This window comes from Staurois parvus, unplaced genomic scaffold (assembly GCF_062004578.1).
Source record: "Staurois parvus isolate SC_StPar_1 unplaced genomic scaffold, SC_StPar_1.0 ptg000422l, whole genome shotgun sequence".
Lineage (NCBI taxonomy): Eukaryota > Metazoa > Chordata > Amphibia > Anura > Ranidae > Staurois > Staurois parvus.
The window spans coordinates 3,639,153-3,783,331 of record NW_028318218.1 but is presented as its reverse complement, the minus strand read 5'-3'; the positions used below and the strand labels follow the sequence as shown (position 1 = coordinate 3,783,331).

At 40.7% G+C, this 144,179-nt stretch overlaps 3 protein-coding genes across 3 annotated transcripts in view; all 3 read left to right on the top strand.

The window, feature by feature from the left end:
- The first annotated feature begins 8,046 nt into the window (after window positions 1-8,046).
- On the top strand, window positions 8,047-15,057 carry LOC149454619 (matrix metalloproteinase-18-like). Its single transcript, XM_089687271.1, has 10 exons — window positions 8,047-8,186; window positions 8,857-9,101; window positions 9,786-9,934; window positions 10,024-10,149; window positions 10,348-10,509; window positions 10,622-10,736; window positions 12,793-12,926; window positions 13,090-13,249; window positions 13,543-13,646; window positions 14,788-15,057. The coding sequence occupies exons 1-10, from the start codon at window positions 8,085-8,087 to the stop codon at window positions 14,937-14,939; spliced, it is 1,449 nt and encodes a 482-aa protein (XP_089543397.1). The 5' UTR covers window positions 8,047-8,084; the 3' UTR covers window positions 14,940-15,057.
- Window positions 15,058-56,239: 41,182 nt separating this feature from the next.
- Window positions 56,240-117,236, top strand: LOC149454618 (matrix metalloproteinase-20-like). The gene is made up of 10 exons (XM_089687270.1): window positions 56,240-56,365; window positions 59,428-59,672; window positions 72,169-72,317; window positions 74,390-74,515; window positions 77,971-78,132; window positions 80,931-81,045; window positions 100,496-100,629; window positions 104,791-104,947; window positions 110,538-110,641; window positions 117,136-117,236. The coding sequence occupies exons 1-10, from the start codon at window positions 56,240-56,242 to the stop codon at window positions 117,234-117,236; spliced, it is 1,419 nt and encodes a 472-aa protein (XP_089543396.1).
- A 17,600-nt stretch (window positions 117,237-134,836) lies between these two features.
- Window positions 134,837-144,179, top strand: part of LOC149454617 (neutrophil collagenase-like) — a 17,434-nt gene continuing 8,091 nt past the window's right edge. The window contains exons 1-4 of the mRNA XM_089687269.1: window positions 134,837-134,997; window positions 139,141-139,361; window positions 142,008-142,156; window positions 142,914-143,039. Of these exons, the coding sequence (XP_089543395.1) occupies window positions 134,872-134,997; window positions 139,141-139,361; window positions 142,008-142,156; window positions 142,914-143,039 (622 nt within the window). The 5' untranslated portion in view covers window positions 134,837-134,871. The remainder of the gene's footprint in view (window positions 134,998-139,140; window positions 139,362-142,007; window positions 142,157-142,913; window positions 143,040-144,179) is intronic.

Genomic DNA, 144,179 nt, shown 5'->3' with positions numbered 1-144,179 from the left:
CATGCCCACCATTAGAATATACCACACTGCATCCACCCACTTCTAATGGTGGGCATAAATTATTTTTTTTTTTCATTCAGCCTGTGAGCTGAACTACAAAGAAAGAACCTAACAGATTCCTCTATTCACATTGAACTATGTAGATGATGAAGAAATCTCTGCCAAATGAAAATTTTAAAAATATATGCCGATACATAGGGGCAATCCACCCACTGACCACCCCAGGCCACCATGCTTGGGCATATATGCTCTTTTTTAAAAGCGGATGAAAAATCTCATCCAACAGACCATGACCCTGTTGCTGTCAGAATAAACAGATCGGTGCTGCAGCTGAATGGCATTCCTGCAAAGAAAACAGCAATGGTTAACAATAAAACAGTAACTCAAAAAAACAGTAACTCTTAAATAAAAACTATTTTTATTGAAATTAGTGCCAAAAAATATTGTAAAATATATATACCGAAGCATAGGAGAGAACCTTCCAATGGCCACCCCAGGCCCCCATGCTTGGGCATATATGTTCTTTTTTTAACTGCAGATGAAAAATCTCATCCAACGGCTCTGCACACACTTACGTATATTCTGAGGGCAAGACCCTGTTGCTGTCAGAATAAACAGATTGGTGTTGCAGCTGAATGGCATTCCTGCAAAGAAAACAGCAATCGTTAACAATAAAACAGTATCTTAATAAGACGACAACTATTTTTGTTTAATTTTTTTGTACTTTTTTATTTTGTATGGTTTTTAACTTTTTTGTAAAACTTTTTTTTTTAAACTGCTACATGCAGATAGCCAGTTTCCTGACTACCTAACATCTTTTGAGACCCTGTGTATATATATATATATGCCCTAAACTGTGCCGTGTTGTACCCTATACTAATAGTCCACTAGTGTATAGTAGGAACGGAAGCAGTCCTTAAGGCATAGACCAGGTTGGCCAGGACAGGAGGGACAAAAAAAAACTGGTGTCATGCCTAATTCCATGTCTGCTACAGACACAACATGTTTTTTGGAGTGCCTTTTGGGTTGGGGTACCAGGAATGGCATGAGGAAAATGCCTCTCATGCAGCCGGCTCACTGCATCTGTGTTGGGGTTTTGGGCCATACAAAAGGGCTATGATGAGTTCTTCTTGGAATTTTAGGAAGGATCCACTTCTTCCAGTTGCTTTGTAAAGCACAAAAGCGTTGTGCAGAGAAAATTTAAATAAATATACAGAAACTTTTTCATACCAGCATCTGGCTTTACAGGAAACTAAGTATGGCTCCATCATCTGGTCCTTGAAGTCCAATCCTCCCATGTTAAGGTTATAGTCATGGACACAGAGGGGCTTTTCAACAACACCAGCTGCCGTGGAAATTTGGATGGTCGTGTCAGCATGAATGGAAAACAGGACGAAAACGCCCCGTTTGTCCTTCCACTTCACTGCGAGCAATTCATCATTTTTTAAATGGCTTTCTCCCCCTTTCTAAGATGGGTATTTTCAAGCCATTGGGGGAAGCCCCGGTGATTAGGTCGCACGGTGCCACATGCGCCAATTCCAAAATTTTACACATGTCTAAATAGTGGCACACTTGTATACAATTTGTCCATGTATAAGTGGTACCCCATATGGAAAAAAGGCAACACCAAGTCCCAAACTATCTTGCCACTGCTCCCCATGTAGTCTGGGCATCCAAGGGGCTCCACGTGACTATCTTTTCCCTCATAAAACCAAAAATTACATGTATAGCCTGTTGCCATCTCACAGCTCTTATACATTTTGACCTCATATCTGGCACACTTGCTGGGGAGAAATTGTTTGAATGCAAAGTGGCCAGAAAATTTATTGAGGGACTTATCAACACAGATGTTTTGCTAAGGAATATAAACATGTGCAAATTTCTGGTTAAGGTGATTTACGAGGGGATGAATTTTGTGGAGCCGGTCACCCTGAGGACAACAAAGTATATTGTCATTAAAATGCATAAATTGCATTATATTCTCATATCTATGCCTGGCCGTGGCAATAGAGAACACAAGCATATGATGAATCGGGTCTGTAAACCAATACAACCACAATTAATTTTTTTTCTAGTAATGCCCATGTTGAGGGTTAGGCCAAAAAAACCTTTAAATTCAGAAACCATAATAGATTTCCTTGCAAATGATCTGTCAATGTTTGAATTTGGGTTGGCGGCGAAAAATTGTTGTGCATATAAATTGCTTTGATCCACAATAAAGCCATACAGATCTTCCATGAAAAACAATTGCAAAAAATCAAGGGGAGTAATTAAATTTGCTGTTTGTACCTGAATTCTAGGTTGGGCAGTGAATGGGGGAAGTACGGGTGCTGCAGAATTTGTGGGCTGTCAATCACGATTTGCAAGCAAATCCGAAAGGACACTATGGGCTCTACTGGCCTGTGTTCAAATTCTTGGTGGCTGCGGGACACTACTTGTGCTAACCACCACACCACTGGTAAATAAAAACAAACAAGGGTGCACTCTCATCGTGCATTACCGTGGTATACCACATAATTTATTAAATAAAAAAGGATGTATACTCACAAACCAACGTGATTATAGGCAGTATGAGTAATCCACAAAAACAGTCACAATACAACTGTGTCTAATGATGCGGATAAGCTCCTGAAGGAAGGGGGGTTCAGCCCCCGAAACGCGTCAGTTTATCCGCATCATTAGACACAGTTGTATTGTGACTGTTTTTGTGGATCACTCATACTGCCTATAATCACGTTGGTTTGTGAGTGTACATCCTTTTTTATTTAATAAATTACGTGGTATACCACGGTAATGCACGATGAGAGTGCGCCCTTGTTTGTTTTCATTTACCAGTGGTCAGATTTCCCGATCTCACAAAGGGCAGCACCTCTTTGATTGGCATTTTGGCAATTCCTTGGTAGCATGAAGATTGGAGCGCTGGTTTCGTTTGTCTATCTCTTGGAGTGTAACCACCACACCAGCTTGTACTGCACTTATGGGACTTGCCACATTACCAAGTGATACTGCAGTGGTGGTATGAAAAAGACCAGGAGATGTACTAGGCCGCTGGTGCTCTCCAGTTCACCAAAAGGTAGAGTGGCACTAGTACTGGCACTCTGTTGCATATGAGAATCATCATGCAATTGTAATACCTCAGTAACCTGGGAACAGGGTCTGGTACACTTGACCTTAGCAGGGACCTCTACTCCACAATCTGAGCTATCTGTCAGGGTGCTGCTGCTCTCTACAGGTTCGTATTCTGAGGTGGATTCTGTCAGTGAGGCTTCCCCTTCACTAGTGTACCTTTCATTGGACATTTTGGCCACTATATATATATAGAGGTACCTAGTGCAACTCATGGGAAAAAGAGCTCCTGGCTGTCAGGGACTGCTTGAACCGATACAAAAAAAACGTACCAACTAGTGCTAGTAGAGATCAGGCCTGATCTTGCTAACCCTGCAGTTTTCTGTGCAGTTTTATGTATCAAGTGACAGTGATCTATTGACACTGCACTTGCTGGGGGAGAAGGGGAGGGGCTTTAGCATAGGGACTAAACGCAGATGCTGCAGGTGTCAGGGCTGATCCTGTTAACGCTGTGTTTTTGGGGACACTATACTATTGTGAACGCTGGTATAGTGCTGATCTGATCAAAGATATTGATCCGCTCAGACATTATACTAGCAATGGAGGTTTATTGTGTATGTGGGCATGTTCCTGGCAATCAAAGGGTTAAATGTGATTACTGATGTAGTGGCGGGAAATATGACGCTATCTGGGAGGGACACTAACTGACGTAATACTATCTGAAGTCACCTGTGACACTAATACAGTGATCAGTAAAAAAAAATCTGTACACTGTACTTATGACACTGGTGACAGGATAGTGAAGGTGTTAACTGGGGGGGCGATCAGGAGGTTAAATGTGACCTATCAGTGCTTTTACTGTGTGTGTGTAGTGCTTTGACTCTGCTTTCTTCTCTCTCTGGAACGGAATGTGCTCCAGGGAGAAAAGATTTCATAATTTCCTGTGCCTGTGTAATGTGAACACAGGCACAGGAAGATCTGTGATAGGGCACTGATCACACACATCACTGGCCTGAATCTGTGGACTGATCGGTGCGAGAACACGGCGGAAGCGCAGATCACATTTAAATACGTGATTTTGCACAGATAGTCCGCCCTCTAGCAGTAGACCTGCTATAAGGGCAGAGCTTAAGTGGTTAAACATAAGGTTGCTGTGTGCACGATAAAGTGGCTTCACTCCAATCCTCAGTAGATAAGGCAGAAAAATATGTTGGTTTCTTTATAAGTTGTAGATATACATAGATGAATAATAATAACAATACAAAATGAATTAATACTGGCAAAAGTGTACACATTCCAGAAAGTGAAATGGTGAGGATATAACAAAACAATGACAACAGGCAGAATTTGCAGGAGAAGCATACAGAGACTTTGACAGTGGGCAGTAAGTACAGGAGAGGTCTGTGAAGGGTAGGACAGTGGGCAGTATGTACAGGCGATGAGTGTGGAGGGTATGACATTGGACAGTAAGTACAGGAGAGAAGAGTGGGGGGTATGACATTGGGCAGTAAGTACAGGAGAGGAGTGTGGTGGGTATGACAGTGGGCAGTAAGTACAGGAGAGGAGTGTGGAGAGTATAACAGTGGGTGGTAAGCACAGGAGAGGAGTGTGGAGGGTATAACAGTGAGCAGTAAGTACAGGTGAGGAGTGTTGAGAATATAGCAGTGGGCAGTAAGTACAGGAGAGGAGTGTGGAGGGTATAACAGTGGGCGGTATGTACAGGAGAGGAGTGTGGAGGGTAGGACAGTGGGCAGTATGTACAGGAGAGGAGTGTCAGGGGTATGACATTGGGCAGTAAGTACAGCCGATGAGTGTGGAGGGTAGGACATTGGGCAGTAAGTACAGGAGAGGAGTGTCGGGGGTATGATATTGGGCAGTAAGTACAGGAGAGGAGTGTGATGGGTATAAAAGCGGGCAGTAAGTACAGGAGAGGAGTGTGGAGAGTATAACAGTGGGCAGTAAGTACAGGAGTGGAGTGGAGTGTGGAGCATATACCAGTGGGCTGTAAGTACAGGAGAGGAGTGTGGAGGGTATAACAGTGGGCGGTATGTACAGGAGAGGAGTGTGGAAGGTATACCAGTGGGCTGTAAGTACAGGAGAGGAGTGTGGAGGGTATGACAATGGGCAGTAAGTACAGGAGAAGAGTGTGGAGTGTATGACAGTGGGCAGTAAGTACAGGAGAGGAGTGGAGTGTGGAGCATATACCAGTGGGCTGTAAGTACAGGAGAGGAGTGTGGAGGGTATAACAGTGGGCGGTATGTACAGGAGAGGAGTGTGGAAGGTATACCAGTGGGCTGTAAGTACAGGAGAGGAGTGTGGAGGGTATGACAATGGGCAGTAAGTACAGGAGAAGAGTGTGGAGTGTATGACAGTGGGCAGTAAGTACAGGAGAGGAGTGTGGAGGGTATAACAGTGGGCAGTAACTACAGGAGAGGAGTGTTGAGAATATAACAGTGGGCAGTAAGTACAGGAGAGGAGTGTGGAGGGTAGGACAGTAGGCAGTAAGTACAGGAGAGGAGTGTGGAGGGTAGGACAGTAGGCAGTATGTACAGGAGAGGAGTGTGGAGGGTATGACATTGGGCAGTAAGTACAGGCGATGAGTGTGGAGGGTATGACATTGGGCAGTAAGTACAGGCGATGAGTGTGGAGGGTATGACGTTGGGCAGTAAGTACAGGAGAGGAGTGTGGAGGGTATGACATTGGGCAGTAAGTACAGGAGAGGAGTGTGGAGGGTATACCAGTGGGCTGTAAGTACAGGAGAGGAGTGTGGAGGGTATGACAAGGGGCAGTAAGTGCAGGCGAGGAGTGTGGAGGGTATGACATTGGGCAGTAAGTACAGGAGAGGAGTGTGGAGGGTATACCAGTGGGCTGTAAGTACAGGAGAGGAGAGTGGAGGGTATGACATTGGACAGTAAGTACAGGAGAGAAGAGTGTGGAGGGTATGACAATGGGCAGTAAGTACAGGAGAGGAGTGTGGAGAATATAACAGTGGGCAGTAAGTACAGGAGAGGAGTGTGGAGGGTATAACAGTAGGTGGTATGTACAGGAGAGGAGTGTGGAGGGTAGGACAGTGGGCAGTAAGTACAGGAGAGGAGTGTGGGGGGTATGACATTGGGCAGTAAATACAGGAGAGGAGTGTGGGGGGTGTGACAGTGGGCAGTAAGTACAGGAGGGGAGTGTGGAGAATAAAACAGTGGGCAGTAAGTACAGGAGAGGGGTGTGGAGGGTATAACAGTGGGCGGTATGTACAGGAGAGGAGTGTGGAGGGTATGATATTGGTCAGTAAGTACAGGAGATGAGTGTGGAGAGTATGACATTGGACAGTAGGTGCAGGAAAGGAGTGTGGAGGGTATAACAGTGGGCAGTAAGTACAGGAGAGGAATGTGGAGGGTATGACATTGGGCAGTAAGTACAGGAGAGGAGTGGTGGGGGGGTATGACATTGGGCAGTAAGCAAAGGAGGAGAGGAGTGTGGGGGGTATGACAGTGGGCAGTAAGTACAGGAGAGGAATGTGGAGAGTATTACAGTGGGCAGTAAGTACAGGAGGGGAGTGTAGAGGGTATAACAGTGGGCAGTAAGTACAGGAGAGGAGTGTGGAGGGTAGGACAGTAGGCAGTATGTACAGGAGAGGAGTGTGGAGGGTATGACATTGGGCAGTAAGTACAGGCGATGAGTGTGGAGGGTATGACATTGGGCAGTAAGTACAGGCGATGAGTGTGGAGGGTATGACATTGGGCAGTAAGTACAGGAGAGGAGTGTGGAGGGTATGACATTGGGCAGTAAGTACAGGAGAGGAGTGTGGAGGGTATACCAGTGGGCTGTAAGTACAGGAGAGGAGTGTGGAGGGTATGACAATGAGCAGTAAGTACAGTAGAAGAGTGTGGAGTGTATGACAGTGGGCAGTAAGTACAGGAGAGGAGTGTGGAGGGTATAACAGTGGGCAGTAAGTACAGGAGAGGAGTGTTGAGAATATAACAGTGGGCAGTAAGTACAGGAGAGGAGTGTGGAGGGTAGGACAGTAGGCAGTATGTACAGGAGAGGAGTTTGGAGGGTATGACATTGGGTAGTAAGTACAGGCGATGAGTGTGGAGGGTATGACATTGGGCAGTAAGTACAGGAGAGGAGTGTGGAGGGTATGACATTGGGCAGTAAGTGCAGGAGAGGAGTGTGGAGGGTATACCAGTGGGCTGTAAGTACAGGAGAGGAGTGTGGAGGGTATGACAAGGGGCAGTAAGTGCAGGCGAGGAGTGTGGAGGGTATGACATTGGGCAGTAAGTACAGGAGAGGAGTGTGGAGGGTATACCAGTGGGCTGTAAGTACAGGAGAGGAGAGTGGAGGGTATGACAATGGGCAGTAAGTGCAGGCGAGGAGTGTGGAGGGTATGACATTGGGCAGTAAGTACAGGAGAGGAGTGTGGAGGGTATGACAGTGGGCAGTAAGTACAGGAGAGGAGTGTGGAGGGTATAGGGTATGACAGTGGACAGTAATTACAGTAGAGGAGTCTGAAGGGTATGACAGTGGGCAGTAAGTACAGACAAGGAGTGTGACAGTGGGTAGTAAGTGCAGGAGAGGAGTGCATTATTATTATTAACACAATTTATACATTGTTTGAATTCTTATTACATATTATTATTATTTTGAATTTTCAGATTTTTAAATCTAATTCATTATTTACCTTTTAATTACATTTTTATAAAATATGTGAAAATTATAAAAAAATTAACTACAAAAGTTCAGTTTGTAAGCATCATACCAAACCCTCTTCCTGATCATTAATCAATTATATAGAAAAAATGTTGTATGTGGGCTCTACGTGGTTTGCACCTTGTCATAACTTGTTGTCAGGGAATGATTGTTTCTTCTTTTGCTGTGATTTGTGGAAGTTTTATATGGTGAGTCACCTTTTATAGACTGGCTGAGGCATCCGGGTAGGGTATAAAAGGAGTAGCCTGGGACTCAGAAAATCATAGGACAGCGGAAACTCTTGAGAACCCTGAGGGATCATAACATTTCCAGAAATGAAGAGCTTGCTTCTCGTCGTGCTACTTTCAGTAGTATACTGCTCGGCTGTTCCAGTGGAAACCTTACAGGACAACGAAGAAAATGTCAAGTTTGCTGAAGTGAGTACTGTATATTAAAGGGAAATGATAGTCTTGTCATTATAGGGAATGGATCAACCTAGTCTAAATTTTGAATATGTGCTAAAAACCTTTTTTCTATTATATATTTTTTAATGGTATACCTGAATAGGAAGAGTCATACCTTTTATCATTACTAATGCAGTTTATGAGTCTCACTGATTAAGGGGGTATAGTGGTTGCACCTAACTGTACCCTTCTTTTCGTAAAAGTCTACCAGACAAATCTCACCAAAATGTATAGACTTTCTATGTGTTTGAAATTTTACTAATATTATACTACAGAGAGCCAAATGGAAATTTAATTTCTAAGACACTGAATGTAACTTTCAACAATCATTCATTGGTGGTGAATCAATCACTCTCATTTAAAACACATGTCCCTGGAAGATTCACCTGCAGTTAATGTTTGTTGAATATCATCTCATCAATATTCCCCAACGTGATAAAGAGAAACTACAGTGATTAAGAGGAAACATGTACTCTGAATAGTATCATAACATAACTTCAGTTGTTTCAATCTTCTGTACAATGTTTTTCCATTTTAATGACGTCTTTTTATTTTATCCATAATTTTGCCATTATATCTCCTGAACCTTTTGATAAAGATTACTTTACCCACAAGTTTCATTTCTTATTTTAAACCTCTATAGGGGTATTTGAAAAAATACTACAACCTTAAGACAGATGGGGTGCGCCAGTCCAGAAAGAAAACTACCAATGAGTTTACAGAGAAGATTCTCCAGATGCAGGAGTTCTTTGGTTTGAAGGTGACGGGAAAACTTGACTCAGAAACTATGGAAATGATGCAGCTACCCCGGTGTGGGTTTGTTGATGTGGGTGAATACAGTGTATTCCCAGGAAACTCCGGATGGAAGAAGAGAGAACTGACATACAGGTAAAAAACATTTTTATTGTGTTACATTTATAGACATTAATATACAGCATATAGGGTTCAGGAAGACAACATGATAGTAGATTGAAATATATTATCAGTAGAGTTTAGCCTATATGTATATCTCTGGCCAAAACCGTTTTTGTATTTAACTGGGTTATGGAGGTTTAGAATTAGTACTTCTATTAGGTTTTTTTTCATTGGTTTTCCAATACACTGCTGGGGAGATTGACTCTCTATTTCTTTTCATGACCACTGTCACCGATAAAGAAAGTGATGATAAAATGGGCGCCACCTTTATGACTAAGCCCCAATGGGAAGGGTACAACTCATCAGAGGGTGTGGTCAGTGGAGCAGCGCTGGCTGAGGCTGTTCTCTACATTCATATGGATTGGGTTAGGTGAGCAGCTTCTCAGACTTCCCATACAGACACCTCAGGATATTAAAAATATTATAGTTGTCACCAGAACAGAAATAGAGATAAAATCTTCCATTGGAACAGGTATTTTAATGGCATATGTATAAGAATGAAAATGTCCCATCACATAAAGCCTAAGTTAGTCTCTATACTGTATTTCCATATATGTATAGTCCATATATAGGTCCACATAGAACAACAGGTGGTTCTATATTAATGTCCCTTTAAAAGAATTTGAAATAATAGAACAATCTGATTTCTTTATTCAGAATAGTGAATTATACACCAGACATGCCCACTGCTGAGGTGGATGCAGCTATCCAGAAAGCCTTCCAGGTTTGGAGTGATGCGACCCCCCTGACCTTTACTCGAATTTACAACAGTGTTGCCGATATTGAGATCTCATTTGCAGCACAAGGTATATTCATAAGTCAATTTCATACCATGTCAGACTGTACTCCTATATAACATATAGAGAGATACATTTTATGTTTTCTTTTTTTACAGTGCACAATGACCACTATCCTTTTGATGGTCCACGTGGAACTCTGGCACATGCTTTTGCCCCAGGTACTGGAATCGGAGGAGATGCTCACTTTGATGAAGATGAAACATGGACTAGCGGATCTAAAGGTGAGTTTTTTTCTGTTCAGTAATATGCAACATATTTAAAATCACTTCAAGACTATAGATATGTAATAAAAATTATTATTTTCTTTAGATAGAGAACACTAACTAACGCCATTAAATGGTGCTCACTTTTTAGATATGTTATAGCTACAATACATTAATTTACAGTGATCATTCTAATTTTTTTTTATATCATTTAAGGTTATAACTTGTTCCTTGTGGCTGCTCATGAATTTGGCCATTCCTTGGGTCTCTCACACTCTACCGATCCCAACGCCCTCATGTACCCAACCTACCACTTCATTGAACCAAGTCAATTTCACCTGCCTGATGATGACGTTAGAGGAATTCAGTCACTCTATGGTAAGAGAAGGAAAATCACTACCAGGTTCTATTAGGAAGTGAATGGGTGACTCTACAATTCATAGAAAAAGGTTGCTGTGTCATAACATTTAGCTTTGATGCTTCATTGCAGGAGCCAGAGAGGTCCCAGCGGTTACACAACCACCAAGCACTCCATCTTCCTGCCAGGCAATCACTTTTGACGCTGTGACAACTTTGCGGGGAGAGATATTATTCTTCACCAATAAGTAAGCTTTAATGTTAAATTGATTTCCATGTTTATTGTTTTTAACTTTAATGGGTATTTATGCCTTTTACATTTTTTAGATATATTGTAAATGAGAATGTGATGAGCTTAAAGTACACCTGGCTGCTAATTTTTAAACCACTTTGCAAAATACTCCAAACCCCTGGCCCTTTTCTGCATACTAGTTCCAGATCAGTGACAGAATCGAAGCCAGAGGGTCAGTATGGTAGACAAGCAACTTGTGTTTTTAGGTGGAGATGTCAGCAATAGCAGTTTCCTTGACTCCCTTAGAGGATATTTCCTTTAAAGTGGTTCTAAAACATTACATATATGCAGTGAAGTGACTGGTCTGTTTATCTGCAGTCTTCTCTTCTCTACATCTGTTCAAAGTACTGAATGTATAAAGCTTGTCCGAGAGTTCAGAAAAAAGGGGGCAGAGAGCTGAAAATTACACACTGCAGAGTTCAGCGATGAAAGCTCTGAGAGCTGATTGGAGGGAAGCGACACACCCCCTCCACACAGCATACCACCCTCAGCTGAAGGTCCCTCCCCTGTTACCTTTTGCTCTCTTTGTGTCAGGAAAACTTGTCAGAAGTGATTTATGCTGATAGCAGAGGAAAGAAGCAGCAGACTGAAACAACGCTAAGTGCTCTTAATTGAGAAAATAAATACTTTAGAGGGATATGCTTTGTTCATATTTCATGTTGGAGTCAGGGGAGGACTGACAACTCATGTGGCCCCCGGGCAATAGGGGATCGTGGGGCCCCTGTGTCCTTGCCCAAACTCAAAAAAGCCTATTAAAAAGGTACCAGGGGCATCTCATGGGGCCCTCTGGCAGTGCCCGAGTTTCCAAATGGTCAGTCCGCCCCTGGTTGGAGGTTTACAATAACGGTAACATGAACAATCTGTGTTAGTTTAAATTTATTGCTTCTAAATAATGATAAAGTATATTTAAATGGATGCAGCCATGTTTGCTTTTTATGTGCTACACAATGGCTGTGCTTTGCTGTTTCTCTGTCTCACTGTGAACGTATGGGCTGAATATGACCTGATTGAAAGTTGATTATAATAAGTAAACATATCTAAGCAGTCAATTAGCAATTCACATTCCCTGATATACAGATTAACACCATTAAATACATAATTTACAAATCTGCATGTGAAATACAAGAATCAAGAAAACAGAAGAGGGTCTATGGAAAATGAGATTGTCATGGCAAATTACATTCAGTTAAAGTGTTACTAAACCCACAACATTAAAATCAGTCTGTATATGCAGTAAAGAAGCTTGTTATACTCACTGTGGAACCTAAGGGGTTATTACTCTGTATTGTGTAAAAAGACAGTTTGATCCTGACTTCTCTGATCCTCCCCGTCTTCCAGTGTCCCCCTCTTATCTCCTGATAAGACATATCATGTGGAGACACTCAGTTTGGTGTGTATTGCTAGAGAGGTTTTTTTTTTATCTTGGGAGAGTGCATGTGATCAGCACAGGGCCAATCAGCACTGTCCGGGCAGAGGGTCAGGGGTTCTGCTTCCTCTTAGAGCAGAAAGAAAACTCATCCTACAAGCTTTACCAGTGCTCTGCTGGACACTGATAAAAGTCACAAGACTGCTCTAATTGCTGACGAGAAAAGGAATTTAGCAGTTTTTATTTACTGTTCTGTGTACTGTGGGACCAGATATAGTGAATGCAGGGTCCTGGGTTTAGTAACACTTTAAAAATTACAAAATAGCAACTTACTAGTATAAGGTATATGAAAAAGAGCAATGGAGAGCTCACATATTTCATAATTCCGATGATCACGTCACATAGCTTTTGCCACTTGGCCACCACATCAGACTGTAAGCACACTGTCATAACTCAAGGGACTGGAAACAAAATTTTTTTTCTAAAGAGATAAAAGCATCATGAGTTTGAAAAGAGGTAACAATGGAACTACTACTAATACTAATACTACATGATAATGATATTTGTAAACAATGTAGCAGGATTATATTCATGTAGTGGTTTCTTAATACTTACACTAATAATGTAATCCTTTTGTATTTTCTAGAACTTTCTGGCGCCAGATTTCTCAGAATGCACAGGCTGAGCATCATTTAATCAAAACATTTTGGCCTGCCCTTCCAAATCATATTCAAGCTGCTTATGAGTACAAAGAAAAGGACCGGCTTCTTATCTTCAAAGGTGTGTACTTCCTATTTGTCTGTAAAATCTTACTTTTTTTGTGCCCCTGTTGAATATAATGTATGGCAAAGTGCATTCTGGAATGCATGAAGTTTGTTTTTATAATAATTGGGGTAAAATATGTTTTACTCAACCCAATATTCTATTCTTTTTTTTAATTTAGGTGCTAATTATTGGGTTATCAATGGTTATGAAGTCACAAAGGATTCACCCAAAAGCATCTATGACTTGGGCATTCCCAGAACTGTTAGGAGAATTGACGCTGCAGTCCATGATGAAAACACAGAAAAGACCTACTTCTTTGTTGATGACAAATTCTGGAGGTAAGACCAGAGTGTAGGCATCTAAAATTATGGATGTATTTTAATTGGTGTTGCTTGGTATGGATCAAATAAAATGAATTATAGTATTTAAAGTTAACCTGTGCCCAGATAGTACTTACGTAATCTGAACAAGTAGTAAAAGCACTTGAGGAACTAATTCACGTCTGTATCTATGAGCATTGTGAAGATGTTCATTTTCATCTTTGAGGATCTTTGAGAAAGGATACCTTCACAATAATTCATTAAAATGTAAAAAATGGTGTATTCTAACGTTGCTGTTATTTTTCTGGCAGTTTTGATGAAGAAAAGCAGAAGTTGGATTCTGTACCTCCTAAGAAAATAATTGATGGCTTCCCTGGCGTCGGAACTAAGGTTCATGCTGCTTTCCAAAAGGATGGTAAGTAAAGTAAAACTGTATTTTATTGAGGGATCCTTTACAAGTCACAGCAATATTATATACACTTTTTCCTATAAAGTCAGCAGAAAGACATGATGATAAAGACAAGCATTTATTTAACCACTACAGGACTGCCACCCTCAATTTACTGCGGGCGGGTGGCTTGTACAGACATAATCGCATACCTGCACAGACTTACGGGTTCAGGACAACTCCCGCTGTGATTGAACACAGCAGGATATTGTCAGCAGGTCCCAGCCAATGATTCATGTCCAGGACCTGCAGATCGGCTGTGTCCAATCACAGCTCAGAGCTCTGTGTTGACAAACACACAGGGCTCTTCACAAAGGGAACAAAGCAGGGAGAAGAAACAAACAGATCTTTAATAAAAAGCCACACATATTACACACCTTAACAGTTGTTAGGCACACATTTAACCTTGATTACCCTGAGATATTAACCCCTTCCCAGCCAGTGTCATTATTACAGTGACAGTGTATTGTATTATCACTGATCACTGTATTAGTGTCACTGGTGATGTCAGTGTCAGTTAGTCAATCTCCCACCCAGTGTCAGTTAGTGTCAGATTGCCTGCCGCACTATCACAGATCCACTGTAAACCGCTGTTCACTGCCATTACTAGTATAAAAAAATGAATAAATACAAATTCCAGTATACATACCATAATTTGTAGAAGCTATAACTTTCACACGAACCAATCAATATACACTTATTGGAATTTTTTGACCAAAGAATACATACAGCAGAATACATTTTGGCCTAAATTTATGATGAAATTTTATTTTTTATTTTTTTTTTAGTCTGCAGCACTGATCAAGAGGAAATTTTCCAGCAGGGCGTTTGTACAGGAACTGATTGGTAGATCAACTTCTGTACAACCACAGTGTCCATACATTGATCAAATGAATTTCGATCCATTTATGGGCAACTTTAGTGTGTGTGTGGGGATGGGGGGCATGCTACTCATCCACTTCCTCCCCCATGTTAACACTAGTGCATGTTAATTAGTTCAGTGCAGTCACATGGGTCTGGCAGAGTGTCTTCAAGACCGATGTGAGCAAACAATATGAAATTAATTAATTTTTAAAAAGGACAAAAGAATCATTTTTTTTCTTTTTAGGACTTCTTTATTTCTTTGATGGTCAGCATCAGTATGAATTTAGCACCGCTAAAAAGAAAGTCACCCGTTTACTCAAGAGCAACAGCTGGCTGAAGTGTGGAAATGTGAACAACAACAGAGTGGAGAGCCCAAAGAAAGCTCTCATAAAATAAATTATGTGTACAAGCCATTTTCATATTTACATTTATATGTTTAACTTATACTGTATATTATTATTTTTTTAATATATATTATATGTTTTTAAATTACATTTTGTATTTTATCAGTAAAGCTTTTCGTTCTTTATTAGAAAACATGGGGTAAATAATTGCATGAATGAGTTAGGTCAATTCCAGACATGAGCACAATTTCCACTTAAACTGATCACATTACATAACTCCAGTGCAATTTAAAAGAAATACAACAAATATATACTGTACATAGAAACATAAATGGCTTTTTTGCGCTTGTGGTGTTCTACAAATGCAAGTCAGCAGTTTTTAATTCACTTTTAATTGATTTCAGTTGTGCAGTGTTGATGACCATTAGGAGGCTGTGCATAACCTGCTTTCCTGGCACCGACATGGCAGCACACATATGGTAGTAGCTCCACCTACTTCTACCTACAGGGCCAGTGCAAAGCTAGAAAATGTTGATGCCTATTCAACAGCGTATTTCTATTCTGCTTGGGGAATGTTGGCCTCTCATTCTCTGATTAAGAACCTTGTAAATAAGGGCCCCTCATGCAACTCCTCCTTGTGACTCCATGGGATCGGAAGTAGTTCTTTTTTAGACTTCGCTTTGGGGAGGCAAGTGTCTAGACTTGCGGACTTATCAGGAAAGGTGACCCTTCATGGTATTGCATATGACAATGTGATTTTGAGATCCAGATCTTCCTGCCTAGGGTAATTTCTATATGTTAAACCAACCAGGACATCCTTATAAGGTCACTCGGTCCAACTCCAGTTCACCCAAAGGAAGTTTCCTTCTATTGCTGAATGTGGTTTGGGCTGGGGAGTCCGACTCTCAGCCTCTACTTTTTTTTCAGAACCATTATTTCCGCTTTTTTTTCCAATATGGATTTTGTACTGATGCTTCAGTTTCTTGTTCCACCATTTTGAGGTAACTCAGTAGACTACCATTCAGGTTCAGGTTCAGTCAGGGTTCAGGTTCCATTTTTTTCTGACAAGATGCACTCTACTAAATCTGGTATGAGTGCTTACTGAGCTTTTTGGCTTCAGACTATCTCTCAGTTATGCAAGATTGCCACCTGGGCTTCTAGCTTCACTTCAGTTAACCCAAGTGGACATTCAGCTTCATCTGAAGCCAGTTTTGGGTGTAAGCAAGCTGTAGTTGTTGTGTCCCAGGGCTGCTGTTGATCCAGATCGAGACTAGCACATTTGCAAACAACAGAGTTATTTAGGTAGTTAGAACAGCTATACCTAGCTCCTTGCGCCACTGAAAGTGATTGCTGTGCATCTGACCAGAAGCATCTCGTCTACATGGGCACCTTGTGCAGGGGTATAAACAAAGATGAAAAGCCAAACTTGTCCTCCTATATTTCATTCTTTCAACACTACTAGGGCAGAATCTTGAACCCTAGTTCTCAACTGTCCCTCATGAAGGAACTGACCATTTTTTGGGACACAATCCTTCTGTCCTCCTCCAATGTTCCTGTTTTTGGAAGTTTGGAGGAAACCTAAGCCATTCCTAGGGAGGATTGAGCTGCCAAAAAGATGGCTAAAACATTAAGGGCTACAAGAAAATGGCGCTGTATTACTATATAAGAAGTCAAGGCAGGGTGATCGTCCTATTACATCCCCCGGACGAAGCCACGTGCCCCTGTGGCGCAACGCGTTGGGGAGGGGCACTGACGTCACCAGGTACCCGACTTCTAGAATGGTGAGTATTGACAGTGTGTGCAGACACACTAAATAAATATCAAAATATTGGATGAAGCACTCTGCTATAATAGTGCTATAAAAAATCAAAATGTTATACACATATGTAAAAGTGACTAGTACTTAAATAATATATGTGTTAAAATTATATAAAAATTCATATAAGACCAGTCTGCCCCCAAGTGGCTAAAACTGGTTATACATGTGCACACACAACAAAATAGAAAGTGACCAGGTGCTTAGGTACATAAATAGTGTCTTAATAAATATAAAAAAAATTATAAAAATCACAATGAATAATCATAAAAGTGCCAAGTGTTTAAATAACAATCAATATACATATAGTATAATCATGTGCAAAAAACATGCTATCACTCTTCTGTGAAAAAAAAATATATATAGAAGTGCTTCTTCATTCAAATAGTGCTCAGACCAAAGTGTCACTCCAGTGAATCAATCCTAAATATCCAGAGTGCCTCCTCACCTCCAACATTCGACCCCTAGAGGTCACAAATCATTTATTTAAATGATGTTCCAAAAACGACACCAGGATATAACTTGCCCCACGATTCAAAATCTCAATATATACGATGCCTCAGCCATATGTCCATGGACCATGGAAGATTTAAGGACAAAGAGAGATCTCCATAGTGCAATATGTAGTTTTATTATAAAGAAAAGACAGATGGAAAACTCACATGCTCTTAGAAGTGTACAAGCAGTTCCCCCATATCCTATGGGTGTAAGAGGAAATCGTGTTTGCCGAAAACCGGAAGTGCGTCACCGAGCTCCACCCGGAAATTACATCAATGAGCTCCACGCGTTACACCACTGTCATGTGGCTTCTTCAGGATCCTGAACTAGCCACGTGACAGTGGCGTAACGCGTGGAGCTCATTGGTGTCATTTCCGGGTGGAGCTCGGTGACGCACTTCCGGTTTTCGGCAAACACGATTTCCTTTTACACCCATAGGATATGGGGGAACTGCTTGTACACTTCTAAGAGCACTATGTTTTCCGTTTGTGAATCTTTGAAATATTGCAAGAAAGAATATTATATGAAGAGAATTTACACTTTGAACTTTGATATATTATATATATTAATTGTGTGTACATAAGCATGTACTGGATATTTGGTTTAATTGGTTTTATTGGGTTAAGTGCAACAAAACTGTATTTATTTTTGTATACCTACCTATGAATATAGCCTTATAGTAAATGTGTAGTAGAACCCTTCATTCACCTTGCTGAATAACTAGTGATAGATCTCTATGCACAGCCCCATACTACACCAATCCCACTGCCCAACTGTTGATCAGGAAAAGATTGGGCCATCTAGATCTTCCCATAATTTGGGACTCCTACCATCAATGGCACACAGTATCTTAATCAAGATTTTAAATTTCTACTAAAATCTCCATACAGCAAGGCTGATCCTTCCCGTCTCATTTAGAATAATGGATGGAAGTGATTCAATTGCAGTGATCCACTTCCATCAGTTGGCCAAGTTACACAGAAGAACATGCTAGGGTTAAGCATGCCTGAAGACAGGCGGATGTTTTGCATCTGTTTTTCTCTATGGGAAATCTGCCTGTCTATTTCTAGCCTTAGGCATGGTATTATTTCTTTGTATATATCACGTTCAGCAAAGATTTTTCTAGTGTGTTGCGCAATATACCTTATACAAACTAAACAGTCACTCTGTATACAAATATCACTACAATGTCTAGCCTACTTTAATCCATGAATAATATTTTCCAATCAGCATAAATTCCCCTAACTTGATGATTATCTGATACAGGAAACAGATCTTAGTTGCTCTCAGATGGACACAATAAAAATAACGTTTACATCATCAGAAGCACTGATCCCTGTAGAATTTACTGCTAACAGTGCCACGGTGCTGACAGACTCTCAAACAAATGCATACATAGACATCATTTAATTGTTTAATGTTGGTAACAGGTTTTTTACAACTGAATTTTTGTCCTTAAAGCCCAACTCCAGTAGTTGAAAAAATTATCCTTGCAGTAATTCTTTCCCCTCTGCAATGCAATGGCCAATTATTCTAGGTTAAAGGTATAAGCAATCATAGCTTAATAGTTGTTGCTGTAGGTTTTCTTCCAATTGTCGAACACATCCCATGAAAACCACTTTCCTTCACTGCTCTACCCATCACAGGCACTGCTGAGACATCATCACGTACAATGCAAGTCCAGCAGGAGTCTAGGTAGGACCACCCACATCCTAGATCATCAGAGAGAGAAGAGGAGTGTCGGCTGCCAGAGTTGCTTAGTTTGCTCCCCTACACCTGAGGTCTCCAAACTTTTCAAACAAAGGGCCAGTTTACTGTCCTTCAGACTTTATGGGGGCCAGATTATGGCCAGCGAGAAAATGTCCCAGGCCCAGCATCATTGAGAATAAACAGAGACTGTAGACAGTGCAGGGAATGACCAGAGACTGCAGACAGTGCAGGGAATGACCAGAGACTGCTGACCTTTGGGGAGGGAGGGGGAGCGGGTACCTGAATTTGACAGGTACTCGCTCCCACTTCCGCGGAGTTCTCCTTCCCTCTTCTTCCCAGGCCGGCTTCTGTGACAGCCGGGTGCCCACTGCGCATGCGCGAGAAGCGCTGAGCTTTGTGAATGGCCCGGCGCCTTCTGGGACCTGTCATGTGTCCCAGAAGACACCGGATCGTTCACAAAGCGCAGCACATGCGCAGTGGGCACCCGGCTGTCACAGAAGCCAGCGCGGGAAGACTGTGCAGCGCTGGAGCGAGGAACAGGTAAGGCCCTGCAAGAGAGAACAGCTGAGCGGCTGGCCCGGTATTCTGACATGGTGGCGGCAGAAATACCGGACCGGCCGCTTTATATTCGCTCCATAAGACGCACTGACATTTTCCCCCCTTTTTTGGGGGGAAAAAAGTGCGTCTTATGGAGCGAAAAATATGGTATTTTCCTTATAAACTACGCTACAGAGAATCTGGGTGCGTTTTCCCAAATTTCTTTCCACAGTGTCAGATCAATGTCACATTGTAAATACTGGGACCACTTGCGCATGTAATGGTGAGTGTCATTAGATAAGGGAGAAGTGTCCATAAGGAGTTTATATGTATTAGAGATGATACCCCTTTGATGTGGGCCTTGTATACATAAACGTTCAAAGGGAGTGGGTTTCCCAAGGGTCATTGAGGGTGATATGGTAGAAAAAAAATGGCTTATCTGAAGATAAACATATAGATGTTGGGAAGGTAGGTGGTCTTTTTTCTGGAGTTCAGAGAATGGTTGTAGCTTCTGAGTTACAGGGTGTACCAAGTGGCGTAGTTGGAAAAGGTCGGCTGCGACCCAAGGGAGCATTCAGGACATGGCCAGGCTATCCGGGAGGTTGGGATTAAAAAGAATATTGGTCAGTGGAGAGCAAACTGAGGCCAGTGCAAATTTAGCCTTACATTTCTGCCAGATAATCAGGGAGAATTGTATGGGACGAAGAAAGAGATGACGAAAAGAAGCGACATCCAACGCCAAAGTTGACCAAAGGAGGGAGCATGGATGGGTCGGAGTTAATTGCAAAGATTCAATCTCAGTTCATATGTTGGGGGAGTAGTGGGTGGACCATGACATTAGAAATCGAAGGTGGGTAACGCAATAATAAGTCACTATATCCGGTGCCCCTAGGCCCCCCTAGAACGCAAGGACAGTAGTACAGTACGTGCGATTCTATGACGCTTGTTGTGCCAAATGAAATGTAAGAGGAATTTCTGGAGGGAGTGTAGTTTGGACAAAGGAATGGGAATGGGAAGAGTCGCAAATAAATACAGGAGTTTGGGCAGCACAGTCATTTTTATTACATTGATGCATCCAAGGAAGGAAATGGGTAGGGTATCCCAAAATTTCAAGGAGCGGGAAATAGCTACAAATAGGGGGGAAAATTACGAATTCAACAAGACAAGGGGAGTGTCACCAAACATACATTCCAATGAAACAACCTCGTTGGTCGACCTTGGAGAAAACGACCCAAAGGGAGCAGTGCGTCCGTATCAGAATTGCCACTCCAGTCTTCCCAGAAGGGTCAAAAGCCGAGTAGGATTGGGAAAAAAACCTTGAGGCAAAACGAAAGGAGCCATTCGATTTAAAATGGGTCTCCTGAACAAAAAAGATGTCTGCTCCTGAGAATTCCTTCAAAGCCATCCACCATTTTTGGATGGAATTAAGGCCCTTGACATTATATGATAAAAACCATAAGGCCATCATAAAACAATAATGTCTATAGCATTTTACTAGCAGAAAAGATAAATGGAATGCCATCGATGAAACAAAACGAAAAACAGAAAAAACAAAAATCCATTACACTGATATAACACATAAAATATAAACCATAGAAATTACAGTGAGAAACATAGATATCCGTAGTGATATAAACTTGGGAAAAATGACTAGACCCAAGTCGTCTAGACCAATGGCTAGACTGGTTCGGGGGCAACACGACAACTGACACATCTTGACAATCGTCAAACCCGGCAAGAAAAAAAAAAGATAAGTGCACCCAACTAGGGCTCGGCCAGATAAAGAAAAACAATGCAATAACGGGGGGGGGGGGTCAGTTCCAGAGTATCCACAAGAGGTCACCCCAGAAGGACGTTATTGAGAAGCACGTGGGCATTGTGGGGTGTGAGAGAGTCACTTCTGGCCCCCGCGAACTAGTGTCCAAATCTTGTTAGGGGTGGCGGAAGGATGGGACGGGGTAGGTGGCAATGAAGATGAGTCTTCCGGTAGAGGGGGGAGTCCCAGCTGCTTTAGGAAAGAGTCTGCCTAATGAAGGTCACGCAAAATAACTTGGGTGTTATCTTTAGAAACGACAAGCTTGAAGGGGAACCCCCAATGATAAGGGACGCGGTGATGCTGAAGATGTGTGGTGATCGGTTTCAGTGCCCGCCATTTGGCCAGGGTAATCGGAGAGAGATCACAGAAGAGTTGGAGTCTGTCCCCTTTAAATTCCAAGGAAGGTTTATTGCGGACTGAGGATAACAGGGTTTCCTTGCTTTCAAAAAAATGGAAGTGAACTATGACATTGCGGGGTCTAGTGCCTTCAACAGGTTTCAGGCCCAGAGAGCGATGAGCCCTATCCAATGGCCAATCCGCTTCCGGAACCATGGGGGCAGTTGCGGTGAAGAAGGAGAATCAACAATTGATTTGGACATACTGCGAATATGGATGTTCTGGCGGCGTTCCCTGTTTTCCAAATCTTCTTGTTGGAGCTGCATTTGGGACATGGAATGCTTCAGATATGCGTTGTCTTCCTCCAAAACATGGACATATTGCACCAATTCATCAAACTTATTCTGTAATTGATCCGTGCGGTCTCCGATCTGAGCTATTTCCCCCCTAAGACCCAAGGCCAACTTCTCAATTTCAGCGGATATAGTAGCAGTGATGTTGCGTAGAAATACTTGCAATTTGTCGTCTAATGAAGAGACTGTGAGAGAAGATGAGGCATGCTGAGATGCAGGGGCAGAAGATGGTGTTGAAGAATGCCCTCTAGAAGGGTGGTCTACTGCCCCCCCTGCCATTTCCAGGAGCCCAGGATCCTCCATCTGAGGATTTTCATAAGCTGAGGTTGCAAGCTGCTCCATAGAGGAGTGAGCTGTAGTACCTCCCGTCGCCGCCAGGGATCCGGAGCTCTTCAGCGGACTCACAGCTGGGGATTGTGGCCTAGAAAGGAAGAGCTGGAGCGGTGAGGGCCGCAGGTCTTGCGGCAGCGGGGAGGGGGGCTTCCAGCACCCAGTCTTGCCCTTTGTATCCCCCTGAGATGTCGGGCCGGGTGCGGAGCTTATACGGCTCACCTGGAATGCTGAGGAGCTGATGGCGGAGAGTGGGAGAGCCGGGAAGGCCGGGATGAGCGGAGCTCAAGGATTACATGTCCGCCATCGTCGTAGGTCGCGCATGCGCCCCCAGGATGATTTTAAAGTTTACTAGAGTTGAGCTTTAACCTTTCTCAGAGTTTTGCTTTAAAATAATAGTTTGTCAAAAGATTTCTGTCAGCGTGATCTGACTGGTAGGTGTTGAAAGTACAGGATGTGGAGCTTATTATGAACTGTTTTCTAAGATACACGCACTCGCACATCTCTTTTTTTTCTCTACGGTATATTTTTATTATAAATTTAATGTACTGCTTTTTAAAGCCCAGTATGTTTTTATCTAGTTAAAGTGGTGAAGGGTTAGAAGCTGGGTCAGGGTTTATTAAGGAGATTTGCCATCACTTCTTGTCATGGTGACAGGGGATCACAGGGACGCTAAATGCTGTGAAGTCAACTGAGGATTAAAAGAGCAGCCAAACATATTGTTTAGAAGTGAGAAGGGTTATATTGCTGTCTGTCTCTTTCTGTCTAAGTAATCCCTAGTCTTCTAATTTTGCAGAGAGAGGAACACAGAGAGATTTGGGGATAGGAGGAATCCATGTTCCTTTTGGGCTTCTATAGGTTTCATCAGGTGAGCAGCTGTCCGGTGACCTCGCAGCCATCTTTAGTGAGGGCAGTGCTTATAAAAGCACTGGCTCACTGCAGTTGGCACGCATTTTGCGTGTGGATAGGACAGGAACTCACTGGTCATTTTTCTATCTTAGGTCAAGGTAAAGGTTAACTGCAGGTGAATCTTCCTGGTGAATGTGTATTAAATGGAAGCAATTGATTTACCACCAGTAAATGGTTAGTGAACAGCAGATTTAATACTTTATAAATATGCCCCTTAAACTTCCAAGGCAGGTTTGAGCTCCAGTTCACACTGATGTGGTGCGAGATTTGCAGCGATTCCTCTGCATTTCCCACATCGCATCACAATCACACTCTGTTCATGGGAACCGCTGCAGGCAGAGGCATAGCTTGAAGCTTGTGGTTCAAAAGTTGACTTGGGGCCACCCACCATCACCCTCTACTTCCACTGCACTTGCCCCAGGGCAGTGGACAGTGTCAGTAGGGCAGAGGTTGTTGTCAGTGTGAGTATGACAGTGTCAGTGGGGCAGTTCACAGTGTCAGTAGAGCACAGGCTAGTGTCAGTAGAGCAATGGATGGTGTCAGCAAGGCAGTGGATGGTGTCAGCAAGGCAGTGGATGGTGTCAGTGGGGCAGTGGATGGTGTCAGTGGGGCAATGGATGGTGTCAGTGGGGCAGTGGATTGTGTCAGTACGGCAGAGGTTGGTGTTAGTAGGGCAGTGAATGGTGTCAGTAGGGCAGTTGATGGTGTGAGTAGGCCAGTGGATGATGTGAGTAGGGCAGAGGACAGTGTCAATGGGGCAGTGGACAGTGTCAGTAGAGCAGTGGATGGTGTCAGTAGACTGGAGGACTTGTCAGTAGAGCAGAGGTTGGTGTCAGTAGGTCAGTGGACTGTGTCAGTAGGGCAGTGAATGGTGCCAGCAGTACAGTGAATGGTGTCAGTGGAGTGGAGGACATATCAGTAGAGCAGAGTTTGGTGTCAGTAGGGCAGTGGATGGGTTCAACCAGTAGAGCAGTGGGCGTGTCACAGATGGACATAAATTTAACCCCGCAAGGGAGGGAGCTGAGTCTAAAGATCACAACCCCTCAATGGCTGGGCACCTTTACTATGTAACCAGCAGCCACAAGTTGAAGCTTGCTGGTTATTTTACACATATCATTTCTCACAGTCAGAGTGGGGTTTGTCAGGGGGGGCAGGGGTCGGTAGTTGGAGGGTCTGTAAGTTGCAGGTGGGGGTTAATAGTTGAGAATGAGAGGTGTCAGTCTAGGGGGGGATCTGGACAGCAAGAGGAACAGGAAAGGAGGAAGACAGCTTTACTAAATCCGATCAGCTGGAGGAGAAGAGGGCTTGCAGCTGCTGCTGGAAAGTGCAGCTGATTGTTCCTCTTGCTGCCCTGGCCCTCCTGGAGTGTGAGCAGGGTCGCCATTGTGACCTCTGCAGCCCCTATTGCTACGCTCATGGCTGCAGGTGTCAATGTTAACGACAACCCCAAAAGTTTGCAAAATGCTGTGCAATTGGCTGTATCGGATTGCAGCTGTGTGAACACCCCTGCAATCTGATTCCAGTGCTGCAAAAAGAAAAGGTGCATGCACCCTTTTCGTGCGAGGGTGGTGCAATTTGAGCCATACAAAATGAATGGGATCGAATTTGATGCGATTCGTGTTCAAATCACATGCAGTTTCCTGCACCGCATCAGTGTGAACCAGCACTCAATCTGATTGCTGGCTGTAAGAAACTTGTAAGTAGTGTCATGTTTTTACATGTAGCTTACAGTATGTGAGTGGCTACAAGACGGGTGCTCTGGTTTGTCAGTTAGATGCATTTCAAGGTCCAAAAATTAGACAAAAAAGAAAAAAAGGTGGACTGGAGCCTCACAGCAATACAGAAAATCTGCACTACTGAGTAGGTAGGCTGTGTTCCCTAGGAATGTCCTATAGGGAAGTCCTTCCAGTATCCACAAGACTGCTTTAATTGGATCGCACTGGAGACATATGGCCCTTTCACACTGATCGTTTTTGATGCGTTTTGTTCAGATGTGAAGCGTTCCATTTAACAGGATGCATTTTTCGTCTGCTTTTTTAACTGAACAAAAACTAATCAGTGTGAAAGCAGCCTTAAAGTATAAATACCTATTTTTCTTCTGAATAAGGCTCAGCTAAACAAGGGGCTTAGGATTTAGCTGAATAGGGGGCTTAGGGATTAGGAATGTGCAATTCACAAAATAATGCACATTAAATACCGTATGAGGGTTTTTTTTTTTTTTCATTTTGCAGCTTGTGTTTTTGCATGTTATTTTACCACAGACCGGAGTGGGAACTGTAACATTTAGCAGCGATATTCCTCCCACTGTTACATGGGACAGTTCAGCTCACGACTTCTGGCTGTTAAGGTACACCGGCACACGCCAGTGTACTGACAAACATGACTCATCCCTGCTGTCAATGAGCTTTCCCCACTGACAGCAGGATGTAAAGAAAAGTGACGACTGTAAAAAAATTTTAAAAACAGCACGTGGTTCCCCATCCACTCCATACCAGCATGAGGTTCCTCCCTAAATCCATACCAGACTGCAGGGGCTTGGCATTGATTGGGAATCCCTGCTGACGGCAGATGAGTCACTGGTTGCTATGGATGCTGGTGGGTGATGGCTCCTTAACAACCAGCTAATATTCATTAAACAGCTCGTGGCTAGATCATGACTTATTTAACAAATGTTTTTGTTTAGTTTTTTTTGTTTTATTGTATTGACTTTAACTAGGTTTATCCTGTATTTACCAAAAGTTTCTTATTTTTGTGGTAAATACCACATAAACCTATAGTGAACTGAGCTTTTCAATATCACATTCGATATTTGGATGCATGACCCAAATATCGCATGTTATATTCTTTAGGGAATTGAGGCCTTAGAGAGGTGGGGTGGAGAAACAGCAGAATATTTATCTTCCCAGTGAATGGCTGTGTGGGAGAAAGGTGTCAGCACAAGTCTTGATCATTGGAGGACAGGCAGGCTGTGCTTACAACACAGTCAGAAAACTGACCACACTGGAATGGATGTGCTCTCATGCCTAGTGTGGTCACTTTAGAATAGGAAAGCAGGAGGACTGGCAGGATCATCATGAATTTCACACAAAGGAGGCAATACAAAGAGAACAGGATACCTTTCCATACAAGTACATGGTAGATCAGGCACATATCAGGAATCTGAAATGTTGGGTTAACATATTCTGTAAGAACATCAGGACATTTGCTGTTAAACTCCCACTTACTAGAGGCTCAAGATCCCCTTTTACCCAGGTGCTACTACAGTGTTGAGATGTAATGGCTGCAAGGTAGGGGTAATTTCCCCTGATACACCCTCCCCCCTCAACACACAAAACATTGTTACATGACTGATGCAAGAGATTCTTCAATACTTCAATTAAAAAAAGCTTTATTTCTTAAAAAATAGAAAAGCTTAGTTTCTTAATCTGAATGTTTTATCTGGTCATAGAATTTAGGTGTCAGTGAGATAATTAGAAAGATCTGGATGCAGGAAGATGTTTCCTCTAACATGTGCATATTATTATCTTTTCAAGCACACTTATGTGACCTGTAGCCTCTCCCAATTCTCTCAAATACATTTTTGGCTTCAGCTTTTTACTCAACTGAGCTTTACTGAGGCACAATCTACTGTCAACAGGTACTTTAAAGCAAACTTTTCAGGTCCTATAAAACATGTACACATCCAGTAGCTGAGGCCTTGAAATTTCCACTCGCCTCCTTGCATTGGCGAGTGGAAATTATGGGGGGGAGTGTTTCCCCTAGGACCGTCTTGCTGAGCAGGCTCGGAACTCAGGGCTGGCTCCGTCACTCGCACTGGGAGCCGTCAGACTGCTCAATAGTTGAGCAAAGTGAAAGCAACGGAAGGAGTACGTGCTGTGCTCTCTGCCTCCCCCTAGAGTGCAGTACCCGGCTCTGTGAGCGAAGGTAAAGTACTGTACTGCAACTTTTTATAGGGCTGTGTTCTGCTTGGTTATGTTTGGTGAGTGAGAAATTATGGTTGTATGCGGTGCATGGTCTAAGTATGATGTAGTGCTTAGGGGGACATTGGAGTCCCTGATGTAATATGGAGGGACTTTGGGGACCCTGATATAATGTGGGGGGACTTTGGGGACCCTGATATAATGTGGGGGGACTCTAGGGACCCTGATGTAATGTGGGGGGACTCTAGGGACCCTGATGTAATGTGGGAGGACTCTGGGGACCCTGATGTAATGTGGGGAGACTCTGTGGACCCTGATGTAATATGGGTAACATTTAACAGTGTCATTTCATTAGATAATTTAGGAGGGCATGTTTAGGGGCATAATTACGGGCGGGGCAGGGTAGGGGATGGGTGGGGCAACTGGTGGCTAGAAATTCTTAAGGCCTGGCTAGTAGCTCATCTCTTGAAATTTTAAGCCCTGCAGTAGCTCATTTTATCTTTCGCTATATTCTGGAGGGATCCCGACAATAATGTCAGGATCCACCTAGATGCTTTACACTCAGCCTATCAGTGCACCACTGAGAGCCTGAGACATCTGCTCCTACTCCCTCTCCTCCCCGGCACTTCAGTGAGCGCTGGAGGGGCAGAGCAGAAAACAGTGACTGACAGTCACCACCGTGCTTAGAATGGAGGGGAGAACTGAACGATCAGCGGTCATGTGATTACTCAGTTCTCTGGCTTAGAGCTAGCAGGGGACAGCTTGCATCGGACCAATGCTGCAGCAGATAGGTAAGCATGTTTATTTTGTTAACGTGAAAAAATGTGTGGCGCACTGAAAAGCAACACCAACATAAGGATGAATATCAGCAGTCAGAAAAAGGTGCAATGCTCAGTGGAGTTAGCTATATGAAGCAGGCTTATATGCTGATAGATTCAGAACCCGTAAATCCACATGAGCCAAAATGTCCAGTTCAAACCATCATTCATTGGATAAAACATAAAACGTCTAACTTGGTGCTGCACAGTGTATTGGTTGTTGAATTGACCAAGGTTGAAGGCAAATGGAATGTGCTAATCTAGTTGAGATTACAGATGGAATCCAGGACAGGAGACCACCGGCATCCGTGGACAATACAGCAGAACTTGCATCACAGAAATTATGTTACCTGAAGTTGTCAGCTGCACGATGTGAACTGCTGGAATGTACCAAGGAGTCAGTAGCTACACCGGTTGCCAGGATTACATGTTTCGGGATACCCCCCTTTGTGGAATCCCCTCCTTCTGTGTCTGCCACCATAGTGAGCAGCTTACTATGGGGCAGACGTGTGGGCTCAATCCTGAGCCGGGCCGTGTGTGTGTCCTTAGACACACACAGTGTGGATCAACCCAAGCCCCATAAAAAATGTTTTTGCTTTAGAACCATTTTAAAATGGTAATAACCTGTCATTAAATATATACAGCTCTATTTATTGTACAATGCACAGAGAGCACACCAGCATAGTGTAAGATCCTCAAAAAACTTTTATTTTTTTTAATGTTATGTACTCACAAAAGTACTAGATGTACACACATATTGCAGATCCTCCATAGAATAAAAAAAATCTCCAACCAACAGGCACAGCTATAAATACCATTATTACCTCACCACTGACATAAGCACTGCTTTATCTTGCATCCTGGCTTAATCAGTGTCAACTATCCCACACTGGGAATACCTTTGTATAGTCCTTCCATATCCCATCATGCCACAATAAGCCAGTCCCATCAAATTACTATAATAATAATAATGATATATCATCATATATATTATACAGTATATAATCACTTAATATAATAGTCTCATATTCCCTTTCCCAATATTATATTCTTTTTACATTATATATATACACACACACAGGTGAAACTCAAAAAATTTGAATATTGTGCAAAAGTTCACATTTAAAGGCTCAGGAACCTTTTGCAGGTGTTATGGCTTAATTAGCTGATTAGAGTGGGACACTTTGAGCCGAGAATATTGTACCTTTTCACAATATTCACATTTTCTGTGATTGTGGATTTGAGGTTTTCATGAGCTATAAGCCATAATCATCACAATTATGACAAATCACGGCTTGAACTATCTTGCTTTGCATGTAATGAGTCTATCTCATATATTAGTTTCACCTTTTAAGTTGCATTACTGAAATAAATGAACTTTTGCATGATATTCTAATTTTTCGAGTTTCACCTGTATATATATATATATATATATATATATATACTGTTTCTGTCACATAGTAATAAGATCCTTTATATATAATACATACACCGCTCACAAAAATTACAGCAACACTTTGAAAACACATCAGATCTCATTGGGGAAAAATATCATGCTGCATATCTATACTGATAAGGACTGGGTAATGTGTTAAGAATGTAAGGATGCCCCATCGTTTGATGGAAATGAAAGGTATCAACCTATGGTATTTCTTCCCAGATCTGGACCATGGCATCCACATTCACACTAGTGGCCTGCTGTAGGTCATTTTGTAGGGCTCTCTGACAGTGCTCATCCTGTTCCTCCTTGCTCAAAAGAGCAGATACCGGTCCCGCTGATGGGTTAAGGACTTTCTACGGCCCTGTCCAGCTCTCCTAGAGTAACTGCCTGACTCCTGGAATCTCCTCCATGCTCTTGAGACTGGACTGGGAGACACAGCAAACCTTTTGGCAACGGCATGCATTGATGTGCCATCCTGGAGGAGTTGGACTGTCTGTGCAGCCACTGTAGGGTCCAGGCAGGTCCAGACTGGCCATAGGGCACACCAGGCATTTGCCCTGTGGGCCGGGGCTGCATGGATAGGAGAGGGGGCCGGGCGGCACATACAGTAGAGGACCGTACATTTCTCGGTTCCTCTATGGCCCACCCGGCTGTCTCTCCTATCAATCTCCTGCATGCGGTCGGTTCCTGTATGCTCCCTTACGGCCCCTCCCCCCTCCCCATCTCTTCCAGCGCTGAGAGGGATCTGTCAACATATTCTGTCCCCAGTGCCGACAGTCCCCACCCCACACAGACGGGAGAGGAGAGAGAAAGCTGCCCCTCCTCCTTCCGCCCTCTCCTCCGGTGTCTGCCCCGTCCACAATCCCCGCCAGCCTTGTGTCTTCTCTCCCCCTTCTCTCTCTCCCTCTCTCTGTGTCTCCTGTTCCCTCCTTCCTTCCCCTCCTTCTTTTCCTCTTTCCTTCTTTCCCTCTTTCCTTCTTTTTTTCTATACGTCTTTCTTTCTTTCTCTTTACATCTCTCTTTCTCTCTCTCTCTGTCTCCTGTTTCCCTCCTTCCTTCTTTCTTTCCCTTTTTCTTTCTTTTTTTTTGTTTAGTTCCTTCATTCCCTTCCTTCCTTCCTTCCTTCCTTTCCTTGCTTTTCTTTCCCTCCTTCCTTGTAAAAAATTAAATAAAAACCTACTGACACTAGTGGCGGAGCTACACAGGTCCCTGGGCCCTGGCATTCCGCCACCGGGCTCCGAGGAAAGGGTCACAGAGCTTTAGGCTGCTCATTCCAAAGTGCCTGGGCCTATTTTGTGTTCCAGTCCAGGCCTGGGTCCAGGTATTGCCTCATGCTACCAGTAGTGACACTGACCCTAGCTAAATGCAAAACTAGTGAAAAACAGTCAGAAAAGATGAGTAGGGGGAAAAATGTCAGTGTCCTCTATCTGTAAAACCATTCCTGTTTTGGGGGTTGTCTATTTTTCCCATCTAGTGTACCCGTTGTTAATTTCATTAACACCAAAGCAGCTGAACTGAGTAACAACCCCCTCTGCTACTTAACTGACCAGATCAATATCCCAGGAGTTTCTTTGACTTAATGCTATACTCTGATTAAAAAGTGTTCCTTTACATAGACACAAGTTATATGCAAAGGTTTTAGCAAATAAGTTGAAAGATTTAATGCCAGAATGGATCCAGGGAGACCAGGTGGGATTTGTACCAGGGAGGGAGGGTAGAGACAATGGGTTGAGAACTTTGTTGCTTATCCAGAAAGCTAGGCAGGGGAAAACTCCGGCGGTGGTACTTTCAATCGATGCTGAAAAGGCATTCGACAGAGTAGATTGGAGCTTCATGATGGACACTCTGGAGACTCTAGGACTGGGAGTTAGAATGAGAGAGTGGATAAGAAAATTGTATAGAGAGCCCTCCGCGGTTATTTTGGTTAACGGAGAAAGGTCGGAACCTATTGGGATGTCAAATGGAACAAGACAGGGATGCCCACTGTCCCCATTGTTGTATGTATTGTCACTGGAACCTTTGCTGGCAACAATTAGGAAAAATATGGACATAAAAGGAATACAGATAGGAGGAACTGAACATAAAGTGGCAGCCTTTGCGGACGACCTGTTGTTCTATGTGGGAAATCCTAGGATAACACTCCCAAATCTAATGAAGAGCTTAAAGGATTATGGGGAATTATCAAATTTGAAAATTAACCCAACAAAAACTGAGATCTTAAATATAAACCTTCCTAATAGTGAAAAAGAAAAGATACAAAAAGAATTCCCTTTCATATGGAAAGATAGAGAGATAAAATATCTAGGGGTTAAACTCACTGCTTCATATACAAATTTGTATAAATCAAACTATATCCCACTTTTAAATGAGATTAAGGAGGAACTAAAGAAATTGGGAGGAGGTAACCCGTCTTGGATAGGGCGCATAAATCTGATAAAAATGGTAATTGTACCTAAAATCCTATATAAATTCCAGATGATCCCAATTAAACTTCCAGAGGTAGGTAATTAAAAAGATGTTAACAAGATACAAATGGAAAAATAAAAAACCTAGAATATTTTATGATTTGTTGAGTAGAAATAAAGAGAAGGGAGGATTGGGAGTGCCAGATTTTAAAAGGTATTATAGAGCAGTAGTTCTAGCAAGAATTTATGACTGGACACACAATCCAGAGGGGAAAAGGTGGGTCAAGATTGAAAATGAATTAAGCGGAGTTAACTTGAGTAAAATCATATGGGTACCAGCTCAATAAAGAGGATTAAAAGATACCACAAGTGTTTATACATTAAATATTTTAAAGGTTTGGGATAAACTGCACAAGTTTATGAAATGGGATTTTAATTCACAATTAATGTCACTGAGGAACACAGAGTATTTCCCTCCAGGTAGGGAGGAGAGCACAGGAAAATGATTTAAAAAGGAGGATATTCAACTGAAGGATATTATGGAAGGGCAAGAATTGAGAACACTTAAGGAGTTGAAAAAGGACAAAAGGGAACTTTTTATTAAGATAGACGAGTGGAGATATCACCAATTAAAACACTTTGTCTGGAGTCTTCCGAAACCTTTGAGATTGAGAAAGGATTGGAATTTGTTTGAGAGGTTGTTGGAATCACGTGGAGATGGGAAACGGGGCACGGCAAAAGTTTATAAGATTCTCACTGAGTTAGACACACACACAAAGCCAATGTACATAGTAAAATGGGAAAGGGATTTAGTAATAGAGATAGATGAAGACAAACAGAGAAAAATATATAGACTAACACATGAGAATGTAAGCATGAGAGAGGTGGAGGTAAACTATAAGTGTTTAACAAGATGGCACATTGCACCAAATGTTGTATATGAGATGAGTGGGGAAAATACACTAGAGTGTTGGCGGGGGTGTGGAAAGACAGATACGTTATATCACATATGGTGGGAGTGCCCAAAGATTCAAGGTTTTTGAGAACAAAGGATAGGATTGGATCCAGAGTTGTGTCTATTACATAGTACAGAGTTATCAGTGAACAAATACAAAGATTCGGGTATATGGTACTATCTGAATGTGGCAAAGGGTCTGATACCTACGCTTTGGCATAGTTTAGAGTTGCCGAGAGAAGAGGATTGGGTAGAAAGAGTGAACCAGATATGTAAGATGGAGAAACTATATTATATGCAAGAAGACAAGATGGAGTTATATTACAGGAGGTGGGGAAAATGGGAAGATTTTGTGTCCAAGGAGAAATATATGAAGCAGTAGAGAGGGACATGTGAAAGTACCCCTTATTTTAGGAAAAGAGGTAATGGAGAAATGCAGAGTGGGTGGTTTTATTACTGGGGGGAGAGTGGTTTTGGGGTGGGTGGGGGTATTAGATAGGTGGTGGGGGGTAATGGAATAAAGATAGAAAGGGAGATATCTGATGGTTTTGTATGTATATGAGAGTAATGAAGAAATATGTATTTTACATGGAAAATTTATAAATATTTAAATTTAAAAAAAAAGTGTTCCTTTAATTTTTTTTGAGCAGTGTACATTCCATATATTGTACAGCATATAGCCAACATACTTTATTTCAAAAACATATATCCTAGATGTGTCTGATGCCTAGAGATCTATAGCAAACTGAGCTCTTCAAGAAAGCAAAGATAGGCAACAGGACAGGACAAGTAGGCATTCATTCTTTTCATTGCATAATGAATTTTTGAACATAATAATGAACTCTTGCATAATGAACATAGTGAACTAGAGTGTCACTTTAAATGTGAATGGTGATGCTTTATTTGACTGTGCTCTGATGCAGTCTACAAGTACTGTGCAAAGTGTCAATAGTTTGCTGTCAAATGAGGACATCTAGTGGAAGCAGATAGAAATGCACTTGTTTTGCTAACAAAACATTTGTTGGGTATACTGTGATGGTCAACCTACTTAAAAATTGAGAGCCTTAAGAACAGTACTGATATCAGCAACAGTCCACACATATATTTCATTAGCAATGCTGCAGAAATCTGTCAGATACGGCAGACATGCAACAGATGACAGTCAGAGACTATGAGAATGTTTAAAGAGATGGGTAGAGGCTGCAGGCATGCTTCAGGAGTTGACCAGAGGCTTGTTGCATGCTTCTGGACACAGTCATAGACTGAAGAAAGGTTACATGAGACTGCTAGATATCACTGCTATTACAGCCCCTTTCTTTTAGAACCATGTCACAAGATAAAAAAGAGCAAAGGGAAAGGCAGCAAAGAAAAAAATCAAAATAGTGTGAAATAAAAAAAAACACAATTTGGTTGTTAGAAGACACCCTGAAGAATATTGTCCTTCTCTGGCTCAAAAACACAGACCAGGGTCTCTGGGAGGTTCAGGTGGGGACACAGGAGAAGTGTACGCTCATGCCCCCAGTGGCAGACAGATGTATGTGCCTAAACACGTTAGGTACCATTGAGGTGGCACTCTCCACTAGAGATGACACTTCTTGCTGTATGGACATTCGGTGTAACTCTTTCTTATGTAGTCAGTTTGCACTTCAACAGCACTTCTTAGACCTCAACTCAGCTCCTGCTCACAGAATTTCTGAGCTGGGGTGTTGCATGCACCGGGCTCCATCAACCACTGACACAGTTGGGCACATTTAATCCCTTGTTCTTCCATGCATTCACTCCTATTCTCATTATTAACATTACTCTGCCTGTGTATCCCAGGAAGCTCAGTACCATGCTTCACCCTCTGAGGCCTCTCTCCCCTTCAGTGACCTCCTGGCCAGGTCTCTAGGATGCCCTGTACTGAAGGCAGACCCAATATTGAGGTACCGACCAGAGGTAAGGAATCCAAGCACACTGGTCCTTTCTCTATAAGGGACCTCCATCATTCACACCAAGTCACCCCACTTCCTGGCTGGTTGGATGTTGTGTTTTTATTTTGAACACTTGTGCTTTGATTCACTTTAGTGGCAACACCAAGGGTTAACTCTGCCACACATTGAACACTTGTACGAGTTCTCTATGTGAGAATATCTCTTCCCTGTTGGTGACCAAACTATATGATACCTTGAATAAACTTCAGACCAGGCAAAGCTCTTCAACAATGGAACTCTCTTTACTGGAGTTCATTCTTCACAATATAATTCGAATTGCCAGAACACTCCCAACAGACATTCACATAGCCCTGGTACCCCTGCCCATTATCTGGTTCATACCTCTTTTGGTGAAAAGCAATAGTCCATTAAGTGCACAAAGTCTGTGTTCTGGAACCCCGATCAGGTTTTTGCCAAGGGCTTCATAAGTCCAAAAGTTCAATCACATAAGTCTTGCTTGTTCTCTTATATACAGACTAATCTCTCTAATTCACGTGTCAAACACAAGGCCCATGGGCCAAATCTGGCCTGCCAGGCCATTTCATGTGGCCTTTGCACCTCTCCTGCAGCTGCGGCACCCCCCCCCCCCCCTCGTATCCCGCTACCCACCTTGCCTCAACAGTCGGCAGCAGAGAGGAGGACAGAACTCCTCCTACAGATCCTGCACCTCTCTGTGCAGCTGCAGCTCCCCTTCATCTCAACCTCTCCTCCTCTCAGTCCTCTCTGGTCCTCCTCCAGACTCTGCACTTTGTTTTCCCAGACCCGCCCCCAGTTTCTTCACAGCAACAGCACAAAGTAAGGGGGATACGCTGTGATGTAAGGGAGGGTGGGGACTCTTGACTTCTAATGGTGGAGGGGGTTTTTGACATCTGATTAAGGGGGGGGTGCTCTGGAAATCTTGTCTTAGAGATACAACCAGACTTTTCAGGGCAAACATAATGCTGATGCGGCCCACAATGAAACTGAGTTGACACCCCTACTCCTGAAGCTTTCCTCCCCTGGTATTTATAAGCCACCAGAAGGGGGCATCAAAGAGTTTAGCAGCACAGTAACCTTTTACTAACCAGGAGGCACCATTCTCATTACTATCACAATATACAGTACAAAACACAAGTAAACATTTAAATGCAGTACCAGACAGACAATTAAATGAACGAGGTAGACAGAAAAATAGGCACCTGCCTACAAAGGGCTCAAAGGGCCACACAATAAGTAGCAAAGGGTGGCAGGTTTGGCACCAGGGATATATATGGGTTTACTGCTGAGTTTAAAAATTGCAGACAGATTCAGGTAATTCACACATTTATCTATCTGTACAAAATGTGCATTAAGAACAACAGATAAAGTATACAGATTACAAACTTTTTTAGTCTCACTACATGTGTTCAATGTGCATTTCCCATATTTTGCACACACACACACATATATATATATATATATATATACACATACGTGTGTGTGTATATAGTGTGTATGCTATTCACAGCATTACAGGGTGAGCATAAAAGAAAAAGAGGACCAAACCAGAAACTTGCAATTTACTATATACAGTGAGGAACAGAAGTATTTGAACACCCTGCGATTTTGCAAGTTCTCCCACTTAGAAATCATGAAGGGGTCTGAAATTCACATTGTAGGTGCATTCCCACTCTGAGAGACAGAATTTAAAAAATAAAATCAGGAAATCACATTGTATGATTTGTAAAGAATTTATTTGTCTTGTACTGCTGAACATAAGTATTTGAACACCTAAGAAAAAGCAAGAATTCTGGCTCTCAAAGACCTGTTACTGTGCCTTTAAAAAGTCCACCTCTACTCCACTCATTAATCTAACTTAGTAGCACCTGTCTGAGCTCTTTAAAGACACCCGTCCACCCCACAGTCAGTCAGACGCCAACTACTACCATGAGCAAGACCAAAGAGCTGTCAATAGACACCAGAGACAAAATTGTGGACCTCCACAAAGCTGGAAAGGGCTACGGGGCAATTGCCAAGCAGCTTGGTGAAAATAGATCAACTGTTGGAGCAATTGTTAGAAAATGGAAGAGGCTAAAGATGACTGTCAGTCTCCCTTGGACTGGGGCTCCATGCAAGATCTCACCTCGTGGGGTATCACTGATGATAAGAAAGGTGAGGAATCAGCCCAGAACTACAAGGGAGGAGCTGGTCAATGACATGAAGAGAGCTGGGACCACAGTTTCAAAGGTCACTGTCAGTAAAACACTACGCCGTCATGGTTTCAAATCATGCATTGCACGGAAGGTTCCTTTGCTCAAGTCATCACATGTCCAGGCCCGTCTGAAGTTTGCCAATGACCATCTGGATGATCCAGAGGAGGCATGGGAGAAAGTCATGGGGTCAGATGAGACCAAAGTAGAACTTTTTGGTCTAAACTTCACTCGTCGTGTTTGGAGGAAAAAGAAGGATGAATTGCATCCCAAGAACACCATCCCTACTGTGAAGCACGGGGGTGGTAACATCATGCTTTGGGGGTTCTTTTCTGTGAAGGGGACAGGACAACTGCACTGTATTAAGGAGAGGATGACTGGGGCTATTTATTGTGAGATTTTGAGCAACAACCTCCTTCCCTTAGTCAGTGCATTGAAGATGGGTCGTGGCTGGGTCTTCCAACATGACAACGACCCGAAGCACACAGCCAGGATAACCAAGGAGTGGCTCCTTAAGAAGCATATCAAGGTTCTGGAGTGGGCTAGCCAGTCTCCAGACCTAAATCCAATAGAACATCTTTGGAGGGAGCTGAAACTCCGTGTTGCTCAGCGACACCCCCGAAACCTGACAGATCTAGAGGAGATCTGTGTGGAGGAGTGGGCCAAAATCCCTGTTGCAGTGTGTGCAAACCTGGTCAAGAACTACAGGAAATGTTTGACCTCTGTAATTGCAAACAAAGGCTTCTGTACAAATATTAACACTGATTTTCTCAGGTGTTCAAATACTTATGTTCAGCAGTGCAAGACAAATAAATTCTTTAAAAATCATACAATGTGATTTCCTGAATTTTTTTTTTAAATTCTGTCTCTCAGAGTAGGAATGCACCTACAATGTGAATTTCAGACCCCTCCATGATTTCTAAGTGGGAGAACTTGCAAAATCATGTTAAAATACTTCTGTTCCTCACTGTATATATATATATTTTTTTTGGTGTGTGTATGTGTATATGTACATGTGTGTGTGTGTATATATATATATATATATATACACACACACAATATGTATAGTGAAAAATAAAACTTTCTCAGCCAGCCACGACTACACTTTTTAAATCATCATTGGTCTGTGCTCTGCCTTTGTTTGGAATATACTACATTTAACAATAGATTAAATTAGTGTTCTCTTGAGTGTGCCACATAGGCAGTGCAGTACAAATAAAGAACACTTATGCCACCTAGTGGAAAAATGAACAATTGTATTACAAGTGTTTTAGATACAGTATGTGCATTATACTGTATAGGTTACTGGCAATGTGCAAAAAGCAGGTGTTCTACAGAAAGACTAGGCAATCTATAGAATGTGTGCCATTTTTAGGCAAAGCATGAAATGTCTGTATTATTTTAATATGCCCTGTATATAATACCTAGGCATTATATAAAATGACAAGTATTATTTATGCAAAGTATGAAAAGAGAGTCATGAAAATGCCTTTATTGAAAAACAGACTTTTTTAAAAAAAAACAAGGCATTGAAAATGAAAGAATAAATACTAAATAAAGTACATGATCTTCTTACTGAAATAAAAACAAGAGAAAAAGATCAGTATTAACCTACTTGTTGCCACAGGGAAAGCTTTGGCATTGTATAGAATGCCTAGGAGAGATGTGAAATATAAAGAGTTTCATTCTTTGACGTCCCATTTTCAGCATTCTATAGATTTCTTAGGCATTCTATACAATGTCTAATTTCACACATTGACAGTAACATATACATCATTTAGATCCCTTGTGCCCATACCACAGCCTAAGCATGTGACTCTTTAGTACTTGAAACCCTAGGGCCCCTGCAGCCAGTAATTAATGTTTCTTTGCCTGGGTGCTTGCACAGAGACAGTGAATACAAAAAATACTTAGAGCAATTTTTCTCATTTTTGCACACATATAAAAATCTCCATTTTGGTAATAAAATTACTTAAACCCGCAAAACAATTTACATTTTCTGAAAGCAGACGCCCTGTAGAAACAAAAGATAATCATTAAAATTTTTTAGATCACATGATAACTGTGCAACTGTTTATCAAACACAAATTTAGGAAAAAATATAATAAAATGAATTTTAGTGCAAACACAAACAATATAATATAGATACTAAACATATCAAGTCTTAAAATTGCATGCCTCCTTATCACCAAAAATTACGATACCCAAAAAATCTCCATATGTGACACTTTAAAAGCCTTTACAGCTCACCAGGTTGTAGTTAACCAGGAGCTCCTGTGCTAGAATTATTGCTCTCATTCTGATATTAATGGCGGTACATCACACGTGTAGTGCATTTGCAGTTTACAAACATGTACGTACACTGGTTGTGTGTTTGCGGGTGTGTGTGGGGCAATGAGGGTGATGGCAATTTTTTTAAATACATTTTTTTACAGTTTTATTATCTTTTAAACTTATTTATTTATACTTTATTGCTATCACAAAGGGTTCATAAACCACCATTGGGCCAAGAGACCCCAATGTCTCCTCTACCTTTCACAGTGTCTAACCAAGTATTGATCTGCTCAGTTAGATGCTCCCCTGGCATGTCCCGGCCAGGAAATGGAAGATCTGAAACCGGAAGTGACTAAATAATTTATGTGATTTCATGGATGTGCCTCAGTCTCCCCCTGCTCTCCACCCTAAAGCCCATTGATTTGCTCCAAGGCTAACAGTAAGATTGGGCGAGCCTAGGAACCACATGGGGGGAAAAGGGGGGGGTGCTGGCAGAGGGGGGAACACCACACCGCCTGCTCTGCCAGGAGCTGGATGACCAACAATGGGCACAAGCTGATGGCTGCTAATGCACCTTGTGATTAACATAGTACATCCAAAGAGCTGAACTACTTAACCCCTTGATGACCGTACGGAAATATGCAGCCTCTCGGCGGCTGGGCATTGACGGCGAGCGGCCGCATATCTGTGTACCATTTGAAAATACATATGTGCTGAGAGCACACGCCCTGCGCGTTCCCAGCACATATGTCGGTGTCTCATGGAAAGGTCCCGATCTCCCCTTGTGATCGGGACCCTTTCCGATCATGTGACCTCTGTGACAGCGAATCAGGGCAGTCACATGACCCTAAAATCCCACCCCGCATCCTGGTGTCTGAAACCCATTAAAGGGCCATGAAGTGCCGGCATGAAGAGGTTAAACTTACTTCCCATTTCCATTCTTTTTTCTCTTTTTATCTTGGATCTTTCTGAGAGGAATATCAAATGTGGTGCAGGTTATTTTTTTAGGGAACTTTAGGGAGTGAACTGTAAGGGACAATAAGGCAGTGAGTACTAGCAGTCTCTTGTAATATGTCCCCAGTCAATGACAGTCTACTGCAGTTTGTCCCCACTATGTCTAGACTCTGACAGTATCATTATATACAAAAAATATTTCATGCAGCCCTTTGCTTATGTCAGGGGCTACAGCTGAGCCCCTCTTCATCAAGCAAGCTGACAACCTCTGATTTAGAATCATACGCCATTCACAAGTATGCAATAGGGCGGATTTTAAAAATAGTTAGAGGCTGTTCTCATAGGGAATAAGCTGAAGGTGTGTTTACTTGGAACACCCAGTCATGTGCTAACAAAAATTCATTTTTTTATTTAATTTTTCTCATATATTATGAAGTATTTAAAATGAACATCAGCTTATTTACATTTACTTTGCAAGATGAAAATTCACTTCGATAAGTAAGCACTCTATTCCTTTAAGAAAAGTATTCAATCTTTTATTTCTCCCATCAGTTCACCCCCCCATAGTTATTATCTTTTGTTTCACCAGCCCCTCCCTATTAGAATGTAAGCTCTTAGGAGCAGGGCCCTCCTAACCCTCTTGAATTGAATTTGTATTCTTGCTGTACTGTCTCTTCAACTTGTAAAGCCCTGCACAAACTGTCAGCACTATATAAATCCTGTATAATAATAGAAATATTAAGACCTATAAGAGCCCAATGAGCTCAGCACACCAGGTTCTCCACCTGTATTTTAAATATACAGTTGTGTTCAAAATAATAGAAGTCAGACATCACTAACCTGATCAATCACTGTTTTTGGTAGAAATTATATTTCTACATGGCAAATAATTTACTAGTAGGTGTAGTAGAGTAATAGAAATCCAACAGACCCAACAGTCATGACATGTATGCTGCTGATTCTGTGTAATTGAATCACTAATTGAAAGGGGCATGTTCAAAATAATAGCAGTGTGGAGTTCTATTAGTGAGGTCATTCATTCTTTGAAAAACAGGTGGCAATTATTGCCCTTATTTAAGGAAGGAAGGCAGCAAATGTTGTACATGCTGGTTACAGTGCATTTCTCTCTGAAATTCTGAGGAAAATGGGTTGTTCCAGACATTGTTCAGAAGAACAGTGTACCTTGATTAAAAAGTTGGAGAGGGGAAAACATATAAAGAAGTGCAGAAAATGATAGGCTGCTCAGCTAAAATGATCGCAAATGCTTTAAAATGGCAACCAAAACCTGAAAGACGTGGAAGAAAGCGAAAAACTACCATTCGAATGGATAGAAGAATAGCCAAAATAGCAAGAACTCAGCCAACAATCAGCTCCAGGAAGATCAAAGAAGGTCTAAAGTTACCTGTGAGTACTGTTACAATTAGAAGACGCCTATGTGAAGCCAAGCTATCTGCAAGAAGCCCCCGCAAAGTCCCACTGTTGAAAAAAAGACATGTGCTGAAGAGGTTACAATTTGCCAAAGAGCACATTGACTGGCCTAAAGAGAAATGGTGCAACATTTTGTGGACTGATTAAAGTAAGATTGTTCTTTTTGGGTTTAATGGCCGGAGACAGTTTGTCAGACGACCCCCAAACACTGAATTCAAGCCACAGTACACTGTGAAGACAGTGAAGCATGGTTGTGCAAGCATCATGATATGGGGATGTTTCTCATACTACGCGGTTGGGCCTATTTATCGCATAGCAGGGATCATGGATCAGTTTGAATACATCAGAATACTTGAAGAGGTCATGCTGCCTTGTGCTGAAGAGGAAATGCCCTTGAAATGGGTGTTCCAACAAGACAACGATCCCAAACACACCAGTAAACGTGCAATATCTTGGTTCCAGACCAACAAGATTGACGTTATGGAGTGGCCAGCCCAATCCCCGGATCTTAATCCAATAGAAAACTTGTGGGGTGAGATCAAAAATGCAGTTTCTGAGGCAAAACCAAGAAGTAGAGAAGAACTGTGGAATGTAGTCCAATCATCCTGGGCTGGAATACCTGTTCACAGGTGCCAGAAGTTGGTTGACTCCATGCAACACAGATGTACAGCAGTTCTCAGAAACAGTGCTTATACAACTAAATATTCATTAAGTGATTCAAAGGAAAGCAAAATCTTCAAACATTTTTCAGTTTATATAGTGAATGTTTGAGTTTGTAAAGAAGAATACAAACACTGATATTTTTTGAACAGTCTAATATTCACGTTTCTTCAATTTTTTTAGAGGAACAACACAAATTTGATATATTTTTCTTCACGTTTTGATTTGGAATAGAATGTGTAGTGTTCCCAATACATTTGTGTGTATGGAAATAAAAGCTATTCAAAGGATTTTGAGCTTTATTCACTTTTTTCAACACTGCTATTATTTTGAACACAACTGTACATACATTGCAGCCAAACTGACCCTTCATAAACAGAATTGATCTACTCACTTGCTTAGGGGTCTCTTTATCCGGGCTTTGCTGTCACACAATATTTGCTGGAAATTCTTTCTGAATTTTACAGCATTCAGCTATGAAATGTTTTGCAGCTTGTCCATGCCACTTGTTCAGTTCTAGTGAGTGTCAGGAAAATACCCCAGCATGGAAAGTAGTTGGAGAGTCAAAAAACCTCAGAAGGATCTTTAACAAACATCACACCTTTGTGTCCTTCAAGCCCAGCAATACATTGAGACAGAAATTTGTACATCCAAAAGACCCAATACCTATACACAAGCAATGTAACTTGGTATATACAGTGCAGTTTAGTGTAGCAACTCCCGGAGGCATGGTGATACCACTAAAGACAGGGTGGGCTAGCATTTTTCAAGGGCTGAGTCCACAGCTGAAAGGTGGGGATGTGTACAAATTGCGCACCAGTTACTTTAAAGGCTTTTTTAAGGTACTTTTATTCTTCACAGAGATCACATGGGAGAGAAGGGTAGGGAACTCAGAACACCCACTGCTGACTTGCAGACTCAGACTCCATCCATAGACCTCAGTATAGACAAATAGAGGCTTTAAGCTGAAACCAGAAACCTTTACCTTTCCAGAAGAAGTGTTGCACATACGGTAAATAATTCCACAGTGCGAAGGATGGGTCGGGTGAAACCAGAAGTGCTTTATTAGGAATGGCTGTAATAAACACAGAAAACTCTTAATTACATGTGACTGGATATGTTCACTGTAATCACTGTCCTCTATACACTACTAAACATTTTCAAATTCATTAATATTTTCATATACATTAATAAACATCTTTAATTACAATACTAAATATCTAGACCTCTGCAGATATGCTAGTAAATTATTCTGCATAACAATAGCGTATTACAATAGAGAAATCACATTCCCTGTATCTTAGAGCCAAATCGCATAGCTGCAATATGTATTCATGCTGCGAGTAGTGTGATTGCATACTAGTAGCAGCGGCATTCACTGATCACCAGGGCACATGTTAAGTCATTTTGTCCTATGTATCATGTTAAACAGCCTCCTGCTTACCTGTAATAAACACAGAAAACTCTTAATTACATGTGACTGGCTATGTTCTCCCTGTCCTGCCGGAAACAAATTGTTAGATTTTTAGTTCCCACTTCTGTGTCTTCCTATTATCACAAGAAGTAGTTCTGCCCTCTTGTGATGATGCAATAAAAATGCAATCTCTAATATCTTCTATTGACAAAGATAGATTACAGTTATATTAGGTATTAGGCTTTGGATTTTAATTTTATGGGGCTGCCTATTTTCTACACCTCTTACAGAAGCAGTGGTTTCCACTAGCAGCAGTCTCCATAGTGATCCTCAAGATGTTTTTCCAGCCTCTCCACAAGTTCCTCCTACATAGGATCTCAAGATGGAGAGTCCCCTCTGGTACTTCATCTTCAGGCATTACTTCTTTTTCCAGATCCTTCTTCTCTGCAGGACTCTCTGAACCTAGGTACTTAACCATTAGCCGCCCGGCCAATGGCCGTTTGACGGCTTCAAAAGTGTTGCTGCATTCCGGGTGCACGCTATTTGGCGTGCTCCCGCACATGCACAGTTTGCACTAATGCAGAGCAGCGCAGCAGCGCGATCGGTCACCGGCCGTGTACCTCGGACACGGCCGATGACAGATCCGAGTACCGGCTCCCGTTGCTGGTACCATGTGACCTGCTGTGACCAATCAGGTCAGGTCACATGACAGTTGTATACAATGGATGGCTTCATTCATGCCATCCATTGTATACTAGTGCCTAGCTGTGAATGCACATGTCATGTGATTAGCTGTGACCAAATCACAGCTAAGCACAAAAAAAAAAAAAAAAAGCTGAATGAATCGATTTCATTCAGGTAAATGCTTGCTTATAGCAAAGTAATTCTTTGCTATAAGCAAATTGTGTAAAAAAAAAAAAAATACTGATCACTTCCCCAAAGTAGTACAATGTTACTATGGTAACATTGTACTACTTTGGTCATAGTAAAATATTAAAAAAAAATCATGAAAATTTTTTTTAAAAAAATGTAATAAAAAATTAAAAATAATAAAAAAATAAAAAATATATATATTTTTTTTTTTTCATACTGTCACCAGTCAGTGTCCATGATCACCGCCATGCCAGTTATATGATGACGCTGTACTGCTCTGGTGACAGTATGTAAAAAAAAAATAGTGAAAATAATTTTTTTAATTTTTTAATTTTCCGAAAAATTATGACAAAAAAAATACAACTTCAAAAAAGTCGCCATGCCTCTTATGAAGTACGTCGGACTGTCTACTCTGCAAAAAGGGGTCATTTGGGGATATCTGTACTATTCTGACATTCTTGGACCTCAAGAAATTAGATTGGCTGTCAGTACTTCAGGACTGATCAATTTTCAGATCTATACCATAGTTTGGGAACTCTATAACTTTCCTACAAACTAAGTAATACATCCTAATTTGGGTTATTTTCACCAAAGACATGAATTAGAATACATCTCGGCCTAAATTTATGAAGAACAATTATTTATTTGTAAACTTTTATAACAGAAACAAAGAAAAATGTGTTTTTTTTCAAACTTTTTGGTCTTTTTTTGTTAATTTAGCAAAAAATAAAAACCCCAGCGGTGATTAAATACCACCAAAAGAAAGCTCTAGTTGTGTGAAGAAAATGATAAAATTTTAGTTTGGGTACAGTGTTGTATGACAGCGCAATTGTCATTCAAAGTGTGAGAGCGCTGAAACCTGAAAAATGGCCTGGGCAGGAAGGTGTAAAATTGCACGGTATTGAAATGGTTAAGCAGCAGGACTATACTGGACAGACAGGCTTCACAGGCCCAGACCCAATGGGTTTTCTACACCTCAAGTAAAAGGATGAAAACTTTGAGTACAGTAAAGTTCACATTTTAGACGGAGAGGACAACTGGTTCTCAAGAGGTGGGAAAGATGCCATCTATGTCAATCAAGAATAACCATCACTGAACACAGAAGGTGGCCTTCAAACCACCTGTCTTTCACATACTGTATATTGCTATTTTAACATCTCTACCCTGGCGATTTGACAGTAATTCATACCTTCAGCCATGTAAATTAAAGGATTAATGTTTATGAGGCCTTCCTGACACTAAGAATGGGAAGTATATAACTAGTACATTGTGGTTCTGCAACTGTCGCAGTTCCCATCCAGGCCTTAGACAATAAAATTTGACTTTCTGTGGTAAATGGTTAAAGACATTAGTGCTACCTGCTTAGATATAAATGCAGGGATGTCTTCCTGACACTCATTAGAGCTGAAAAAGTGGTTTGCACAAGCTACGAAACATCTTCAACATTACAGAATAAGTCCACTTGAAGGTTACCATCTACTACAAGATAAAGCTGTTGTGTATCGTAAGCTGGCTTCATAAGATACATCACCAGCATAAGAGGGAATAACAACAACATGTTATATCACGTTCATTGCGGTAATAACATAGGGCTATACAGTATATCTACCATCAGCACTGTTCTCTCATGGGTCTATTGATGTCATACCATGTAATTAGTTTTCTTTTAAATACACAGGTGCAACAGGAAAATGTGAGCTATAAACAAAATAAGATTCAGAAATTCTACAGGGCAACTTGAGCCATTTCCTTTGATGAGTTAAATAAACTTTGCTATTGTTTAACCATAAACTCAATGTTAACTGGAAGACAGTTTATTAAAAAAGAGAGAAATTAAATTGTATCAGTAATTTTGTGAAAAAATATGCATCTTCAGGAGTGTACTATCCTTTCCAAAGTCATAGGCCCCATTCATACCTGAGAGTTTTGTAGCACAAAGCTTGTTACTGGTAGCTCAAAATAAGTACATGAGACTTTTGAGCTACATGTTTCAAGCTTTAAGCATTTTTTGCCCCGATAGACTTCAATAGGAGTGCCTGAAAAACACACAGAAACGCACATATCGAACATGTTTTCCCTAGTAACTAGGTTTCCATTTTGCTACATCCATTAGTTATTGTAAAGTACACCTTGCAGACCTGCAGCCTGAAAAAGAACATGGCCATAGGATTTTTGCCATTTGATTTATACGATATAGTTAAAGCAGAATTCAAAAATAACAGGATGAGTATGAATCATTAACCACTACTCTCTGAATACGATCTTTTAGCCAATTTTCTATCCATTTACAAACTGATTTTTCCAAGCCCATAGACTTTACCTTACACATTAGCCATGTGTGGGGAACTGTGTCAAATGTTTTTGCAAAATCCAAGTATACCACGTCCACCGCCACCCCTCTGTCCCAGGTTTTGCTCACCTCCTCATAGAATGAAATCAGATTTGTTTGACAACTTCTGTCTTTCATGAATCCATGCTGTCTGTTACTTAAAATATTTTTTTCTAACAAGAACTCATTTATGTGGTCTTTTATTACACTCTCCAGTATCTTCTCAACTATAGAAGTTAAACTAACAGGTCTATAATTACTTGGTAAAGACTTGAATCCCTTTTAAAATATAGGCACCACATTGGCCTTACGCCACTCCCGTGACACTATGCCAGTCATTAAAGAGTCTCTAAATATTAGAAACAATGGCTTTGAAATGACAGAGCTCAATTCTTTTAGGGTGCGTGGGTGTATGCCACCTGACCAAGGCGCTTTATTCACCTTTATTCAGTCTAAATATTTCTGGAACATATCAATTTTGAGCCATTGTGGATCATATTGGCCTGCGTAATATCATCCCCATTATTGACATGAGCCCCCCCCCATGCTCCTTTGTATGCACAGAGCTGAAATTTGCCTTCTCTTTGTCCTTTTTAATATTAATATATTTAAACATTTTTTTGTTGTTTGTTTTATTTTCGTTTGTAATTTTTGCATCCTTGATTTCCTTTTTACATATTCTATTATATTCTTTGTAACATTTAAACAATGATATTGTTCCTTCACTTTTATATTTTTTAAAAGTGGTTTTCATATTATTTATAGCTTTTGCACGTGAGCCACATCCTGTAGGTTTTATTTTTAGCCGTTTATACTTATTGCCCATGGGAATATTTTGCAATGTGTTCACATACAATCTTTTTGAAGAATTCCCATTTCTGTTCTGTGTTCTTCGATGCCAATATTCCCTCCCAGTCTTGGAGAGCAGCCCTCGTCCTTGGAAAATGTGCTCTCTTAAATTTAAGTGGTTTTATCTTTCCAGTATATGCTTATTTTTAACTACTTGCCGCTTGCCTGTCCACAATGAGCGGCTGAGCGGCGGCTCTGGGCAAAGCGATGTGCCCTTACGTCGCTTACTATTTCCGGGTGTGTGCGCACATGCGTGCACCGCCTGCTGCCCCCTATGTCGGTCCAAGGAGAGAAGAGAGAACACGTGAGTGTGTAAAAGCGCTACATTTTACACACTCACGTTAGATTAGCACATTTAATCCTTTGAGCGCCCCTATTAACCCTTTGTTCGCCCCGTCACCCAGCCACTGCCATTGGTACAGTGTCAGTACATTGTATTACTGCCAATAGGGACATCAGATAACGTCAGGGTCTGTTAGCACCCCTCCCAACCAGGGTCAGCTAGCGTTAGATTGCCCTCACACTATCGCACTCACGCTATAGGTTGCTGATCACCGCCATCACTAATATAGTGTCTGTACGGATCAATATATTGATCACGAACAGAACTATACTAGTGCCTCCTTAATATAATGTTCCCAAAAATGCAGTGTTAGCAGGATCAGTCCCATTCGCTGTCAGCACTAGCGTTTAGCCCCTCCACTGTTTTTGACGGAAGACTTATATAAATTTTCAGCCAAATCAATTAATATGCACAACAATACATCGCTGTCAAAAAAGAAAAGACAAAGGGACAGTATAAAACAAAAATAATTTTTAAAAAAATCACCCTCACCCCCATCCCTGTGCTGGTGCGCCAAGACAAACTCAAGTGGTGGTCCCGTGTCTGTATGTAAACAGAGATTGCACCATGCATGTGAAGTATCACCGCAAACGTTAGATTGAGGGCAGTAATTCTAGCACTAGACCTCCTGTATAAATTAAAAGTGGTAACCTGTAAAGGCTTTTAAATCATCGCCTATAGATTTTAAAACTTTACGTAGTTTGTCACCGCTGCACGGACATATGCAATTTTAAAGCATGTCTTGTTTGGTATCGATTTACTTGGCATAAAATCATCTTTTATATATTATCAAACAATTGGGCAATATATTGTGTTTTTGTGCATTAAAGTTCTAAAAAGTTTATTTTTCCATCCCCCCCACCCTCTCCATCACGACCAACAACGCCACCATCAGTCCCACCCCGCAAGCCAAAGTCCTAGGTGTCACTCTAGACTCAAACCTGTCCTTCCAACCCCATGTCCAATGTCCCATGTCCCATGTTGGCAAACTCATGCAGGCCCCACCTCCGCAACATCTCCAAAATACGCTCGTTCCTAACCCCAGACACTACTAAACTACTTGTTCACTCCCTTATTATCTCAAGTCTGGACTACTGCAACTCCCTCCTCACCAGCCTACCTCATCGCAGACTATCCCCTCTTCAGTCTACCAAAAACCGGAAATTGTCAGCGAAGGGAAAGCCATTCATAATGATGCCCCAAACTACCTCACTGACCTGATACCCAAATACCACCCAACCCGTAATCTTCGCTCCTCACAAGACCTCCTACTTTCTAGCTCCCTAGTCTCCACCTCCCACGCCCGACTGCAGGACTTCTCCAGGGCTTCCCCCATCCTCTGGAACTCACTACCCCAATCCATCAAACTGTCACCTACCCTCCTCACCTTTAGGCGCACCCTGAAAACCCATCTCTTCAGGGAAGCCTACCCTACCCTCACCTAACAGCCGATCTCCTCCACTCCTCTCACCACTCCATCCCCCACAGCCACTTCCTCCTGTACCACTATCCCCTCCCTCCTAGATTGTAAGCTCGAAAGAGCAGGGCCCTTGAATCCCTTGTGTTCTGTTTTGTTACTGTATTGTCTCATGTACTGTCCCCCACTATAATGTACAGCGCTGAGCAAACCTTTTAGCGCTATATAAATACTGTATAATAATAATTTTTTAAAAAAATAGCATTTGAAAAATCGCTGCGCAAATACTGTGTGATATAAAAAATGTGAACACCCACCATTTTGTTCTCTAGGGCCTCTGCTTTAAAAAAAATATATTGTTTGGGGGTTCAAAGTAATTTACTAGCAAAGAAATGTTTTTTCATGTAAACAAAAAGTGCCAGAAAAGGCTTGGTCTTCCAGTAGCTAGAAGAGTGAGTGATGTGTGGCATAAACGTGTAATGTTGGCCCTGGATAGTAGAAGCACCCCCCCCCCCCAAATGACCCCTTTTTGGAAAGTAGACACTCCAAGGTATTGGCTAATGGTCATAGTGAGTAATTTGCAGATCTCATTTGTTGCCACAAGTGTTTGCAATACGAAGAAAGAAAACAAAAATTTCTTTTTTCTTTTTTTTCTTTTTCAGAACCCTGTGACAAAAATGATATTTGCAAAACACTCACCATGCCTCTTATCAAATTCCTTGGGTTGTCTTCTTTCCAAAACTGGTCATTTGGAGGGGGTGTTTGTACTATTCTGGCATTTTAGGGCCTCTGAATCTGTGATAGGTAGTGAGGAAGTGACATGAGGAAATATGCCCTTTGAAAGCGTGGAGGTGGTCATTGGATTTTCAGGGCCTGTATGTAGTTAGGCTGCCAAAAAGTCAGCCAAATACTCAGGACAGAATGTGTTTTGGGGTGTTATTCCACATATACACTTGGCATGCATGAGCGATATATCATTTAAGTGACAACTTTGTGTAAAGAAAAAGAAATGTCATTATCCAAAAATTTGCTAGAAAAAATAAAATCTTCCATTGGCTCAACATGCCTCTCAGCAAATTCCTTGGGGTGTCTACTTTCTAAAAAGCAGTCACTGGGAGGGGGGGGAGGTTGTACTGCCCTGGCATTTTTGCACCTCAAGAAATGCGAGACAGTCAGAAAATATAAGCTGTGTAAATACTATATATACCATCGTTTGTAGACGCTATACCTTTCACACAAATGAATTGATATACACATACAGGGATTTTTTTTTTACCAAAGTCATGTGGCCTAAATTTATGGCTAACTTTGAGTTTACTGGATATTTTTTAATAACCAAAAGTAGAAAATATAATTTTTTTTAAATTTTTAGTCTTTTTTTGTATATATCACAAAAAATAAAAAAACTCAGTGGTAATCAAATACTACCAAAAGGAAGCTCTATTTGTGTGAAAAAAAAGGATATAAATTTCATTTGGGTGCCGCATTGCATTACCGCGCAAATACCAGTTGAAATAGCGCAGTGCCGAATAGCAAAAAATTACCTGGTCATTGGGGAGGGGGGAAAGTCTTCCGGAAGGCAAGTGATTAAGCTTTAATGTGTACCAAGTATAATTTTTAGCCCTAAAATGTGTTTTTTCTGTTTGACAGAATAGTAACAATTTCAATTAACTTGGTATGCAAATATACTGTAATTACATTAGTACCTCAGTAAGGCTATGCTTAACTAATAATAAAATATAAAAGAGGAAGGTTGTTCTCTCCATTAGAAACCATTACTTTGGCAATTACTGCAATAGAGAAAGGGTTGTGCAAACCCACTTCCACCTTAACACTGCACTCTATGTATTTGTACCACCAGACAACATTTCAAGGTGATGCAATATTGTGAAACTCCTCATTTGCAGTCCATGTTGTTGCACAGCCCTTTTCACTTACAGTAACCACTTGCCTACTGGGCACTTATACCCACCTCCTGCCCAGGCCAATTTTCAGCTTTCAGCACTGTCGCATTTTGAATGACAATTGTGCGGTCATGCATAATTGTACCCATATGAAATATGTATAATTTTTTTTACCCAAATAGAGCTTTCTTTTGGTGGTATGTACTTGCCACTGGGTGTTTTATTTTTTGTACTATAAACAAAAAAAGAGCAGAAAATTTGAACAAAAAGTTTTTTCTTTGTATCTATTATAAAATTTTGCAAACGGGTAATTTTTCTCCTTCACTGATGTGCGTTGATGAGGCTGCACTGATAGACATCACTGATAGGCAGCACTGATGGGCACAGATAGGCAGCAATGATGGGCACTGATGATGTGGCAAGGATAGGAGGCACTGATAGATGGCACTGATGAGCTGGCACTGATGATGCTGCACTGATAGGCAGCACTAATGGGCAGTACTGATGGGTGGCACTGCTGGGCACAGGTGGGTGGCACTGCTGGGCACAGTTGGATGGCACTGCTGGGCACAGGTGGGTGGTACTGTTGGGCACAGTTGGGTGGCACTGCTGGTTACAGGTGGGCAGCACTGCTGGGCACAGGTGGGAGGCACAGGTGGGCGGCACTGCTGGGGACTGATCATCAGGGCACTGATGATCAGTGCCGATCCCTTCGCTGACAATTTCCAGTTTTTGGTAGTACTTTCCTCACGCTTGAGGAAAGTGCAGCTGATAACCTGCAACTGTATTTATCCGGTGATTGCTGTGTCATTAGACACAGCTGATCACAAGGTAAATGGCCACCGTGATTGGCCGATTAACGTACCCCATGATCAGCTGTGTCCGTAGGACACAGCGATCACCGGTGGGGCCGAGTGAGCGCCACTGGGGGTGCACAGGGGGGCGTGTCCTGGAATGACATCCATGGACGTTGTCCCAGGATTACACAACAGCACTGTAGCCGTCCTTCAGCTATAGCGCAGTTGGGAACCAATTAAACTGGAACCACACTGCATCTGATCGCCACAAACCAAAAACACTATTTAATTCACTTTTAATATTCAAAACAAACTCACGCAATGCATCCATATCTCCATGTTGTTTTATTTTGCAGAGAAATCACCTTGAAAATTACTCCCCTAGCATTTCTAACTGCAACCATCATGTGTAAGTTCAGATGATTCATGTAGCATTTACTACCTGGAATTCATCTGCCCTTAGCTCGGGCATGCAGGCAGAAGGGTGTGTTCAGCTGAGAAAACCCCTCCGTCTCCTGAAGAGTTCTGGGATGTATGACATAATTTGCCTAAGTAACTGAAGAAATGTAAAAAAAAAAAAAAAAGTTTAAAACAAGTATGATATACTTTCCTATCTATTTACTAATGCTAGACGCATAAGAATGAAAAATAATCATGTTAATTGAGAGAGTGAAGTTCAGCTGTAAAATACTTGTACTGAAGCTGAAATGGTGTATATTTTCTACAGATAGTAAAAAAACAATTTCCGTGCACAAGATTCTACCAAGATTGTGGCAATTTATTCAAGACCCATATTTGCTCATATTTTTGGTAAAAATTTCAAACCACTAGTTGCTTGTAGCAATGCTAGGACAAACTCCAATGGCAACTAAGTGAAGATGCAAACGTGTGCTGCCTTCCTCTTCCCATGCTCAGCTGGAGCTTGCACAACTACAGGTACAGCAGTCAGGCCAACGTAGGCGACAGAAATGACAGCCACTGCCTAACCAGCCCTAGGATTACCATGATTTGGAGATTGTGATTTTGTTACCATGAACATGGGGAAATAATGCCAGGATTTCTGTATCATTATGATAACTAAAATTTAATCTTCCGTAAGGCAGCTTAAAACTCATTCAAGTGAAAATTGTATTCTGCAATTAGTTCCTATTATTAAGGTACTAGAATTATGTTTCGTTTTTTTTTGCACAAATAACTTTTTAAATGTGGTGTTACAAATAATGAACATCTGCAAATTAAACAAAAATGTTTATGAATGATACAAAACAAATAACAGGAAAGAGATAGCTAAGGGAACAAGAGGATGAAAGAGTTACTACAAACTAGTTACAGTTAACAAAAGAGTTAAACGTTTTTTGCTTTTTTTTTCACAATTTACGCATAACACTAATTTATGACTAAAGACAATTTCACAAGTAAATGAAGAAAGAGGCTCTACTGTCACTCTGACAACCCAGTCCTAAAGATTCTATTGGAAGCACTGCTGTCACCCTGAGAGCCAATCCTCCATGCTCTGTGTATTAGTATCACATAGAGCTCCTAAAACAGAAAGGGATAGCTGTCATCTTATAGTAAAGTTCTGATTACACTGGAAGGGCCATTTCCATCTGTGACAATAAGGACTTCCTTAACAGTAGACTCTTTAAAAGACTAGCTAAGACAATCTCAACTGCCTACTCAAGGCATTCTTAACCAGAATTCCATGAAAATCCAGGGTTCCTCCATAGGTTGCTTGGAGTTCCTTGAGATGTGGCTGATTAACCTCCCATTGGATGGTGCCTACATAGTTCCAGCACCAACACCACTTGCAAGAAGACAAAACAGAGGGCGCCTTGCAAGGCTTCGAAACGCGTCAGCCAGTTGGAGGTTTATTAATCCCATTACAGATATCATCCAGTGTGATTTGACCTTGCTGTACTTCATATAATGTGCCTTTGACATTTTATCCATTGTGAGTATATACTTTTTATACAATACATGAATTTTTAAAGGAAACGCACAAGGCCGGTGCGCCCTCTGTTTTGTCTTTTTGCATGCAGTTCATTTGGATTCCCCTGGTCCGTGAGGGCAGCAAGGCATGCATCTTCTAGGCATCCCATGTGTGGTTCTAGTTACTCTGGAGTCTCTGATCTAGCACAGGAGTAGAAGCTTTTGCTACTTTTTGACCAACACTACTTGGCAGAGCCAGCTGAATGACACCAATGATCTTTTAGCTGTCTGTAGGGATGGCAATGTGACCACCACTGTTAGGGGGCATTTGTCTTACTGGCAACCAATGTAAGGGGCATTTTTCCCACTGACATCCCATGAGTTGTTTATAGCAGTGAATTACTGAGATCTGGAAACTTTTTCAAGGGTTTCAGTGGGGTAAAAAAGTTGCCCTAATCAAACAATATTAACATATTGTGTTGCATACTGGCTTGCCCTCCATTGAACCTCACCATTGGTCGGTGGCACTTCTCTTTACTCTCAGGAGCTTATAGTGAGATGTAGGAGGAAGGAATGGGTGGGTTGAACCTCAATCTTTTATACTGAAGTCAAGATTTGCATAAAAGAGAATCTATGTTTTGGGGCTGATTCGGCACTTAAAGTTTAGAAGATGACAAATTAATAATTATACAGACACAGCAGGTTTGTTGTAAAGGAAACCTATTAGTACCAAATTCTACCCAAACTGGCAACATAAATGAAATGCAGGAACATACTTTACAAATCAAGCTCCCTGGGAGCTCTAGAACTTATAGGCAAACCTCATAATGGAAAGCGGAGTTATGGCCTACCTTCTCAACTCCTTACTGATCCTTTGTTGCAATGGCCAACCAATGTTTCTTACTATTGTAACACTACCCCCTTAGGAGTCACTGAGTTTTGAGCCCCCATATAGTCCTACACAGCCAGGCAAAACACATTTTCTCAAATTTGCATTCCAGAGACAGTGAACAGTCCTTGAGCTTGGTTTTTATGTTTTATTAAGGGTGTTGAACTTGGATAGGGTAAGAGGTGTATGGGATGCCCAAGGAACAGTAAACTGAGAACAACTGCTTAGCAACTATGTATAAGTCCAAGGACAGAGAATTCTCTTCTAGGAGAGCTCTCCAGCCTCTTCTTTTGTATTACCCTCCTCTTTTCCAGCTGTCTGGAGGAATCCCTGGGCAAAGGGATCCAGTGGCAGCTACTTTTAAGGATTAACAGTCCTGGGTATGGAGCTAGTCAGGTTTACTACCAGAATGCTCTCCACCGTTTACTAACCCGGGGGGTGTAGGATTACTCATTCAGTCCTTGCCTGTGAGCTGGTTGGGTTATTGGCTGCCTTCAGGCCTTCTGCTGGGCTGGCTCCTTCCCCGACTCTGCAAATGGTCCTCCCTCCTGGGACTGAGTGATCCTCCTTTCCAGGTCCCAGTCTGTAGGTAGGCCCCTTTCCACTGGTCCCCCTCCCAGGCTCCTGCATCTCAGCCTTCCTCACATCTTCCACCTGAACTCTCCTGCTGCTGAGCAGGCTCAATCATACTTAAGGGCTGCCCTGACCCTATGCCATGCCTCCTGCCTGGGGATTGGTCAGGATAACCTAAGTATGCAGATCAGCCCCTCCTCACCCCTGTTCACTGCTTCTAGAATTTTATTCAAGTTTCAAGAGCAGGGGGAGGTATAAAGGAAACTGACATGCAGAGCCTCTCTGCCCTGACCTAAAACTGACCCTCTGACTCATCCCAGGCTACTACTCAGCCTTTCTAGCTAAAAAAAAAAACTTGCTAGCTCCCCCTAGCTAACTAGAGGGGAACTACACTATCAGGTATTCATAACCCCAAATCCTACAGCTCTGAAATATTATTAAAATCTATTGCTTGTGTGTAGCCAAGACCTGAGTTGGCATGCCTAAGCACATGCAATGGTATTCGCCAGGCACAATAAATTAAGACCTCCCTATCTTAACACATTATCATTTTGCCTGCTGCAATTATTGTTTTACTTCACTTTTAGAATCTACAGCTTTGTAATTAGTATGCGCTATCAGACATGAATCATCCTGGCTGCGTCTTCATAAACATGTCTGCAGTATAAAAGATACACTTGGGGTTTTTTTTTAAGACCACAGTGAAGTGACCTTTCCCAGCCTGAGAAACGGATATGAAGAGGTCTAACATAACGTGGATGTTATGTTCCTGGTTCACATCATGGACTTTATCATCAGCTGCTCCTGCTTTCTATGCCAGTCCAAGAACTACAAACTGGAAGGATGTGTATACTGCAAAGGTAGGTTCTAACTAACAAAAAGTGACACGGCCTTTTATATACTGTCTAGGTATACATTTGTAATGTACATAGTGTTTAAGACAAGTACGAAAATTAGAATAACAGCATAAATACTAATTGACCCTATATGCAAATTATAAAATAGAAAAGATAATAAGCATACAAATTTTAAGACTCTAACATTAATTTTACAACCATATAAAACATAATTTTTCTAGGGAAAAATACAAACCCACCTCTTAGTACAGCAATGCCTTCATTAAAGAAAAAAAAACAATAAAAATATTTTAAAATACTGCTAGAATAGCTAAATAAAGTCTATTTTCATATTATCATCCTGAAATTCCACACAAAGTAGAAAGCAGATTCAGTTTGAATAATGCTGTATACTGAGCCAACCAAGCTCCAAATGCACTTTTCTATGTTTTTCAGGCACTGATACCCGTAAGGGGGGTGTTTAGGCAGTTTATATGAGTAGGAAAGTGAAATGAGATCATCAGAAGCCTCGTGAGGGTATTTCGCAGTCTTTTTAGCAGGAAGGTAATATAGGAAGCTGCAAAAAAAAAAAAAATGGACCCTGAAAAACAAAAACTGCTGTTTTAAAGTTAGTGGCATACTGCATCATACTGTATATGTTTTGTTTTTTTTAATTTTGCCCACAGTTCAAATTTACAACAATTTATAAACAAGGATAATCAATGTTGGTTCTACACTTTATTTTGGTTAATATAATATTGATGTATTTTAGGAATGTGATATCTTAAAGTCAATTCTACTCAAGATATGGAGCCAAATCATAATTGTTTTGACTTTTTGCTGACTGTGTGCTCATGATGTATTTTGCATTTCCATGAACTTATATATGCTTTTCCAATTTGTTACCTGATATTGAACATTGAAAACACAACCCTTCATGCTGTTTTATATCTTCAAAGTTTTCACAAGGGCTCTATAACTTTATTCAATCTGCTTAATTCTACAAATGATATTGAAGTTAATGTCCCCTTAATAGGCTGGTTCCCTTACTTACAGAAATACATGAATTCATTGATATATCTATCAGAGAAAAAATATTTATGCAAGGGGATTTTTGAGTTTATATAATGCAAGAACAAAGTTTAAGGAGTGGAAACTGCATTTATTTTCAACATTCTCCCTTGCTACATCTATACACTTATCCCAGCATTTAATGCCTGGAAAGACTCAGCATAGAAAGATTTGTCAGTATGCCTAAACCATCCTAGGGCAGCCGGCTTCACTTTGTCATCAGTGCTGAAATGCTGACCACAGAAGGATTCGTCTCTTGTACAATTTCTTGACAGATTATGCGCCAATTATTCAGGATCAGGCGTTCAATGCACTGATTGTTCACAGGAACGACTGCTGTGGGCTGGGAACCACCACGGCCGGGAGACGTATGGCTGGCTTTGAAACATTACACCATTCAAATGTCTTACTGCGGATGAGCGTCTCATCACCATACTGTGCTTGAAGTCATCTGTAGATAAGCGGATTTTATGCTTTCGTTCACAAGAAACTTCATGACCACATGCTGTTCCATGCATACACCAACACTGTTGTCTGCCATCTTGATTAACAGTCTCTGGACTTGACCGTGACATGTGTGCCGCTTATCAGTAATAGGACAAACTTGCGACTTAATTCTGCGTGTAGTATCTCCACACTAGCATCCCTTTTTATACCTGTAAAATGAAAAGTCCCGATTTGACTTAAACGGTTTGACTTAACCTCGTACATATGTATTATTGCACATACAGGTTTGAAGCAGAGCTCCACCCAAAAGGGGAAGTTGCACTTTAGGCCTTTGTCCTCCGCTTCCCACTAAGGATTGGTACCTTTGGGGAGTGGGGGGGTACCCAAATTAGACATGTATCCGCTCCCACTTCCGCTGCGATCGCCTAGGGATCGGAAGCGTCAGTCATCCTCCCCCCCCTCCCTCCCCGTAGTCTTCTGGGACACGTGACAGGTCCCAGAAGACTACAGGGCCATTCAGAAAGCACAGCGCTTATCGTGCATGCACAGTGGACACCTTGGCAGAAGTCTTCAGCAAATCAAATTTCACCAGCACATTGAATGCTCAATAAAGAAATAAAGCAATGTTTCTGAGCACATGGCCCCTTTATATGTCACTGTTTACAATCTTGGTAGAGGCAGGATTTTACCTTTTTCTATCAGAGTGTGATATAATCAAATCTAACTAAATGTCCTGAAACTAGAATTCAGAGGCAGTAGTACCTTAGATCTCACTCTGCAGATATACAGCCTTGAGGCTATAGGCATAGGAGTGTCTATTTTAAGAATACAAAAATGCATGCATTATTATTATTATTATTATTATACAGTATTTATAAAGCGCCAATAGTTCGCTCAGCGCTGTACATTACAGAGGGGGACAGAACATGTGACAGAACAATACCAATACAATGCAAAACATGAGGGGATTGAGGGCCCTGCTCTTTCGAGCTTACAATCTAGGAGGGAGGGGACATTAAATACATACATTAAGAATCTGAGTAAGTATCATGACAATTAACTATCACAATGCATTAATAATATAATTTCAGACATTCTTAAAATAGGATCTAATTTTAAACATATTGCTTATTTTTGCTTTATTTGTAAAGGTCATCAGACTTATAAAACATTACACCTCTTGCTTAGATCTAAACTGAATTCTAGTTCCCAACCTGGAACTCAGGCAGGTTCTAGTAGGAAGTCTACCTGGGCAGAATAATACACTCACCACTCCTTATGTTTGGAAGTCATTAAATGGTAGCTCCCCCCTGACTCCCCGAGGCATGGTGGTACCTCCAGTGGTAGGGGTGGGCTGATCACGGGATACGGTAAAAGGCCATATCCATCAATAATTAAGAAAGATTATAGTATCAAGCCCAATTGCATAGCTTTTTCAGGTCTCAAGTTCTTCATAATAAATTTAATCTGGGTACAAATAACTGCCAACACACAAACGTTAACTGCTATCCACAGTATTCCCTACTTGTCAATGTTAAATGTGATATTTATGTTATTGTCAATTGTAGAAATACCTCGATAAATATTATGGTGATGAAAGAAGAACTCCCATAGCTGAAATGGTGACGGATGACATTCTGATGTTTAGAAAAATCAAGAAAATGCAAAAGTTTTTTGGTTTACATGTGACAGGAAAACTGGACTATTCAACCCTATCAATAATGAAGAAACCACGCTGTGGCATGCCAGATATAGCCAATTATCATCTCTTTCCTGGAGAACCCAAGTGGCCTAAGAATACTCTAACATACAGGTGATTATTGTAGAAGGAGGAAAAGATTCAAAATGTGCAACCTTACTCACAATTGTCCTTCTTTCAGCAGACAGACCCTATTATTTATACCATGAACTTGTGTGATCAGGCAAAACTCCATGAGGGGCAGCATAAAGTTGGCTGATTACAACCAATGTTTTAAAGCACAATCAGGCCAAGCTGGGAATGGTCAAAGCCCCATTAAATTTTTTATTGCTGTATGTGTCCTTAATTGGGAGATTCCCCTCATTTCCTGCCAGGGGGACACAGACAAAAAAATTTTTTAAATAGATTGACAAAAATTTAGAATGTCTGACAATGTTTTTACTGCTGCTTGGACCTTTGTGTTACTGGTAAAAATGGTTTCTCCACTTTCATGTATGGAACTTTTAGGCATTAAAACTGCAAATTCATTGTTTTGTCCTGCACTGTCACCCACAGCCAATATAGAAAGGTGCCTGGCCAACTGTGGCACCGTTAGGGTTGCCACCTCATCCCTTTCTTTAAAACCGAACACATTATAATTATACAGCTTCTGTGTCTGATTAAGGTGGTAATTAAATGCACTGAGTGCCTTATCTGCAATTAATTAGACACAGAACCTGTGTAATTAATACGTGTTCGGTTTTAAAGGGATGAGGTGGCAACCCTAGGCACCATAGAAATCCAAAGTCAGAAAATAACTAGCAATCCAAAATGTAGAGAAGAAAACTAGGAAAAAGTTAACTGAAATCACAAAGAAAGAAACGATATGGAGTCACACAGGCGTCCATTATCAAGGTGACGAGACATAGCACTATGTCTCATCAATTTGATAAAGGAGGCCTGCATGCCTCTGCACCATTGCTTTCAATGGGATTTTTGCATTTTTTTTTCTTCTCTGCATTTTGGAATGCTGGCTATTTTCTGTCTCTAAAAATTAAAACTTGACTAAGCTTGTAATTCTCCCACACTACCTACTGCATATCCAATTAAAAAAAAAACATAATTCTGGAGTTAAGCCTTAAAACATTAAAATATTTGTACTGGGTGTGCTGATATAATACGTTTCTAGAACATTAATTTCAGCATTGAATTATTGCTCCCACCTAATATTTGAAGCTTTGCTGTACAATTTTGCTGTTGAATACTTACTAAGCTTTGAAGCAAAAAAGTATGGTTAAGGAGAACCATAAACAATCAATATACAGTAGGTATCTGCTGTGATATATATGTCTTCATTTAAACCTTTCATGCCAGATCCGTCTTTGCATTTTTACATGTGTTAAAATGCCTGAAGATTAGGCCCAAAGATTAGAGAAAATCTCCAAGCATTATGCACTGTATTCAGAAAGCAGAGACCCTAGAAAATAAAATGGGGGCTATTGCAATTTTTTTAATATCACATTATTTTAGTTGATTGAAGTGCAAACAAACACAATTTACTTCTCAACTTTTTGGTAAAATGTAAAATATGAGGTTGCATCGAGTAAATATATACCCAACATTTCAAGACTTAAAATTGTATGCGCCCATCAAACAGCAACAAACTTTGGTACCCAAAATCGTGTATATGCAATTCTTTTAAAGCCCTTCCAGGTCTCAGTGTAGAGTAAATTGTGGTATGATGGCCCTAGAATTATTGCTCTCATGCCAGCATCTATAGTGAGATGTGATATGTTTAGTGCAATCATCGTTTCATATGTAGGCACCAGCAATGCACCCTTTTATGTATGTAGATGCATGTATGCGGGGGCAGGGGTTTTTACAAATGTTTTTGTTTTATTTGTAACAATACATTTTTTTAACATGAAGACAAACAAAAAAGTACCTCTTTATTGATCCTATGTGATATCAGACAACATGACATGTAATGAACTGTTGCAGATCATATAAAACAGCTTTTCAGGCTACAATATGCGACAGAAAAATAGCAACCTTCTTACACAAGATGCGACTCTCTGTGACCAAATCTAAACCAGGTAGCATAAGAAGGCTTCGGCTCTGCTCTCCACCCACAGAAGAGGTCCCGCTGACACATTTCGCCCCTAGTTGGCTGTCTCAAAGATGACACCCACTAGGAGATGAAACGTGTCTGCAGAACCTCTCCTGTGGGTGTTTTTTTTTCTGTAATAAATGTTTTAGCTCTTTATTTACCTTTGTTTATTGCTATCACATGGGGGACCTACAGCTCCCTATGTGATAGCGTATTTACAGTGGCAGGTTCTCCTTAATGATACACCTCGGGCCAATTAGACCCATGATATCTCCCCTCCACTCTACTGAAGCTAATGGAGCACAGGTCCTGTTCCATTAGCTGCTTACTCAGCCAGTGTTCCTGGAAGGTCTGAATCAAGGAATGGACATAATAAACATTGTTCCCTCATTCATTCATCGGAGAGAGAATCAGTAAATGGAAGTTCATTGAGCTTCCTCCATTTTACCCAGCTATACCTTCCATGCAGATCCTGGGCCCATAGGTAGGACACAGGAGTCTGGGATACATGGTGGGAAGGGTATCTTCAGGTGCTTGTGGAAGTGATTGGGCGGCTGTGAAATCTCTTCCACCAGAAAGCCTCCAGTCAGCTTGTAAAGTAAACACACCTATTCTTGTAGCTGAGAGTGTGTGTAAAAGCTTTCACTGCCACTGACATACGCCTTATATTGGTAGCAGCGAAATTGTTAAAGCCAAACTTCAGGTTCACCACCCACCCTGTGTTTGCTCCCCTCCTACCATTGAATCATTTCTGTAGCTGATATGCATACCTTTTTTGATAGATGTCTTCAATCTGATCCATTGACGTCACAAGTTCTTTTCACCCTTTTCTATCTCTGAAAGTAGGCAGGTCCTAATTGTTGAGAGTAGCATCACAAAATTACATGGCACTGTTCTCTGCATCATTCTGCCGTGAGTCCAGGGTAGGGGGTGAAGTGACCTTGATGAAAGATGAACAGTCCCTGGATCAGTAAATGGCTGAGTCTTCAGGGGAATATAACAATCAAAACTAATTTTTATTTTAAAGAGCTGTTGGGGATCCATTTTTGTCCAGCCTGAAGTTGGTCTTTAATATATTTTCATTTTTCTGTGATTTTTTCATTAATGGGATATTTAAAACTAATCTTAGACAGTTATCATTGTAACTGATATCCTCACTGGAAGATTTCCCCTCACCTCTTGTTCATGGGACAACTGTAAGATTTATGATTTCCCATTTCTCTGTCTCAGAGACAATGGTCACCAGTGTAGCGCTTACCCCCGCAGGAGACGCTGAAATTAACAGGCACTTCTGTCCTTACTTCAGTAATGAACCATATATACAGTGGGGATCGAAAGTTTGGGCACCCCAGCTAAAAATTTGTATTAATGTGCATAAAGAAGCCAAGGAAAGATGGAAAAATCTCCAAAAGGCATCAAATTACAGATTAGACATTCTTATAATATGTCAACAAAAGTTAGATTTAATTCCATCATTTACACTTTCAAAATAACAGAAAACAAAAAAATGGCGTCTTCAAAAGTTTGGGCACCCTGAAGAGTTAATATCTTGTACTGCCCCCTTTGGCAAATATCACAGCTTGTAAACGCTTTTTGTAGCCAGCCAAGAGTCTTTCAATTCTTGTTTGAGGTACCTTTGCCCATTCTTCCTTACAAAAGTCTTCCAGTTCTTTGAGATTTCTGGGCTGTCTGTCACGCACTGCTCTTTTAAGGTCTATCCATAGATTTTCAAATATGTTGAGGTCAGGAGATTGTGAAGGCCATGGCAAAACCTTCAGTTTACGCCTCTTGATGTAATCCCCCGTGGATTTTGAGGTGTGTTTAGGATCATTATCCATTTGTAGAAGCCATCCTCTCTTTAACTTCAGCTTTTTCACAGATGGCATCAAGTTACCATCCAAAATTTGCTGAAATTTTATTGAATCCATTTTTCCTTCTACTCGTGAGATGTTCCCTGTGCCACTGGCTGCAACACAACCCCAAAGCATGATTGATCCAACCCCATGCTTAACAGTTGGACAGAGCTTCTTTTCATTAAATTCTGTGCCCCTTCTTCTCCAAACGTACCTTTGCTCATTCCGGACAAAAAGTTCAATTTTAACCTCATCGGTCCACAGAACTTGTTTCCAAAATGCATCAAGCTTGTCTATATGTTCATTTGCAAAGTTCAAACGATGATTTTTGTGGTGAGGACGAAGGAAGAGGTTTTCTTCTGATGACTCTTCCATGAAGACCATATTTGTACAAGTATCTCTTTATAGTGGAATAGTGTACCACAACTTCAGTGTCTGCCAGATCTTTCTGGAGGGATCGTGCAGTCAAACGTGGGTTTTGAATTGTTTTTCTCACAATCCTGCGAGTTGTTCTGTCTGATATTTTTCTTGGTCTTCCAGATCTTGCTTTAACTTCCACTGTTCCTGATGACTGCCATTTCTTAATTACATTCCGAACAGAGGATATTACTATCTGAAAACGCTTTGCTATCTTCTTATAGCCTTCTCCAGCTTTGTGAGTGTCAACTATTTTCAGTTTCAGTTTTCTAGACAACTGCTTAGAAGAACCCATGGTGTCCCCTACTGACCCCGGGCCCTCGGGCAGTGCTACTTAAATCTTTGGGTCCTCCCAAAGGATAACTGTGTATATACAAATTTCAACAGTTTTGCAAAAATTACACATGACATTTCAAATTATACACCCTTTCTTTGAGAAGGTAGACTCGATTTGCGCCACCTCTTAACAAATGACGTGGGTAGGGAGAAATTCCACTAAGGTGTGCTGATGGCCTGGGGAGGACTCAAGAACTTTGATACGTCTATGGACAGGGTAGACACCTCAGGTGATCTTTGCACAGTAGTTACAGCTTCTTCTGTGCTATTACCGGATAAGTCGTAAGTGAGTCTCTGAGGAGGTTGCACCGATCGCTTAGACCTTGATTCTAGAAGCCATAAGGGACCTTCATCTGCAGAATCATTTTCTAGTTGAAGTATAGGTTGAGGGGACTCAATTCTCTCTTCTTCTGAGCTGATTCCAGGGGTGTCATTTATTATTCTAAGTGGGCGTCTCATTGTTCTCTTAACTCTCTGTGTTTTGGGCTCAAGGTGCGTCTCTTCACAGGGTTCTTCATCAGGTTCAAGGTGGCTTTCCTCAGAACAGGATATATGGAATAAATCTGCACAGCTGGGACACAGAAAGCATTCAAAACTTGACAAGGGTTCTAATCCAGCCCCACTCATTTTAAAGCAGATGACGTGAGGAAGATTTTCTTCCCAATTTTTAGGTCTGTTTAGTTGCCTAATAACTGTTGAAAAATGGTTAACCAAAAAGAATATATACTGTAAGCAAAGAATCCACAAAAATGGTCATGCAACTATGTGATTGTGTTATGCTATGATGCAAGTCATTGCAAGTTTTTTTCCCAATATGAGATTATTTTGTAAGCAGAAATTGTCAACTATCTGAAAAATCTTCTACATAGCCACACCAAGCAATATAGACCAGCCTTTCTAAATTTTTTCAACACAGAGGAACCATTGAAATAACTTTCCGGTCTCAGAGAATCTCTGCTAAAAATTACTATAGCTGCAACTCATGATACATAAGCATGATGGTCAGTGGGAAGAATGCCCCTTACACTTGTGGACATTCGGAAGAAATACCCCCTTACAGACAGCTAAAAAGATAAGCGGTGTCAGTGGGAATTTATCTGACAGGCAGAAATTGCTCCTTGCTCAAGGAACCCCTAGAAACCTCAGAAGGAACCCCAGTTGGGAAACTTTACTATAGACTGTTGTCTCTTTCTGTTTTACCCCATATAATTAGATTGTGTTCTGGGTTTTGTTAGCTTGAACGGTGTGATGGTCTTACTTATACTGTGCAAAGTATACAGATACTGTACTGTACTCCACCTGCATCAGCCAAGCTTTTGGTCCAGCAGCAAGCAGAGCTCGTCCCTTCCTATCCAACCTGAAGAAGCTCCGGCTGGTGCCATTCTCACAACCTACTGCCATCACACCAAATCTGAGGGAAGGAGATTGGATCATTTTGTATGTGAGATTTTTTTCCACAAACCTTCACTAGGCCTACTATCCTTACCTTCCACAAAGCAGCCACATAGAGGGCTATTGCAATATTATCACCCTTGACTATTGCAAATATTTTCACCATAATATGTTACTTATTTACTTTTATTAGAGTTTCTTCTAGTGTCTGATCAGGAAATGCTTCATTTTTTTAGATTTTAAACTTTATCTCAAGCAAAAAAAATTTTTCATACCAACCAACACTAGATATTCTTGTTGCAGCTATTAAATGGAGACTAGCAGTGGGTGAATTTTGGAGAGATGAGTAAAAAGTGTACAGGGATGGACTTTACACAGAAGCTATTAATTTGCCCTAAAGGTAATAATGGCTCTTCAAAGAAAACTTGTCACCAGACCCTACTTTTTAAACGGAAACTTTGCAACAGTTGTGGGTAATAGACCCTTATCTATACCGTTATGTAGGTAGACTACAGGAGCCTGCACAGCTACTTGATCCAAACATTAGCAAACATCAGGCAAGCGATTTGTTACCTGTGTACTCATAAAGTAATTAAACAGAAGTGTCAGTTAGAGTACACATAGGGGGTACATCATACACATAGGGGGTTATTTACTAAAACTGGAGCATGCAGAATCGGGTCCACTTTTGCATAAAAATTAACTTCCAGGTTTTATTGCCAACGCTTAATTGAAATAACTGCAGTTAGAAGCTGATTGGGTACCATGTACCACTGCACCAGATTCTGAGTGCTCCAGTTTTAGTAAATCTACCCCAATAAAATGTAAAAATAGGAGGAGCTGCTTGTAATATGTGCATATTGGAGGAAGAGTCACAACTGGCATTATTTAGTGCTCTGCAGTGTGTGAGCCTCTACTATCAGCCTTTTTGCACTCGTAAATTAGAGTACATTTAGTGAGCTTCAAAGGTAAAGAAATAATAACAGGAGAATACTGCACATCTTCATTTGATTATGCATGTGTCTGCTGATCTCACATCCATGAGGACAGCTTCCAGAAGCACTCTCAAAATCATAATATTATCAATACTTAAAAGGGATACAAGGGGAGAACAAAGATGGTGCTGTCCTTCTGGAAAAATACCTGAAAGTCTTACACTTACACATTACATAGCATGCATGCTCTTTAATCAGCTCTAATACACTTACTTTCCTAGGGCAACTGGTTTTCATTAGATATGAATTAGCAACATGATTCAGTTCACAATAGGGAAATGAAAAATAAACACCGAAGCGGAGCTTTTAATTCCCAACATTCATAATATACAACATCAATATTACTTTCATAAGCTAGTCCTTTAGCTCCTGTCAATGACGCAAGGATGATGTCATTAGTCTGCTGCAGTCAGAAGAAAGCATTTCCTCAATCTCTGCTCACCCAGTGATCAGACTGCAACATTGTGGCTTTGTATCATATCACAGGGTGGGAGGCTACAGCAAGTGGCTGATCAATGTTAGACATCTGTGGACACAGCCAAGGACTGCACGTGTACCAAAATTTACCGTGTGCTATCTCTGAACTGGCATGTCAGTCTAGTAATTAGATGTTGACCCCTTATAATACATGTAGCACTACCCCCTCAGGGATTGCTGATGAATTAGGTCCCCATATAGTCCTGCACAGCCAGTCATTCATCATTTTCCACACAAGCTTGCATTCGGAGACAGAAACCAGTCTTTGAGCATTGGTTTTGTTACTTTATTGAGGGGAATAAAACTTGGATCGGATGAGGGGAGTATAGGATTCCCAAGGGAACCGATATCTGGGGACAACTTTCTGAACTATTCACAACCTTCACTTCTCTAAAGGAATCTCCGTTGTGCTAGCCAGCAGCTCCTAGTTGTACCACCCCAGACCCAAGATGAGCTCCTTCTCATCCAGCAATCTGAAGACTTTCTTCCTGAGCAGGGGATCTGGCTCCTGTTCCTTTAAATTAAGTGAACAGTCACTAGTAGGGAGGCTAATCTGGTTTCCCACCAGAGTGCTCCTTCCCCTATCCACTCATGGGGTGCAGGTGTAGTCACTCAGATCCTCGCCTGTACTGCTTGTGGAATGGCTGCTGCTACCAGTCCTATCAGTTGGGCTGCTCCTTTCTTGCTATGCAGGTGTTCCTTGCTCAGGGGGCCAATGAGTCCTGACTTTTCCTCCTTTCCAACTCCAGGCCCATAGACATGCTCTATCTCACTGGGCCTCCTGACAGCCTCCAGCCTCACATCTTCCTCCAACTCTCTACACTTCTCCCACCACCATACTCCTGCTACTGAGCAGACTATTACACTTTTAAGGAAGCCCCAGCCTCTTTGCAAGCCTTCTGTTGGGGATTGGCTGAGGTCCCTCAAGAGTGCAGCCAGCCATTCCTCAGATCCACCCACTGCCTCCAAAGCCCTCCTTCGAAAGCCTCAGAGCAGGGGGAAATTCCAGAGGGGCTTGCCTGCTCTCAGCCCTGGCCACAAATTTGACCCCTTTTGCTATCACACCTGAGTTGCTAACCAGCTCTTGACTAACCATTGGGATCTAGCTCCTCCTAGCTAAACTAGGAGGGTGCTACATACATAAACAAACTTGCTGCTGTTCTTCTGAAGATGTAATAAATTTCTCTTACACTTATACATTGCTTAGCATGCATGTACTTAACATAAACTATATACTGTATATATGATGTTTGTTCTCTTAACTCTCTGTTTTTTGGGCTCAAGGTGCGTCTCTTCACAGGGTTCTTCATCAGGTTCAAGGTGGCTTTCCTCAGAACAGGATATATGGAATAAATCTACATAGCTGGGACACAGAAAGCATTCAAAACTTGACAAGGGTTCTTATCCCACCCCACTCACTTTAAAGCAGATGACATGAGGAAGAGTTTCTTCCCAATTTTTAGCCCAATTTTTAGGTCTGTTTAGTTGCCTAATAACTGTTGAAAAATGGTTAACCAAAAAGAATACATACTGTAAGTAAAGAATCCACAAAAATGGTCATGCAACTATGTGATTGTGTTATGCTATGATGCAAGTCATTGCAAGTTTTTTTTCCCAATATGAGGTTATTTTGTAAGCAGAAGTTGTCAACTATCTGAAAAATCTTCTACATAGCCACACCAAACAATATAGACCAGCCTTTCTCAATTTTTTCAACACAGAGGAACCATTGAAGTAACTTTCCGGTCTCAGAGAATCTCTGCTAAAAATTACTATAGCTGCAACTCATGATACATAAGCACAATGGTCAGTGGGAAGAATGCCCCTTACACTTGTGGACATTCGGAAGAAATACCCCCTTACAGACAGCTAAAAAGATAAACGGTGTCAGTGGGAATTTATCTGACAGGCGGAAATTGCTCCTTGCTCAAGGAACCCCTAGAAACCTCAGAAGGAACCCCAGTTGGGAAACTTTACTATAGACTGTTGTCTCTTTCTGTTTTACCCCATATAATTAGATTGTGTTCTGGGTTTTGTTAGCTTGAACAGTGCGATGGTCTTACTTATACTGTGCAAAGTATACAGATACTGTACTGTACTCCACCTGCATCAGCCAAACTTTTGGTCCAGCAGCAAGCAGAGCTCGTCCCTTCCTATCCAACCTGAAGAAGCTCCGGCTGGTGCCATTCTCACAACCTACTGCCATCACACCAAATCTGAGGGAAGGAGATTGGGTCATTTTGTATGTGAGATTTTTTTCCACAAACCTTCACTAGGCCTACTATCCTTACCTTCCACAAAGCAGCCACATAGAGGGCTATTGCAAAATTATCACCCTTGACTATTGCAAATATTTTCACCATAATATGTTACTTATTTACTTTTATTAGAGTTTCTTCTAGTGTCTGGTCAGGAAATGCTTCATTTTTTTAGACTTTAAACTTTAGCTCAAGCAAAAAAAAATTTTCATACCAACCAACACTAGATATTCTTGTTGCAGCTATTAAACGGAGACTAGCAGTGGGTGAATTTTGGAAAGATGAGTATAAAGTGATCAGGGATGGACTTTACACAGAAGCTATTAATTTGCCCTGAAGGTAATAATGGCTCTTCAAAGAAAACTTGTCACCAGACCCTACTTTTTAAACGGAAACTTTGCAACAGTTGTGGGTAATAGACCCTTATCTATACCGTTATGTAGGTAGACTACAGGAGCCTGCACAGCTACTTGCTTCCAAACATTAGCAAACATCAGGCAAGCGATTTGTTACCTGTGTACTCATAAAGTAATTAAACAGAAGTATCAGTTAGAGTACACATAGGGGGTACATAGTACACATAGGGGGTTATTTACTAAAACTGGAGCGTGCAGAATCGGGTCCACTTTTGCATAAAAATTAACTTCCAGGTTTTATTGCCAAAGCTTAATTGAAATAACTGAAGTTAGAAGCTGATTGGGTACCATGTACCACTGCACCAGATTCTGAGTGCTCCAGTTTTAGTAAATCTACCCCAATAAAATGTAAAAATAGGAGGAGCTGCTTGTAATATGTGCATATTGGAGGAAGAGTCACAACTGGCATTATTTAGTGCTCTGCAGTGTGTGAGCCTCTACTATCAGCCTTTTTGCACTTGTAAATTAGAATACATTTAGTGAGCTTCAAAGGTAAAGAAATAATAACAGGAGAATACTGCACATCTTCATTTGATTCTGCATGTGTCTGCTGATCTCACATCCATGAGGACAGCTTCCAGAAGCACTCTCAAAATCATAATACTATCAATACTTAAAGGGATACAAGGGGAGAACAAAGATGGTGCTGTCCTTCTGGAAAAATACCTGAAAGTCTTACACTTACACATTACATAGCATGCATGCTCTTTAATCAGCTCTAATACACTTACTTTCCTAGGGCAACTGGTTTTCATTAGATATGAATTAGCAACATGATTCAGTTCACAATAGGGAAATGAAAAATAAACACCGAAGCGGAGCTTTTAATTCCCAACATTCATAATATACAACATCAATATTACTTTCATAAGCTAGTCCTTTAGCTCCTGTCAATGACGCAAGGATGATGTCATTAGTCTGCTGCAGTCAGAAGAAAGCATTTCCTCAATCTCTGCTCACCCAGTGATCAGACTGCAACATTGTGGCTTTGTATCATATCACAGGGTGGGAGGCTACAGCAAGTGGCTGATCAATGTTAGACATCTGTGGACACAGCCAAGGACTGCACGTGTACCAAAATTTACCCTGTGCTATCTCTGAACTGGCATGTCAGTCTAGTAATTAGATGTTGACCCCTTATAATACATGTAGCACTACCCCCTCAGGGATTGCTGATGAATTGGGTCCCCATATAGTCCTGCACAGCCAGTCATTCATCATTTTCCACACAAGCTTGCATTCGGAGACAGAAACCAGTCTTTGAGCATTGGTTTTGTTACTTTATTGAGGGGAATAAAACTTGGATAGGATGAGGGGAGTATAGGATTCCCAAGGGAACCGATATCTGGGGACAACTTTCTGAACTATTCACAACCTTCACTTCTCTGATGCAATCTCTGTTGTTCTAGCCAGCAGCTCCTAGTTGTACCACCCCAGACCCAAGATGAGCTCCTTCTCATCCAGCAATCTGAAAACTTTCTTCCTGAGCAGGGGATCTGGCTCCTGTTCCTTTAAATTAAGTAAACAGTCACTAGTAGGGAGGCTAATCTGGTTTCCCACCAGAGTGCTCCTTCCCCTATCCACTCAGGGGGTGCAGGTGTAGTCACTCAGATCCTCTCCTGTATTGCTTGTGGAATGGCTGCTGCTACCAGTCCTATCAGTTGGGCTGCTCCTTTCTTGCTATGCAGGTGTTCCTTGCTCAGGGGGCCAATGAGTCCCGACTTTTCCTCCTTTCCATCTCCAGGCCCATAGGCATGCTCTATCTCACTGGGCCTCCTGACAGCCTTCCTCCTCCAGCCTCACATCTTCCTCCAACTCTCTACACTTCTCCCACCACCATACTCCTGCTACTGAGCAGACTCTTACACTTTTAAGGAAGCCCCAGCCTCTTTGCAAGCCTTCTGTTGGGGATTGGCTGAGGTCCCTCAAGAGTGCAGCCAGCCATTCCTCAGATCCACCCACTGCCTCCAAAGCCCTCCTTCGAAAGCCTCAGAGCAGGGGGAAATTCCAGAGGGGCTTGCCTGTTCTCAGCCCTGACCACAAATTTGACCCCTTTTGCTATCACACCTGAGTTGCTAACCAGCTCTTGACTAACCATTGGGATCTAGCTCCTCCTAGCTAAACTAGGAGGGTGCTACATACATAAACAAACTTGCTGCTGTTCTTCTGAAGATGTAATAAATTCCTCTTACACTTATACATTGCTTAGCATGCATGTACTTAACATATACTATATACTGTATATATGATGTTTGGCCCACTTTACATTTTCTGGTAAGTCTGACTACAGTTTCCCTTTAGGTTATCCATTTTTTTGAAATTGTTACTGAATGTGTCTCACTTTTTCGATGAGGGAAAAAACCTCTTTCTCTTTTAGAGTCACAAAATACACTCCCGCCATGAGTAAAATAGAAGTGGATCGAGCCATAGACATGGGCCTGAAAGCCTGGAGTGATGCCGCACCTTTAAACTTTGTCAAAATAAATCAAGGGGAAGCAGATATCATGATTTCATTTGAATCTGGAGGTACTGAACATATTGCTTTTTTTTTTTACAGAGCAGTGAAAAATGTAGCACATTATCTTCACAATGAATGGCCACACAGCTCATCAACATATGTAACATGCCTTACTCTGGGTTGCAGTAACACACATTTGCTGCGCATTACTGCAATACAAGTGGTGTAAACAGACCCTCAGATGGGGCTTGTTATAGATTGGGGAGCTTTGCATTAACTACAAAATATGCCAAAGAGGAAAGCTTCACTTGAACAGCCCATGGCAGCCATGACAGAGTAGTGCAGATATACTAAGTTGTATAAAATATTTTAAGACATATTGATGTGTATCTTGAACTGTGCCTTCTCTACTTGCTATATGAAACATAATACGAGGGGTATTCAAGTCAAACCGGGACTTCTGAGTTCATATAATAAAAGAACAAAATTCAAGAACTGGAAACTGCATTTATTTTCCAACATACTCCCTTGCTACATTTATACACTTATCCCAGCATTTAACTAATGTCTGGAAAGCTTTGACATAGAAAGATTTTTCAGTACACCTGAACCATCCTAGAGCAGCTTGCTTCACTTCCTCATCATTATGTTCATGACAGGTTAAGAGTTGATTATCCAGGATCAGGCGTTTCTGGCGCTGTGTGTTCACAGGAATGACTGCTGTGGGCTGGGAACCACCACAGTCTGATACATCACTGACGGACGGCCATCTTTGAAGTGTTTACACTATTCAAATGTCTTACTACGGCTGAGTGTCTCATTACTAAGTCCCAGTGTGACTTGAACTCCCCTCGTAGATCTAAGCTTTAACCTTTCCCAGATGTTCCCATCGTGAAAATTTGATTGAGTTATTTAAAGTGTATCTCTAATTTTGGCAAGAGTAGGGAAGGATTAAAACCTTACTATGTTTATTCATCCCATCTGGGTCCTAATGGGACATTTCATTCTCCATCTAGCTCCTGTACAGGAACCTAGAGAATCTCTCTCCAAAGGGAGGGATAGCCTCCTGAAGACAGTCATTGCAACAAATGTCCACATTGGAAGACTTCCCCTGTTCTTGTTCTGGTGGCAAACAATCCAGAAAGAAAAGAATCACCAGCACACCAAGGAATCCTCAAAAGGGTCCAAAGCTTTATTTAGTGGTAACATAATATCAAACAATTGTTTCAGAGCCATCGTGAAGCAAGTGTCACTTCAGGAGGCTATCCCTCCCTTTGGAGCGAGATTCTCTAGTTTCCTGTACATGAGCTAGATGGAGAATGAAATGTCCCATTAGGACACACCAAGGACCACTAAATAAAGCTTCAGACCCTTTTGAGGATTCCTTGGTGTTCTGGTGACACTTTTCTTTCTGGATTGTTTGCAGTTCCCTGCCTGTGGTCACTACAGCACCCAAACACCATTTACAGCCACTTGCAGGAATGTGTGCATTTGGGAAAACTAAATTTTGTTCTGGTGGCAGCTCAACAAAAACTAACATGACTTAAGTCCAGTACACACTATAAGAAAATCAAATGAATGATCACCCGGTTTTCCTTTATGTTTCACAGCAGGTCAAAACCAAGGATGGTACTAATTGTATGAAAATCTTTCACAACAATGGCTTTTTTTTGTTGTTTATTATTTCTGATCATGCACACTCTTTCATATCTGATTTTTCTTGTACGAAAACTATAGGAAAACAGTACACATTATATGAAAAAAAAAATTGTTAGTACTGTTCACATAACGAGAAAAATTTTGGAGTTTGTCCCTTCGGAAATTTTTGTTTGGAAAGTCTGAATCGGATGTCGAAAGTTGTGTACACATGATCAGAAAAACGAATGATTATTCCTCATACAGAATTTTTCTTTCAATTTTCTCATAGTGTGTACCCCACTTAAGTAATTTCAGGACTTAGCTCCTTACATGGTTAATGCTTTCCTAAGAGTCACTATGGAGTATAATGCACACAGTGCACAAAAGCATATGTTCAAACATGAAAATGTTATGATAAATAAATAAACCATTTGTGACAATGGCTGATAATGTGAATTATCATAAAGTTTAACTCTAGCTGATTCCAGTGTTCTAAAATTAGATCATGGAGACTCATATCCATTTGATGGACCTCGAGGAACTTTGGCCCATGCTTTTGCACCAGGTGAAGGTCTTGGAGGGGATACTCATTTTGACAATGCTGAAATATGGACATCGGGTGCAAATGGTATGTACATAATATGATCGTAAAGATTTATTTCTTGTGAAACGGTTGTATGTCTCAGGCCTATAAGACACAAGGGGGCTTTATGAAATGTTATTTTATTTCAATGCTATATTAGGTCCTTTCCATTTCTTCCTTTGAATGTAAATTTGTTGTTTTGAATTTCTTCAACAAGTATGAACTGCAAGGCTCAAAGAGTTGCTTGCAATTTCTATAATTATAGTTATGTAATCATAGATCTCGAGAAAAAAACATTAATCATAAAAAAATCATAGTTACGGTAGCTGTACAGAAGGGAGTACACCCTCACATTTTTGTAAATATTTTATTATATCTTTTCATGTGACAACACCGAAGAAATAACTCAAAAACACAGCCATTAATGTCTAAACTGTTTGCAACAAAAGTGAGTACACCCCTAAGTGAAAATGTCCAAATTGGGCCTGATGAGCCATTTTTCCTCCCCGGTGTCATGTGACTTGTTAGTGTTACAAGGTCTCAGGTGTGAATGGGGAGCGGGTGTGTTAAATTTGGTGTTATCGCTCTCACTCTCTCATACTGGTCACTGGAGGTTCAACATGGCACCTCGTGGCAAAAAAGCCATGAGCATGGCAATAACATGGCATCTGAAAAAAATTATTGTTGCTCTACATAAAGATGGCCTAGGCTACAAGAATATTGCCAAGACCCTGAGACTGAGCTGCAGCACGGTGGCCAAGACCATACAACGGTTTAACAGGACAGGTTCCACTCAGAACAGGCCTTGCCATGGTCGACCAAAGGAGTTGAGTGCACATGCTCAGCGTCATATCCAGAAGTTGTCTTTGGGAAATAGACGTATGAGTGCTGCCAGCATTGCTGCAGAGGTTGAAGGGATGAGGGGTCAGCCTGTCAGTGCTCAGACCATATGCCGCACACTACATCAAATTGGTCTGCATGGCTGTCATCTCAGAAGGAAGTCTCTTCTAAAGATGATGCACAAAAAAGCCCGCAAACAGTTTGCTGAAGATGAGCAGACTAAGGACATGGATTACTGGAACCATGTCCTGTGGTCTGATGAGACTAAGATAAATTGATTTGGTTCAGATGGTGTCAAGCGTGTGTGGTGGCAACCAGGTGAGGAGTACAAAGACAAGTGTGTCTTGCCTACAGTCAAGTATGGTGGTGAAAGTGTCATGGTCTGGGGCTGCATGAGTGCTGCCGCCACTGGGGAGCTACAGTTCATTGAGGGAACCATGAATGCCAACATGTACTGTGACATAATGAAGTGGAGCGTGATCCCCTCCCTTCGGAGACTGGGCCGCAGGGAAGTATTCCAACATGATAACGACCCCAAACACACCTCCAAGATGACCACTGCCTTGCTAAAGGAGCTGAGGGTAAAGGTGATGGACTGGCCAAGCATGTCTCCAGACCTAAACCCTATTGAGCATCTGTGGGGCATCCTCAAACGGAAGGTGGAGGAGCGCAAGGTCTCTAACATCCACCAACTCTGTGATGTCGTCATGGAGGAGTGGAAGAGGACTCCAGTGGCAACCTGTGAAGCTCTGGTGAACTCCATTTTCACTTAGGGGGTGTACTCACTTTTGTTGCCAGTGGTTTAGACATTAATGGCTGTGTGTTGAGTAATTGTGAGGGGACAGCAAATTTACACTGTTATACAAGCTGTACACTCACTACTTTACATTGTAGCAAAGTGTCATTTCTTCAGAGTTGTCACCTGAAAAGATAGAATAAAATATTTACAAAAATTTGAGGGGTGTACTCACTTCTGTGAGATATTGTAAATCCTAACGGCCGTGTTGTTTTTCCTTTAGAAAACACATTTTTACAGTTTTATGTGCTTTTTTATGTGCTGTTTATTTTCCTTAGCATCTTCCCGCTACATGCAGTTCCCGCTACATGCACTTTATCATCATGTTATTGCTTCCTGATGGTAACAATGGTGGAATCATAAGCATTAGCACAGCTGAACAGTCTCCACAGAGTCATTGGTTGCTAAGGTTGAGGAGCCTGCCGGCCCCATACCAAACGATGGTACTGTACGACCCAGCTGTCTGCATCCTAGCAACCAATGATGCACAGATGCACAGCATCATTAGTTGCTAGGACAGTGGCAGTCAGGCCACAGTAGCCAGTGTCCTTGCAACCTGGGGGTAGACAGTAACATCCGTCTCAGGGGGCAATTAACCTAGGCAAGCTGGTGTATAAGTGGCTTTAAAATTGTATCAATTTGTTACAGTAATAAGCTTCATCTATTGACCCTGTGTGTGAAGATAAAATCAATAAATGTGTCAAGAATCAGCAGCAGAGATGGCCAGATCTGCATGGCTACACTTAAAGCGGTAGTAAACTCTTGAAAAAAATAAGGTTTCCTTCTGTAATCCTGCAAGGCAATATCATAATGTAGCAAATACTAGCACAATATGAAAGATTAACCTTAAAAAAAAGCCCTCCAGTGGTGTGCTGTCACAGCTACGGTCTATCTTCTGGGTTTGTGGCCTGCAGCCACTTGAATGGCTGACATCACTCCTGCGCATGCACGTCGGAGTCTTGACCACGGCACACAGCTCTGAAGGAATGGCATGGGTATGCTGTTCCTTCAGAGTACATGCGCCAGTGACATCATAGGCTGCTGCTTGCTACAATATCTTCTAAACGGTACATATTTAGGAAATATTAATTTTACCTACAGGTAAGCTTTATTATAAACTTAACTATAGGTAAGAACCAAAATGTGGAATTTACTGCCACTTTAAGAAATTGAGACCAGACCATATATATTTAAAGTAAAATGCATTTACACTGAAACAAAAGACATCCAAACACTGGCAAACAGCAAACATAAAGATACAAGTGAACCAAAAACCCAGTGACAAAATACCAACTAAAAGACCTAACAGAATAACAGAAATCCTAACTAATAAAGCTAACTATATACTGTACAATATGTACAAAAAAAAGGAACATGAACATAGAAGGTAAAATGGAGATGCAGGGAACAGATGAGAAGGGGGAACCAGGACTGGGATCAAAAACAAGAGCAACAGATAATAGGCAGTAAGGAATAGGATGCAGAGGCTTGAGCAAGCTCAAGATCTAGGCAGCAAGTATAATCAGGCTATTAGGCAAACAAAAGCAATACACATGTAATAGCAGAGGAGGACCTAAATACCCTCTCTGAAGCCAGCATCAGATGGAGACTGATTACTGAGATCTGATGGCCACTGGGAAACACCTGCTGGTGGACACTGGAACTACAACCTTCCCCTTTGGAAAGCACATTTGGTGATCCAGGTCCTGACAAAATGTATCAGTTTGAGCAGAACCTGGGTGTGGCCTGTCATCCTTCTGAGCTATCTCATATAATCCTCTTTCTGTATATAGTTTATTTTATTTACCCAAATAATTACAGGTGTATATCTACAATGTAAATCTCTCTGTAAATTTTATTGCAGGATTTAATCTATTCACAGTGGCTGCTCATGAATTTGGCCATGCATTGGGGCTTGGCCATTCCAGTGATTCATCAGCTCTGATGTATCCTACATACAAATATCAACATCCCATTGGTTTTCGCCTGCCCAAAGATGATGTGAAAGGAATACAAGCATTGTATGGTGTGTTCAATGGTATTATTCAGATGCTTCTACTTAAAGTACAGCCAAAGGTTTTAGTTTTAGATAGAGTGGAGAGGTATTACAACACCTGTCAGTTTTTATTGCTGTCTGTGTCCCCATTAGGGAAAATCATCTTCTCTATTTGTCCTATTTACCATTATCATTGAAAGTGAAAGTAAAAGAAACCCCAAATTTTGGGTTGTCCCTAGAAAAGTAATAGAGGGGAAATTTTTCTATGGGGACACTAGTTCTGGTGACCTGGTCCCAAGGAATTCCCTTAATTTTCGAGGAATTTCCTTTCACTTCCTTTTTGGCTATGGGACAGGAAGTAAAGGGAAATCTTCTGGCAGAGGTTACAACCCTCCCTTGCTCTATCAAAAAAGAAAAAAAAAGTTTTGTCTATAATTCTACTTTAAATGTGCTGCAATTTTTTTTTCCAAATAACTTTTTTGATGAAAAATTTTCCAATAAAACTATAAAACCAACAACAAATAAAAAAGAAGAAAAACAAAACTAAATTGGTAGCAGTCGTCCATTCCCTCAATACAGTCACATAGAGTAGCAACCGCCTTACATAAATGCATAGGTAGGAAAATATCACGATATCAGTAGTACATATTAATCAAAAGGAACGCATCAGTAACCAAAAAGCATCAATATAGGTTTCCTTTTACAGCTAGGATCACGCAAATGCATTCCCCTGTTCATGAGACCACAGACCCATCCTGTTTGATCATACAATGGTGACATGGTGATCACAAGGTTTGTTTTTAAAGCTGCAATAGAATTTAAATTTTTTTCTTGCAGACGATAGCATAATATTTAGAAGTATTAAAAAAAAGCTTAAATATTAAAGAAAAAATGTCTATTTGGCAACCTTTAATAAAAGTTCTGAGCAAAGTATTTATTAAAACATGTACCAAATAAAAATGTTACACATCCTTGAAAAATAATTTAGGTTGGCAAATTGGAAAGCAACCAGTGCCTTCGGTCTGGCAGGCTTTGACTGAATTCCCCCTACACATTCTGAGATTCTCTGACCTCCAAACATAAATTCTAAACATATGGAAGCATCAAATGACCACTACTACTTTTGGCTAATCAGAAGCCTTAACATGCACAGTAACATTCATAAAGTTTGTGTGTAGTGATGTTATCATGACTTTTTCCCAATAAATATGAGACTACAGCAACAGTGCCCATTGATGTAAAAGTAGTGTCCTAGTTTAGGAGTAATGCTGCCCATACATGGCTCACATTTTAACCAATTCTTGAAGAACTTGTCAAATTTTGAGGTCTGAGTGGCTCTATCGGCATCACTTGGCTTGACTTTTATTAAAAGAGTTTGGTAAAAAATTGTTGGCCGAACAGTCATGCATCCAACATCTGAACAATGACTACCAACAGCAGAGATATTTTTTAAGACTTTTAGTGTAGGGGAAAATGTTAGCTAATATACTTACTTTTCCTCTGGGTCACACTCATGGTACTTATATAAGGGTGGTGTCATCCTTCTACCAGCGTGATGTTGGGAATGTAGAGTACTCCAAATCTTGCTGAGAAGGCACTCCCAGCAATCGGTTACACTGACTTCTCATGAGATTTGGGTGTCCGTTTATGAACCAGCAGTAATAGATCGCTGTTCAGTTCTCCGGCATTCTCGGAGAACACAGTTCTCCTGTGAATGCAGTTTATGAAGCATATGTAGATCAGTTCTCCAAACAAAGGGAGAACGGTCTACAAACGCGGGAGAACGGTCTACAAACGCTGGAGAACGGTCTACAAACGCTGGAAAACGGCTGATTTTACTATAATCTCGCGAGATTACAGTAAAAGATCAGTTTACTAAGCAGAGGTAAATTATCTCTGCTTAGTTTTCGGTCCCTCCGATTCTCCAGCTCTGGGCTGGAGAATCTGGAGGGAGAACACAGATCTCCAGTGAAGAGCTGAACATGTTCTCCTGAGTGTTATAAACTGTGAATGACCAGAGAATAGCTGCGATCCTCTGAAACACAGCTATTCTCTGTGTCATAAAAGGACACCTAAGAGTTCTCGCCATTCTCCAGGATTCCAAGGCAGAGAGATAACTTCACACTCTGGTGTCCGTTTATGACACAGAGAATAGCTGCGATTCAACAGATCTCAGCTATTCTCTGGTCATTCACAGTTTATGACACTCAGGAGATCATGTCAGTCCTTCAGTGGAGATCTGTGTTCTCCCTCCAGATTCTCCAGCCCAGAGCTGGAGAATCAGAGGGACCGCAAACTAAGCAGAGATAATTTACCTCTGCTTAGTAAACTGATCTTTTACTGTAATCTCACGAGATTATAGTAAAATGAGCCGTTTTCCAGAGTTTGTAGACCGTTCTCCAGCGTTTGGAGACCGTTCTCCCTTCGTTCGGAGAACTGCTTCATAAACTGCATTCACAGGAGAACTGTGTTCTCCGAGAATGCCGGAGAACTGAGCAGCGATCTATTACCGCTGGTTCATAAACGGACACCTCTGTACTAAAGGAGCCGAAGGAAAGCTAAGTATAATATCTAATTTTTCCACTTAAAGGTCTTTTTATGCTGCGTATGAACTGGGGGCTGGAGCACTTAAAAATATCCAATCCCATTTAAAAAGAAAACAGCCATATTTCCTGCCCTCTTATTTAGAAAAAGACTATAGGTGCATTGTCAGGAGTTTTTTGGCACAAATATTAATGATGCACAGTCATGTTTTCATTTTTGCCACTTTAGTGTGGCCAGTGGTCATTGTATATAAATATATATTGCGGTCTCTAATTTTATTGTAGGAAACAAAAATTCTGGACAAGAAAAGTCTGCATTACCTCCAGATCACTGTGACCCCAACATGTCATTTGATGCCGTGACAGTTTTAGGAAATGAACTTTTATTCTTTAAAGAAAGGTAAGCACACATTTCTTATGCTAAATATCATACAATAATGTATAACACATCCATAATATACATAAAAGATATAAGAAAGAATGTGCTTATTTTTAGTGGCTAAATTGTTAGCACTTCCGCTTGGCAGCACTAGGGTCTCTGGTTTGAATCCCAGCCACGCACCACCTGCCTGGACTCTGCATGTTCTCCATGTGTCTGCGTGGTTTCCTTCCACACTCCAAAGACATGCTGGTAGGGCAGTTGGATCCTGTCTAACCCTACTTTCACACCTAAGCGTTTTCTGCAGCGTTTTGCATTTTGCAGAAACGCAGTACAGTCCATTTAATATGATTTCCTATGGGACACATTCACATCTCCACGTTTTCACCCGGTGCGTTTTTTGGAAAGGGTCAGGGACTTTTTTGAACGTAAAAAGTAGCATTTTTGGTTCTACAGACTTCAATGGAAATGCTGCAGAAAAGCATGTAGTGCATTTTAGATACATTGTTGCTGTGTTTTTGATGTGTTTTGCATTTTAAATCTGCCTAGCAACAAGAAAAATAAAAAAAGGAAAAAAAAACACAAAACGCATCAAAAAAGCGGCAAAAACGCAGGTGAAAAAACACAAAACGCAATGCAGAAATGGCTCAAACACAACCTGCATAGGTGTGAACTTAGCCTAAATTGGCCCTGGTATGTATATGTATGACTGTGAATTAGGGACCTTAGATTGTAAGCTCCTTGAGGGTTAAGGACTGATGTGAATGTAAAATATATATGTAAAGCGCTGCATAAGTACCTGTAATAATAATAATACTTTTCTGTGTTGGAAGTCAGCAGCAGAAAAACAACCCTGTACGGTTCAAAAGATTTACAAATGTATATAATTTCTTGATATCTAAAATGAGATCTAAGCTCTATCCAGATATAAGAAGATTACCATTTAATCTAGGCACTAATGTATTACTGTAAGTGTCTTTTGAAGTCCTGTAATCTGCTGCACAGCAGGACTGGGAGAAGGAGGATTGCAGTGTGAGCCAATCAGGGCTCTAATGCATTGCACAGCTTTATTAGTCTGACAAGGGTGACCTTGGCAATGCTGCTTATTCATTGTCCAATCGGCAAATTGGTGACCAAGCTCCATAATGCAGTCTGGCAGTGGTTCCTGAATCACAAGACTAGCTGAACAGTATAAAAAGCTCTTTAATACCTAACTTCAGTTTTCTGGGACCTGCTTCTTGGACCACAAGATTAAAGGAGCCAGGACATAACGCTTTCTATCCAGGTTCACCAGCTTTCTGCTCACAGACAATAAAACGTATGTTCTAAAGTACACTTTTTTCATCTAAATGGGGTTTGGAAACTTTTTTAAAGTTGTAAACACCAATCATAGGTCCACAGCAGCCTAAGGACTCTTAGCTGGTATTTCATAATTCTGCCATGTTATGTGCTTGCTTCAGTCCGTTAAAGTGAAATTCATCATAGTTTTGAATAAATAATATGTATAGGAAAATTGAAAAAGTTTTCTTTCATAAAAGCTTAACCATTTTAAGTCCAGGTTGTTTCACCCCCTTCCAGTCTAGGCTATGTTTCAGTTTTCACTGTCACACTTTAAATGACAATTACTCAGTCATACAACACCATACCTAAATACATTTTATATAATTTTTTGAGACAGATAGAGCTTTCTTTTGATGGTATTTAATCGCCATTGGGTTTTTTATTTTTTACTACATAAAGAAAAAAAGACCAAACATTTTGAGAAAAAAAAGATTTTGGAAAATGCAGGAAAGAAAATGAAAATCTGTTGGACCCCAGGTGTGTTGTTTCCAAGGGGTTATTAAACAGGCAGCGAAAAGACAGTACAAAGCCTTCTCACTGCCTTTGAAATTGCTCTGAAGAGCAATGGGAACACGGATTGCTCTTAAAAAAGCACTGTACATAAGAACAAGGCTTTATGGTGACACTTAGTGATGGGCCGAACACCCTCCTCTTCAGTTTGCGGCCGAACATTCGAAGCTAACGAAATTTCAACCACGAACTTCGAACAAGGACAATTCACTAAGCACTATCTTACCACACCTAAGTATGAGGTATGATACTGTACAGCTACTAAAATAGCGCATATTATAATTATATTTTAATAAGTCATGTGGTATTTTAGTAGTGAAAACATTTATTTATTTATTTCAGGTACTTATATAGCGCCATCAATTTACGCAGCGCTTTACATATATATTGTACATTCACATCAGTCCCTAACCCTCAAGGGGCGTACAATCTAAGGTCTCTATCTCACTTTCATACACACACATACTAGGGCCAATTTAGACAGGAGCCAATTAACCTACCAGCATGTCCTTGGAGTGTGAGAGGAAACCGGAGTACCCAAAGGAAACCCACGCAGGCACAGGGAGAACATGTAAACTCCAGGCAGGTGGTGCCGTGGTTGGGATTCAAGCCAACGACCCTAGTACTGCCAGGCAGAAGTGCTAACCATTTAGCCACTATGCTGCTCAAAACATTCTTTACTGTTTCAGCTGTCAGCTCCCCCCAAAGCACCTTGTCCCCATGCTGATGGGGACAAGGGCTTCTTCCCCACAACCATGACCAGTAGTTGTGGGGAACTGCAGGTGGGGGGCTTATCGGAATCTGGAAGTCCCCTTTAACAAGCCCCTGCATGTTAATGAGTATGGGGTACATGGTTCCGCTACTCATTCACAAAAGAAAAGAAGTGTAGTGTAAAAAATGACAGGAGACAGTGTTTTATTAAAAACAAAAATTAAAAAAAATTTCCTCCAAAGTAGATCCATCGCTGACCCAAAAAAAGAAAAAAAAAAGCGCCCCACTCTCGACTATGGCTCCTGCCATCTGAGAGCTGCGCCAAGATGACAGTTCTTAAGTACTGTGAGGATGTCACAAGGGGGTCACCCCACCCCCATGTGACATCACCATGCGCTGTGATTGGCCAAAGCATTGCAGCTGGCCTGTGGTCAGGTGCATTGCCTTGGCCAATCACAATGCACGGTCAAGGTGCAGTGCATTGTAGAGCGCTGCAGCTGAGCAGCCCGCCAAATGCCCTTACCATTCATGTGTTCACTGAACACACGAATGGCCGATGTTAAGCTTACGATCGACCTGAATATCAAGCCCAACACTAGTGACACTGAAACTGGTGTGGTGGTGATTGGAGACACTGTGACTGACTGCACTATTAGGGCTCATTCACATGTGAAGTTTGGGTTGGTAAAATCTTGTGGTTGAGCCACTGTTTTTCAACTCCAGCCAAGGTTTATTGCAATGACACTACATCTATTATTCCCACCCAAATCTATGCCCCCAACATATTTCAATCACAGCAGGGCTTGCAAGTGTTACTTAAAACTACGTATTGATGCTGATATTGAGTATTTGCACGAATACTCATATTTGTACAAATACTCCTGATACCTGAAACTGATACCTTTGCAGTGCGATTTGAGCCCATATAAAATGAATGGGCTCAAATCATACTGCAAAGAATCGCATGTGATTTGAACTGAAATCGCGCAACTTCAGCTGAAGTAGCAGTGTAGTTCCTGTCAAAATCACATGCACTTTCCCTGTGGGTGTGGTGAGATTTGCAGTGCGATTTGAGACATACAAAATGAATGGCTCGAATCACACTGCAAATCTAACAGCACCCACAGGTAAACCACATCTGATTCAGACAGGAATTGTACTGCATTCCTGTTCAAGTCACATGCGATTCTTTACAGCAAAGGTATCGGTACTCGGTATCAGTAAGTACTTGACTGAAAGTATTGCTACTCGTACCTTGCTAACTCTATGGGATAAGGGGTAAGGTTCCTTTACTCACCTCACTGCTTGCTCCTGCACACTCCCGCCATCAGTGCAACTGGTCCCTCAAAGCCACTTCTATCAGAAGTTCTGGATCACACACAGTCCCACAATGACATCATGAAGTACAATGTAGGGCCAATAGCCTGGCGTTGTATGTGATGGCAAGGGAAAGCCCACAAGTTGGAGTGCAGGAGAGCGCCGGAGCCTGCTACAGGGAGTAAGGAAAGTATCACATCCTATTCCCTAGAATTGATTAACACTTGGGGGAGCCCCACTGCAAGAGTATTTTTTGTTTGTTTGTTTGTTTGTTTGTTTGTAATTCCTGGAATTGGGCTTTAAATGCATCAGAAAAAAAACAGGTCAGATAAGGCTGTATGTACTGTACTGTATGGTAGGGCTGTGTAAATCTCAGAACTGGTTGGACAGAAATACAAATCCTTTGGCAAGTAAAACAGCTCCTTTACATTTATATGTATTTAATCTCTGTACTTCATCTTTATACAGTTTCAGTACCCAAATGACCTGGCAGCTATCGGTCTAACTCTTGGCTCATAGCAAAGGAAAGATTTTGGCATTCCATAGTGACAAAAACAAGTTGAAACACAGCAGGATTGCTACAATTCTTCTAACTCAATACCACATTAGCTAAATTGCACAACATTTTCCTTTCTACAGGGAGGTGGTATTATAAAGTGCCTACATGAGAACTTCTGATTTCTGCCTAGCAATGCTTCATATCAATCATCTTCAAATTCACCAGAATTTCAGAGAAACTTGGGCACATGCGCTATTATTAATTTTATTATTACTATTATTATTATAATTATTATTATTAAATATTTGATTTTATGAGTTTAGGTTTATAGATAGAAAAACAAAATCACAACCAAAATGGAAAAAAAAAAGATTGAAAGAAATTGACCTTAAAAAGACCCTGTAATTAAATCAATATAAAAAACTAAAAATGCTGCATGTGCCAAGTACAGTACCAGCACCTCCCTTTAATTTACAAAGGTTGGCAAATTTCGAACACCATCAAACAATAAAAGAGAAAATTCCCAGCTCATCTTACCAACCAGCTTGCAAACAAACCGAATTAGCCTATCTAACAGTATGCGTTAAAAACGGGTTTAGTTATCACACATTTGCAAACACATGCGTAAGCTGCAGAGCCTCAGATCTCTACCACTACCCTTCATACCTATTGACCTTTCACTGTGCTTGGCTACCTGACTAACCAACAGCAATGTGCAGGAGGCAATAATGAGCAAACAGGCATCATCATGCACCTAAGCTTTGCCTGTTAGAACACACAGATCAGCACTTATCCATATTGATGATTAATTCTTTTTAACCACATGCCGCCCAGCCACTGTATAAATACGGCGGCAGGGCGGCACGGCTGGGCAAAAGCACGTTTTAAAACGTGCGTATTGTAAACAGGTAGGGGGCGCACGCGAGGCGCGCCGCCGCCCTACCTGTCCCGCTGATCACAGCCGCGGATATCAGTCGCCGGGTCACAGCCGGTCGTTACCGGCTATGTCCCGGCGTTCGGCGGCAATCGCTGACAGAGAGCACAGCTGCAGTAGCTGTGCTTTCTGTCAGTTCCCTGACAGCTCCAGGACACGCTGATCGGGACAGAAGAGTTTCTCCCGATCAGCGGTGTTCCCTGCAGAACACACCCCCGCCCCCTAGTAAAACACTCCCCCTCACACAGTTAACCCTTTCCCTGAAAAATAAACTTAACCCCTTCCTCCGCAGTGCCATTAGTACAGTGTCAGTGTTTTTTTTTTTTGCACTGATCACTGTATTGGTGTCACTGGGGATGTCAGTGACCCCAAGTCAGTAACCCCCAATGTCAGAATGTCCGCCGCAGTCCTGCTGTCCCGCCATAAGTCGCTGATCACCGCCATAAGTCACTGATCGCCGCCATAAGTCGCTGATCGCCACCATAAGTCACTGATCGCTGCCATAAGTCACTGATCTCCGCCATAAGTCGCTGATCGCCGCCATAAGTCGCTGATCGCCACCATTATTAGTATTAAAAAAAATCTAAAAATCCCAGTATATTTCCCGCCATTTGTAAACGCTATAACTTTCATGTAAACCAATTAATTTACACGTATTGGGGTTTTTTTTTAGCAAAGACATGTCGCAAAATGCATTTTGGCAGAAATTTATGACTAAATTTGATTTTTACATTTCTTTTTACTGTACATGTTTTATACCAAAAAGTCTAAAATCTAGTTTTTTTTCCTCAAAATTGTCAGCCTTTTTTTTTTATAGCGCAAAAAATAAAAACCGCACAGACGATCAAATACCACCAAAAGAAAGCTCAATTTGTGGGAAAAAAAAGGATGTAAATTTAATTTATGTACCATATTGCAAGACCGCGCAATTGTCCGTTAAACTAGCGCAGCGCTGTATAGCAAAAAAATGGCATAAATTGCAGTATTTATACCATAGTTTGTAGACGCTATAACTTCCACACAAAGCAATCAATATACACTTATTGGGATTTTTTTTACCAAAAACATGTAGCAGAATACATTTTGGCCTAAATTTATAACCAACTTTGAGTTTACTATATATTTTTTATAGCTGAAAGTAAAAAATATTTTTTTTCTTCAAAATTTTTGGCCTTTTTTTGTTAATAGCGTGAAAAATAAAAAGCGCACAGGTGATCAAATACCACCGAAAGAAAGCTCTATTTGTGTGAAAAAAAGACATAAATTTTGTTTGGATGCAGCATTGCATGACCGCGCAATTATCAGTTGAATTAGTGCAGCGCCGAGTAGCAAAAAGAGGCCTGGTCATTAAGGGGGGTAAATCCTCTGGAGGTCAAGTTGTTAAAGCACTCATGTGCCTAAGGCCTCATGCACACTGAGCATTAAAAAATGCTGATTTTAGGGGCATCTGGCATTTTTTTTCTGTCTCTAAACGCCCCTCTATGTTAGCCAATGTGTGTATAGGCATGTAGAGGCAGAAAAAATCCACTAACAATGCGTGCAGGAGCTGCAGAGAATTGGCAAAAAAAAATGCTTGATGTGTTAACTGCGTGTAAAGGCGCATTAATGCTAGGCATGTCAAGCATTTTGGCATTAATTCATTTCAATGGCCAGAGTAAATGATTATTTTTGCCAATGAAATTAATTAACACCCAAGCAGTTGATGTGCCTAAGTGCAAACAGAAAACACTGCTCCAGGTGAGATCAGTAAAAATCTAATGGTTCCGATATATCCAGTGCGTGCCACAAGGTGCAAGTCTGGTTTGTGGATAGAAAACACAGGATGAGAGGAAAGTGGATGATCGCACTCAAGGGTTGCATTATTCCAGACAGTTTTATTGTAACTGTATAAAAACACAAGGTATCATGGTTCAACAAGCAGGGGAACAGTTAACGCATTTCATGCAACCTGTTTAGTTATAATTAAGCACATTTTGCGTGAAACGTATTAATTGTTTCTCTGCTTGTTGAATCGTGATACCTTGTGTTCTTATGGAGTTACAATAAATGTTTCTGGAGTGCTTCAACCCTTGAGTGCAGTCATCCGTTTTCCTCTCATCCCACTTGATGTGCCTAAATTCATTTACACACGTTTACAGGTGTCATGTGTTTTTCTTCTGCTAATACGCTGCTACCAGGAGGAAAGGCATTTAGAAAAGCTGAGCAAATGCCCTGTGTGCATAGGACCTTATGATGCTACAGTTGTGTCCAAAATTATTCAACCCCCACTGAAATTGAGTGTTTTGGCCAGTTTGACATTGCTTTTGATCATTCAGTCATCTTGCTTACATTTACATTAAAGAGGCACTTGTAGGTCAGACAAATATAACATAACAGTTATAATGAAATAACCACAAATGTCTTTTCTGTGCTCACAGCATTATCAGTTTTATTCAACCCCCAAGTGACATTCAATCTTAGTACTTAGTACAGCATCCTTTTACAGTTATAACAGCTTTTAAACGTGAAGCATAGCTTGACACAAGTGTCTTGCAGCGATCTACGGGTATCTTCGCCCATTCTTCATGGGCAAAGGCCTCCAGTTCAGTCACATTCTTAGGCTTGCGCACTGCAACTGCTTTCTTTAAGTCCCACCAGAGGTTCTCAATCGGATTTAAGTCTGGTGACTGCGATGGCCACTCCAAAATGTTCCAGCCTTTCCTCTGCAACCATGCTCTAGTGGACTTGGAGGTATGCTTGGGATCATTGTCCTGTTGAAAGGTCCAACGTCTCCCAAGCCTCAGGTGTGTGACGGACTGCATCACGTTTCCATCCAATATCTCCTGGTACTGAAGAGAATTCATGGTACCTTGCACACGCTGAAGCTTCCCTGTACCTGCAGAAGCAAAACAGCCCCAAAGCATGATTGACCCTCCACCATGCTTCACAGTAGGCAAGGTGTTCTTTTCATCATAGGCCTTGTTCTTCCTCCTCCAAACATAGCGTTGATCCATGGGCCCAAACAGTTCTAATTTTGTTTCATCAGTCCACAGAACACTATCCCACAACTTTTGTGGTTTGTCCACATGGCTTTTGGCATACTGCAGTCGACTCTTCTTATTCTTTGGAGACAGCAAGGGGGTACGCCTGGGAGTTCTGGCACGGAGGCCTTCATTACGCAGTGTGCGTCTTATTGTCTGGGCTGAAACTTCTGTACCCACATCTGACAAATCTTTTCTCAGTTCCTCAGCAGTCACACGGGGACTTCTCTCCACTCTACGCTTCAGGTAGCGCACAGCAGTCGAAGTCAGCATCTTCTTTCTGCCACGACCAGGTAGCGTTTCAACAGTGCCCTTTGCCTTGAATTTGCGAATGATGCTTCCTAAGGTGTCTCTTGGTATGTTTAACATCTTTGCAATCTTCTTATAGCCATTGCCCTTCCTGTGAAGAGAAATCACCTCTTCTCTTGTCTTCCTGGACCATTCTCTTGCCTTCACCATGTTTGTAACCACACCAGTAAATGTCTAGAAGGAGCTGAGTATCACAGTCATTTTAAAGCTGCCTAATTGGTGCTTATTATGCTTGATTGCTGCTCGGTGACATCCACAGGTGTTTTCAATACCTGATGGAAAGCACCTGTATGAACCTCTGTTCTTCAGAGTGGTAGTCTTTAAGGGGTTGAATAATTGTGGCAATGAAGAAACCACATAAGAACCATTTACTACTGTATTACATAAACAATTGATGTCATTTTAGTTGCATTTGGGTAGTTACAACGTCCTTGTAGGATTTGATTCTGAATACAATTCCAAATGTACACTATAGTCCCTAAACCCCTTTACAGCATTGGGGGTTGAATAATTTTGGACACAACTGTATTTCACAGGCCAATAAGCAGACAGGTAACAGTGGAAGCTGTGATAGAGAAAGATGCTATTGCCATCTTGGCTGTGCAGCATGGCAGGCGTATGTAAATCATATAATGTATGTACAAAATTGAAGATATTTCAGCATTTAAAATAGTACACATATACCGTGTTTCCCTGAAAATAAAACATCCTCCGAAAATAAGACCTACTTACAGGTTTCCTTCTGGGTGAAATATAAGGCATCCCCCCGAAAATAAGGCCCCCCTAGGCTCTGTCTAGGAATGAAAATTAATTTACCGTAAACTGGTTGCTAGGGCCGCCCCGACTGGCGTCTAGCAACCACTGACGTTACGCGGAGTCCTGACGTCACTGCTGTGTGGAGGCGGAGCGGAGGTCGGAGTGAGCGGTGAACGCGGGGCGGGAGAGAGGAGGAGACTTTCACAGATGCGTGTAGAAGAACAGGAGGATCAGAGCAGACGAGACGCGGCGAAGGTGGTGAGTGCTGGTCTGTCTCTGGTGAAACTGCCTGTTATGATGATTGTTATGATGATGTTCCAGAAGATGATGACATGATTGTCATTGAATAAATGAGTTAATTCTTGATACTGTAGGATTCACAGTTTGTCTGGTTTGTGTTGACAACTACCGTACTACCGTACCGTATACAGGTAATAAATTTCCTTTATTTTCATTTAACAATAAATGTGTACCGTACTCTTCTTCATGGAAAAATAAGACATCCCCTGAAAATAAGACCTAATGTGTTTTTTTGAGTCAAAAAAAATATAAGACAGTGTCTTATTTTTGGGGAAACACGGTAGTATAAGTATTTCAGGGTTGTATTTTTGTGCTGTTTGGATGGAGTTACAGTGAAGGAAATAAGTATTTGATCCCCTGATGATTTTGAATGTTTTCGCACTCACAAAGAAATGATCAGTCTAAAAATCGAATGGTAGGTGTATTGTAACACAGAGACAGAATAGGAACACAAATTCAAAAGAAATGCATGTTTAACAAATTATGCACTGATTTCCATGTTCCTGAGGGAAATAAGTATTTGATACCCTTAGTACTTGGTGGCAAATCCCTTGTTGGAAAACACAGAGGTCAGACATTTCCTGTAGTTGGCCACCAGGTTTTCACACATCTCAGGAGGGATTTTGGCCCACTCCTCTTGGCAGATCCTCTCCAAGTCATTAAAGGTTGGTGGCTGATGTTTGGCAACTCGAACTTTCAGCTCCCTCCACAGATTTTCAATCGGATTAAGGTCTGGAGACTGGCTAATCCACTCCAGGACCTTAATGTGCTTCTTCTTGAGCCACTTCTTTGTTGCATTGGCCGTGTGTTTTGGGTCATTGTCATGCTGGAACACCCATCCACGACCCATTTTCAATGGCCTGGCTGAGGGAAGAAGGTTCTCACCCAAGATTTCTTTGTGAGTGGGCAAACATTCAAAATCAGCAGGGGATCAAATACTTATTTCCTTTACTTTATATCCAGTGTTTGTTTAAGGGATAACTTCACCTTTTCCAGAAAATAATCTATGCAGTCAAGGGCCCCACTAGATATAAAAAAAATATATTTAGCTTTTGTAAATAAATAGGAATGTATATTATGTTTATTTTTTTAAACTTTTGTTTTTGGTTGCTTTCTGGAATCTGGCCTAGACCAAAACGATGTCATAGATCCCAGGAGTCTTCATGGGCATTTTATTTCTTCCATCTGGTAAAGGGGAGGAGGGGCTTTCTCAGCTGAGAACATCTTCTTGCCTGCATGCCTGAGCTAAGGGCAGATGGATTCCAGAAAGTAAATGCTACATGAATCATCTGCCCTTACTCAAGAAGGCCACAGCTAGAAATGCTAGGGGGTGTTTTTCAAAGTGATTCCCCAACAAACTAAAGAATGGAGACATGGATGGATTGGTGAGTTTGTTTCAATAATAACAATGAATTAACAGTGAATGAATTAGCAGTTACAGTTTGTGGTGCTCAAATACAGTTTAGTGCAGCTTTAACTAATCTTCAGGCCTAAAATGTGCAATTTTCAATATGTGAGAAAAAAATGCAAAAATGGTTCTGGCAATAAAAGGGTCTGAAAAAATATATGACTAAGATGTTTTTGAATAGAAGAATTTATCCATTGTCTGGTTTGTTGTAGACATGAGACTTGGCTTTATCTGCAGGAAAGCACACAAGTTATTTAGAAATAACTAGCAATAACCTGGAATTAATTTAACTCAAGATTGTCCAAGAGCAGTGCTGCAATGCAGATCTGTAAAGGCTTTATTCCCATCCTTGTACTTTTTCAACATCTTGCCTAACAATTGCGATTATTTTTGGATAATTCCTTGTCAAGAAACAAATTGTATTATTATAATAAAGGACCCATCACTGCAAATGTTCTGGTAACCATACATTAATTTATGTGATGATTGTAATTTGTATATATTTTTTTTTTATTTGCAGACCTTTATTGATATTTGATTCCATACCTACATGCAGCCCACGCTGTCCAGTAAAAGTGAGAGTAACAGAGGTTGAGATAAAGCAGAACACTGCCTCTGTGCTTTAACATAGTTACATAGTTAGTCTGGCTGAAAAAAGACAAAATTCCATCTAGTTCAACCATAAAAAAAAAAGTTATAATGCTATACCCACAGTTGATCAAGAGGAAGGCAAAAAAACCCAGCAAAAGCATGATCCAATTTGCTCCTGCAGGAAAAAAAATTCCCATATATAACCAGTTATATTCTGTGTATCCAAGAAAGAATCCAGGCCTTTTTTAAAGCAATCCACTGAGCTGGCCAGAACCAACTCTTGAGGGAATCTATTCTACATTTTCACAGCTCTCACTGTGAAGAACCCTTTCCGTGCTTGGAGATTAAATTTCTTTTCCTCCAGACGTAAAGAGTGCCCCCTTGTCCTCTGTGATGACCTCAGGGTGAATAACTCTACACTGAATTCACTATATGGACCACTGATGTATTTATACATGTTGATCATATCCCCCCTTAATCTCCTCTTCTCAAGAGAGAATAAATTCAGTTCCTCTAATCTTTCCTCATAGCTGATCTCCTCCATGCCTCTTATCAGTTTGGTTGCCCTTCTCTGTACTTTTTCCAGTTCCCCAATGTTCTTTTTGTGAATTGGTACCCAAAACTGAACTGTATATTCCAGATGAGGTCTTACTAATGATTTGTACCGGGGTAATATGATATCTCTCTCTCTGGAGTCTATACCTCTTTTAATACAAGAGAGGATTTTGCTCGCTTTAGAAACCGCAGCTTGGCATTGCATGCCATTATTAAGCTTGTGATCTCCCAGAACTCCCAGATCCTTCTCCACCATTGATTCCCCCAGTTGTACCCCCCTAGTATGTATGATGCATGTATATTCTTAGCCCCCTAGTGCATAACCTTACATTTATCAACATTAAACCTCATTTGCCACATAGTTGTCCAATTACACAGTGCATTGAGGTCGGCTTGTAAATTGAAGACATCCTGTAAGGACGTTATTCCACTGCACAGCTTGGTGTCATCTGCAAAGACTGAAATGGGATTTTTAATCTCAGACCCTATATCATTTATAAATATATTAAAAAGTAAGGATCCCAACACTGAACCTTGGGGTACCCCACTGATGACCCCAGATCATTCAGAGTATGAATCATTAACCACTACTCTTTGAATACGATCTTTTAGCCAGTTTTCTATCCATTTACATACGGATTTTTCCAAGCCCGTAGACTTTACCTTACACATTAGCCGTGTGTGGGGAACTGTGTCAAATGCTTTTGCAAAATCCAAGTATACCACGTCCACCGCCACCCCACTGTCCAAGGTTTTGCTCACCCCTCATAAAACGAAATCAGATTTGTTTGACAACTTCTGTGTTTCATGAATCCATGCTGTCTGTTGCTTAAAATATTTTTTTCCAGCAAGACCTCATCTATGTGGTCTTTTATTAAACTCTCCAGTATCTACCCAACTACAGAAGTTAAACTAACAGGTCTATAATTACTTGGTAAATATTTTGACCCATTTTAAAATATTGGCACCACATTGGCCTTACGCCAATCCAGTGGTACTATGCAAGTCATTAAAGAGTCCATAAAAATGAGAAAAAATGGCTTTGAAATTACATTCAATTCTTTAAGGACCCGTGGGTGTATGCCATCCAGTCCAGGTGCTTTATTCACCTTTATAATGTCTAAATGTTTTTGGATCATATCAATATCCATTATATTCAATATCATTATATCATTATATCCAATATCAAATATAATATTTGATATCATATCAAACCGTACTCTCCGCACCTCGCAAGACCTCCTACTCTCTAGCTCCCTTGTCTCCTCCTCCCATGCTTGTCTCCAGGATTTCTCAAGGGCTTCACCCATCCTCTGGAACTCCATACCCCAAGCTATCAGGCTATCGCCCACTCTGCTTGCCTTTAGGTGCACTCTGAAAACCCATCTCTTCAGGGAAGCCTACCCCGACCCCAGCTAATACTGGAATCAACTAATCCTCCTACCACTCCATCCCCCACAGCTAATTACCTCTTGTACCACTATCCCCTCCCTCCTAGATTGTAAGCTCCAAGGAGCAGGGCCCTCTAATCCCTCTTGTATTGAACTGTATTGTTACTGTATTGTCTCCCACTATAATGTAAAGCGCTGAGCAAACTGTTGGCGCTATATAAGTCCTGTATAATAATAATAATAATAACAATAATAATTGTGAGCCAATGTGGATCATCTGGAGCTGTATCAATACCATGCCCATTATGGACAAGAGCTCACCCATGCTCCTTTGTATACCTGAAGAAGGTGTTTAATAAATTTGCCTTCTCTTTGTCCCCAGTCACCCACTCTTGATTATTTTGTAAAGGGTCTACATGCTGGGACCGGACCTTTTTACTATTAATATATTTGAAGAATTTTTGGGGGGTTAGTCCTGCTATCTTTTGCAATCTGTCATTTGTTTTCAATTTTTGCGGCCTTGATTTCCTTTTTGCATATTCTGTTATATTCTTTGTAATGTTTAAACGATGATAGTGTTCCTTCATTTTTATATTTTATAAAAGCTCTTTTCTGATTATCTATAGCTTTTTTAACTTTGGCCGTAAGCCACATAGGTTTGATTTTTAGCCTTTTAAACTTGTTGTCCATGGGAATATATTTTGCAGTGTGTTCACATACAGTTTTTTTGAAGAACTCCCATTTCTGTGTTGTGTTCATTGATGCCAATATTCCCTCCCAGTCTAAGTCTTGGAGAGCAACTCTCAGCCTTGGAAAAGTAGCTCTCTTAAAATTGAGCATTTTTATTTTTCCAATATGTGCTTGCTGTTTACAGCTAACAATAAATAAAATCATGTTATGGTCATTGCTACCCAGATGTTCATTAATATGGACATTCATAATAAGCTCTGCATGATTTGAGATTACCAGGTCCAGCAGAACATTATTCCTAGTTGGGCTCTCTATAAACTGTACCATAAAATTGTCCTGTAGTAGGTTTATTCATTTTTGCCCTTTAATTGTTCCTGCAGTACCATTACTCCAGTCAATTTCTGAGTAGTTAAAATCCCCCATTATTATCACTGTTCCAGCCCTTGCAGCCCTTTCGATCTGTGCAAGGAGCTGAGTCTCCACCTCCTCATTAACACTGTGAGGCCTATAACAAACTCCAATGATTACCTTTGTAGTACGCACCCCCATGTGCAGTTTCACCCATAACGCTTCAGCCTCATCACTCTCTCCATCAATGTAATTACACTAGGAAAGTGCGTCAATTCCTTTTACAGCTTGTTCAGAATGGTAGCAGTATTTTAAGTATAGTATATCTAACGCCAAAACTATTTTTGGAGTTTGGAAGGGTTGGGGCCCTTTCTCATCAATGTGTTGCATTAAAGTGTGCATTATGCTCGCTGGTGCACTGCGGTGATATTCATTCTGAATGGAATTCCAGAGCAATGCACGGCAACCCACTACCATGCACTGCACTGCTGAAAATTAAGCATGCACTTTGTTTTGTGGTTTGTTAGGCAGCCCAATCAAATGAATTGTCTATCCTAATGCAGTGCACATTAACCTCCCTGGCAGTATTCCCGAGTGTAGCTCGGGGTTAATTATCAGTGCCAAAAGCGGTAATACCGAGCTACACTCAGGATTACCCTGCAGGGTTACTCAGGGATTCCCAGTTTCATTTACCTTGTGCTGCGCTCCTGCGATGTGTCCCCTGCAGTGTCCCCGGTCATCTCCTCCGGCCGATGCTGGCATCCGTCTTCCGGGTTCCGGTCCCTGAAGGCATCGGGACATACGGGAGCCAGAACTGGCGGGAAATTTAAAATTTTTTAAAAAGTGACATTCACTAAATACACTAAAATCACATAGTAAAACATTACTGTATCAAACCATTGCATATACATTTTGTCCCTAGTACTTTTTCCTGTGCCCTGCCTGTATTTTTACTGTTCTTTCTGCCTTGAAACTGAGAAAAGTCCATGGCATCCAAAAAGCGTCCCTTTATGTCAAAAGTGGTTTTAGACCAGCTAGAGAACAGCGATAGTAAATTAGAACCACTTGCAGAATTGAGTGATGATGATTCGTGGGGAAATTCGTCATCAGACACTGAAAACAATTTTGCGACTAAGCTCAGTGATGTGCGAACTTGGCGCTATATTTCAAATTTCAGTGTTTTTGGTTTGATTATATTATTGAATTAAATTTATTAATATTATATTATTATTTTTTATGAATATTTATTATATAATAATTTATGATTTTGTGTTTCAAATTTTATCATGCCCGGGATGTTTACTAGACTCTTGTTCGGACAGATTTCAGTGAGTTATTTCTAAAAATTTCAGGCCTACAATAAAAAAAATACATATTTCCATGCAAAAAAATGTACCGCTTTGAGCACAGAAATATTGACATAATCATACCGCTAGGGAGGTTAATGCAAGATGCAACATGCATTAAAGCACATGCATTTAACACATCACAGCGGATCAGGCTGGTGTGAATGAGCCTTTATCAACTCTCCTTGTTTTTTTCTGTCTGTGTTCCACTGAAAGAAGTTGGCCTCTCTTTGTCCAGATGTCACCCAGATTAATGTTTTATGCTGAACCTTGAACTCTTTGCTCCTCCCATGAACTTCCTGATTTAAGCCATGTCTCTGCACTTCCTGTTTGCCAGATTATTGTGCCTTCTCCAGCCAATGTCTTGGCCTTGTCCCTCCTGCTGCCATCCGTACTTTTGCTACCGCTCATTACCGACCTTTGGCTTGTTCCTTGACCACACCTCTGCCCGATCCCAACCTGCAACCACTTGTTACCGACCTTTGGCTTGTTTACTGACTATGCTTCTGTTTGATCCCTACCTGCTATCTCAGCTGCTGGACCCTGGCTTGCTTACCTCCTGGTGGAGCGATCCTGAGGACCGGGACCTGGTACTAACACACAGCAAAACCCATCTCCACTATCAGGAGCGCTGGTGAATACTGGTTAGTACTTAGACCCCGCACCTCATGTGAGCCCGTGTCATCTGCCAGGGTGACTTGCTTGTATACCGTCTTGCTGGTTGGTGGAAGCTTTTTTTGCTGCTATAGCTACTGGTCTCCGAGCCTAACACCTGACCTGGACAGGTGTTTTCATTCTCATAATCTAAATAATAAATACACAGATTTGTTACACTGAAAAAGTAAGTGCACCCCTACAATTTTAACCACTTAAAATCCATGAAACTATAATTGGATGTTCTAGATGCATGCAGGGGCAACCTGTCTTATTTCAACTTTAGATTTCTAGGTTTTGAGTTTCTGGTCATCCCAGCAAATTCAGGCCATGAGCTAACAATTTTATGCCAACACAAGTCTCTAAGAATGCCAAAATGTACTTGTGGGATCTGCAGGTGCTGTATATTGTCAGTATATTGAGACCAGACCATATATATATATATATATATATATATATATATATAGTTGTCTTCAAAATAATAGCAGTCAGACATCACTAACCTGATCAATCACTGTTTTTGGTAGAAATTATATTTCTACATGGCAAATAATTTACTAGCATGTGTAGTAGAGTAATAGAAATCCAACAGACCCAACAGTCATGACATGCATGCTGCTGATTCTGTGTAATTGAATCACTAATTGAAAGGGGCATGTTCAAAATAATAGCAGTGTGGAGTTCTATTAGTGAGGTCATTCATTCTTTGAAAAACAGGTGGCAATTATTGCCCTTATTTAAGGAAGGAAGGCAGCAAACATTGTACATGCTGGTTACATTGCATTTCTCTCTGAAATTCTGAGGAAAATGGGTCTTTCCAGACATTGTTCAGAAGAACAGCGTACCTTGATTAAAAAGTTGATTGGAGAGGGGAAAACATATAAAGAAGTGCAGAAAATGATAGGCTGCTCAGCTAAAATGATCGCAAATGCTTTAAAATGGCAACCATAACCTGAAAGACGTGGAAGAAAGTGAAAACTACCATTTCAATGGATAGAAGAATAGCCAAAATGGCAAGGACTCAGCCAACAATCAGCTCCAGGAAGATCAAAGAAGGTCTAAAGTTACCTGTGAGTACTGTTACAATTAGAAGACGCCTATGTGAAGCCAAGCTATCTGCAAGAAGCCCCCGCAAAGTCCCACTGTTGAAAAAAAGACGTGTGCCGAAGAGGTTACAATTTGCCAAAGAGCACATTGACTGGCCTAAAGAGAAATGGCGCAACATTTTGTGGACTGATGAAAGTAAGATTGTTCTTTTTGGGTCTAGTGGCCGGAGACAGTTTGTCAGACGACCCCCAAACACTGAATTCAAGCCACAGTACACTGTGAAGACAGTGAAGCATGGTTGCGCAAGGATCATGATATGGGGATGTTTCTCATACTACGGTGTTGGGCCTAATTATCGCATACCAGGGATCATGGATCAGTTTGAATACATCAGAATACATGAAGAGGTCATGCTGCCTTATGCTGAAGAGGAAATGCCCTTGAAATGGGTGTTCCAACAAGACAATGACCCCAAACACACCAGTAAACATGCAACATCTTGGTTCCAGACCAACAAGATTGACGTTATGGAGTGGCCAGCCCAATCCCCGGATCTTAATCCAATAGAACACTTGTGGGGTGACATCAAAAATGCAGTTTCTGAGGCAAAACCAAGAAATAAAGAACTGTGGAATGTAGTCCAATCATCCTGGGCTAGAATACCCGTTCACAGGTGCCAGAAGTTGGTTGACTCCATGCAACACAGATGTACAGCAGTTCTCAGAAACAGTGGCAATACAACTAAATATTAATTAAGTGATTCAAAGGAAAGCAAAATCTTCAAACATTTTTCAGTTTATATAGTGAATGTTTGAGTTTGTAAAGAAGAATACAAACACTGCTATTTTTTTGAACAGTCTAATATTCACTTTTCTTCAATTTTTTTAGAGGAACAACACAAATTTGATCTATTTTTCTTCATGTTTTGATTTGGAATAGAATGTGTAGTGTTCCCAATGCATTTGTGTGTATGGAAATAAAAGCTATTAGAAGGATTTTAAGCTTTGTTCACTTTTTTCAACACGCTATTATTTTGAACACAACTGTATATACAGTATATATATATATATATATATATATATATATGAAAGCAAGGTGTAACTGGAGATGCAAGGAACATCTGGGAAGGGGGAAGCAAACTTCTTGGGATCAGGAACAAGGGGGAGCAGGAATGAGACAGCAGGGTTCAGGGTAAAGGTACTAGGCAGAGAGCACAATCAAAGAAGGGGACAAGATAATGGCTAGCAGTATCTGTCAACAAGCAAAACAATGGAGCAAGGTGTAACAGCAGAAGAGGGACTAAATACCCTACGAGCAGCCAGCACCAAGTGGAGCTTATTACTGGGATTTGCTGGCTGCTGGGAGACACTCAGCAGGGGATCCAGGTTGTTACATAAATCTTACAATAGTTGATGTCAAGGTGCATGTGCTGTGAATTGATGAATATAATATAAAGTTGTTTGGCCTCAGGAACATTAGATATGTTTGACATAAAGCAAAGAATTTAAGCAAAATAACCTCATACCAACCGTGAAGCTTGATGGTAGAAATGCTAAGATGTGATAAAACCCATATACATACAGATGTGCATTTTCTGTGGGAGTAATTTTGTCACAATTGTTTAATTGCCCTAGCAATATTCTAGCCTGTCCCAGCCCCTTTTACTCTGAAAATACTGTTACATTGAATATTTTTTCTCAGTAAGTTTGCTAAGAAATTTTCTTAACTATAAATTTTGTTCAAGGTCATTCTGGAGAAGACAGGCTCAACTTGTCAGTACAAGACCAAATCCCATTGCAAGCTCCTTCCCGCAACTCATGTCCAATGTGGATGCTGCTTATGAGGTGGCAGAAAAAGGAACTGCATATTTCTTTAAAGGTAAAATAGTTGATGCAAAGCAAATGGATGCCCCAAGGTTTGTAACTAAAGCCATAACAGAACATCCAACCAGAGCCATAACAGCCACAAAGCAAGACTTGGCAGGGACATAAGACCCAGTGGGTGTCCAGGGGCCCAGCTACAACTTTCATTCTCCTGCCTGTCACATCAAAGTGGAAGATGTATTTATAGGCAATTGATGTTGCTTCCCAGTCCTCATCGCTTCTGGTTTCATTCACCACAGAGGAGGTTGGGGAATGGATGTTGCTCCATCTCCTCTGTGCGCAGCCAACCTGAACACTTACCATGGTCCCAACCCCCTGGAGGAACAGGAGAGCCTGAGAACATTGGGCAGCAGTGGGAGGGGAAGGGCTCTGCAGCGCTCTAAAAGTGTTCAGATCACTTTTACAGGAAAGTCGAAAGCCAGCAACTGCAGCCATGATCCTGGTATAACCGCTTGCTACCCAGGACGTTTATAGATGTATACTGGGCATTGATTGGGTATTCTTTGTAAAGTGAAAATGCACAGCATTAACTGAGCTTGCAAAGTGAACAGCCAATTTACCTTTAGTCAACCACCAATTTACCTTTAGTCAAATGTGTACCATAGACAAACTTTCACTTATGTCCTGCTTGCATAAGTGAAAGTTGGTGAGTTGAGATCAGAGATGGATTAAGGTAGAATGGGGACATGCTGCAGGGCCATGAAGGTTGTAGGTGAGCCAGACAGCTAGACATCTTGCCTAGTTTGCATTTTGGATCAGAGCAACAATTCACTAAGATCTTCTCTGTGCAACCCCAGTATGTGTTACCAAGAAAAAAAAATATAATATAGTTACTATAAACTAATAAATCTAATATACTTAGTGTTGCCACTCACACTGCAATGTGTATTCCCACATCCAATTGTATTCAATGTGTCAAAATACACTGTGTGCACAATTATTAGGCAAGTTGTATTTTTGATGATTAATTTCATTATTGGACAACTACAGTGCTCTCGGTCAATACAAAATTATTATTATTATACTATACAGGATTTATATAGCGCCAACAGTTTGCGCAGTGCTTTACAAAATTAAGGTAGAAATGTTAATAAACCTCAAACCTGAATATTTAAGAGAGTAAAAGTGAGGTTTTGGCTCTATGTGTGCACAATTATTGGGCAATTATTAGTGTGCAGAATTATTATTCAACTAAATGAAAAACAAAAATGTTCTCATCTCACTTGTTTATTTTTATCTGGTAAAGTAAGAATAGTAAACAAACAACTCAAAATTTACAAATAAACATTTCTGACATTCCATTGAAAAAAAATCGGTGACCAATATAGCTATCCTTCTTTTCAATAACAGTCATAAACCTTTCATTCATGGAGTTTGTCAATTTCTTGATCCGTTGACTATCAACTTTTTGTACAGCAGCAACCACAACCTCCCATAGTAAATCTCCCATTTAAGAAGGGCCCACAAGTTCTCAATATGGTTTAGGTCTGGTGAGGAAAGGGACCATGCCATTATTCTTTGATCCATAAGGATCCTTTACTGGCTAGCTATGCAGTGGAATACTTCAAAGCATGCAATGGAGCATTGTCCAGCATAAATATCATGGTCTTCTTGAAAGATGCAGACTTTTTCCTGTACCATTGCTTGAAGAAAATGTCTTCTAAAAAATGGCAGTAGGTTTGGGAGTTGATTTTGAGTCCATCTTCAATCCAAAAAGGTCCAACTAGCTCATTTATATTAATACCAGCCCACACCATTACCCCACCTCCACCTTGCTGATCCAGCCACGGACCCATCCATCTGGTCCGTCAAAAGTCACTCTCATCTCATCAGTTCATAAAACCTTTGAAAATTTGTCTTCAGATGTTTCTTGGCCCACTCTTGATGTTTCAACTTATGTATCTTGTTCAGTAGTGGTCGGGTGTCAGCATTCCTTACCTCGGCCATGTCTCTGAGCACTGAGCACCTTCTACTTCTGGGCACTCCAGGTAGGTTGCAGTTCTGGAATATGACAGCACTGGAGAATAATGGGTTCCTGGTAGCTTCACATTTAATTCTTCTCAAATCTTTGGCAGTTAATTTGCGTCTTTTTTTTCTCAACACCTTTCTTGTGACCCTTTTGACTATTTGCAACAAAACATTTGATGGTTCTGTGATCACACCCCCCTATCTTAGCAATTTCAAGAATGCTGCATCTGAAAGACTTTTTAGAATTTTAAGCTTTTCAGAGTCAAGTAAATCTCTTTTTTGGCCCATTTTTGGCCTCTGAGGAAAAGAAGCTGCCTAATAATTATGTACACCTTGATATAAAGTGTTATTCTACTTAGGCCACACCCTCCCTCATTACACAAATACACATCATCTGATATGTTTAAATCTAATAAGCATTCATGTTTATACAGCTTGGAGTTGGACAATATGCGTAAAAAGGATGATTTGGTCAAAATACTCACTTGCCTAATAACTGTGCACACGGTGTAAGGTTGTGCAGCCAATACATCAAAAAAGCTAGCAGAAATAGCATTTTGGTTAGCAATTTTTATTTATTGGTTTCGCAACATTATTTTGGCACATTGCCTTTTGGATGAGCTGACTCTGAATGATACAGTGATGTCTTGAGGGAGAGGGTGATTAATGGAGGGAAGATTTTGCAATATCAGGAATGTGGGGTAGATCACATAGTCAAGACCCATGAATCAAGATCCAGAAAAAGATTCCTGAAGACACACAGGTATCTACAAAAGAAACAAACATTGCCCCCTAATGCTCTAAAAAAAAACCATTTTCCACATAAGTGATCACAGGTTGTCATGCATACTGGGTGCAGGTCAGCACTGCAACTCATCACACAGGGTAATAGAGGTATTACCTGTAAAAGCACTGATTAATAGCCCTGACAAACTTGAATGCATCTACTTGTGAATGGATTCTAAGAGCTCATTCAAATGGGAACCAAAAACAGAGGTGTATAGCATATACTTGTGTACTCATCTAAATGCTGTGCTTAAGTCGTCAATTGGGCCTTGAAAACAGCTGCCTCTGCAAATATGTGCTGTGATTAGCAGCGTACAAAAAAGTAGGACAGAGCTGCATTCATATCCATGTTTTCAGCCATAATTAATGCTGTACGCATGTAAATGTTTTCATATGCATCAACATAAAGCGGTCCTATTTGCTACTGCCATTGCTCAAGACCAATGTGTAAATGTCAATAATGTCTAAGTCAGTCATTGCACACTAATAATAGTTACATTAATGTGGCATTGTGTTGGAGGAGATAGTACTCAAAGCAGACCTGATGGGACATGGGGAGGTGGAGCTAGAATAGTTTTAGTGTTATAGTTCCCTATCAGATCCACCTAATGGTTGGCGGAGGCAGGAGTAGAACTTGATTGTCCCTGGCCAATTTCTTCACAGGCAGAAATGGTCCTTCCCACCGGCTGTCAGATCAGACATGATGGAACATGGGGACGTGGAGCCAGAATGGCTTTCATGTTTTTCCCAGTCAGGTCCTCGCTGATGGCCGGTGGGAGGAGCTGTTCTAGCCTTTGTCAAGCCAATCAAACTATACACAGGCAGAAACAATTCAAAGCAGACCTGATGGGGAACTGTGCAATTGTATTGGCATTGGTGGCAGGATTAGCATCTTTTGCTGCTGGGATGCAGAAGCCACATGTGTCCTAGCGATTAGCTGAGTAACGGTGGTGGTCATTAGGGGCCATTTATGCTGTAAGGCTGTATGTATGTAAATGTTGCTCAAACATTACATGTATACAGTGTACAGAGCACTTGTATTCAGGATCCTACTGGCAGCTCCTGATAGCAAAATCCTTCATTGAAAACTGCCATGCCACGTGAATGAGGCCTAATACTAAAATTCCTAAAGAACCATTGTCCATTATGAATGTAAGAGTTTCAATACATGCACAGAACGTGAGACATTTGACACTTGATTTACATTTGCAATATAGCAAGCTACAGTATATCATCATATGAAGGTGTCTCAGCCATTGAAAGTATACATTTTACATTACAGGTCTGCAGTTTAAAATGTTTCTATCATGCATGCCCTATGTTGCCTCCTTGTATGAACTCATGCAACCATTTCAAAGTGGTCATAAGAAAATAGTCCAAAATGTGTTGAATTTTTCCCCAGGACCCCATTACTGGACAACAAGAGGTCTCCAGATGCTAGGACCTCCCCAGTTTATCTATGACTATGGATTTCCCAGTACTGTGCAGAAAATAGATGCTGCTGTCCACTTGAAGAACAACAAGAAAACACTCTTCTTTGTTGGAGAAGATTTTTACAGGTATACTTACAACACACATCAAGGGTTCATGAACATGAATGTTTGTAGGCATTTTATGTGCCTAGTGTAAATTTACTGGAGAATTCTCAGGACTGGCTGTACGCAGCAATACTCTTGTAAATGCCAATGCTTTCTTGCCTGCACGTGAGCATACGACATTTCCCCGAGCGCAGAGCCTCTGCATTTGGTAAATACGCTGTACATGCATGCGCAGCTAAAGAGTTAAGATCCACCAGCCGCAATGACAGGTACACTCACCTACGCTTTGCAGACACATGACTGCTTGGGGAAAAGATTCAACTTTGAGATTTATTACAAACTGTATGCAGCAGATCTAAGAGTGGGGGGGGGGGGGGAGGACAATATCTAAAAACTGAGATATTGCATAGTCTTTGCTTCTACGTTAGCTTGATAATTGACAGATAGATTAGATAGATAGATTAGCTAGATTAGATAGATTAGATAGATAGATAGATAGATAGATAGATAGATAGATAGACAGACAGACAGACAGACAGACAGACAGACAAAATTGCTCCAAGTAAATAAAGGTGTTACTTTTTTTCAAATGATAAGGACGTGCAAGAATCAGCTCTTCAACTTCACAATATGACTACGAATCACAAGTATGCTAAATATGAATAATAATAGAAATACAAATTAGTCATAGGTTCTCCTGTCATTCCAGGAAATAAATTATATGCACTTTACAGTATATAAATACACATGTTGCTTCCATATAAAGAATTTGGTCATCTCTTGAAGGATTGATGAACCCATGTACCCCTTTATAGAATGCAGGTCACCTTCCATTACTATCAAAATATCCAACAGAGGTTCCAATCCTCTCCCATTTCACACTGTTATTCTATAAAATTCAGGAACTATATAATCCAAGAAATATTTCAAGAACCATGGTCTGCACTGCAGCACTTAATTGTAAGTGCATCTGCACTTACAGATTTTCCTTAGTCCTTCTGTATTCTCTCCCAAATACATGGTAAGTCTACTTAATGCAGCTTAATGTGATGGAGTGACAACACTGCTGCACTGCTGCTGAATTCAGAGCAGTGTTGTTACCCCCAAGTAGACTTTGGAGGAGATTTACTAAAACTGGTGCACTCAGAATCCAGTGCAGCTGTGCATGGCAGCCAATTGCAGGAGGTGTGGCTTCTATCATTGTCCCTTTAAATTCACAAACCTGTAGCTTATTAATCAGTAGCTGGACACACATGGTCCTGCCCAATGCTTTCTGGATTGACAGTACTGCCTCTGCTGCTGAAGCTCTATCAGTGTGAGCTGCAGTGTCTGGGATGTGTAGCGTATGAGACAGATATAAGGCTGGGTTCACACTTGTGCGGTTTCCCTATGACTGCATTGCTTGTGCACAGCTGCCTATTCAAATGACGCAGGGAAAAGGTCCCTGCAGCTTTTCAGAAAATGCATAGCACAGTGTGGGGAAACCACGCTGCAATTTCCAATGTATGGAGGTGCCATTAGGATTAATGGTATTCCCCACGCATCTCCTGATCAGCAGCATGTTTTTCTCTGCAGGTAAGACTGCACCTGTTCCCACAGCCACAGTCCCACATGGGCAACCACATGCACAAATGGGAACCTAGCCTTAAGGAGAATGTGGCTCAATCAGAAGGTAAATACGTTTTTTTTTTTTCTTTGTTTTTGGCTTGTGCATCACATAATGACTGGAGATTGGACCTGGTTAAACTCTCACAGCCTTTAGATTTTTTTTTTAGTCTGCTTTTGCATTCCTATTGACTTATATGGGACGAACTAAAGTCTGTGTACACAGGTCCTAAAAAAAAGTCAGCCAACCCAAATTCCATATTTAACTTCTGTTTAACTCATGCCTATCCTACACAAAATTTGGAATAATTCCAGTCCACTACACAGCTGAATGCCGTAGTGATTTCTTACTAAACTAAAACAACTCAATATTTGTTTGATCGATTGGGGAAAAAAGTGAACATGATCATTGTGATAGGATTCCTTTTCTCTCCAGGATGTACACCTGATTTGGATGATGCAAACCCTTTATAGACTCCAAATTGTTACATAAAGTATGATGATTCTGTGTTGAATGTTGAATAAAAATGCCAATAAAAAAAATTAAAGATAAATTTGTAAAGAGTGGGACCAGCTTTAAAATGTTTTAAATTTAATGAAGATTTTCCTGGAATATCCAAAAACTGTTCCACACAGTCTCATTCTGATTTTAAGAAAACATTGAATCATTGGGAACTGACTGGCATTTAGATTTCTGCTCAATCCTTAACACGGAATTATAGGCAAAATCATATCACATATGACATACAATATATGATGTAGTAATAGCGTGCAATGATTTTCTTTGAGCAGGGAAATTGCATAGCACCATTATAATGCACATAAAGTAAAAAAGAAAATAAATCCTAACTCCAGGTTAAACCAGAAATTACATACAGTTGGGAAAATAATTATTTGATCCCCTGCAGATTTTGTAAATTTGCCCACTTACAAAGAAATGAGCGGTCTATAATTTTTAGCATAGGTATATTTTAAATGACAGAGACAGAATATCATGCAAAAATACACAAAAAACGCATGGTACAAATGTTATAAATTGAGTTGCAGTTCAGTGAGTAAAATAAATATTTGATCCCCAAGCAAAACATGACTTAGTACTTGGTGGAGAAACCCTTGCTGGCAAGCACAGAGGTAAGATATTTCTTGTAGTTGGTTACCAGGTTTGCTCACATCTCAGGTGGAATTTTGGTCCACTGTTATTTACAGATCTTCTCTAAATCCTTAAGGTTTCTTGGCTTTCAGGTGGCAACTTGAAGTTTCAGCTCCCTCCATAAATTTTCTATAGGATTAAGGTCTGGAGACTGGCTAGAGACTGTGCTTCTTCTTGAGCCACTCCTTTGTTGCCATGGCAGTATGTGTTGGGTCATTGTCATGCTGGAAGACCCATCCACAACCTATGTTCAGTGTTCTGGCTGAAGGAAGAAGGTTCTCATCCAAGATTTTACAATACATGGTCCTGTCCATTGGCCCCTCAATGTGGCAAACCTGGCCTGTTTCTTTAGCAGAAAAAGAGCCCAAAAGCATAATGTTTCCACCTTCGTGCTTGACTGTAGGGATGTGTTCTTTGGGTCATTGTCAGCATTTTCTTCCCCCAAACACGGCTATTCGAATCATTGCCAAAGAGCTCAATTTTTGTCTCATCTGAGCACAGCAATTTCTCCTAATCCCTCTCCGAATCATTTAGATGTTAACTGACAAACTTCAGATGGGCCTGTAAATGTGCCTTCTTGAAGAGGGGAACCTTGCAGGCGCTGCAGGATTTCAATCCATGGTGGCGTATTGTGTTACCAATGGCTTGTTTGGTGACTGTGATCCCAACTGCTTTGAGATCATTCACAAGCTCCTCCCGTATAGTTCTGGGCTGATCCCTCACTTTTCTCATGATCATCCTTACCCCATGAGGTAAAACCCTGCATGGAGCTCCAGACCGAGGGTGATTGATGGTTATTTTATATATCTTCCATTTGTGAATAACCATCCCAACAGCTGTCTCCTTCTCATCAAACTTCTCGGTGATGGTCTTGTAGCCCATTCCAGCCTTGTGCAGGTCTACAATCTTGTCCCTGACATCATTTGACAGCTCATTGGACTTGCCCATTGTGGTGCCCAAGAAAGAGATTCTGTGGACAGGTGTCTTTATACACAAAATGGGTTGTCTTTAGGAGCACCTTCTTAAATTGACGGGACATGAGCACATAGCCAGTCTGTGGGAGCCAGAACTACTGTTGGTTGGTAGGGGATCAAATATTTATTTTACTAAACTGCAACTCAATTTATAACATTTGTATCATATGTTTTTTTCTGGATTTCTGCATGATATTATTTCTCTATCATTTAAAATACACCTATGATAAAAATTATAGACCCTTAATTTCTATGTAAGTGGGCAAACTTACAAAATCTGCAGGGGATCAAATAATTATTTCCCCCACTGTATATGATGCAGTCTGCCAGTAACATTAACATGGCAGGTTTGTTACCTGAATTTTATTAACTGTTGATCCTACCAGTTGAGTTTTATTACCTGTTCATCCTGCCAGTTGCAACAGGTCAAATGTTCCAACAAAAGTGGCTGTTACAGTTCAGGCAAACGTATAACACTACTGTGAGAGATTACAACCATCAGCTTTTATTTATATATCAAGGTATCCCTCTTTGTTAGTGGTTACAGACTGAGTTGCCTCTCATTTTAAATTGTTCAGAGTAGCTTTCAATCAGCCTGAGACCTGCCCCTTTAAAAAAAAAAACCTAGAAAGGTATGAAATAGTTTTCTTTAATATTTTAAGGTATGCTTTTTGAATGAAAACATAAAAAAAACATATAGAGCAGGGGCATCCAAACGTTTGGCTTTCCTGGGCCACAATGGAAGAAGAGGAACTGTCTTGGGCCACGCATAAAATGCACTAACAATATAGATAGTTGATGACCAGAAAAAGACAGGCAGATCAAGATAACGATCACTGATATACTGTAGATAATGTACCTACCTGAGTAATAAAACATAATTATTTTGTAATATTTTTTATTATAAAAGTAAAAGAGGGCAACAAAAAACTAGAGCGATATTTGACATTGTTTTGGATAAACTACCGTATCAAGATCTGGTTGGATGAAGTAGCAATTCCCAATGAATTCTCAAAGTGCTCATCAAATATCTTGGTTCTAATTTTGCCCTTTGTGTGCTTTATCCTTGAAAATACAGTAGTTGCTCACAAGTATAGGTGCTGCCAAAAACTGATGACATGAATAAGGTGTGACTGTGAAACATGGAATAATATTCTTTAGAAAAATGTATAAAAGTTCAGTAAAGAGATACTGTCAAATTCTTCATTCGCTGCATGTGTTTGCCAAGTGTAAATATATTTAAAAAAAATCCCAAAAATCTATATTTAAGAAAGTTTTTGCATTGGGCCGCAGGTTGGACACTCCCGATATAGAGGGATTTTCTCATATTTTACTTTAAAAGTGGAAAAATTCTGGGGGGACATTCACACGGCACAACTTGGCTCACGCATGCGCTCTGGAAAACTGGCTGTAAAGCAGCAAGAAGTCACAGCCAGCTTCCCACAGTAAACATGCTAGTGTATAGTACAGTATTTGTAGCTGCTGACTTTTAATTTTTTTCAAAAAGACCAAAGAATCTCATTAATAAGTGTTAGCTTGAGTTTAGCTTTAGTTTGTTTTCTTTTAAAGCCTATTTAAAGCTACATATGAATCTAAGATTTCCTCGCCAATAGGTGATAACACGGCTGTACAATCTCAAAGTAAATCAAACTGTGTTGTCACTTTGTTAAATGGAAAATGAACAAATCTACTTGCAAGAATAAAGGGTAATAAAACTATGTTGCAGAGAGGACTCTGGAAAAACAAAAATGACCATGTTAATGTTACTGACAGACTGCATCATATATTGACATTTTTGATTTTGCCCGTAGTTCAACTGTAACTTAATAAGTTGTACAATCAGGCTGTTTCCAGTTATATAACTCTAGTTCTCTATCTTCAGTTATGATGAAGCAAACCAGGTCATGGAAAAAGATTACCCCAAAAGCATTGATGATGAGTTTTCCGGGGTAGAGGGAAATGTGGATGCAGCAGTTGAAGTAAATGGTGAGTGTCCCAAATAAATAATTCAAGTAAATAATTTTATGTGAATTAAAACTGCAATAGATTAAAACCACATATTGCTTAACATCTATACAAGCCTTTCCCAAACTATTTAAACTTAAAGTATATCTGAAAGCAAAATAAAGCAAAGAAGTAATGACCCTGGTGACTACCAGGGATTTTGCTCAATTTTGAAGGATTTCATCTCTTTTTCTGTTGTGGATATGGAACAGGAAGTAAAGGGAAATCTACTCAATAGGACAAAGGTGGCAAACAAAATTACAGGGGTTATAACACTCTCTTACTTTATCCAAAATAAAAAAAAGTCTTGTCTTCAGTTCTACTTCAAGGAACTCAAATCTACAGCTTAAGGTACATTAGTGTACATTGCATGAGTCAGTACATTGCAGTGTCATTAATTTTCAATAGCACCCCAACCCACTAAGGGAACCTATGTGCCCTTGTAGCAGATAGTAACTCTGTCACAATGGGTAGTAAAGATGGATGCATGGGCTGTTCCTTTTCCAAACAACTTTTTATCCAAAAGGCCGGAATATGAACTACTTTAAGTATAGAAAGTTTACGGTTTAACTTTCCAAGCAGTAAAGTAAGTTTATCAACAAGTATTCCTAATGGCTCAGGAAAACCTATATGCAGCTCTTTTGTGTCCCAAGATAAGACACCCAAATCTCGCAGGAATTCTGTGTCAAAATGTAACATAGGTTCCCCCAAGATGGCACCTTGTGTTTCTCACCCTGAATAAGGTGTGCACTGATCACGTATTTTCCTGGTGTCATTTGTTGGCCCATACACACGCTCTATACAGATCAATCAGCGCAGCCACACTGAAAGAATTTACATGACCCAAACAAACAAAAATTACAAACAAGGCTTTGTAGCACACCTTCAAACTAACAAAATCCAAACTATAGTCCTGAGCACAAACTTTATTGTATCATCTATTTGTGAAGATTATCGTGGACTTTATTTATACAAGGTGGATTATTACATTATTCTATTACACATATATGGTAATTTTGTAATTAATTTTAAAGGTTGCTCAGCACAACTGTTTAGATTTTGGCCTGTACACACAGCCTATAGTAGAGTAAATCTTCACATTCCAGTGTTGGAAGTTTAAATATAAAGCACGCCACATGGTCCTGCACAGGTTAATGCATGACCTCTGGCTGTAGTCTAAAAACTAACACTTCCTGTAAGAAACCATATATCCCACAATCCCTGGGTCTCTCAGTCTAGTGCTTTGCAGATGAGAACTACATAGTAATTAGATTTGACTCGGGCAGAACAATTAATAGAGAGCTCAAACTTACTGGGAGAGATGTGTTTTCATCACATTAGCACTTCCACTTTTGGGATGCCACACAGAGGAAATGGCTAGGTATGCACTGGATAATGTAACCCAGAACAAGAAGTTGCCTGTCCTTCTGGTGAATAGGGACAAACTACCTGCAGCAACACATGGATAAAGGGTAATCGATTAGATGCTACAAACTGGAGCTTCAACATGTGAGCCCAACATTACAATCTAAAGCAAACAAGCAACACAGGGAATATAACTACATTAATGCCTAGTTAAAACAATGAAAACATTTGAAAGTGTACAATGCCATTTAGGTGTGTTAAATAGAGTGAGTGGGGCAGCAATCCTAGCCCCGCAACCCCAGTAAGGATCATATTTAAGTTAGTCTTGGGTGTTAGCCAGCAATGGACAGCTTGAATTTTTTTGGGATCTTGGGATACCCCTTTGGTTTTCATGATACGGGATTCAATTTCCTATTAGATAATTATACCTGGGTTTGAGCTTAAAGCTTAAATAGAGAAAACTTGAATGTTGAAGATTTTCTTCAAAAGTTTTGTAAAATATAATAATATAATGGAAGAAGAGTGAAATTAGAATCTGACAAGCATGATTCCATCAGCTCTGGAAGCATTGGTTAAACCAAATGACATGTGGTTAAACTCAAAGAAGCCCATAGGCGTGATAGAGACTTTTCATGTTCTTCAGTGACCAGAATTTCCTGTATCTACTTACTAAATCCAAATCAGAAAAGAAACAAGCCTGCCCTAGGGTCAAGTCTTTTACAAGGAAGAATAGTTGCCATGAGACTTGAGGTTAAAAAGTTATTGATAAGACGAACTCAAGAGATGAGCAACAAAAATGGTGAAAGGTCTGAGGGATAAAACATATCAGGAAGACTTTAGGAACTTAATATGTACAGTCTGAAGGAAAGAAGATAAGGGGGGAGACATGATTGAAACCTATGAACACATCAAGGGGTTCAATAAGGTACATGAGAGTAGTATTTTCAATATGAAGTCAAGATCAAGAAAATGGAGACATGACCTCAAATTAGCAGAGGGAGGTTTAAAACTAATCTAGAAAGTAATATTTCACCAAAATAGTAGTTTGAATATACTTCCAGCAGAGGTAGTGATTCAGTCAACAGTAAGACATAAAAGTTACCATAAAAAACCCCATAAATATATACATTTTTAAAAAATATGGTAAACTCGATGGACCACTTGGTCTTTTTTTTGCCATTATTATTATTATTATTATTTTACAGTATTTATATAGCGCCAACAGTTTGCTCAGTGCTGTACATTACAATGGGAGACAGTACACGAGACTGTACAGTAACAATTCAATTCGATACACGAGGGGTTCGAGGGCCCTGCTCCTTGGAGCTTCCAATCTAGGAGGGGGGGATAGTGGTACAGGAGGAAATAGCTGTGGGGGATGGAGTGGTAGGAAGAGTGGAGGAGATCGGCAATTAGCTGAGGGTGGGGTAGGCTTCCCTGAAGAGATGGGTTTTCAGCGTGCGCCTAAAGGAGAGGAGGGTAGGTGATAGTCTGATGGATTGTGGTTGGGAGTTCCAGAGGATGGGGGAAGCCCTGGAGAAGTCCTGGAGATGGGCATGGGAGGAGGAGACCACGGAACTAGTGAGTAGGAGGTCTTGCGAGGAGCGGAGAGTATGTTTTGAGTGGTATTTGGATATCAGGTCGGTGATGTATTTTGGGGCAGTGTTATGAATAGCTTTGTAAGTCAATGTTAGCATTTTGAATTTTATCCGTTGGACAATCGGAAGCCAGTGGAGGGATTGGCAGAGGGGGGTGGTGTATACGGAGCGGTTAGTAAGGTGGATGAGTCTGGCCGCAGTATTCAGGATAGACTGAAGCAGGGATAGCCGGTGGTGAGGTAAGCTGGTGAGGAGGAAGTTCCAGTAGTCGTGATATGATAAGGGACTCTTCTATGCTTCTATGTTCCTCTATACTTTGATTGGTAGACTGTAGTGAAACACACATGGCCTCTAACCCTGGATACTGAATGCACATCTGCAATGATAAGGTGAGAGGACAGTCCAATAGGAGTTGAACCTAGGTTGACCAACTGAGATCCTGCTCTACTGAACTATAGACAGGGTCTGGCTACTACCCATTCACCCTTCACCTCTAGACTCCATCCTGGTTCTACCATTACTATAGTTCCTCACATTTTTTTCTTGTTTCAACTTGAATTGGGAAAACATCCTCTTTACAGGTTGGCAAATGTACCATCCCAATCTTTTCCATTGAGCGTGTTCTGCATGTAGTGAGCTTGACAATGTTAACAAGTCTCCACAGTTTGAAAATTTCTCAGGACTTGTTGATATTTCTTGTAGGAGTTCTAGTATATTTTTCATGCAGAACATTCATACTTGCAAAATAGGGACCTTTGGAAAGAGGAACCACAGGTCATCACACTAATTTAAATGCTCAACCAGGCAACCCCCACTGGGTAAATTGCCTTCAAAGCTGTCCAGGAAGAGTCAAGAAACTGACCATAAAGTTGTTTATAAAAGGCATAGTCCATTGTAATAATCTCAGGTGCAGTATCTATCAAATATCACACTAGCCAACCATTAAAAGCTGCTGTTGCTACCGGACACAACTTTAGCTTTCGGGGGGTTAGATAAGATACCTCACACAGCTTCCCTTTCTGCCACTTTCATTTAAAAGGTGTGTGTTGCTGAGGCATGTCCCTCACCCACAATTCCTAGCAATATGACTAAGTTTCCCACATTGACAACATCTCCGGTCAATATATCCCTTCAAAGGGAATCTATCCTATACAAAGTCTGGGTAACATCCTACTAAAAGTGTTACTAAACCCAGGACCCTGCATCCACTATATCTGGTCTCCCACAGTACACAAAACATAGAAATGCAATTATTTTAGTAAATATAAACTGCTAAATACATTTTCTCATCAGCAGTATATAGCAGTCTTGTGACTTCTATCAATGTTCAGCCAAGCACTAGCTTAAGCTTGTAGGAGGAGTTTTCTTTCTGCTCTATGAGGATGCAAAACCCTTTACCAGTGCTGATTGGCCTTGTGCTGATCACATGCACTCTCTCAAGAAAACAAAAAACCTCTCTAGCAGTACACACCAAACTGAACGTGTGCAAAATGCCTGCGGTTCAGTCTGTCTTATCGGGGATAAAAAGGGGACGCTTGAACAAGGGGAGGAACAGAGCAGTGAGGATCAAATGGCCTTTTTACACAATGCAGAGGATTAACCCCTTAGGTTCCACAGTGAGTATAACAAGCATACTTTACAGTATATACAGGTTGATTTTACTGTTGTGGGTTTAGCAATACTTTAACAGCCATTAAAGCTTGCCTTATGAAGGCCAAGAGCTTTACAGTATATGATCTTGGACAGCATTCTCCAACACTGACAAAGGAGAGAAAACTGTCACATAACCCATTGCAACAGACACTCCATCTGTTATCCAGGTTTTGTCCTTCTCTTGATCATGTTCCATAGCTTCTTGCAAGATGGCAGAGAATGTAGCATTGCCATCTGTTCTAAGTTGATCTTTCACTGCCCCTTTCAGATATCTTGTCCAAATCCCAGAGATAAACTGGCCATGCATAAGGTGATCAGGATTTGCCACCGCTGCACAGTCATACCCATTTTTCCACATATTCTGTATGGCCACTGCAAACTGCAGGAGAATCCTAATTGTGTTGACTCCGAGTAAATAATTTGCTTTGGAGCTCCATCACAGAAGTAGCTTCACCATGCAGGCTATTTTTTCCATCTGTGCTACCATTGTATCCAACGTAGCCTATTACCTTTTAGGCAAAACTTACACAACCCTGCAAGCTTCCTTCTCATGGGAATTAATGGCCAGATCAAAGAGATTTGCAGCAGGTACTTGATACAGGAAATTTGAGCTTTTCAGTAATTCTCCCAAGCCATTCTATGAGCAAAACATTTGTATCAATAAATATTGAAGGTAACAAGATGGCCACCTTCATTTGCACCATCACTCCTTGCCCAGATGCACCCACAGTGGAAGGTTGAGGGTTATTCCATCATCCTGCCAACTACGGTAATTATGTAGCAGGTATTAAAACAGTATTAAACCCAAAAACAAAACTGTAATATATTGCAACTACCGATTCTTAAATGTGGTTTCTGCATTAGTTTTCTTGTTTAGGCCTTTCTTTCTCAATGAATGCAAAGCATTTTTTTTATTAGACAAGGTGGAAGTTGTGACATCACTGTCCCACCTATCTATCATTCCATTAGAAAATGCTGAGCATTCAATGAGATATTGTGAAGTGTTTTTTAATGCACTCCTGTTGAAATAACCCATCCCTCTGTTCACTATGCAGCAGGGCAGCCAAATGGCACAGGACCCAGAAGTAAGTGGCAATCGCTGTAGTAGCAGTGCCTACTACAGGGATTTCCAGCTTCTACTGGGATTGGCCTGGGTATGTTACATATGCACTCACTGGCCACTTTATTAGGTACAACTGTTCAATTGCTAATTAGCCAATCACATGGCAGCAACTCAATGCATTTAGTCATGTAGCCGTGGTGAAGATGACTCGCTGAAGTTCAAACCGAGCATCAGAATGGGGGAAAAAAGGAGATTTAAGTGACTTTGAATGTGACATGGTTGTTGGTACCAGACGGGCTGCTCTGTGTATTTCAAAAACTGCTGATCTACTGGGATTTTCACACACAACTATCTCTAGGGTTTACAGAGAATGATCCGAAAAAAAAGAGAAAATATCCAGTGAGTGGCAGTTTTGTGGACGTAAATGTCTTGTTGATGTCAAGTCAGAGGAGAAAGGGCAGACCGGTTGCTGCGACGTTCAGATGGTAGGGTCAGAATTTGGAGTATACAACGTGAAAGCATGGATCCATCCTGCCTTGTATCAATAGTTCAGGTTGGTGGTGGTGGTGTCATTGTGCGGGGGATATTTTCTTAGCAGTGGCAAGGTGTACCTAATAAAGTGGCTGCTGAGCGTATACTTGCGTTGGTTCAAGCTGGACCAATGTAACCATGCAAAATAGTCCATGCATACATTTCTTCTTTAAAATAATTTGCATTACATTTACCAAACTAATTATATAACTAACTTTACTTTTTAAACTTTGATATTAGTTTAATGAGTTTTCTCTCCTTTTTAGGATTCATTTACTTCTTCTCAGGTCCAAAAGCATACAAGTACGACATCGAGAAAGAAGATGTGGTCAATGTTGTGAAATCCAGCTCCTGGATTGGTTGTTGAGTCAGAGCCGAAATAGTTATTACAAAAAGTGTTTGCAAAAGCATAGGAAATTGTATGAAAGATGTACTATTGCATCAACATAAACAAACCTGGCCTCAAAATAGTGTCAACAAGACCCAATACTTTGTAAATACCTGACACAGTACCCTAACGACTTTGAAATATATAAGCCAGGAAACATACATTAAAGACAAAAAATTAAATATGTGAAAGTTTTTGGGGCCATGTCATAAACTGACTATATATACCGGTGCCACTGTGGATGCCAATTTTTGCTGGCCATCAGTATTCCCATAGTCTTCTATATCTTAAACAGCTGATAGCACACACCTCCTGCAACATGGTATGTGTATTGCCTCCATTTTGAAAATATGTGCATGTTCGTTTTTATGCATGTTTGGATGCCATTAGTATCTCCCTTTTTAACTGTCAATTACATATATTAATATTTTATTTTTACTTTTGCTTCTTTAGAATATTCTTAAAAAGACATTCATAGCAAAGTGACAGTGTCTGCATATAGCCCCCCCCCCCCCCCCAGACATGTATACCTATCCCAGCCACACTCTTCCAGCACCTCCATGCACGTCTGAAGCCCTACCTAAGCGGGACTTGTAGGCATGAGTGGCCAATCACCAGACCTGAACACTGTCACTTGGTGATGGGGGGCTACTGATGTCAGTAGCAGAGCTTAGACAGGTTGGGATACATTAGTGGGGAGCATGGCTGGTTAACTACACATACCTGGGGGGCTTTGTGCACATACTATCACTTTAATCTCAAATGGACAAAGTGATAGTCTATCTTTAAATGTTACTCCTGTTTTATGAGCCACAACATATTATATAACATAATATATAGGCAGGATGGTATGTTGTTTAAATGTAGATTTCACTATTGCTTGGCCTTATTTTAGACATTCTGATAAATGAAGCCTATAAATTGCAACAGTATAAGAGATTCAGTCACAATTTATCTCATATACGAATCTAAATATCACAGCCTCATAATTTTTCTTATTATTGTTATTATACATTATTATACAGGATTTATACAGGATTTATATATTATTATATAGTTTGCACAGCTTTATACACAATACAACACAAGATAGATCAGAGGGCCATGCTTGTTAGAGCTTACAGTCTTAAAGGGATTGATACAAAAGATAATAACTATTATGGATGAGCTGATGAAGGTTAAAGTACCGTTTTAGATAGAGGTGGGATAGTCCTAGAGGTGAGCATGGGAGGAGAAAACAAGGATAACCAGGGAGTTTGTAGGAAGGTGCAATCTATTTTCTCCACCACACCTCCCTTTCTTCATGTGTTCAATACGTTTCCCAGTGTCATTCCATTTTATTACACATAATTCAATTTCTGAACTTATTTCATTTGGTATCTTTGTATGTAAGGAGTGCATGGGTTGTTACCAACATGTGGTGAAAACTTCATGCCAATAGCACCTTTAGAAATATATTTACCGAGAAAAATGGTGACGTGTTCAATACTTATTTTACCCACTGTATATACGGTATATACAGTTGTGTTCAAAATAATAGCAGTGTGTTGAAAAAAGTAAATAAAGCTCAAAATCCTTCTAATAGCTTTTATTTCCATACACACAAATGCATTGGGAACACTACACATTCTATTCCAAATCAAAACATGAAGAAAAATAGATCAAATTTGTGTTGTTCCTCTAAAAAAATTGAAGAAAAGTGAATATTAGACTGTTCAAAAAAATAGCAGTGTTTGTATTCTTCTTTACAAACTCAAACATTCACTATATAAACTGAAAAATGTTTGAAGATTTTGCTTTCCTTTGAATCACTTAATTAATATTTAGTTGTATAAGCACTGTTTCTGAGAACTGCTGTACATCTGTGTTGCATGGAGTCAACCAACTTCTGGCACCTGTGAACAGGTATTCCAGCCCAGGGTGATTGGACTACATTCCACAGTTCTTCTCTATTTCTTGGTTTTGCCTCAGAAATTGCATTTTTGATGTCACCCCACAAGTTTTCTATTGGATTAAGGTCCGGGATTGGGCTGGCCACTCCATAATGTCAATCTTTTTGGTCTGGAACCAAGATGTTGCACGTTTACTGGTGTGTTTGGGGTCGTTGTCTTGTTGGAACACCCATTTCAAGGGCATTTCCTCTTCAGCATAAGGCAGCATGACCTCTTCAAGTATTCTGATGTATTTAAACTGCTCCATGATCCCTGGTATGCGATAAATAGGCCCAACACCGTAGTATGAGAAACATCCCCATATCATGATGCTTGCGCAACCATGCTTCACTGTCTTCACAGTGTACTGTGGCTTGAATTCAGTGTTTGGGGGTCGTCTGACAAACTGTCTCCGGGCCACTAGACCCAAAAAGAACAATCTTACTTTCATCAGTCCACAAAATGTTGCGTCATTTCTCTTTAGGCCAGTCAATGTGCTCTTTGGCAAATTGTAACCTCTTCAGCACATGTCTTTTTTTCAACAGTGGGACTTTGCGGGGGCTTCTTGCAGACAGCTTGGCTTCACATAGGCATCTTCTAATTGTAACAGTACTCACAGGTAACTTTAGACCTTCTTTGATCTTCCTGGAGCTGATTGTTGGCTGAGTCCTTGCCATTTTGGCTATTCTTCTATCCATTGGAATGGTAGTTTTTCGCTTTCTTCCATGTCTTTCATATTTTGGTTGCCATTTTAAAGGATTTGCGATCATTTTAGCTGAGCAGCCTATCATTTTCTGCACTTCTTTATATGTTTTCCCCTCTCCAATCAACTTTTTAATCAAGCTACGCTGTTCTTCTGAACAATGTCTGGAACAACCCATTTTCCTCAGAATTTCAGAGAGAAATGCACTGTAACCAGCATGTACAACATTTGCTGCCTTCCTTCCTTAAATAAGGGCAATAATTGCCACCTGTTTTTCAAAGAATGAATGACCTCACTAATAGAACTCCACACTGCTATTATTTTGAACATGCCCCTTTCAATTAGTGATTCAATTACACAGAATCAGCAGCATGCATGTCATGACTGTTGGGTCTGTTGGATTTCTATTACTCTACTACACCTGCTAGTAAATTATTTGCCATGTAGAAATATAATTTCTACCAAAACAGTGATTGATCAGGTTAGTGATGTCTGACTGCTATTATTTTGAACACAACTATATATATATATATAGAGAGAGAGAGAGAAATACCCTGTAGGACCAAGGTTTTCTGGACACCTGACCATCACACCTCAACTCAAACCATGGCCTCTATTTGGGATATAATAGCCACAACTCTTCTTGGAAGGCCTTACACAAGATTTTAAAGTGTCTGCGGGAATTCACGCCTTTCAAAATTATTCCAGAGGTGTTTAGCAGTGTTGAGGTCAGGTATCTGTGCAGACTAAGTTCTTCAGACCAAATGTGTCAAACTGATTATTTATGGACCTGGCTTTGTACAATTGAACTCAATAATTTGGAGGGGTGTTGGCATACATTTAGTGATATAGTACAGTCTTATTAAAATGTAATTACACCCAATGGAAATTGTTGACTTTTTCTACATATTTCAACAGGCAAACATTGGATCTTCATTTAGGCAGTGCCTATATATAAGGTGTACTTGAATAAAACACAAGGGAAATTTACTTTTCAGTCGTTTATTGAACACAATTATTACTAGATGTAATGGTGTCTTCTTGTAGGCATTTTGTTTAACCACCTATTAATCTCTGACATTGGCTCATCATTTTTTTAACCACTCCTCTATGCAAAATTCCTGTAGTTGCTATATGTTGAACAGATATATGTTTGTTGGTTTCCTCCCGTGAACTGCCTGTTTCAAACCTCTCACACATTTTAAATGAATTCAAATCCCCAAACTTTATTATTATAGATATTTAAAATGAATACACAATATCAATTTTATGTATCATTTGTTCAGGTATATTATCTTCATCTGTGGGCACTTTTTGACTGAATGTCAAATATTTGCCTGTATATATGCCTAAAAAGATGTGTCAGTTGGGAAAGGTCCTCTTTAAACTGAAAATCTGCCTTTTAAGGCCCCGTGCACACTGGGCATTTTGATAACACTGGTAACATTAGCTGTGTAAAGTCATGTTAAAAACATGAGGTTTTCTGCTTTTTTTAGCAGTTTTTTTTACAAAAAAAAAATATTTTTGGGGGGTAAAAAAATGTCCAAAAACACCGGTTTGCACCGTTTAACCGCGTTTACTGAGTTTTGCTACATAAATGCATAAAATAAATAAATAAATCTAAAGTCTAATTGGATAACTAAAGTTTTTGTTTACCTCTGCTCTATTATGATGTTATTAAACTGCTATATTTAGCAGCGCGTTTATCCTTGTTTATTTGACAGGTTTGCTAGTTTGTGTGTGATGTTTCACTGCAAAGCATGGTGTACTTCACAGTATAATACAAAATTCCACTGGAGAGTGTAACCCATGTCTGCATTATTTGGACGTGCTCTGAACTGAATCGGAGTCACTGACAGTTACAATGATGGCATAATATAGATATATAGATGTTCTGGGGTTCTTTCCAGCTGTATTTAGATAACTGTTATTTGCCAAACATTGCTCAACCTTTTTTTTCTCTTGATGAGAACATTTGATATGTTAGATAGTGACATTTAGTAGGAGCAAATGTTTCATTTTACCTTCTTGGCAACTGTGTAATGCATAATTGTGTAACCAAGAAAGGTGGGCTTTAACATCCAAACGCTGCACATATGCTTTCATAGTGGCAAGAGGTTGTGCGCTGAGCTGTCAGCGATAGCTATCGGTCAAGGCTTCTGAATGAGAGCCAGTGAGGCAGGCTCCAATCATGTGACCACTGTGCAGGCCATTAAATGTGGTCACATGATACAGAAGCTACAACACCTCTTGGGCATTAAAGCTCACTTAAAAGACTGCCAGGGGTCAGCACTAAGGGCTAAACAGCCCTAAAATGACAACTTACACCATTTGAGGAGCTCTGCTGAGAAGAGGGGCAGTAAGAAAGACCTTCTCTATGTCCTACCAAATACTAATGGGAATACACTCCAGGCAAGATCCAAACAGGAGAGGAACTTAAACACCACATTTTCAGAAAGACCAAATTTTATTTTTTTGTGCAAAAAGCCTTGATTAATAGTAAGTACCAAGAAAGTACTTATAATGCTCCATGTACACGGGATGTTTGGAAAACACTTCTGAACGATGGAAACTGACTGCTGGAAAATGTAGGTTTAAAAACGTTAGTTTAGTCGTGTTTGCATATGAGCATTTGCGGTTTAGAATCGTGTTTTTAAGTTAACCTCAGGAGACCTTCCAAAATGCCAAGAATGCACTGAAAAACAGTAAAAAATTAACTATTTCAGACATTTTGAGAGAAATAGAGAGAGCAGAAGCAGAAAGAGCAGTATGTGTTAAGATGACCTGTCTTTTCTGGTTGTATTCACTATGGATCCCATCATGAGCATAATGCGGCACGTTCTACCATTTTGTCCTTCACGCAAAACCTGGACTGACTGCGCTGGTGTGCTAGGTCCATTTGAATACATGAAAAACACTTTGCATGCATTTCTGATGATGAAAAAAGGCTCTGGACAGCATTTGGATATGAAACAGTTAAAAAACGTTTCTAAACGCAAACACTTAAAAACACAGTTAGCTGCGTTTACAAGCATTTGGGGTTTGAAACACTGATAAAATCTACTCCTGAACGCAAGTTTGGTGTGTTCAAAAAAACTACTGTAAATTCAACTGCCTGTAAACGACTGTGAACAACATAGTGTACATGGACTACATTAGGGAGAGTTCAGGGGCTGCTGAAAAAAATGCAGAAAAGCTCCTAAAAGTGAGTTTATCAGCTGTAGTGTACATGAACCCTAAGATGCTAATATGGTGGTACAGGACCCTGACCATCCATATAAAACTTTTCCCTCAAATAAGTGACTTATACTACAGATGCAAAGCACACAGAGGTACTCTTCTGCACATTTTTTGGGAATGCCCTTCCATTTGCCAATTCTAGTGACAGGTCCTTAACCACTTGCCCTCCTGAGGATGTACCCCCCTTCCTGACTAGCACATTTTTTGCGTTACGGCACAATTGCGCGATCATGCAACACTGCACCCATATGAAATTTACATCCTTTTTTTCCCAGGAATTGAGCTTTCTTTTGGTGGTATTTGATCATCTGTGCGGTTTTTTTTGTGCTATAAAAAAAAAGACCCCCAATTGTGAGAAAAAAAAAACATTATTTTTGACTTTTTGCTATTAAACATGTCCAGTAAAAAAATTGTAAAAAAATCAAATTTCATCATAAATTTAGGCCAAAATGTATTCTGGTACATGTCTTTGCTAAAAAAAAATCCAAATATGTGTAAATTAATTGGTTTACATGAAAGTTATAGCGTTTACAAATGGCGGTATATACCGGGATTTTTTATATATTTTTTATTTTTACTAGTAATGGCGGCAATCAGCGACTCATAGTGGGACTGAGTCAAAGGGTTAACTGTGTGCTGTTTTACTTGTGTCTGTGTCCATGTGCTTCACTGTAAGCACACTGCTTTGAATATTTGTGCTGTGCACAGCCATCCAAAGCTGCGTGCACAAGCTGACAGGGAGGAGAACTGTTTTATTTACAAACAGTTCTCCCCCCCATCAGAGCTGCTGGACAATCACCGGGTGCCAGTGAGTAATCACTGTCCGGGACCCTGTGATTGACAGCCGCGCCTACGAATAGTGGCGCAGGTAGGGTGTGCGCGCCCCCTACCCAGAAATCCAAATCATGTATATATATATATATATACGTGATTTTGCACACCCGTGCCACCCTGTAGTAGTATTTCTGCTGTGGGGCAGTCGGGAGGCGGCTAAAATAATGCAACAACTTACAGTCATCTCCCATATTGACAATCCAGTCACTATCTTTTTAAATCTGACAGCTCTATCTAGAAAACACAAATGAATCATTACTTATACATCTTCTAAATGCTGGGCCTGTGTCCTAAGCAACACAATGGTTCAGGGTGAATGATATACATTCACCGATTCTAATGATTCCGCTTATCTGTAGAAATCAGAAGTATGGACAGCTGCACTCTGAAAAAGTCCACTTTTATTGAATCATAAAAAACAGCAAAATGACAGCAAGACAGTGTGGGGCATGAAAAAGACTATGCGTTTTGTGCTACATGAGCACTTAATCATGGGGGGTCATGATTAGTCATGATTCATAATTAGGTGGTGATATAGCAAGAAACATGTAGACATTTCTCATGCCCCATAGTGTCTTACTGTCATGTTTTGCTGTTTTAAGGATTCATTAAAGGTGAATTTTTTTGGAGTGCAGCTGTCCAAACTTCTGGTTCCTACATATACTTCAGTCTGACAAACTGAGCTGGAACCCTTGTGGCGTATGTGTGCAGGACCATGTTGGCAGACCAAACTGGAGCAGCATTATCTAATTGAATTCTGATTATCTATATGAATATAGAATATATTAAATATCTATATGAATATTTGCCATTTTAAAAAGCTCCTTCTACAATTTTCCTGTCTATACCTGAAGGCAATTTCTTATGCACTTCCCCTACCCCTCCCCCTTATTTTTTTATTTATATTATTTCCTTATCCTTGAAAACCCTTTATCCATTTATTTTATTCCTTCTATCCATTCTTTTTATTCCTTTGCCTTTAATAATTCCCTAACTCCATTCCTAGATATACAAATATAGAAAACATATGTAACTAACACTACTCCCCATCCAAGGGAGTATGTGACATTTTATACTTTCCACAACATGTTTTAATGTGTGACAATTTATAACTAGTCTATCTGTCGAGTCCTGAAGTAAACCTATCAATAAAGAATTCATGGAAATAACTGCCACCATTCTGTTTAAATCTTTTTTATTCATTTTAAATAATTTACAAATAGATAGCCAAAACACAGATTTCTACAAACATTAAAAACTAGTACTCGCCACACAAAAAGAAAAACAAAATCAAAACAACAAACATATAAAAAGGTGTTATGCTAAGTTCTCATTCTATTTTCATAATCTCCCACCTTGTTCCCCTTAAGAGAGAGAAAGGGGGATAGTAGGAGGGGCAGATTGGAATGCATAAAATATGAAACCCGGCCCTGACACCAACTCCCTATAACCTCTCTTACACCCCCCTTTCCCTTCCTCCCACTGTTTTCCCAGTCTCCATATATTACTTGTGTTGTGAGATTACAGACCATCTCAATGTGATAATGATATTGACAAAGTCTCTGCATTTGCTAACCACATATTGTTTTACGCATTGAATCCAAGACAAACATTGCCCAATATCCCGCAGGAATTAAAAAGGTAAAGGGAGATCTCAAATTTTAAAATCAATATAGAAAAGTCTGAAATATTAAATATTTTTGTCCCGCAAGGAGAGTCCAGGTACTTTTGTACCCATTGGAATGGAAACAGAAGGGATTGAAATACATAAGTATAAATACTATATGTCCTCTTCAGTGAAAAATCTGTATCAAGATAACTACAGTATATGTTTCTTCTAAATAATATCAAACAGGATTTGAATCTTATTGGTGGGCTCGCTTTGATGGGCAGGATTAATGTGATAAAAATGGTGATCCTCCCAAGAACTCTTTATGTATTTCAAGCTTTTCCAAAAATTTACCTGGAGTCTACTTTAAAACTCTTTGGCCACCGATAAGGACATTTATTTGGAAATACTGGTGCCCTTGTATCACATATAAAGCATTTTTTAAACCGAAGTTAAATAGGGACTAGTTCTTCCTGATTTTGAAATATAACTCAAGGCAGCAGTCCTTGTCAGAGCAGTGGATTGGAGGCATGATGCCCACTTTAAAATCTGGGTACAACTGGAAGATCATATAACTTAAGCACCCTTAGGCCTGGGTATATGACTGCCAAGTCAGTATAGAGGCTTGTTCAAGAACTTAACTTTTATAACAGTAGAAACTCTAGGAGTATGGGATAATCTCCATAAAAGTATGAAATTGTAGTATTATAGTCATTTATTACTGCTTTCAGGCACAAACTACTTCCCATTGGGGAAAGACAATAAGGCATTTTAAAGTGAACATCTTCAGATTGTTTGAGGTTAAAGGATGTTTTAAATGGGAAATCTCTGTGTTCATAATTAGAATTAAGAGCTAGATATGGTACCATACCATGGCAGGGCCGGCGCTACCACTAGACGAACTAGACAGCCGCCTAGGGCTCACTGCCACTTAGGGCACAGCCATAACCACTGGTTTCCCTACTCTCCTCCTTGCTGAGAATTGTATCACATAGCTTTTTACCTCTGGTTTTATGTTCACTTTGCTTTTCCTACTTATTTAATTGAATTGTTGCACAAAAAGTCATGCTGGTATCTGTAGTCTGCCTAGCCGCTGCTATGCCCATAAGTAGTGGGATACAGCAGTGTGCTTTCAGGCCTCTAGAAGGAGCAGAGAGGGCCAAGCGCATAGTCTGTCCTTCAAGGTATAGGACCTTCCCCTTAGGAAGTCACTGCCACCTCGTGTTGCGTTCCAAGCCACCTCAACCACTTACAGTTGTCCAGCAGCATCCTGGCATCTCTCTGTCTCTCCATCCATGGCTTTAGATCCACACTGGCTGATTTTTAGTATAGGAAGGACTGTCAGTGACCATTATCAATGATAAGCAACATTTTATTTCTTTCTTGTGAGTGTTTAAAACTGCTTGCTAATTAATTTGGTATTTTAATACTGCACTTAGTGGCTCCTCCCCCTGTCTTTTTCTTATCTTCTACATACAGAGTTAGCATACTCTGATGATGGCTGCCACTGATGTTGCTGGTTTAAAAAAAAAATGATGTTTTATATTTTTTGGGTGGTGGGGGGGAGGGGGTGCAAGTAGCTGGTCTTGCCTAGGACGCAAAATAGTCTAGCACCGGCCCTGTACCATGAGATGTTTGGAGATACTTCAACACTTTACAGCCTCATTGCCAAGACCTCTCCATTCAATGCGCAAGCTAAATCAAATAGAGAGGATTATGGAATTAGGTAGGATGCCTAAGCATAGCGTTTCTCATCTGTATAAAATATTGGTGTTGTCCCTGGATCCAGGGATACCAAATTATTTAAATGGATGGGAACTAGAGTTGGATCAATCCATTTCAGAAGACCTAAAGAATAAAATGATAGATTATGTATTCTCCACATCACTAGATACAAGGATAAAAAAAATAAACTATACATGTTTGGCTATATGCTGTGTTCCATCAAAATTATATCAGATAAATTCAGGGTCCATATCGGAATGCTGGACTGATTGTCATGGTGAAGGCATGCACACCCATATATGGTGGCACAGTCCAGTCATTCACACATACTGGGAAAAAGTGTTAAATATAATTAAAATGATAAGCAGTTCTGAGATTGGGCAAGACCCATGGCAATGTCTCTTTCATGTTACCAGGAATTCAGGAAAAAAATATAAAATGTCTATTGTACCATTTTTGATTAATGCAGCAAGTCTTAATCCCTGAATGTTGGAAATCAAAGAAAATACCAACTATGACAGAATGGTTCAGAGAAATAGAGAGAACCAGATTTAATGGAAGAGTTGATACATTCACATTGGGACACCTATGCGAGTTTCAATTAAATCTGGAGTAGTTGGATTGCATTCAAACAGTCTGCAATACATGTAAGATACGAGAGTAATCCAAATGATTTGGAGGGGGCAGGAAGGAGCAGCAAAGGAATTGTCATAATCAAAGAATAGGATGTTGGTAAAAGGGGGAAGGAGGTAGGCTTGGCTTATTAGAGGGATTGTCAAAGACAAAAATGCAACCTGGGCACAGAGGCAGTCCATATACAGTATATTCTCTTTTTTGACAACCCCCCCCCCTTCCCTCACGGGTTTCTTTTTAAAGGTGAGATAGATGGGCAGCAGGGAGAATTAGTTAATTAAGTGTGTATAATATGTTTGTTTACAGTTAATAAGATGGGGCACTTTCACTGAATGCACAATGCCCATTTTGGTCTTGAAGGGAGGTAAGAGGGAGGGTGGGGTAGGAAGGGAGGGAGAATATTTAGATTTATACACAATTCATCTCTTTTTCTTTTTTTTCTCTCACAATATAATTGATATCATTATAACTGCCAACATTCAATCTAGGAGTTTGCTATTCATTTTACTGGTATTAGCATCCATTCTATCATTTATTTCTGTTTTTATATATCTAATAAAGAAGGTATGAAGCAGGTTGTTTGTCCTTGTTCCTCATAAAATGTTCCATTACAGTGACTCACCATCAATATCACCACCTGTTTTTAAAGTACAATGCCTAGTGTATAGTACACACACAGCCATAACAGAAGAAGAGTTGATATTCACGTCTATTTAATATTTTTTCCATGCCAGAGGTTGTTGCTGACCTGTGGCTGTTGGTCGTTTAGAAAATAAGGGTACCTAAAGCCAAAGCTATTTTTCTGGTTTTGGATAGAGCAGGGAAGAGTTACCAACCCCATAAAGTGCATGTAAACCCTAAAATACGCACACACACTCCCTGCAATTGCAGCTGCTTTATATTGCATATAAAATAGCCACTGCCATAAGCATTATGTTGGTGGCAATGAAATGGTTAAACATAAATTATTTTTGGTTTAGATATACTTTATTATTGTAAAATAGTAAAGAATCTCTTGTTGCATCTCCAATTCCATTACCAGCTACTCACCACACCGCGCATCATCCTTTTTTTACCAGACAACAAATCCTGGAATTTGTTCTGCTTCACTATGTCTCTTCCATGTTGCACATATCAGAGTGGGTTGTCTGTAGTGCAAGCTGTTGAACCCAACACTTCCAAACATCTGCCCCTGTGCCAGCCACTGCACTATCTCGTCTGGATTATTTTACACATTGACAGAAATCTTTAATAGCTCTGTAGTTGCTCAGCATTTAAGAAAGTGTGCAGCTTTTATGGGGCTTTCTAATACGCCACTCCAAAAAAATTAAAGGAAAACGTTTTCATCAGAGTATAGCATCAAGTCAGTTAAACTCCTGGGATATTGATCTGGTCAGTTGAGTAGCAGAGGGGGTTATTAATCAGTTTCAGCTGCTTTGGTGTTAATGAAATTAAGAACAGGTGCACTAGAAGGGCAACAATGAGACGACCCCCAAAACAGGAATGGTTTTGCAGGTGAAGACCACTGACATTTTTTTCCCGACTCATCTTTTCTGTTTTTCACGAGGGTCAGTGTCACTACTGGTAGAATGAGGCAATACCTGGACCCTTCAGAGGTTGCACAGGCAATCCAACTCCTCCAGGATGGCACATGGAGCATGGGGGAGATTCCAGGAGACAGGAAGTTACTCTAGGAGAGCTGGACAGAGCCGTAGAAGATCCTCAACCCATCAGCAGAACCAGTATCTGCTCCTTCGTGCAAGGAGGAATAGGAAGAGCACTGTCAGAGTCCTACAAAATGACCTCCAGCAGGCCACTGGTGTGAATGTCTCTGACCAAACAATCAGAAACTGACTTCATGAGGGTGGCCAGAGGGCCCAACATCCTCTAGTGGGCCCTGTGCTCACTGCTTGGCACCATAGAGCTTGATTGGCATTTGCGATTGAACACCAGAATTGGCAGGTCTGCCACTGGCACCCTGTGCTTTCCACAGATGAGAGCAGGTTCACCCTGAGCACATGTGACACACAGACGTGAAAGGGTCTGAAGAAGCCGTGGAGAACATTATGGTGCCTGTAACATCAGTCAGCATGACCATTTTGTTGATGGGTCAGTGATGTTCTGGGGAGGCATATCAATGGAGGGACACACAGACCTCTACAGGCTAGACAATGGCACCCTGACTGCCATTAGGTATCAGGATGAAATCTTTGGACCCATTGTCAGACCCTACGCTGGTGCAGTGGGTCCTGGGTTCCTCCTGGCGCACAACAATTCCCGGCCTCATGCGGTGAGAGTATGCAGGCAGTTCCTTGAGGATCAAGGCATGCATAAAAGCATGTGGGGGCCATACAAATTACTGAGTACCATTTTGAGTTGCTACAATGAAATTTCAGCAAAATGGACTAGCCTGCTGCATCATTTGTTCACTTTTCAGGGTGTCTTTGAATTCAGTCCTCTGTAGGTTGATAATTTTCATTTCCATCAAACAATGGAACATCCTTACGTTCCTAACACATTACCCAGCCCATATCAGTATAAAAATCCAGCATGGTATTTTTCCCCATTGAGATCTGATGTGTTTTCAAAGTGTTCCTTTAATGTTTTTGAGCAGTGTATAAAAGTCCAACACTGCTTCCATACTCATTTGCAGCCACTGTATAAACTGAGAGAAAGAAAGGATGTGTCCCTCTTCTGTGATGCAATACACATGTACAGTGTCATTTAAAAAATATATATTTTATCATTTAAAAACAGTCTAATAGCACAAGTAGACTAAGGGTAGCCATAGATGGGTAACCTCCAGATTCCTCCATCTACACAAGTGAGGTGGGTGGAGGGATCCCCACTCACGGGGACATTGTATTTTGACAGCAGGAGTCTTTGTACACTGATCTATGCCTGAATAGATTCTGATCAGGCAATGAATTTGAGAGGTAGGGCATGTCTGCCTTTCTTTTCTGGCAGTGGACATGCTATACAACCAGAGCATGTGAAGCAGGCGGTGGAGTAGATGACCAAACCATGAGCACCCTCCTCTTTCTGTGAGGTGAAGTGTCCTCATCTCTAAATGTGATATTAGTCAATATCAGTCAATTTTATCAGATGTTGAGGAAGACAGCACATGTAACAGAGGGTTGGGGATAACAGGGAGGGAAAACCAATTGCCAGTGATGATACTTAAGCTGCAGCTTATTTCCAAGAGGCTCAATGGAGTAAAAGGATGAGGATGATGAAGTGGTAGTACTGCCAACTGGGCTCGAGCGATGAGGAGGATGGGGATGATGAAGTGGCAGACTGAACTTGGGTGTCTGAGAAAGTAGAGGAGGAAAGTGAAGGAGGCACAACATCAGCAAGGCAGGATATTGTCCAGGGGTAGCTTGCAGAGAAGTGCAGGGATGGCATTGCTCCATGGGTGCAGGAGACTGGAATCCCAGGGCTCAGATGTCTGGGGATTTTTCATATATGTGCTGCAGACAGCACAGTAGTAGTTTGCAGTCTCTGTCTACAGTCATTTTGGTATCACGTGCATGAGGAGACAAATAAATGGTACCAGTCAGCAGCCAAAGGTTCACAATCCTCCTCCTTTTCATTTTCTATCTCTTCCACCACTCAAAAAGAATCTCCTTCTGTATCCACTGCTACATCTACTAGCTCAAGAGATAGGGATGGAAGAGTGACAAGGGTAAATCATATGGCACATGAATAGGTAAGGAGGGTCAGCGACCTGTGCTGTACTACAGTGGCAGGTTCCCAGCTGCCATTTTTTCCCTCAGAAGGCCATCTGTACCCTCCAACAGCAAGTGGAAATTAATCGGTCAGCAAAAGGGTCCCTTTGACCACAGACATGTTCCAGCAAGCATGAGCAGGATTGTTACATCTCCTTCAAGGCCTGCTGGGTAAATTTTCAACTGGGACAGACGCAAGACTGGACACACTGCTGGAACTGTTGGTTTCATCCCTTGTCATACAACTTGGTGATGGTGGGAATGTAAATGTCCACACAAAATTATGCCACTTGTTTTGGAAGCTAGTATACCTGAGGGATAGGACCCCACACCATCTTGTGCCAAGAAAGGTCATGTGTGACAATGACACCAAACTGCAGCCAACCCTTCTGCAGGAAAAATGTTCGCACACGTGCTGTGACTGGCATCCTCAGCCTGATTTTGAAGCAGTTCCTAATTAGGTACCCTGGTTTCCAGAATGTCCTGCAGCAGGCCAGTAAATTATGTGGCTACTTCAGGCAGTCATACACAGCCACTTCTCAGCTAGCTAAAATTCAGCAGGAACCCCAGCTGCCTGGCAGCCACCTTATATGCAATATGCCCTCCTCTTGGAACTGGACCTAGCAATGCTATAGTAGCTGCATCAGAGGGCTGTAAATGAGTATTTGTGCAAATACTTTGGTTCTGATGATGTAGTTTTTTTCACCACTTTTCACTATCACCACAGTGGCTCATCAGTGTGTTGTCACTGTTTGAAGAGGCAACCAGAATATTGAGTCATGGCAAGCTGGGAATCAGCGACATGATCCCTCAGGTTTTCTTCTACATTGTACTGTGTAATAGACAGACAACTAGAGGCACAGAAGCAGAAGGTAGTAGAGTCTACAACCACCTGAACTACCACCTCACTAAGAATAACCTTGATCCCCTTCAGTCTGGATTTTGCCTGTAACTTTCCACAGAAACTGAAAACTCACAAATAATTTACTAATGGCTAAATCCAATGGTCACTAGTCTGTACTCCTACTCTTGGACCTTTTTGCTACCTTTGATACAGCTGACCACCCCTCCTCCTCAAAACACTTCATTCCTTTGGTCTCTGTGACTGTATTCTTCGTTGATTCTCATCTTACCTATCCCACTACACCTTCAGTGTCACTTACAATTCTACTTCCTCCTCTCCTCTTCATTTTTCCGTGGGGGTCCTCCAAAGTTCTGTTCTTGGCAGGGCCAGTGCTTCCACTAGGCAAACTAGGTGGCTGCCTAGGGTGCACTGCCAACTAGGGGCGCCTGGGCACAGGCTGGTACTCGCTCTGTGTGGGATGCTGCCACATCATAAATGATCCCTCATCCATGCCAGGTGCTGGGGCCAGTGTAGCAGCTGAGCTGCCACTCCTTCCACTGTTCCTCTCAGACTCAGTCCCCTACTGCAAGCTGGCTTGTGGCTGCTGATCACTGTGGAGTTCCAGCCCTTCTCTTCCCATTCATCAGCACAGGCAGAGCTGCATCTGTAGAGCAAGGTAATGTCTGACTCTGCTCTTCTAGTGCCTGCTGATCTGTGTCAGTGTTGATGGTGGTGTGCTGTGTAAGATCTGTCACAGTATGGAATCACTCAGTTCAGCTGCCTACTGTCACAGTGTTTTATTCCCCCCCCCCCCCCCCCCGAATTACTTGAGAATTCCAGCCTGGGAGTGTGGACCCATTAACCTCCACTCACTGCAACTGTCACCCTGCCACTGCCAGCCACAGATACAGTTCTTCCATGTCACAGATTTTGTCTTCAATATTGGTGCTGGTAGCATCTTATGGCACTTATTTTTGCAAATTAAAAGCAATTTAGCAGTTTCAGGTTTTGTTGATTTAATATTTTCTACTGTTGTTAAAAATGTGTATTTTTTTTTTGGGGGGGGGCCTTGCAAGCAGCTGGTCTTGCCCAGGGCGCAAAATATTCTAGCACCGGCCCTGGTTCTTGGACCTCTCTTATTCTTGATCTACACTTTCTCCCTGGGTCAGCTAAAAGCCTTCCATGGCTTCCAATACCTTTCCTATGCCAATGACACGCAAATCTATCTTTCTATCCCTCAGCACACTCCATCAGTCTCCTCGCATATCACTGATTCACTAATAGAAATATCAATATGGATGTCACACCACTTTCTTAAACTCAGTCTGTCCAGACTGAGCTTATAATAATTCCTCCCCATTAGTCCCTTCCTCTGACTTCTCTGTCGAGATCGGTGACGTAACTATCACTCTTTCCCCGCATGCCAGGGTGTAATCATGGACTCTGAACTCTCCTTTCAGTCATAAATCCAATCACTGTGAAAATCTATCCACCTTAACCTTCACAACATCTCCAAAATATGCCCCTTCTTAACCAATGACACCACAAAGCTTCTGATTTACTCCCTGGTTATCTCTCATCTCAACTATTGCAACTCCCTCCTCATTGGAATACCTTTACATAGGCTACCCCCCCTCCAGTCCATCATGAATGCCACTTCCAGACTAATCCACCATACTAACCGTTCATTGTCTGCTACCTCTCTCTGGCAATCCCTCTACTGGCTTCTGCTCACCCAACAAATACAATTCAAAATACTAACAATTAACAAAATAAGTTGTAACATGTTACAATTAATCAGATAGGGGTGCTGCTTTATGTAAGCTAAGGAAGTTTGCAATTTTGGATTTAGTTGGAATTTTGACAGTTATGTTGTTTTTTTGTGTGTTCACGATTGTAGTGTATACTTTCAACATTATCATTTTGAAAAATATTTGTGCAACTAGCATTGGACCTAGGAAAATCAGTAGCACCTTTTTTTATTATAATACGCCTGTGTTTCTATAAAATGTATGGCCTGGGGGATCTTTTACAAACTCTGAAACCTGCAAGTGAAAAATTATTTAAAAAGTCAATCATTTCAAAAATTGTCTGGCCATGTGAGGTTCAATGTGGAGAGCAGGGCCTGACTGCAAAAGGGTTAAAGTAAAAGAATTACGCAAAAAAGGGAAGTTTCCTAGACAAGATGATTACATGAAATAAAACAAGATGGGTCAATCCAAGCTAATATGTGATAATAAATGTAATATTAAGAAGGAGGGTTAGAGGACAGGTGAATTGTGAAATGTGTCCCTTGCCAGACTTACTCTCTACTATAAAAGAAGATGCCGTAAAAGGCAGCAGAGGCTGTGTAGTCTGACTGCCACAATGCAGAAACTCCAAGTGAAAATCTTGATCCTGTGTTCACTGTGCTATGGCATACTCGCAATGCCATTGGCAGAAAAGCAAGGAAGTGAAGGAGACTTTACTCCTGAGGATCGCAAGACTGCAGAGGTATGTTCAGTTTGAATGTTTGGTAAAATAAAGTTAAGTGAATATACTATGTTTAATTTAGGCTGCCCTAAAGTGATTCTGTTGATTGAATTAATTTGTGTCACATACTTGTATGCTGAACCTGAGATAGCAAGGGTGGCCATTTGCACAGTTCCTGTCCGAGCACCCCTGGGAGGTAAAACAGGGTCTGAAGGAAAGGCAAAAGTGCCAAGCTGCTGATACTGTGGAACTTTAGAGCGCTGTTATCAGGTGAGCAGGAGTACAGCTGGCAATGCACTGTGGATTGCAAAATTCATTAAAGGTTGAGTCAGGTCCCAAGCTTAGTCTAGTGAGTTAAGTAGAAAGATAACAAGTCGTAGTCAGGTAAGGAATAGGCAGAGGTCAGCAAAGAACAGACAGCAAGGCACAAATTCACTGGGCAGAAGCATGGTCAATAATCAAAGCCAAGATTGGTAATCAAGATAAACATTAGACATAGGCAGATAAGCATGTAATCCGAAAGCAGGTCAGGTGATGTGAAGGTCAGTAACAGGATCAAGATCACAGGAGCCAGACTGAAGAACATTCAGCAAAAAACTTGCAGGGTACAGATTTAAATACCCCACTTGGTGGATGTGTGAGCAAATCCGTACACATTGAGCTCACAATATGCATATTTATATGCATGTACATTAGGGTGACTGGTGGCAATTTTTTCCTGATAATTTTTCAATAAAAGCTGTACCTTCCAAGAAGATTGTCAGTACTTACATCTCCCATTGCCAGCATGGAAGAGCAATCCTCCCCTGAAGTCAGTTCTAAAATCAATACTTCCTGGAGTGTTGATCTCTTGTGCCACCCACTATGTACTATGGTTCCTACAACCAGGGGCAGACTGAGCATTTGGAAACTCGGGCACTGCCCGAGGGCCTGGGGTCAGTAGGGGGCCCCATGAGATGCCCATGGTACCTTTTTCAAAGGCTTTTTTGAGTTTGGGCAAGAACACAGGGGCCCCATGATCCCCTTTTGCCCAGGGGCCCCATGAGTTGTCAGTCCGCCCCTGCCTACAACCAAACCTTTAATCACTACAGGATACAATGGGAGAAACCACTGAGCTCACACAGAGTAGACTGACATTCCCAATAAAGTCTGTTTCAGAAACGAGTTCTGCAGAGGATTTCCATTCAATGGAGCAATACTCAGCAAATACATATATACAATCTTCTTTACAAGTACAGCTTACAGATTTGCTTTAAGATTGGCAGAGGTCGGCCCATCCTTGTGCTAACTGTAGATTCACATATGCCAGGCACTTTTATCCCTGACTGAGGTAATATCTTACTGTATGTGTACTCTCTTGCAGGGATTTTCAATTCTGTTTTAGAGTCTCTGGATCTAATAAAAAGCATTTCCAGAGATTAATACTGCTTGTTATGAAGTGGGCCCCAATTAAAATTTGTTTTAGGGCCCTATGATTTTAGTTTTGCAGTGAGCTGACTGTGTCCATACATGGAATGACCTTTACAAGAAAATCAAAAGATTCAAATCCTCCTTTTAAAATATTTTAAAAATAACAAATGAAAAGCGATCTATGAATTGAGGACACGCAGGTAAATGAAAGGTCCTCCTCCTCCGTTCATAGAGTGCTTTTCATTGCTGGAAGCAATAGTACAGCTTCAATGAAAGGAAGAGGGTTGCAAAAACAGTGGGCATAGTCAGCATTCTTTGTCCAGAGCACATATTAAACCCTGCGGCTCCTAAAGATTACAGCTGCAGGGGATAGTTGGGGCAGAGGATTACAGATTTCAATTGGGACAGCGGGCACCAGCAAGGGAAACTTCTTATTAAATGTAACTATGGTCTCTTATGCTGATTTAAAAAAAAAAACAACTAAACTTAGGCTTTAACTCAAAGGCTAGGCCAGAAATTAAATAGTGATGAGTGAACTGCGTAAAGGTTGACCGGAACAGGAAGCTCATCCCTACATTTAAAAAACTAAAGGATTTTAGGGGAAGTAGCAGAGGGTGCATGGGGTATTAAAGTCCTTGTGAATTTTACGGTCATTAGAAAATTCTGCAGACCCCTTGTTCCAGGTCGCCTGGCCTGACCTGTTAAAGTGTTACTAAACCCACATCAGTAAAATCAGTCTGTATATGCAGTAAAGCATGCTAGTTATACTCACTGTGGAACCTAAGGGGTTAATCCTCCACATTGTGTAAAAAGGCTGTTGGATCCTCTCTTCTCTGATCTTCCCCTTCTTCCAGTGTCTTCCAAATATCTCCGATAGAACAAAGGCTAGGGCAAGCTGCACATGCTCACTTTGGTGTGTAGTGCTAGAGAGTTTATTTTCTTGGGAGAGTGCATGTGATCAGCACTGTCCAGACAGAGGTCAGAGGTTCTATATCCTGCTACAGGAGAATTAAAACTCCTCCTACAAGCTGAAACCAGTGCTCAGCTGGACACTGGTAAAAGTCACAAGACTGATCTAACTGCTGATGAGAAAAGGTGTTTAGCAGTTTATATTTACTAAAATAATTGCACTTCCATGTTCTGTGTACTGTGGTATGTGGATGTGCTCTGCGACAGTCAGGAAGTCTCTTCTCATCTTGCTTGAATGCTCTGGGTCTGGACGAACCCACCCCCAGCTTCCACTCTCACGGTTTCAACGGCATCCATCCTACAGGACACCAACAGCTTGAGTGAGGATCCCCAAGCAATAACCTAGGGTTACTGTGCATTGTGGTTAAAAAGATCATATGAATCCTCATTCGTTTTTCATTGACGGTTTTCATTGACGGTTTACAGAACTTTGACCCAAGTTTCACCCATTATTCAATCATATCATATGTGAAAATTGGGTGATTGTCCCAGTTCCCACTCCCATTCATGTCAATTGGATATCCATGCAGGTATGTGTCCCCGAACTCACACTGTCATGCATGGATGTCAAATTGGGACCAGCGGCTGTGTCGCTGCATCCCAGATGACAGGAATTGGACTGCCTGTACATAAAAGAACGGAACACCTTTGAATCCCATGTGAGCAAAGACAGCTCTGGCACACACAGGAGTACACATTGATACGCCCATGTGAACGCGGCCTACAGTAACAGATTTACTTTAAGTGGACCTGAATTTAGAGCTTTCATCTGGTTTAACCGCTTCCGCGCCTTCCGCGCTACAGGGTGGCACGGGTGCGCAAAATCACCGGGTCCCAGCCGGTGATTTCTAGCTGGCACCCGGTGATCGCTGAGTATCTGCAATGGGGGATAGACCTGTGTATAAACAACACAGATCTCTCCCCTGTCAGCTCCTGCAGACTGCTTTGTATAGCGCTGCACAGCAAAGCCATACAAAGCAGTGTACAGTAGAAAGCACAGACACAGCCCATTGTAAAACAGCACACAGCAAACAGTTAACCAATTGATCACCCCACATGTTAACCCCTTCCTGCCCAGTGCCATTAGTTCAGTGTCAGTGCTTTTTATTAGCATTGATCACTGTATTGGTATCACTGGGGATGTCAGTGACACCAAGTCAGTTCCCCCCAGTGTCAGAATGCCCACTGCAGTCCCGCTATAAGTCACTGATTGCCACCATTACTAGTAAAAAAAAAAATTCCAGTATATATACTGCCATTTATAAACGCTATAACGTTCATGTAAACCAATTAATTTACATATATTGGCATTTTTTTTAAACAAAGACATGAAGCAGAATACATTTTGGCATAAATTTATGACTAAATTGATTTTTTAAATTTTTTTTTACTGGACGTGTTTAATAGCAAAAAGTCAAAAATATTGTTTTTTTCTCAAAATCATCGGTCTTTTTTGTTTATAGTACAAAAAATAAAAACCGCACAGACAATCAAATACCACCAAAAGAAAGCTCTATTTGTGGGGGAAAAAAAAGACAAATTTAATTTGGGTGCAGCATTGCATGACCGCACAATTGTCAGTTAAAATAAAATAGCGCCGAATCGCAAAAAATGGCCTGGTCAGAAAGGGGGGTAAATCCTCTGGGGGGCAAATGGTTCATGTACAATAATAGTTGAATTATATTTTTAATATCATTTGTTTATACATAAGTTAACACAAGCTAACACCATTTTTGAAGATACCACTATAAGTTGTAAAAGCAAATTTTTTTTTTTTTTAACAAGGACTACCTAAAAAATTTCTATACATTTAACAACAAATCAAGAAACACATTTGTAGAGAGGATCAGAGAAATGCAAAGATTCTTTGGAATGACGGTAACAGGAAGGTTGGACACAAGTACAATGAATATGATGAAAACTCCCCGATGTGGCATGCCTGACGTGGCAGAGGTCAGATCTGTCCCCGGAAGACCAAGATGGAGACAATCTTCCCTGACCTACAGGTAGGTTTCTCCTGGATTTATGAGAATTAGTGCTCACATAGCTGTAGGGTTCCTGCTCCCATAATTCTGTTGTACAAAGCTCTATTCGTGAGTCTGGGGACAGCGTTCAGAGGGCGATTACAGTACAGTGCCATCAAAAAATCCATATTTAACATAAAGTTCACATTTTCAAGTACAGTAACTTATAGCACTTAAAAAGAATCTTTTCTGCTGAAGTATACCAGATCATGATTGATGGTCATTTGCTAATGGTGATGGTAATTAGTTAAAGTAGAATTAAACCCTCAGGCCTGGTTCACACCAATGCATTGGGCTTTTTGTCCATTTGTTGCATTTTTGAATGCATGTTTTGCTGTGTTTTTGCCGTGTTTTTACTGCGTTTTCTTTGTTAAAGTCGACATTTTTTTGTTGCAGAATAAAAAGGGAAAACGCAGCAAATACGTGGCAAAAATGCACTACATGCATTTCAGTAGCTTCTCCATTGAACTCTATTGTAGCAAAAATCCTTCTTTCTAAAAAAGTCCCTGACCCTTTCTAAAAATGCAGCAGTTCAAAAAAGCATAGATGTGAACATGTTCAATAGGAAACCATGTTAAATGGACTGTAGTGCATTTCTGAAAAAAGCACATTGGTGTGAAACAGGCTTTAGTGTTTTTTAGCTTAACACATTGAGCACAATAAAATAAATATTCCCCAGCAAACTATTTCTTAAACTTCTTTCCAAACACTTGCAGTTTACAACTTTCTTTGCTGCTGGCTTCGGCTGTCTAAGGGCTGCTTCCCTGAACTTCCAGTCTTTACAAGAAAGTTAACAGTGAACAGTACAGCTTCAAATCAGTCTGTAGCTTGGAGAAGGGAAAGAGGGAAAGGGGAAGAGGAGGAACGGGGGTGGTGTGTCTTATACTATAGGGGTGGTGTGTTTCTATAGAGGCACACAGTATAGGAAGACACAACTATAGTCCCTGCAGGCAAGGGTGGCTCGATAGAACGCTTCAAGAGGAAGAAGCCACCATGAAAAAGGAAACCTGGGGCAGCAGTCAAAAAATTTACTTTTTGGCATAGTGTTTGTGAACACTGTTCAGAAGCATGATAGAGAGATACAAAGTAACATTGCTACTTTTGTGTTTACTTCATCTACAAATCGAAGGGATGAGCTTTGATTTGCAACTGTTATATATTCAAAATAAAATGTCTTCCTAAATAACCCCTTAATTTACCCTAATCAGCCCTAGCTGATTCCCAGAGAAAACCTTCACCTTATCCCTCTATTTTCCTGCTGGATTTGTTTTTCTGTTTTTCCAACCATTAATATTTAAATTTTGTTTCATTTTTAATTGTCTTGTTCGTTTTTTTAGTGTCAAAAAACTTTGCGATGCTTTGTGCCAAACTGTAGTGTCATTTTAAACAGGAAAATTATGGAATAAAATGTAAGCTTTGTATCTACAGTAACACTATTTTTTAAGACTAACTGATAAAAGTAGTATTATGTAGAATTATGTAGAGTATTTTGTTGAATTAGATGAAAGGTGAAGCTGAAATGTTGCCTTAGCAATCAGCTCATAGCTCCTATTTTCTTGTGCAAGTAAGTCAGTCATATCGATACATATATATATATATATATATATATATATATATATATATATATATATATATATATATATATACACAGTGGGGCAAAAAAGTATTTAGTCAGCCACCAATTGTGCAAGTTCTCCCACTTAAAAAGATGAGAGAGGCCTGTAATTGGCATCATAGGTAGACCTCAACTATGAGAGACAAAATGAGAAAAAAATCCAGACAATCACATTGGCTGATTTGGAAAGAATTTATTTGCAAATTATGGTGGAAAATAAGTACATAATAAATAAATAAATAATTTTACATACTAAAAAAATAAATAAATAACTAAATAAATAAATAATAAATAAGCACCTACATACAAGCAAGATTTCTGGCTTTCACAGACCTGTACCTTCTTCTTGAAGAGGCTCCTCTGTCCTGCACTCATTACCTGTATCAATGGCACCTGTTTGAACTTGTTATCAGTATAAAAAGACACCTGTCCACAACCTCAAACAGTCACACTTCAAACTCCACTATGGTGAAGACAATAGAGCTGTCGAAGGACACCAGTAACAAGTACAGTACCTACTGTGCTCAAATACAGGCCATGCACCTCTTGCATTCTATCACTCCATGCCTTGGCCTTTCAATAGAAGACTCTTTTGACACCCATATAAAGCCCTTCTGTCTCATAGCCTGAGGCCTCCTGACTTTTGGGTGGAACACATCAGTCTCCTAACGAGAGCTCTATGTCCTTTATTTTAAGGATTCTGTACCCCTGCACTCACAGTTTGCCAGTCTCCTGCAAGACCTGGAAATTGGGTTCTTCCACCCCAAAACTCTTTCAAATCTCCAAACTCCAGAACCCAATCTGGGAGTACCAAAACCTGGAAAAAATTGAAAAACCACATTTCTCCATTCAGAATGAATATTCCAGAGCCACGCACTTTGCATATGTGGGAACCTAGTGCCATATCTACTTCCCTAGGGCCTTGCACTATATATGTAGAATTTTACCTTAGCTTGCTGAGGTTCCTGAATATGTACTATTCAATTCTATTATTGCATTGCTTTATTTTGCAGAATTATGAATTTCACTCCTGACCTGCCCCAGAATGTTGTTACTGATGCAATAAAGCGTGCTTTTGATGCCTGGAGCCAAGTCACACCACTTAGTTTTACTCAAGTTGGAAATGGTCAAGCTGATATACTTATTCAGTTCTCCAGATCAGGCAAGTAAATAAATCTTAAAAAAATAAAACAGGAACCCTTTCTATATGTCTGTTTATGCTGATTGGAGGCAGATATCTTCACCTGGAAGGAACACCTGTCATTTGGCTACTTTAACAGGACTGACAGCACTCTTCAGTGAAATCTAACTAATTAGAGATGAACTCTAAGTAGATATAAAAATTAAATAAATGCAGCTGTGTAAAAATCACTAACCCTTTTGCTACCAGGCTCTGGACTCCACTTTTAAGTTCAGGTGGCCAGACCATTTTTGCAATTTTTCACTTTCATAATTTTTCACCATCAAGCCAGGACACAAGCCAAGGTCAGCAATGGGAGATAAGGATAAAGTAGAGTAAAGGAGGCAAGCTGGCTAAAAGACAAGATTTCATGATGACCAGTCAGCAATTGTAGTTAGTTCTGCTATGCTTTAAAAAGACCTCTGGGTGCCAAAAGCAAATGCTCTACGTGCACTTTAATTCATGTTAATGCGCACATGCGGATGCAAGCACAGTTTTCATTCTATGCACAGGATCACAAGCTGCACTATGCACATGTGCAGATCTTTGGGCACAGCCATGCACTCCATATTCCTGACTTTTATATTGTTTTTGGCTTATATACTGGCAGTCTTTTCTCTCGTTTCTTATATTGCAATATGGAACAATTCTTTATGAAAACAAATAATGACTAGGGGATGATGTATTTTACATTACAATAGTTTTTATTATTTTATAACGTGAAATAATTGTTTTAAAGCTCACAGTGATGGATCGGCTTTTGATGGTCGTAATGGAGTACTGGCACATGCCTACTTTCCAGGCACTGGAATTGGTGGTGATGCTCACTTTGATGAAGATGAAACATGGACAAACAACAGAGCAGGTACGTTATGCAATCTTACAGAGGTATTTTACATCCCCAAGAAAGAATAAAAATGGAAGAGTGAGCTGGTCCTATATAAAGGAAACAGTCTAGGTGTGTCAATTGCATTCTACCTACCTTTACAACAAGGGGCTAGGTAGCCAATGGTACTAGAGGAGCGAGTATATAAAGGTGCATGTGGAACTCTACGATAATGGAGGGGAGTAGAATTGCTTGGTGTACTGTGGCAATACCTTAATGAAAACCTAAAGCTGGGCTATTTCCTCTATATGCATTTATTAGCTTTATTTTCCTTTTTTTTTAAATAAATTTTTATTAAGTTTCAAACTTGTACATACAATGGAAAAAAAAGCAGACCAAACGTGTTTGGCAAAGAGATTGATGGCAGGTGTAACATACTCAACATTGATGTAAAACAACAACCATAAGTCATACAACTGTTAGCATCAAATACATCCACTGGGTAATTTCCATTTCAACTAGAGTGAGTTTCAAAGGGGAACATTTCTGTATTTTAAGTAATTCAATTTTTTGAGGTGATAAATTTATTTTCAACACCAGTAGATTACTGAAAGTAGAAAACAGCACACATTCCTCCAGGAAGAAGCAGGAAGTTAACAGAGGCGTTCGGGTTTTTTTTTTTTTCAAAAACATGTAAAATGTGTGTTACAAACTTTTTACATGCATTACTATAAAGGCGAGTATGTAATGCATGTTTTTAATTAAATGAATTAAAACATGCATACATTTCGAAACAGCACAAAGTCTTTTACAAACTGTTACAAAAATGCAGAGATGGCAATGGCTCTATTAAAAATAGTGGCAGCTAACTAATCAAATGTTTAGTAAGGTTGTTAATGCACTCTAGCAGCCTAATTTAAACACTAGTCACCCGTATAGTAGGATTAAAGGGTGCCTTAGGTTAAATGTGACCTTCAAGGCATTCCCTCACCTCCCTCAGTGCAGCCCACCTAGTCCAATACTTTCTTTTCTCCCTGACCCAGCTATATCCACTGTGTGACCATGTTTGGAGTTGCACATCCCTTCTTTTGAAAGGGCCTCCACCAGATATTTGTCATCGTGTGCACGTGTCGTAGTCACATTCATTCTTATGGGGACCTATACTCATGGTGGCCTCCG

Bases quoted from the DNA above. Each gene is read 5' to 3' on its own strand.
- LOC149454618 (XM_089687270.1), top strand. From the start codon at position 56,240: ATGAAGAGGTCTAACATAACGTGGATGTTATGTTCCTGGTTCACATCA. The intron at 56,366-59,427 runs GTAGGTTCTAAC...TGTCAATTGTAG, and splicing joins AGGATGTGTATACTGCAAAG to AAATACCTCGATAAATATTA. The intron at 100,630-104,790 runs GTAAAATAGTTG...ATTTTTCCCCAG, and splicing joins AACTGCATATTTCTTTAAAG to GACCCCATTACTGGACAACA.
- LOC149454619 (XM_089687271.1), top strand. From the start codon at position 8,085: ATGAAGAGCTTGCTTCTCGTCGTGCTACTTTCAGTAGTATACTGCTCG. The intron at 9,102-9,785 runs GTAAAAAACATT...TTCTTTATTCAG, and splicing joins AAGAGAGAACTGACATACAG to AATAGTGAATTATACACCAG. The intron at 10,150-10,347 runs GTGAGTTTTTTT...ATATCATTTAAG, and splicing joins ATGGACTAGCGGATCTAAAG to GTTATAACTTGTTCCTTGTG.